The sequence below is a fragment of the Osmerus mordax genome, chromosome 11 (genome assembly GCF_038355195.1).
Source record: "Osmerus mordax isolate fOsmMor3 chromosome 11, fOsmMor3.pri, whole genome shotgun sequence".
Lineage (NCBI taxonomy): Eukaryota > Metazoa > Chordata > Actinopteri > Osmeriformes > Osmeridae > Osmerus > Osmerus mordax.
Window position 1 is genome coordinate 4,546,840 of NC_090060.1, and position 139,704 is coordinate 4,686,543.

General features: G+C 44.8%; 11 protein-coding genes across 24 annotated transcripts in view; 6 read left to right on the forward strand and 5 right to left on the reverse strand.

The window, feature by feature from the left end:
- Nucleotides 1-376: 376 nt before the first annotated feature.
- Nucleotides 377-9,721, forward strand: sgcg (sarcoglycan, gamma). The gene is made up of 8 exons (XM_067245638.1): nt 377-486; nt 3,909-4,103; nt 4,951-5,055; nt 5,765-5,852; nt 6,583-6,702; nt 7,685-7,757; nt 8,080-8,203; nt 8,325-9,721. Exons 2-8 carry the CDS (start codon nt 3,909-3,911, stop codon nt 8,490-8,492), a joined length of 873 nt encoding a protein of 290 aa, XP_067101739.1. The 5' UTR covers nt 377-486; the 3' UTR covers nt 8,493-9,721.
- Nucleotides 9,722-9,747: 26 nt separating this feature from the next.
- Nucleotides 9,748-27,358, reverse strand: sacs (sacsin molecular chaperone). The gene is made up of 5 exons (XM_067245637.1): nt 27,328-27,358; nt 27,012-27,158; nt 25,431-26,913; nt 24,991-25,082; nt 9,748-23,239 (listed from the first exon to the last, which is right to left on the reverse strand). The coding sequence occupies exons 1-5, from the start codon at nt 27,341-27,343 to the stop codon at nt 11,679-11,681; spliced, it is 13,299 nt and encodes a 4,432-aa protein (XP_067101738.1). The 5' UTR covers nt 27,344-27,358; the 3' UTR covers nt 9,748-11,678.
- A 7,064-nt stretch (nt 27,359-34,422) lies between these two features.
- LOC136951671 (tumor necrosis factor receptor superfamily member 19-like) lies at nt 34,423-47,407 on the forward strand. 2 transcript variants are annotated; one of them, XM_067246210.1, is made up of 10 exons: nt 34,423-34,810; nt 35,326-35,416; nt 35,755-35,868; nt 39,581-39,759; nt 39,897-39,982; nt 44,859-45,023; nt 45,198-45,323; nt 45,578-45,680; nt 46,056-46,360; nt 47,274-47,407. In XM_067246210.1, exons 2-10 carry the CDS (start codon nt 35,351-35,353, stop codon nt 47,276-47,278), a joined length of 1,149 nt encoding a protein of 382 aa, XP_067102311.1. In that variant the 5' UTR covers nt 34,423-34,810; nt 35,326-35,350; the 3' UTR covers nt 47,279-47,407. The 2 variants fall into 2 exon arrangements, with proteins under 2 accessions (XP_067102311.1, XP_067102312.1); XM_067246211.1 differs by having other exon boundaries at nt 34,713-34,932.
- A 1,365-nt stretch (nt 47,408-48,772) lies between these two features.
- LOC136951612 (mitochondrial intermediate peptidase-like) lies at nt 48,773-66,863 on the reverse strand. Of its 2 annotated transcripts, XM_067246122.1 has the most exons (19): nt 66,330-66,863; nt 65,979-66,152; nt 65,764-65,852; nt 65,575-65,661; nt 65,348-65,411; nt 65,056-65,238; nt 64,637-64,793; nt 64,474-64,522; nt 64,107-64,167; nt 63,950-64,002; nt 61,976-62,129; nt 61,762-61,839; nt 61,391-61,598; nt 60,823-60,932; nt 60,558-60,632; nt 59,973-60,089; nt 56,523-56,644; nt 55,251-55,324; nt 48,773-49,297 (listed from the first exon to the last, which is right to left on the reverse strand). In XM_067246122.1, the coding sequence occupies exons 1-19, from the start codon at nt 66,477-66,479 to the stop codon at nt 49,197-49,199; spliced, it is 2,106 nt and encodes a 701-aa protein (XP_067102223.1). In that variant the 5' UTR covers nt 66,480-66,863; the 3' UTR covers nt 48,773-49,196. The 2 variants fall into 2 exon arrangements, with proteins under 2 accessions (XP_067102223.1, XP_067102224.1); XM_067246123.1 differs by lacking the exons at nt 48,773-49,297; nt 55,251-55,324 and adding an exon at nt 55,984-56,385.
- A 360-nt stretch (nt 66,864-67,223) lies between these two features.
- brwd1 (bromodomain and WD repeat domain containing 1) lies at nt 67,224-84,430 on the reverse strand. 2 transcript variants are annotated; one of them, XM_067245852.1, is made up of 43 exons: nt 84,239-84,430; nt 84,080-84,138; nt 83,942-83,971; nt 83,668-83,727; nt 82,822-82,972; nt 82,588-82,686; nt 82,261-82,421; nt 81,916-82,137; nt 81,451-81,551; nt 81,246-81,316; nt 80,953-81,053; nt 80,743-80,783; nt 80,526-80,627; nt 80,276-80,429; nt 79,983-80,117; nt 79,701-79,829; nt 79,344-79,569; nt 78,883-79,038; nt 78,525-78,708; nt 78,246-78,336; nt 77,648-77,773; nt 77,470-77,540; nt 77,116-77,344; nt 76,532-76,648; nt 76,242-76,349; nt 75,819-75,943; nt 75,427-75,509; nt 75,159-75,270; nt 74,943-75,004; nt 74,642-74,797; nt 74,392-74,512; nt 74,153-74,278; nt 73,972-74,041; nt 73,787-73,840; nt 73,381-73,506; nt 72,329-72,481; nt 71,632-71,795; nt 71,340-71,515; nt 71,075-71,209; nt 70,800-70,961; nt 70,369-70,689; nt 70,009-70,158; nt 67,224-69,920 (listed from the first exon to the last, which is right to left on the reverse strand). In XM_067245852.1, exons 1-43 carry the CDS (start codon nt 84,273-84,275, stop codon nt 68,458-68,460), a joined length of 6,720 nt encoding a protein of 2,239 aa, XP_067101953.1. In that variant the 5' UTR covers nt 84,276-84,430; the 3' UTR covers nt 67,224-68,457. The 2 variants fall into 2 exon arrangements, with proteins under 2 accessions (XP_067101953.1, XP_067101955.1); XM_067245854.1 differs by lacking the exons at nt 67,224-69,920; nt 70,009-70,158; nt 70,369-70,689; ... (3 more) ...; nt 71,632-71,795; nt 73,787-73,840 and having other exon boundaries at nt 72,346-72,481; nt 73,904-74,041.
- Nucleotides 84,431-86,220: 1,790 nt separating this feature from the next.
- Nucleotides 86,221-88,868, reverse strand: hmgn1a (high mobility group nucleosome binding domain 1a). The gene is made up of 6 exons (XM_067246821.1): nt 88,699-88,868; nt 87,338-87,361; nt 87,199-87,228; nt 87,069-87,101; nt 86,821-86,961; nt 86,221-86,724 (listed from the first exon to the last, which is right to left on the reverse strand). Exons 1-6 carry the CDS (start codon nt 88,714-88,716, stop codon nt 86,632-86,634), a joined length of 339 nt encoding a protein of 112 aa, XP_067102922.1. The 5' UTR covers nt 88,717-88,868; the 3' UTR covers nt 86,221-86,631.
- Nucleotides 88,869-89,193: 325 nt separating this feature from the next.
- On the forward strand, nt 89,194-92,443 carry get1 (guided entry of tail-anchored proteins factor 1). Its single transcript, XM_067245760.1, has 5 exons — nt 89,194-89,545; nt 90,341-90,506; nt 91,458-91,525; nt 91,614-91,728; nt 92,074-92,443. Exons 1-5 carry the CDS (start codon nt 89,456-89,458, stop codon nt 92,145-92,147), a joined length of 513 nt encoding a protein of 170 aa, XP_067101861.1. The 5' UTR covers nt 89,194-89,455; the 3' UTR covers nt 92,148-92,443.
- Nucleotides 92,444-92,580: 137 nt separating this feature from the next.
- On the reverse strand, nt 92,581-96,462 carry LOC136951399 (lebercilin-like protein). The gene is made up of 9 exons (XM_067245759.1): nt 96,227-96,462; nt 95,659-95,945; nt 95,257-95,528; nt 94,707-94,949; nt 94,364-94,501; nt 94,054-94,123; nt 93,813-93,946; nt 93,545-93,638; nt 92,581-93,247 (listed from the first exon to the last, which is right to left on the reverse strand). The coding sequence occupies exons 2-9, from the start codon at nt 95,903-95,905 to the stop codon at nt 92,652-92,654; spliced, it is 1,794 nt and encodes a 597-aa protein (XP_067101860.1). The 5' UTR covers nt 95,906-95,945; nt 96,227-96,462; the 3' UTR covers nt 92,581-92,651.
- Nucleotides 96,463-96,724: 262 nt separating this feature from the next.
- Nucleotides 96,725-106,840, forward strand: sh3bgr (SH3 domain binding glutamate-rich protein). Of its 11 annotated transcripts, XM_067245772.1 has the most exons (12): nt 96,725-96,880; nt 97,358-97,543; nt 97,645-97,725; nt 98,117-98,194; nt 99,390-99,716; nt 100,279-100,305; nt 100,394-100,420; nt 101,471-101,497; nt 102,754-102,780; nt 104,655-104,684; nt 105,020-105,079; nt 105,998-106,840. In XM_067245772.1, the coding sequence occupies exons 1-11, from the start codon at nt 96,836-96,838 to the stop codon at nt 105,038-105,040; spliced, it is 876 nt and encodes a 291-aa protein (XP_067101873.1). In that variant the 5' UTR covers nt 96,725-96,835; the 3' UTR covers nt 105,041-105,079; nt 105,998-106,840. The 11 variants fall into 11 exon arrangements, with proteins under 11 accessions (XP_067101873.1, XP_067101862.1, XP_067101863.1 ...); XM_067245761.1 differs by lacking the exons at nt 98,117-98,194; nt 99,390-99,716 and adding an exon at nt 103,302-103,325 and having other exon boundaries at nt 100,276-100,305; XM_067245762.1 differs by lacking the exons at nt 98,117-98,194; nt 99,390-99,716 and having other exon boundaries at nt 100,276-100,305.
- Nucleotides 106,841-107,551: 711 nt separating this feature from the next.
- On the forward strand, nt 107,552-117,845 carry igsf5b (immunoglobulin superfamily, member 5b). Its single transcript, XM_067246870.1, has 9 exons — nt 107,552-107,597; nt 107,918-107,993; nt 109,562-109,870; nt 113,253-113,546; nt 114,005-114,136; nt 115,873-115,897; nt 116,475-116,563; nt 116,876-116,943; nt 117,510-117,845. The coding sequence occupies exons 2-9, from the start codon at nt 107,942-107,944 to the stop codon at nt 117,618-117,620; spliced, it is 1,080 nt and encodes a 359-aa protein (XP_067102971.1). The 5' UTR covers nt 107,552-107,597; nt 107,918-107,941; the 3' UTR covers nt 117,621-117,845.
- An 18,665-nt stretch (nt 117,846-136,510) lies between these two features.
- Nucleotides 136,511-139,704, forward strand: part of pcp4b (Purkinje cell protein 4b) — a 23,623-nt gene continuing 20,429 nt past the window's right edge. Inside the window, exon 1 of the mRNA XM_067246822.1 lies at nt 136,511-136,622. Coding sequence (XP_067102923.1) covers nt 136,614-136,622 — 9 coding nt within the window. The 5' untranslated portion in view covers nt 136,511-136,613. The remainder of the gene's footprint in view (nt 136,623-139,704) is intronic.

Below are 139,704 nucleotides of genomic sequence, written 5' to 3' on the forward strand. Positions count from 1 at the left end.
AGCTGTTTGAAGGACCAACTCCCTTACTCTAAGTGAAAGCCATAGCTGAACTCTCAAATTAGACCCGAGCCCATGCCATGGCAGTGACTCACATTGGCATGCATGGAAGCAAAGGGCAGAGACCAGATTCCAGACAGAGCTGTGTTTTCTCTGTTCCCCTCGGCACACTATACTCAAGTATCCATCCCGCTGTCAGAGCAGTACACACACACACAAGGACTATATGAGTAGATGATCAAAAGATGAGGGGCAACCCAAGGCGGATAGAGGGAGAGAGGAACATTGAATATGCAGGAAGTGGGAGCGCCGTCTCGTGGTGATTGGTCGGGGAAGTTCCACGGCTAGATTTATGGCACGCAGCTGTTGAGCGTCTGACAGACGTCCGAGAACTGTGCTGCTGCTGCTCCTGTTGCTGCTGCCTCCGGTACGCACAAGCTCTGGTAACTGCACAGGAGCTGTGAGGACACTGCGCTCCTGCACACAACGGTAAGGCAACATGCTCTTTCCCCTGTGTCTGCACCGTCTTGTCAGTTCAGTGCTTTGTTACTTCGCTGCTCTAAAGTGTTGTTTTGTTTTTAAGACTTTAATATCTTTAATGTCTAAAGTTGGACCTGTGTGTGTTTTCGTCTGTGGGCTGTCTACCTCGTGTACTATGTTTTTTGTTGCCGTTTGTTTTTCTTCACCTCACAAAGGAAAGCCCTTATTTGGGACTTATTTGGAAGTTACTGTTCCTGTGGTCTTGTGCTGTTCATGGTTTGACCCTACATGGCTAAAAGAGATAGTAATAAGTCACTCTGTGTACTCTCATGAATGACTTACATCCATTTCCCCTTTGCGCACTCTTACCATTCTGTTGATTAGACTTTGCTCATGCTGTGTCCTGTGGCTCTTTTTAAATTTAGTACACAATACCATGCCCTATTTTTAGAAGGGGAAGCATTACAGCAGAGGGGCGACATGAAGACATGCAGCTCAGACTGAAAGACAAACTTCTAGTAGAGAACCCTGGGCTTGCCTTCCGATTGGCTCCACCTGTCTGACAGCTCACATATGAGCTCCTTTGAGTATTGTTCTTCTCCAGCTGTCTATGTAAGTGCATATCCTCCAGCTAACAATTTGAGAAAGTAATTTCTAACTTGGTACAAGGCTCTGGAAGTTCTGCTTGGCATTTGATCAGGTCAAACTGAGGTGGGAAGAGAAGGCTGTATTCTCAATTACAGTCAGACCCTGGTGGTTTAAAGCAAAAGGAATACACACTTGTGCTTCATCAGCCATGAGTCATCATGGGAGCTGCAGTCAGAGAAGATTCCTAGTTCAGGGTTAATAGAAAGGGTGTCCCATGATAAAGAGGTACTGGTTAAACCCTGCGATACTCCTCATCTCTGAACAAGGGAGCCATTAAATAAGCAGAAGTCTTCAGCCATGTGTTTTCAATAATCTTTCTAGTTACAGGACCCAATACTTCACTATGTGCAGCAAAGGTGAGGTAACAAAAAGGCAGCAAAAAGTATTTTGGTCATATCAAACCTATTTAAAGAGGAATTTGTCCTTGCGGTGCAAATGCAAACTTGTTTCAGGAATGTTTATTTGGGTTGCTATGGCAAGGTTGGGCTGTGGCTTGACTGGTGTATCTGAAACTAGAGATGTGGAAGCCTTTTAAAGATGCAGTCTCTCTCACACACACACACTCATTTTAGCAATAGATTGCTGTTTAATGCACCTGTTTAAATTAATTAGATAGTGGGGAAGTGTTCATTACCATCTCAGTTCAGTTGACATTCCAGATTTACTCAACCCAGTTCATTAATTTACTTAAACAGCATTGCATGTTAATTAAGTTTTAATGGTATGTATGTTAATCATAGATACTTCACAGGTTTCCGGTCTGAAACTGGTCTTACCATGTGTGTGTACATTTGAGTTCAAATGAGGCAGAATTTTGCTTAAACGCTCAACTCAGTTATTGCGTTTTTTGGCAACTGTTGCTGAAATGCAGGTTGTTGTTATGATCTTGGTCTGAGAGCCGAGTCTAATTGATAATCTTAATGAGCAGCGTTACCGCGGATACTAACCATTTCTCATACAAAAAGGTGGTCCTTATCAAGTCCCCTCTCTAAAGGTTTCGCTCGCTTTCTCATTTTTAACCAACATTATTTGTGTTGTTGTGGAATAAGGGCTATTCATCAAGTCCGGGCTGTGCCACTGTGACAGGTCCTGTGGAGACCTGGCTTCTGCCAGGGAGAGATACTCTGGAGCTTTTATGCCAACACGCTTGTTCCCTATGTTTACCACAAACAGCAGGAAATGAGCTGTTTGGAGCTGCAGCGACTTGGCGTTTATCATCGTCTCTGTTACATCTCCTCAGGAAGACCCAAGCATGGAGCGTGTGCGCTTTTTCAATCCATTACGTTGACATGGTAACCAGGATATAGTGCTGAGGGTGCAAAATGCAGGTGTTCATTAAACATATATTTACAGGTCTGTTTGATCCCTGAAACCCTCCAATAAGGGGTTTGTAGCTTCTTTTTTTTCATGCATATAAAAATCTTCAACTTTTCTAAAACTGGATGTGAACTAAAGAACACAGCTACATCACTACCAAAGAAACGTCTTGGTAACCTTGTTATTATTAGATGGAAAATTACAATGAGGAGGTGTGTTAGCTGAGCATCTGTTGATGTCATAGAAGAATTACAGTCCTGAATGAGAAGTTGCTCCTTAAACATGATTGAAACCATGTTTATGCTGGCCAAGAGACACAGCATCTGTCCATATGTAAATCACACAAGCTGCTAGTCCCATCCCAGCCTGGTGTGAATCACTGGTATAGGAGACTGCTGTTTGTTTACTTTCACTGTGACAAAGAAAGATGTCACAGCAAGTGTATAAAGTGAACAGAGGTACCTTTCGGGAATCGAGACGCTCGTTTTGCTTCTATATTTAGTGGAAAGGTGTCTGCCATACTTTTGTGAGTGTGGGCACAGCATGCATCTCATAAACAATGGTTCAAGTCACCACCATTGTTATTGTTCTGCTTTTACTACCACATTCAGGCTAGGATTCATAACAACAATCCTCTTCCAGAGGGCTTTTGTTCCCCTTCTATCCAAAGTCATGTCTTGTCTTCTGGCATGGACTTGAAGAAAAGAACATTTCACCGTTTATAACTATTATTTATTCGTCATTCAGATCTGACCTGTCTCCGAGGCCCCGGAGTCTGAAAAGCTTTTCTGCATGCTCAGCCATGAGAATTTCCTGTAGCTCCTTATAAAAATCTATTACTGTGGTTTCAAGTTATGTCTGTGTCATATGATCCATCCATTCGGAACAGGGGAAACGCTTTCAAACAGTTTGAGGCCAAACACACAGATCCATTCGTCTTTGCAAGGAGAAAAACAGAGCAGTCTTCTCACCAATGCGTTTATCCTTTATAACATGCATCAAGTCAGGCGTGCGAGCAAGCATTCATTACTTAAGAAAGGATTCTGTTATGATTCATACACGCTGTGGTAGATTGCAAGAGAGCGCAAGGGTTAAGGTTGTAAGAGAAAAGCCAGTGTAACAAGTGGGCGTTCTCTCCCTCTCTATTGCCCTCAGCCAGAATTGTTGGAAATGTATTCAAGTTTTCCATCAGTGCTTGAGCCAGATATCCCCCAGATCAGAGCATGAGCTAATGAAAAAGACTGTAAAGAGCAGACACTGTGCGTGACACACTACCCATAAAATGATACAGTGAAGTAGAAGGACATAGAAGATTGGGATTAGTGTATCGAGTACGTATAGTACAAGTTGTGTAACGTAGGCTATTTATCATACAGATGCTAAAGACCACAGTGTTTGCAGTTCATCTCTATGATACACTATCTCTGTAAAAAAATAAGGTGACATTTCATTATGTTCACTGACAGATGGTCCGGGAGCAGTATGTTGCCACCACCCAGGGCCCCGACGTGGCGTCCCCGGTGATCGACCACATCTACAAGATCGGCATCTATGGCTGGAGGAAGCGCTGCCTCTACCTGTTTGTCCTCCTGCTCCTCATCATCCTGGTGGTCAACTTCGCTCTGACCATCTGGATCCTCAGGGTCATGTGGTTCAACACGGTAGGACTGACGTCGGCGGGGACGGCTGTGGATTCTATCGTTGGCCGTAAACAAAAGACGGTCGTAGACAAAGGAAGTCGCACACAAAAGACGGACGCTCAAAAACGTGTTTGTTGTTGATACATGTTGCTCCCGCTGTGGTTAATGATGTATTTAATATCCAGTATTTCTGGTCATGTGGCTTGTTCATGGGAATGGATGTGTACTCTCATGAGGTCAACAGTCATAGCCAAGGTTATGAGCTTGCCTTTTCTGGTGAAATCAACATCTGAGCATGAGCCTCACTCCAGGTGGCCAGTGTGGCTTGTATGATACCCTTCGCAATCCATGTGTAGGAGGAGCAGACATAAATCCTTCCTGGTTCAGCCAGTGGTCGTGGAGAGCATGGCATGTCTTTGACAGTTGCCATAGCCTCATTGCACCCTGAGGGGCAAGACACTGGATTTATCACAGTTTTTCCATTATAATCTCCATCATATAAGGCATCATTGCCTCCAGCCTGCCAGGCTTAATGCACATGCGTTATCAATTATTTGTTTATTTTTGATTTTACACCTCTGGGGAGTTTGTTTCATGCACTGAAACTGGATCATTTCTCCATTTGTATTCACCCGCTCATAATCATCAAATTTGTGGAGTTGGAATGAGAGAGATGTTGGTACATTTTCCCTTACCAAGATTGAGCCTGATCCAAGATTTTTTTAAACAACAACATTTCAACATAGAATGTCCATTAAAGGGGTTCCTATGTAGTCATGGATTTTGTGTTTCCCATGAAGGACTGTGGGTCACCGCCATGTCTTGTCTGATCACAGTGCTGATCTCTCTACTGTGGTTGTCATTTCAGGAGGGGATGGGATACTTGAAAGTAACATCCGATGGGGTGCGGCTGGAGGATGGGGAGTCTGAGTTCCTCTTTCCCCTGTATGCCCAAGAAATCCACTCTAGAGAGGTATGGTAAACACCCAGGAAGACACACACACACACACACACACACACAGCTCCTCAAGCACCTACACAGAATGGGTTTGACATTGAATTCAACAATCTGTCAGGTGGAACTCCTGCTATCGGGAAACAATTGCTATTAAAGTTGATTGTTTGTTGAGGGCAGGGATTCCGCTAAATTCAAGGTAATTGCATGCATCCAAGCAATTTTCCTTGGGTGTTATGTTTGGAAGCTGCATTTTCGACAGTCGTAGCAAAGCTGAGAAATGCGTTGAAGTAAACATGCTTTGGCAGGCCCTCTGTGCACACAGAACAGCAAGTTCCGTATTAACCTTTTGGATATTTGCGGTGAGAAACAGTTTATCATGCTCCCTCCAACAGCAGATGGGAACACTTTGCTGCAGTTGTTTACATGTTTTGGTTTTCCCCCATAGTGCTGTGTTTCCTCCAGTTCTGTCTTTATGATCTTCGTTAAAAATGCAGTGTATTCTGCATTTATGACTGACACTTTTACCGATGCTACAGTTTCTAATGAGATTCTGGGTTTATTGATGTACAACCTGTATCCCTTGGATTGAGGTATATTTCGAAAGAGTATATTAGCCCTCCAGACTAGAATTTTCGATTTAATTTAACAGTTGGTTTTTCCATTTGATATCTGATAGGGATGTACATTTTTTGTAGGATGTTTCTAACTCCCAGCTTTTTTGTAGGACTTGTCTCTTTTAGTGCACTCATCGGAAAATGTTTCTCTCAATGCCCGCAATGACAATGGAGATGTTACAGGAAGCCTTTCTGTGGGTAAGAAGGCACACACACACTCACACATAGGCAACGTTCATAAAATGAATCAAACACAAGTGTTTGATTCAATACCAAAGGATGGTATTAAAATTATATATGAGGTCTACAGCAAAGTCATTCATGGAACTTTTCCTGCAGCAAATTCTAATCTGAGATTAACAGTGACAAACAACACATCTATCCTGTCATAATTTGTCAGACTCCCATTAGAACCCCATTTAATCACTCATTCCATTTTCCACCATAAGTGTAAGTATGGCCTATCTATTACACAAAGACCCTAAGGCTTACCAAGACTGCTATTTGTGCACTTTTTACGACAGTCATACAGGGTTTGTACAGCAGTGTACCATAATGAGATGGGTAATAAATGGCTAAATTGCACTGGCTAACAATCCTGTTAGAACATGAAATACAAAGGACATGAAGAAACTACTGTATATGTTCCCTGTTGTTAGAGACTTGACCAGACCAGGTGGCCTGTTTCCACTTAAAGGCAAAGGCCACTCAGAAAGATCGTTCAATCCTGACCCTAAGAAGTAATTATTAAGGCTAAGCAGTGCCGGTCCTAGCACATTTGGTGCCCTAGGCAAGGTTTACCTACACCTCCCCCCCCCCCCCCCCCCATGGGTGAAAGTATATTTTACATGAAAATACTTTCAAATGTTACACCAGATCCTAATAATACAGTCCTCTTAGTCGCTCAACTTTGATATATTTGTTCCAGGACCAGGTGAGGCACATGGACACACACCAAATTTGGTTGTCACCTCCAACAACGACAAGATGTTGTTTTCTGCTAATGCCAAAGAGGTAGTGGTCGGGACTGAAAAGCTACGTGTCACAGGTACATCAATACCTACCTCCACAATGTTGTTTATGTTGTTTACTGTATGTTTGCAGTTAGTCATTTGATCTTGTCTTGGAAAATAATAAGAAACAGGTCTTTCATATATTGTAATAATTTATTATCATGCCATTTGGATATTTGTCAAGTTTATGAGCCAAGGTGTCTTTGAAAATGAATAGACCTCATTCATCTAGAAATGACAGGACTGTGTCAGAAAGATGTATTTTCAATTAAAAAGCGTATAATTAGATCAGATTTGCCACGTGCTGAAATAAAATCTAACCAAATGCTGAAACGAGGATTACAACAACAGCAACCTTTTCCAGATCAAAGTTGCCTCTTTTCTCCTTAGATGTCTGGTTTGTGTGTTGATGGGAGGTCAATGACCTCATGCTGTCAGGGCTAATTAGCAGAGTAGACTGTCCACTTATAGATTCATTATTTTGGGGGTTCTACACCCAGTGACTGACAGACAGTGATGGTCACTTTTTGTGAGCATGGCGCTAACGCTCTAAGAAACAGAACCTTCTTACTGTATACTAAAGCATCGACAAATCAATGCATGTCCAGGGACTTAAAGCTAAAGACTAGTAGCATTGACTAAAATACTCACCTCAGGTATGATAGATCACATAACCTCAAGCCAGCTTAGTATTGCTACCCTGCATGCTACAATTGGCCCAGGCAGAGGGTAATTAAGATGTCATTAGTTACTAAGGGGGCTGTCATCTCCATAATGAAATCCCAGTAAACACTCTGTCCTTCAAGCCTGCTGGTTGGAGGTGACTGAGGCAGTGCACATGTAATCCTCCTCCAGCTAACACCAGTTGGCATCCATCTAGGGAACCAGTTGGTTGCTGAGACACATCCACCCAGCTGTAATCTGGTCTACACACAATGCTGACATTCATGGGAGAATGTTGCCTGCCTACCTCAGGATGACCAACATTTGAACCCACTCGTCCATCTTTCTCCTCAGGTCCAGAGGGGGCTTTGTTCCAACACTCAGTGGAGACGCCCCTACTGAAATCGGAGCCTCTCAAAGATTTGCTGTAAGTGTCAAGTCCATTTGCTGTTGTTGAGTTGGTGCACTGCACTGTACGTGTTCGATAACTGAAACTTTGCCCACCTGACATTTCATGCTGCTCAGCTACTGAGAGTCATGTAATACAATGCTGTTCATATTTGTTTCAATGCCGCACAAGGAGTTCTGACTGGACACCAAGAAATATTCGAGAGTGGCCTTTGTGCAGCATACAAATGGCTTTTTTGCTGACGGTAAATGTGGAATGAGGATAACGTGCACACAGTCATGTATTGTATAAGGATGATAAGGCATCTTCTGTTGTATTTTTCCATCCTGTGTTTTTTCAGAATGGAGTCTCCAACACGGTTTCTCAGCATGGAGGCACCAAAGGGGGTTAATATCAAAGCTCTGGCAGGAAACATCGAGGCTGCTTCCAACATGGATGTTCTGCTGCACTCTAGTGAAGGACTGGTGAGATGACAACATTATTTTGTGTAATAAAGGAGACCAATATAAAGTAAGTAGTTTCACAATTCTCATCAGTCTGACTTATGTTTTGGACTAATCCCTTGCTTGTCTTGTTTCTGTGTAGCTGATATTGGAGGCAGAGACAGTGCGCATGCCGAGGCTTCCCAAGTTTGAAGGAGGGGTGTCTGGAAACGCTCAGGGGCTCTATGAAGTGTGTGTCTGTCCCAGCGGCAAGCTGTTCCTGTCAAAAGCTGGACTCACCTCTACCTGTAGCGAGAGCCAGGAATGCTAACTACAGTATGTGTATATTATACTTATGCTGATATACATACACAATATATACTGTATATTGGGTAACATGATCAAAATAATCATCTAAAAGCACAATATATATGGAGAAAAATGCCAGCTGACCTGCAGAAGTTTTGCAATTTGGAATGGTCGTCAAAAAAGTTAGAATTTGGTGCATTTGCAGCCAATTAACTATTTACTTATCGAGCTCAATACGAAAAATGTTAACAGTTAAAAGTGTCTTACTCCTACACTGTGGCTGTTAATACCAGCTTTTTTGCTGTGATTTTTTATATTTACAGTATTTTGGCTGGGCAATGAGGAGCTGGTTAACAGCTTACATCCTATGCAATATGTTTTTTTGTGGTGCAATAAAGTAATTTAGGAACTATTGTATGAATGTGTGTTTATATGTAGTGTATAATATTTGTTGGGGGAGACAAGCATGATAAGACAAGTCTAAGTCTGGTTTGAAAAAATAGATTTTTTGTAAGGACAGCTGAGGCAGAAAATATTGGATTTATATTTATGTTTCACCAATATTCAAACTATATGTAAGGCTGAGTCACTCATTTCATCCTGTCGTGACTCAGCAGATTGGTAATTAAAATGTATTATTTTGTGCTGCTGGTCCATCAACTTTTAAGAAGTTTAACACATTTTACTGGGTTAATACATGGTCCTGCTTAATATTACAGTCCTGATTAATTTTGCCTGCCAAGGTAGTAGTTATAGTAAATGTACTGTGCAGGTAAACTCCAGCAATTTGCAGGTTGCTAAACAAAGTACTATCAAATGTAGTTATGACATAGTATCTTAGCCAACAGCTAATAGTTGTAGATGACTGAAAATTTGGGAAGTGATATTGCCATGTCCATTTTTTGTTACCTTCTTATTTTTTTTAATTGTCCTGTGTTTTAAGCAAGTACCAAATTACATCAATCCAAGCTCACTTGTGGCCTTTGTTATACTTCTTGTTATGGACAATGCCATGTATTAATTGCATTAAGTCACAGCATCATGGTGACATCATAATGTGTTACTCTTGGGATTTAATTTAAAGCTATGTTACAGTAGGTAATGTGTTGTGTGATTGTATTCCAATCATGGTTTTACATTTTAGTGTTCAGCTCTCTACACTGAAGATGTTCTGATGCCAAAATGCAAACTATGTTATCTTGTCTGTTTTGTAATTTTCATGGAGACAAATAAAATGTACTATTCTTGTAACATTTGTGTCATTTATGTATGTTTTTCTGTGCAGATATTACAACACACCATTTGAATGCATAGAATTGTCTGGGAAAGAAACCTTTTTATTTTGATAGGGAATCTCTACATTGCTGTCTTGAAGCGATATCATATATAGTAGATCTTATTTATATTGCTCTCTAATGCACTCTAGTGGAACATTTCTGCAACAGTGGCACATTCGGTATTTTATGAGAGTTCCCGTAACCATGATGACCAACAAACATATTGGAGTTGTTATCCACTGTTCATTTTCTTCAGAAAATAAAGTCAAACATGCAATATTTCATCATCCTTAACTATACATCCACAAGATCCCATGCCATTACCAACAGTCAGAATGCATACATTGAGATAACACTTCAGTGTTTCTGTACTTGGATTCCCTATTCCACTTATATCCATCAATGTGACATACATATGAAATCAAAAGTAAATTATTTCAAAAATATTCTAGAGTTGCCAGCAATGTGACAGCAATTTGCTTTGTTTTATTTTGACAACTATATGTAAGTTCATTTCGGTTACCCTTTTATCCACTGTTTGGAGGGGCTACATGAGAGGAGCTGACACAATTTACTTTGAGGGGATTTATTGACTATGGCACAGCAGCGTACATCAAGACAGATATATGGTTTCCTCTTCTAAGGTCTTTCAAACGTATTTTCAAGGAAATGCCCTTGGCTGGACACCTCGCAATTATATGAGGTGTTATGTCATTAAACAAAGAAAGAAAATAACAAAAAAACAGGAATCAAATGTACATTAACAATATGCTGCCAGTACCAGTGTATCTGTAGTCCAAAATCATTCATGAAAATACATAGTACAGCAAACAACAAAAACTAGCACCACATGAGGATGCTGCCTGAAATACCCCAGTAATATGAACAAGTCATACAGTTAACTAACAGACAGTGAATTGGCAAAAGTAAACATTTATCCCAAATGGTACACTAATACAAAATTGTCCAATCTAGTATTTTTTATATTTAAAGTTGGCTTATTATTAATAGAACTATAATGTAGACGAGTACACAGATTTGTAGTAGCTTACGCTCCAAAATAGATACCCTTCTGAATTTGACTATTTGTCATATTATTGTATGGTGACAAGTAGAAATATTCAGCAATGGATGATATGTTCTCTAAGTACACACGAAAGCTACTGCCAAGTGGACCATTTGGAAATTTCTGATGACATTCAAATTCTCCCTATCTGCTGAGGTGATACAAGCTTACTACAAGTGTGAGCACAAGTACAGGAGGTGTTTCAAGAAAGTGCTTTAAGCATTTACAAGCAATGGGCTATGATACATATGCATTACAACTGGTACGGATATAACAGCAAATAAAAAAATTGAAATATAAGACAATTGTACAAATACGTTTGTAATGTAGTTGATTTGTTTTCAAATCTTGCAAATAGAATACACTACATGACAACATTTGAAACGTGAAAAGGATCAATTAGCATTTTGAATTACGTCAACAAATTACAGTCGACTGCTTGTCTGTGGCAGGAAAATATAATCTTATAGAAAATCAAGTAAATAGCAGCATAGTTGCACTCAGTTTACGGAAAAAATATAAACAGGGGACTTTGGTTAAAAACTGAGTATTGCTGGGATTTTATATGTACAGCAATTCAGATCACTATTATCATTGTAAAAGGGCAAAGAACCTAATTTACTTAAAGACACTAATTGTTAAGATATGGTATAATTATACTGTACATGTATACATTTTGCATGGGCCAGCGAACCAATAAGGGTACTGTACATCTAAGCTGACAGCTGCTGGATTCTAGTATTTGCCTCAAAACAGTAAGATACAGATCAACATCGCATTGTTAACTAGATTTATTAAATTTTTCGTAGAATCTATGCATATTTTCTCAATCTAAAGTATAATATCTGTTAGCAGTGTGACAGTATTATATTTTTTGCTGCACAAAGGTTTCAAGTTTGATGATGATTCGTGCTGTACACTCCATCACTCTCATGGCGACCTCAGATGTGAATCTGTCATTGGGGATTTGGGGAAAGGGCAAAAGGTCAGGATAGCGGGTTCGGAGGCTGTCCACGCCATAACCCTCCAGGATTTGGACATCATTGGCAAGTCCTTTGAGCTGTGAGTTGTACTCTTCCACTTTCTGTGCCAGTGCAGTGGGTTTCACATCCTTGTCTGACTTTCCCCTGACAGAGTAATCAGCAGCTATCAATGCTAGTTTTGTGGCCAGGTAGCATTTGAAGCACACCCACTCATTGGCATTTTTGTGAAGGTCATTCCGAGCAGCTGAAAAGTTAGCTCTTGCTTGTCTGAGCCACCTGCGGGCTTCTACAGGGTTACCAACAGACTTGAAGGTGGGGGGGACAAAGAAACGATTAGAATGAGATGAACCTGCATAGCTAGAGTAATGCTCCCGGAACTGTTGATGCTCTGATTTATGGCTTGTTGCCTCCTGGTTCCATGATGTGTAAAACCTTTGAAAAGAAAACTTTTCTGATTGGAAACGAGTGGAGGATGTTGAGAAAGGCCTCCTGGATGCTCTTTCTGTACCCTGCTCAGTCATAGATTGCTTCTCCATCCTGTTGATCTCATTCTGTAAGTGCTTGAAGACCTCTGTAGCAATGTCTAGATTGTCTGCATTCTTGTCAGGATGCCACTTGAGATATAGCCTGCGAATAATCTTTTTCCTTTCAGTTTCATGAAGTTTCCAGGCTTGCTCGATTACTAAGGTCACTTCTTTCAGAATTTCTGGCAATGCACTTAGTCTTATCTTTTTGGAAGTTTGTTTTGCTGGAGGGGCTCTGTGATTTTCCTTCCCGGCCAAATGAGGTGGTACCATTCGTGGGCCAGATGAACGGCTTTGCGCTGGACTTGTTGGAGTCGATGGGGAGCTGCTATCCCGAATGTTTTGGGTACTGTCATCTTGTCTGGAGAATTTGTACAAATCCAAAGAACTAACTATTTTGTATTCACTGTAACCAATGTCAATCTGGAAACATTTCCCAAGGACGTTTGGGTTGTCTTCTTCTTCTTTCTCCACTTCTTGAACTATTATGGCATATGTGTAGGTTGGCTGGTAGGAACCATATATGTCCCCTCCTTCAGAGTCCACAAGATAACCCACATATTCTCCAGGGTAAAACACATTCATGGGGTCCATCAGCAGAATATGATGTATCTCCGCTGGTATAGGAGTTCCAGGAAGGGGAAGTTCAAGTTTTGAGGGCTCTGTAGAGTCATACTTAACACCTAGGTTGTCAAGCTTCTCTGTGATCCTGTAGATATCATTACAGCCCAGCATGGCAATCAGATAGGATGTGTCAGATATCAAATTGTCGGTTGCAGACTTTAAGGTCATTGCCAGTGCCAAAAGGAAATTAATGTCCTTGCTGTCAGAGTGCTGGATGTAAAGATGAATAACAGCTGTCCCGTATCTTTTCAGAAATGCCAATGTCTCACTCCGACTATGTGGGATGGGGCTGCAACCTTTGACTCTTAGTGTTGTTTGAAGTTTTTCGAAACAGGACACCTTCAACCCCTCACAAAGTGCTTTGCATAATCTTATGGCTTTTTCTTCATTCACAAGGTACGCATTGTCATTTTCGTGCTTCATTATTCTGATCAGTCCTGTGATGAACTGTTCTGATGACAATAGTAGCTGGAGGCGACCCTGAAGTGAGCAGAGAGCTCCAAACTGGCACATTTTGGGACAGTCTTCGTCCAGCTGCTCCTCAAGGATGCCACTCAGTAGTCTTGGCCTTAGCTTCTGGGGGAGCAGCATGATCAGCTTGGTATGGAACGAATGGTCTTTGCCAAGATAACACTGACTCATGTCAACTAGCATCTGGACACCAACGTTGCCCTGAATTCTGCTTTTGAAGTGTGGAGCATCATCAAACACAAGACTATTTGATTTGGCTAACCTACCATCGTGACTGGGTAGATAGAATGTCAAGTCTCTGAGGCCTTCGAGGTCTTTCCGTATTTCAACTGGGTCATTCTGGAGACTTTTGAAAAGTCCAGACACAGCCCTTTTCACTGTTCTCATTTCATTGGGGTCAAGCTGCTTTCCCTCTGAATTTCTGTAAATGCGGCACAGCACTTCAACATATTGCTTTGTTGAAACAACATCCTCTGTGCCCAAGAGCTTAAACAACTGGTGAAAGGTTCCCAGCTCCAGGGGTAGTTTGTAAAGGTAGGGTTTGAAGTCAGATTCATTGTCCAAGTTAATTACAACTTCCTCTGGTTTTAGAAGTTTCCAGCCCTCCTCAACCATGACAAATGCCACTCCTCGTAGATGGTAGCGAAACTCTCGCTTGTCTGCATTGAGAAACTCGTAGCTGGACCTCAGGATTTTGTTCCTACTTTTCACCATGTCGTCATCCAGGTTGGATATATTGCAGATGTTTTTGCAGTTGCAGATGACTTTCTCCAGTGGGGGTTCTAAGTTGACGCCTAACATAGTCAGCACCTGGTCAAGTTGTTCTTGGCCTGTGAGTGTGCTGCCTTCCTGATCTTTGAGGCCTGAAGGCGTGGCTTTCTCTGAAAGAATAGGGCATGATGTCCAAAGAAGCTGAATTATATCCGTTTGCTTGAATTTTGGATTCACTTGAGATCCATTGAATCGAATCATAGGAAGCATCCCACTCATTTCTTGGTATTGAGAGTGTAGCCGAATCAGGTCTGTGGGTGCACGTTCAGGACACAGAAATGATATCATTGATAGCTCTTTAAGAAAAGTGCCTACAAATAGATCTGTCCTGTCATTGAAGATATGGTTTAGAAGAACATCCACAATGTTTTGGGCTTTATCATTTGACCAATTCTCGGTTTGAGATTTGATACTGACTTCTTTTGCAAACTGAAGAATTTGCTGCTGCGAGACAGTGTACTTCAAACCTACGTTCCTTAGAAATGTGATCCATGATGTCATGAACGCCGTTCCATTTTTTGGATTTGATGCATGCTCAACTTTCTTAAAGAAGTCATTTGAAATGAAGGACTTGGATGGCAGCATTACTTCAAATACCTTCACTGTTTCATCATAGAACTGTTTGGCAGGCTTGAGTCTGTTTGTGTAGTCATAGATGAATGACAGACTTTCTAGTTTCTCATACAGCTGCTCCTTCATCACACATGACTCTTCCATTCCCAGAAGTCTTTCCTTCAAATAGACAAGATGTTCGATTTTGCTATCGTATGACAGACTGTCAAATTTTGGTAGGAGGTGCTTCAGGTAGACTTCCAGATCATCAATTGGACTACATCCAAGAAAGTTGTACAATTCCTTTAGCTGTGGATTGTCTGCCAAAAAGCCAAAGGAGGTTGTGTGGGCCCATTTTTCCATATCTACAGAAGGGATGCTTTTAACTAGAACATAGCATGAACCAAAGTTAGCAATGCTGATGTATCTGCCACTGGCTGCTTTGAAGCATGGGAGCAATTTCAAACTGCGTGTGTCTTCAGGAGATAGGTTGGTCAAGTTGGAATTAAAATACAACAGAACAGCCTCAAAATCTTTGTCAGACAAGTTTCCTGCTTTAAAAGATGATGTCTGAATCATGTACTCTAGTGCTTTTAGAATACTGGATGGATTGTCAATGTTTGCTGTATGGTGTGCCAGGAAAGGTAAGAGAGGGCTCTCTTTGACACATATTTTGTTCACTGCAAGCTGAATGCACCCACTTTTCATTAGAGTGTGGAAGACTTTGTCATTTTGGCCATTTGGAAAGATAGCTGTGTTTATCAAACTCATAGGCAACAACACATCGTGTTCAGGGACGACTAATTTGCTGCTTGAAACCATGAATTTGATTCCAGGCAGCAAAGCCCAGTCTTTCAGGATGTCAAGAACTGTATCAAAGCTCGGTTTGATGTCTGCCTGTTCTTCCTTAATAGCAATGTTCTCGCCAATGAAGTGCCATACACTTTTGAGCCAGGATTCACTGGCAAAGCTGTCTCTCCACTTCACAGTGATCCTTGTCCGATACTCACGAGGTAGTACAGAACTCAGTAGTTCACCAAAACTGCTGATGTCAAAGACCTTTGCAACACCGGATTTAATCAAGATATTGCTGTACTTTAAGTACAGTGTGTTCATGAACAGCTCTTTCCTTTGGGTTATCAAGTCATGGTGTGTGGTCAGAAACTTTGGTCTTTTTGAGTCAAACACCTGGAGTATGTTGTCCATAGTCATCAGCAGTGGAAGGCCCTCAATGCTGACTTCATTCTCTTCTATATCTTTAAAGCAGTAGTCAACGATCAGCTTCAGACTGTGGAAGAGTTTGTAATTTGACTGCTGGAGTCGACATGGTAGTTTTCCAACCTGGCAACAAGTGTCTGGGGATGAGAAAGTGTGGAGAAAGTTGCGGACATCTTCTGAGGTCACGTAGCTCACTGGAATGCCTGCATCCTCCAGACAGAAGAAAAGACTGGCTGTTTCATCACAGCTGTAGACCAAGTTGAAGCCCACATCCAAGAGCAGAGTCTTGAGTCTGTATACATTCTCAGCCACTGACTTCCGGGTTGTAATGTTGTACTCTGTGTTTTTCAGATGTTGAAGTTCGTCTTGCAGCAGGTTGTCAAAAAAGGCTTGACCTTTGTTTGCAGAGGATGTGTTCACCCATGAGATATAGATGGCAGAGTGCATGTCTGTGTTGTCAGTGTGCGGTGCCCTTACAACAGGAAGTAGACGTTTCAGGTCTGCATGAATGCAGTTGTACACTGCTTTAACAAGGCAGTACCAATCTGGCTGTATGTCAAGTCTGTTGACTGGGAAGAAGTAAATAAATTTTCTCAGAGAGTCTTTGACAATGTGAATTGGTGTTCCTTGTAAAACTGTCATGGTAGGATCGGGTCCCTGGAAGTATCGTCTCTTAAGCTGGATCAACAGCTCAACATAGGCTGGGGCTATCAGAGATGTCATCAAATTGTTGTTCCAGTCACTTCTCACGCCAACTCCATTGTCATCTCTCCAGAGGTTTCTCCTGGCAGAATCCAAGGCAAAATGCCCATTGACATGAAAGGGCAAACCAGTTTCCAATGAGAGAGGTAGGAAGCAGAATGCTCTGTGAGGTTTTTTGTAATTATGACTAATGCATGCAGCCACTCCCCCACGAGGAAACAGAGTAATGTCTTCATTCTTGTGGGCTGAGATCACACTTTTAGAGACACTCTCAACGCTGGAGAAGCCAGATCGGTTGCAAACCATCCAGGTTGTTAAATTGCCATCAGAGTCTTCAATATCCATTGTGTAAGTTATTTGTTGGACTGGGATTTGCATGAGCTGCTTCTTTTTTGTCACACTATCCACAACTGAGGCATGGAACTGCTTGCGCTTTAGACGGTCACCGTCTGTGATTTTGGCGGTCACAGAGTAGAGCACTTTGAGGTCACCAGTAGCATTCTCAATTTCACAAATTGATATTTTTTCCATGTGGTTGAGGAACATAAGGAGCTCCACCCCATCAGTTTTAAGTTTGTCCAAAAGGTTTTGCACCATTCGGTCTGATGCAGGAACAGAGCTAATCTCTGATATTTTTGCCATTTCCGTAGATCGTATGGGGAATCTGAACATTGTGGAGTGTTCAAGCTTGAAATGAGCACCCAAGTACAGACCTAGAACATCGGAAAACTGAGATCTAAAGTCTGAGTCCAAATCTCTAAACATTCTTCCAGGACTGACAGATGTTGCCCCGGGTGCATATAGTGCATGTGGATCAAAGATGCAAAGAATGTCATTGTTTGAAATAAAGGATGGACAGTCAGTGATATGATAGACTGAGTTGAATCCTATGCCATATTGTCCAGTTTTGCCTGGGTTGGCTTCTTTTGTTCCTCTTCCTAAGTTTTGGATTCCTTTGACATCGTCTTCAGTAAAAGGCTGATTGTTATAGACACAAAGTGATGGACCTTGCATTGGGAACCATTTGTCATCAAATATTCTGTCTGTGGGGTGTGTTCTTGGATCAAACACAAAGTAGATTTCAGTGGCTTTGGCATCATCTGCATTTTGAAGGAGCTCCTTCAGCATTTCCTTTTCTGACGGGTAAGCATTGAGAATGCTTTTGATTCTACTTGTAAGTTTTTCTTTCTGTCCAAACTCACTTCCAAGTGTAGTAAAGCAGATGTTTGAGGCATACCTTTCCAAAGCTTTGTGACGTTTGGGCACAGCTCCCAATTTTACAGCAACTTCTCTTGGAATATCTGAATGGCAATATTTCACAGTTGAGTCTCTGACTTTAATCCATGGACAGTCATTGTAGCACAGGGATTTGGATGGCTGCAATGTAAAATGGGTATCAGGTAGGAGAATCTCTCCATAATTGGCTTGGCAAAATTCTTGGTTTTTGTCTCTGATTAAGCTCCAGATACCTTCACTTATGATTCTGCGAGACAGCTGAAAGTTCTCCTCAGAGAGTGCCCGTCGGCCACATTCCTGTCTTAATACTTCGAGGACTGCAGAGAAGTTCTCGACGGTGAAGCTTGACTGGACACCGACATTCTCAAAGAGCTCACGACAACTGTTTCTGTACTTGTTGGGAAGTTGGTACAGATAAGGTGCTGCGTCAAAGTTGAGGTGGAATGCAACCTTTGAGGGATTCACATATGTGTTTTCCACAAGAATAGAGCTAAAGGTTTTCAGCTCCTCCGTGATTTCTTCCTTTGTTGTACTATCTTGTAGCATCTCCTCATGCAGGTACTTGTAGCAAGCATTTGTTATGTTTTCCTGATACAAGGTAACTCCATCAAATGATTTAGATAGTTCCCTGAGTTGACCAATGACTAGTCCAATGGTGGGCTTTCGTATCAATCCAAGAATGTCTTTCACAGCTAGTGTAATTGGGCCACAACCTTTGAAAGATGGGGAATTTTCATTCAGGAGTGGCTTCATCAGGCACACTGTGTCCTGATGATCAGTTGTAAATAGATCTCTGGCGGAGAACATGTTGGAAGGAGAGTAATTGTTCCCATGCCAAGGTAAGGAAAAGCCTGCAGGTTTTGTCAAAAATGGAAGGAAACGAATACCCTTTAGCTTTTCCAGAAGCTCTTCGGCTCCAGAGTCTTTCACTTTGAGCTTTTCATCAATGAGACTGAGCAGTATGCTACTGCGAAAGCACGCTGCAGTGTGATCAGTTTCATTTAGACCTATCACTGATTCGGCACGTTCAATCAGGTCCTCCCACAAGAGGTCGTCCTTCACCATGCCCAGCTGCAGTAACTTGACTAAGCACACTGGATTCAGGTAGTCTTTTGAGGTTCCTTCAGGAAAGCGACCATCATCAGCATTGTAAAGTTTGGCAACTCTCCCTTCTGGATGGATTAGCTTTGATGGTAAGACCAACTGCTGATCTGGACCTGAGCATGGAATGCATGGTGTCTCTCTCAGAATTGATGCAAATTCATCCAATTTTTCATTCAAGACATATTGCATCAGGGGGTCTCGGAGCTCTTTATCAATGTCTTGGATATGGGGGAAAAATACATCTGAGAAGAACTGTTTCTCTGTGAGGGTGTTCTCCATCAGCTTGCCCTTGCACCCAGCATCATCAAAACCCTCCTTTACCCAATCAGGAAGCTCAACTGCACAAAGGTCTTGTGAACCGCTCTTTTTGAGATACTTCAAGAATATCTTGAAAGCAGCAGGGCCGATGTCTGGCCTACAGAGCAAGGTGTCATCTAGAAACCGGACTTGCTTGATTGACACCCAGGTATTGCCATCAGAGAAAACTCTTGCTTGATCACTGTCACCTCCTTTGGCTATTTCTTGGTAGACACCTTGGCTGATCAATGTGAAGTCGTCATGCACAACACTTGGATCAGGCCATGCTGCAAAGTAGTTGTAATCAAGCAGTTCTCCACTTTCTGCCATGGAGCGAAGCATACTGAGGGCTTCCAGATACGCCTTCACAATCACATGCCTCATGAACACAGAGTTCCAGTGGCCTTTGGTGTCTGTTTTCCAGATCTCCTTGCGATTAGAGGTCACAGCAAAACAGCCATTGACATGGACTGGCAAGCCTGTTTTGATTCTGAGAGGTAAATAACAAAACACCTCACCTATTGGACTGTTGTTCGTCTTGACTGTCCATTTTCTGTTTTCCTCTTCTGAGAGCAAAACAGCCACCGCCCCACAAGGCACTAGTCCGAGTCGTTTTCCAGTCTCCCCTAGGGAGAATTTGAGAGCTTCGGTTACATCCATACATGAACATATGAGCCAGTTTGTTGTTTCAATTGCCTTTTGGGGCATTTCATCTGTGAGTCGTCTCGATTGAACACCTTTGGCAGCCATCTCAAAGTATGAGTTTGGATCCTCTTCAGAACCTCGGAAGAGGGGGGACTGGAGATCAACTATGCGCTTGAACACATTGTGAAACTCTTCCACCATTATGCGTATGATGCAGCCGGACTTGGGAACGTCGGCTGGCACCCTGTTGGTGCTTCCCACCTTTTTCATCACTTTTGCAGCAGACTTCAGGATGCTTAGTGGGCCATACGCTGCTTTGGATGACCAGACACTTTTGTTTATGGCAACGACATCTTGTGCTGCAGCAGGGTTTGGCTCTTCATATTTCAGATACTTCAGTACCATGGAGCCGACATGCTGTGTGAAAAGAATGAGCCGATGGCCACATATGCTGAACTCATCGACAAGGGAGTAGATGTCTGTGGTGTTGTAATAGATGCTGCTTATCTCACTCGCTGATGCCTCCTGTTCTGTCCTAAACGGCAGTCTGAAAAGTGTTCCTTCATACTTGTAGGGGCACTCTTGAGCCAGAGGGAGTTGGCAGTTGAACACGTTGATAAAAGGTTTGAACTGATTGGGGAATTTTCTCAGTCGTTTTTGTTGTTTGCTCCAGTTGATTTTAATTCCTGGGTTGGACCTGTCTCTTATATGCTTACTGATATGGTTGATATTTGGATCAAACATGATCATGAACTCTCTGCTCATTATGATGGGGATGTCAGTGATGTGATACACTGAGTTGAAACCCAGGCCAAATTTTCCAACTTTGTCTGCTTCACATCTCTTCATTGATCCACCTAACCTTGTGATGTTCAGGAAGTCAGTGTCTGAGAATACAGAGTTGTTGAATGACCACAAGGCAGGGCCATGGCATATAATCATGCCAGGATCAAGCAAGTTTTCTCGAATATCAGCATTCTTTCGCATGTCAATTAGGAAGCTACACTCTGTAGCATTAGCATCGTCTGCATTCTGAAGAAGCTCTTTAAAGATATCGGAGACTGATGGATATTCTTCTAAAATGTTCTTTATTCTCACTGTTAGAGGTTCTCGTTGACCTGACTGCTCAAAGCCAAGATTTTCTGGATTGATCAGTCTCGTACTCAGACAAGGTACTTTCAGCCACTCTGCAGTTTTCATAGGGATGTCATCATGAACTAAGATGATGGGTTCCGACGCATCGTCAAGTAGGTCGTTCAAATCATCCACCTTGATGTCGCAGTAGGTGCACTCATGAATAGGTTTCATGGCGAGTTTGCTTGGGTCCTTGTAGGAGAGGATGGGCACATGCATGTCAATCTCCACAGAAATTTGACTGCTATACAGCCATCTTAAAATGTTTATCAGGAGGTGCAAATTATGTTTGCTTTCTTCCTTGGTCATGTCTCCTTCACATCTTTGCCGTATTGTGTTTATTACCTCAAAAACATGGCTTGGAACAACCTCGTCAATTGAACCACAAAATTTGAATAGTTTGTTAAACTTTGCAATCGTTTTTGGCAAAGAATACAGGTAGGGTTGCAAATCCAGGTCAGAAATAGGTTTCAAGACTGTTTGGCCAGGTGATGAAAATGTCTTGCCAGTCCAAACCCAATCAAAGGGTAATGACTTCATAGCCTCTCTTGCATCCTCAAGATGTGCTTGCATGAAGTTGTAAATCTCAAATAAAATCTGCTGGAACTGATACCAGTCTTCTGTGGTGAATGCCTGAGATCTATGCCAGTCATTCACTGCTTTTAGGTGCTGTAGCACTTGGTCAACCTGTGGCTCGATGGACAACTTCAGGGCCTTCTTCATACCTGCAGATGTACGCTCCACAAGTGCAACTGGGGATCCCACAAGCACTGCATGAGATATATCGCACATTTCCGAGAAAGAGGAGATGTTCAAGGAGTCTCCCATCCAAGCAAGCGACTTTGGGTAATTAAGAGGTCTATCCTTGCACACTGGCACCCATTTCAGTGTCTGCAGTGAAGCTTGAGCTTCTGAAGATTTAACCAACTTGGTTTGTCTATTCAGTATTTGCAGCAGTGTTTTAGCCTTCTTAACCAATGAGTCCCACACTGGCTCCTTGCCACCTTGTAATTCTTCTATCTTCCTGGCCACTTGGAGCACATCTTTTTCAGTGAGTTGCACTTCGTTTTTAAGTCCAAGTTGTCTTAGTGAATGGAGAATATCAGGGGAAGATGTGTATGTTTTAGTGGGAAATCTAGTTTTTTCCTCCATGTAAAACAGGTCTTGCAGAATCTCCAGTTCAGAATCAAATAGGTCTGTGGCTGCAACAGGTTTTCCTGAAGTGATATGAATAAACTTCAGACTGGAAAGCCATCCAATCACAGCTGAGTTTTCATTCTTTAGGAAGGACAGATGCTTAAGAGCCCAGAGCATGATTTTAGTTATCTCATCTTTTGTGTAGAACCCCTTCTCGATGTCTTGCACAACCAGCTTAAAGCACTCTGTAGTTTTCACCTGTTCTACATTAAGCAGCTTGATGAGACGAATGGATGCCTCATCACAACAGCCTACAACATTTATCGACAGTTTCACCTCAGGTGGATACTTGGCAGTATGATGTAATGCTCTGGCCCCCTTCAATGAGGTAAACGTTGGGGTGCTTTTGTCTGAGCAGGGCCCTACTTTCTCAAAGATGGTCAGTTCCTGGAGGATTCTCTTCTCTTTCTCTGTGACATCAGCCAGCCCAGCAAGAAAGTTTCGGAGTGCTACCTTTTGTTTGACAGAGAAGGATGAAACTTGGCTTGCGACTCTTTGTGTTGATGTTCTGTCCATAATTTGTAGGAGCATGCTGGGAGAAACAGGGTGGATGTAGTTCTTCAGCAGAGGATGCTGCAGAGAGGAATCTAATTTTTGGACTACTACTGCCCCAAGCTTTTTCATCAGTTCAAGGAGGCTTTCGGAAAGCGGGGCCTCTTCCTCATCCACCATGATAATGGGTGAAGGATTTTTCAGACGCATGAGCTCAATAGTGTCATCACTTTCCTCCAGGGGCACATTTGGGATCAAAGGCATGTCTTCAAAGGTACTTAGGTCATCAGGAAAGTTAATATAGAGATGCTTCCAGACCCTCTTCAGCCACGAGAGAGTGGGATGCTTCTTCTCTCGATTCCCAGGACACCATTGGACAGTGAAGTCTCTGGTAGGCCAGGCTGTTGAAAGGATGTCCTTTATGAGTCTTGCTGATCGGTCAGGTGTGAGCACTTGTACCTGAGTGCAAGGTCTTCCTATAAGCAATGCAAAAGCACAAGTCAGCCACATTTATTAATTATTTAAGAACATTCACTTTTTAATATCCCAAATAAGGTACTCATTGCTGGTTATAGGAAAGAGATTGGAGATTTTGTACAAGTTTTATCTCATTGGATAGACGGGGGCCACACCGGACACACACAAGCCCATTTGTAGCTGCACACTCCCTTAAAAAACACACACATTTGAACACACATTGCACATATAATAACATATATGTATTAGTATTAAAGGATCATCAATTAAGTTTATTAACTTAATATGATTTATAGCTATATTATCTGTATCATTTTGACTACATTGACAGTATTTGAATAATGAAAAGCACTAAACAATCTGATTCACCATGCAGTGCATGACATGCACACAACACACCAGCTATATTAGGTAGTACCAGGTACTAATATTTAGTATCTTTATCTTTGATGCACAGATCAAATCCCAAGATTACCATAACATTGGACATTTATTTTGACTGCCATATCTAAGAGTCACACATTGGGTTAAGATACCTTTCAGCCTAGTGTGAAGTACACTTTTATAAATAGTTCAAAGCTGTTGAGGTAATTACTGATATGAGTGCAATATACACAGCTGGAGAACATTTCAAGGAACTCGTAAGTGAAAACCAAACAATGTCCCAATAGTAGCACGAATAGTATGTTAAAATGCGTATAGTTAAATAGATAATACACAGATTTTTATTTATTTACTGTATTATATTCAATATTTGACTGAACAATGTTCAAAGCAGAAATTACTTTCTCGAAAGGGGTTCTCACAGTTGTCATAATGCCCACTAAATATCTGCCATTGGTTTGGGTTACTGTAAAACTTTGATTATGACGTAACAGCACACCTCACAATACCTACCTGAACACCCCCAAAGATACTGTTGCACTGCAATTTAGTTCAAAGGACATGTTTTAGAGATTTGAGCAATGGTTCCATTTACTCTACTGCACAAACAGTAGATCCCAAATAACAATCATTTAGTAATCAAATATTAATTAATGTATTAAATATAGTTGATAGCTGAGAACATAATACATCGACCCCTAATGGTGGTCTGGAGAGGCCTGCAGCAGCAGAATACAGGGCTGATTTACTGAATGACTTTGTGTTTACAGTGCAGCTGCTGTAAAACCATGGAGACAGTGTTATAACAGTAATATGTAAACGAGGAAAAAAGCTTATTAGGCGTTTAACAGGGATGAGGTTGCGGACAAGTTAGCACTTTGTGTCTTCAAATTCTGTGACTTCAGCATTTTCCCCCAGAGTTCATGGGCCTTTTGGCAAACTCCAGGTTGGATATAGGCGTATGCGTGTCCAGGATCTGATAGCTGTGAGTGGAATGTGAGGCACAAAACCGACTCTCCCATCTGCCTGCTCAGCAGTAATAAATTATCTATCAGCAGTGCACCAGATTTCATGTCCCAGGGGTGCAGCATGGGAGCGGCGGGACCAAGAGTTATTACCACCCGGTTTAAAACATGCATAAGCCTTATACCTTAACCACGAACAGAGTTTCATTGCTTTGCAGTCTATTCTATTGAATCTACTCTGTATGTTTACATTTTAGGACAGTAAGCAATACTTGGATATTGATTATAACTCAAAGACATGTGGGGCCAGACTCTAAGATTTGGATTCCTCACTGACAATTATCCAAGACAAAATAAAGTGTTAGTGCAGCACGTCATGTTTCTTGTGAGAGGGGATTTACCTCTGCTTTTGGAGGCATCCTTTAAGCTATCCATCACTGAGGGTTTAATGCTGTCCATGATGAAGCGCCTTTCTAGACCTGGGTACAGGGACCTTCACAAAGAATCAGACATTATTACAGTAGTAGTAGTAGTATAGTTGTTCCACTGAAATGTCACTAATAACTTTATATATTCCAAAGGGAGTCTGGTGGCTGAGCGGTGAGGGAATCGGGCTAGTAATCCGAAGGTTGCCAGTTCTATTCCCGGCCGTGCCAACTGACGTTGTGTCCTTGGGCAAGGCACTTCACCCTACTTGCCTCGGGGGAATGTCCCTGTACTTACTGTAAGTCGCTCTGGATAAGAGCGTCTGCTAAATGACTAAATGTAATGTAAATATGCATTATGCTAACACAAACTGGGTTGATCAGGAATGAACAGAGTGTGATAAGTTCTACAGTACCTCGGGTACTCCTCAGAAGCGATGTAAACGGCATCCTTATCACTGACAGAAGATGAGAAAGCAGCAAACGTCTCATCTTGCAGGGGTAGGAGCTCCAGCCCAATGAGGTCACTGTAACAGGCATCGCTAAGGACAAACTCCAGCAACAGGAGCTTCTCCTGCGAGGACCCTTTGTGTCGGGTCTTCCTTATCACCTGCCGTACCAGAGGGGGGTTCACCTTCTTCACACAGTCCAGCCCGGTTCGATGGGCGGCCAAGACTGAGTCTACTGCGGCGGGCACCTTGGACACCTGCATTCCTGAGCTTTGGAGGTAGCTGATCACAGTTTCATTGATGTCCTCGTCCATGTCGAGCTCTGAGAACACAGCCTCTTCCACACGGATCCAGCTGTTACTGAGAGAGTAGATGACTGGCTGCTCCAACAAGTCACGGAACAGTGGCTCCAGGATGGGCCTCCAGCGGGGCCTGGTCTGGTTCAGATCCGGCCAGGCCCCATACGTTCCCCTGGGGGATAGGGGGAAGTCTTGGTCCTTCTTGGTTTGGATCCTCTTGATGGCCTCAGTGATGAGGGTGAAGTAGGCCCGGGGAATTACAGTGATGATCAGCAACTCATTCCAGAGGGCTGCAGGGTCCCTCCACTGGTCCACCTCCCGCCATTTGATGCTCCTGCGGTTGTCTGTGAGGCCGAAGAAGCCACTGACGTGGACGGGGAGCCCCGTCATGCTCTCCTCTCCGGGGGGCAGCGGGAGGAAGCAGAAAGCCCGTCCTGAGAAACCTGAAGTGGCCCCCTTGTCCGCGTCAATGAGGGTGAGAGGCAGGGCGATGCCAATAGTGGGGATGAACTTTAGGTCGTCCGCCAGCGAGTCCAGGTCACTGCACATTCCCCGGCCCCCAACTCCGTTGCACACCAACCAGGTTGTCCTCTGGGTCTCCTTGGCTGTCTCATCCTGGGTCTCGATGTTGACCTGGTACGTGGCACAGGTGATGGTGCTACTCGGAACACTATTGCTGTAGCTGTCTGTGGCCAGACCCAGGGTCTTCAGGGAGTTGGGCCTCTCTAGCTTGTCCTCGGGGTTCTCACCTGCTGTCACTTTAAAGAGCATGCGCTCTGTACCATCCGACTCTCGCACATGTAAGGACACCTTCTGGACACTCTTGAGGAATAGGAGAACTGTGTCAGCATCGGCCTTGAAAGACTCAAAGAGCTCCAGAACTTTCTCTTTGTTGTAAATGTTACCACTTAGCAGGGATGGCTTCACTCGCAGGGGAAAGCGGAACAGCGTTCCATTGAAACTTCCGTCTTTGATGGTTTTCTCTGAGTTCTCAAATAAGCCGATGTAGGGGGCAAACTGGTCAGTCAGCTCTTTGATCTCCTTAGCGTCTGTCTTCAGGTTCCAACATTGCCCAGATTCATGGACTCCGAACAGAGTCTGGTGAGGATCTAGTATGCCAATCTGGTCTCCACTGAATATACTGGGAACATCTGGGAAAATCCAGTTAAACAAAAGAAAACAAATATGTGATGCATAAACAAAGAGAAAAACACACAAACTAAAAATATTACTGAAGAGTAAAGCTCACCTGTAATGTGATACACAGAGTTGAACCCAATTCCAAACCGGCCAACTTTCAAAGGGTCCTCTCTTTTTCTGCTCCTCGCAATCTCTTGAATTCCATTCCAGTCCTCAGTCGTGAAAACGGCATTGTTGTACACATACAGCGCAGTTCCTGCAACCAACACAACAAATCCAATGCAGAAATGAGAGCCCATTTTCAAGACCGAAACTAAACCATAGTCAGACAAAACCTTAATATCAGTATAAACCACTTTTGTACTAACAAAACTAAAATGACCAATGTGTATCTCGTCAGTTCACAAATGAATAAACCTTGATACCTTGATACTGGGCCATTTCAGGTGACCACAGTGACTCCAATCCATATTCTGTCTCATCAAACATAAACTTGACCTCCGTGGCACCAGCATCCTCAGCATTCTGAATAAGCTCCTTAAAAATAGAACAAAAAGATGTAGGGTACTGTAGCAGACACATTCAGAGACAATGCTAAAATAATATATTTTCATTAGAATATTTACTGACAAATCAATTCTCTGATCCTCCATGTGTACATTTAAGTTTCAGCATAAGCAAACTTGCCTTGTCCAAATGTTTACATCTTCCATTTCTACTGTGAAATGCCACTAGGTAATGATAAATGATTGTCTTAAGGAAGAGTAAAGCCTATTTTGGCAATTGTTTTCACAACTGTATAAAAATCTTAAATAAATGACACTCACTTTCAAGATTTGGCCTCCTTCCGGATATCTTCTGAGAATATCCTTCAGAAACTCAACCAAAGGGGGCGTGGTCTGTCCAAACCTCCCTGTAGTCCAATTATGAAAGTACAAATGATTGAAAAGTTACAAATTAACTTCCGAATGATAAATATATTTATCTAACAAACAATTTCTGTTCACCTCAGTGTTTTCGTTCACCTTTAACCATCATCTTACCTCCCCCTTTCAGTCCCCGCCCTTCGAGGGTGATGGATATTTCAGATGTTCTGGGATGCACCAGGGTCCCAATCTGCAATCTGTCATCCAGCTAAAGTTAGAGGAAGGAGACAGCAGAAATGACTTGAACTCTGCAGTACACACTACATGCTCTCGTCTTTTCTCAAAACCAATCTGATTACATTTGTAACTGCACACAAAGAATACGGATTGTGCATTTAAGGAGTGCGTACACTAAAGAGCATATCTTTACATGCTAAGTACAGTTTTGCAGTATACAAAGTAAAGAATACAATTATAGTAATAATATTTTTTTATGCTCACTGATTTTCAACTTAATAAATGCTAGCTAACCCAAGCAAATGATCTTCCAAGCCTCATAAAGAACTAGCATTACACTGTCAACAATCTTGGGGCCTTATGGGTAAGTGCTATTGCACATGTATGACTGTGATACACTATCACTTTGTCTCTCACAGGAGGATCAACAGTCAGCAGTCTGTGCCTGCACCAGGCCTGAGTCTGCCGTCTGTGGGGCTCCAAGGTGAAAGCTCTTCATCTGCACCGTCACCAGCTTCACTCAGCGCTTCTGGCACTGCCTGCCGCCTGGCAGGACGAGGCACCTGCGATCTATGCACAGCCAGCCTCTCATCATCTGAGACTCACATAGCTGACTGAAAATACTTTGACGGTATTGCCTGTTAACAATGATGCCTGCCTCGCCTCGTGGTTTGAGATGTTGACGCGCCCGCAAATGACTTCCTCTTTGTTTAGCTGCAGCTAAAACATAAGCTAGGAACATGGGTTTGACAGAGGAACCAACTGACTGACAATTATAGCCAACTGAAACTCCTTTGACGGGCTGTAACATTAAAATTCAGTTGACATCCAAAGAGGCTTTCCTTTGCTCTGAGGCCAACCGTTTTTAATTTGAGAGAATCAGGACTTTCAGCAGCACATTGGAGCATGTACGGAATTTGAAAGTAACAGGAGGATGACTGAACTTGTTGCTGCCTTGAAGTGTCCCCCAAAGCAAGACGTTCCCAGCTAAGTATGGACGCTGCCATGATGCCAAGCTTTCAGACAGCTGCTTTCAAATGGCCATTAGATAAGGCAACGCAATATTGAATCTCAATTTGCATTGAAGGTCAGTTGCCTTTCAACTTTCTGGTTCTAGGGAACAACTCTGGATGTCGGGAAAACTGAAGCTAATCTGAGGGCAGTTTGTGGGTGTGGTCTGTGGCTAATTCCTGAGTGTGACATCAACAGAGAGAGACTAACAGGAACTCCACCTGCTCCTTTCCCTCAGTTTGCCTTAGTGTGGAAAAGAGTGCAGTTCACTCCAGTCATGCAGACCATGGCACACACACCAATCTAACACTAGCCAAAACATTAGCTAAAACATTGTTCGGGTGTACTTTAGATCTACATGTATATGAATATTGGTTCAAGAAACATATTCAATATTTGCTAAGAATAGAAGAGGATCTAAATGCCAGTTCTCATCCAGTGGACTGGAAGGTCATGTCTCACATTATGCGTCAGGTCCACTGGCGAGCTGTCCAAGTAAGTCACACACAGCTGAAACAGTATCTTCTATACTTTAGCTGCCAAATATGTGATCATTCTGTAGGCAGCAGACATTGTTGTCTTATCTAAAAATATAATCCTGTATTAGGGGAGGGTTCCTGTGTGTAATATGTAAATACTTCATTTCAATCACAACAATTTAATTTTAAGTTCCTCCAAAATTTAAATAATGGATATGTATAAACAGCCAATACAAAATAGATTTCTGTTATCATATTTTAAAAACTCATAGTGGAGCAGAAACCAGTTACAACCCCTCTAATTCAAGTAATGAAAATGATTAAATGTAGTGAAAGGGTCACAGAACTGAGAAGTCAATCTCTGTCCTCTCTAACAGCAGGGGCACATGTAAAAAGGCTTCAGTTAGATCAATGGCACCATTGATTATGGTGATGATTATGTCATAGTTGATGTTTTGTTCATGTGCAAAGCAATTGGACACTTTAAAAGGGGGCAATTATCTAATGGCACTCAAGGCAATATGTTTTTTTTTTAACTTTAATCCTGAACATGCAGTAAATTGTTTCCTTAAACAACACAACAACGAAAGAATGGGAAGGTAAAAATTTTGATTAAGAGTTCTAATCTTGTCCTGGCAACAACTGACAATACAGTTGCCTACGATACAACTGGATCAAAGTCTTGTGTCCGATTATCAAGCAACATCTCTGTTCAAACAATGTGCTTTTGTTGTTTCACAGTGGAGCACACAATCATTCTAACCAGTCCTGATGTTGTCTGACATTATCTGAATAGAATACTTAGTCTATTAAAAAACCCTTGATACGTTCAAAACACTGAACAAATGAGGAGCGCGGGATGCGGCTGGGAGACAACAGCAGTGTGACACACAGGATGTGCTGCATGCACACTAGGAATGGTCACTCACTAATCTTATTTGTATTGTGCAAACCAAATATGCACAACACCCGCTACTGTGATAAAAAGGGCATACTCTTCAACATGCTCCAACTCTAATTTGAAGTTAACCCAATCTCCAATTGGGACTCCATGGCTGAGACGGGTTCCTTATGTCTCACCACTTTGCCATTGTGTATGAGCTGCTGTTCTGTAACGGGCAGGTCTGTCTCCTCGTAGATGAGTTGCTTGACGTCTCTGACAGCTGTAGAACGAGGGAGCTGGTAGTTCCTCAGGCCCATGTACTCATGACGGATTGTCACCCATGGCACCCTGTAAATACACACAAAAATCTTTTTGGACATTCTGTGTTTTTTCCCGGGATGTCTACGTGATATACTGTAACTAATCCCAATAAAACACCACGATGCGCCATCAGCAGTAAAACTGACTCCTTACAACATCAAGTGTGTCCTTGTAATTTTGGGAACTCAATGTGAATTTTTTGTACATTCATTATACTGTACATGAAAGAGCACTAGGTCACACTAACCCTAACCCGATCTTCATTGATTTTGGGAGTAACATGACAATGTAAACTCATAACAGTCTTGTCATCTGTTCATACAAAATATGTCCATTGTGTTTGTGTTACCCATTTCTCACAAATAATAGGTCTATAAGCACTATCTGCCACTACAAAGTTTTTTCGAAGCAGTGCACCTTTTGCGATGTCAACAAACCATTATTAACTGTACCAATAACTGTAGCACCTAGCCCTGCAATGTCCATGCATATAGCACAATTGGCTTGAGGCATCAACAGTGGATGGATGTAAAGAAAGGACGGCAAGAAGCAGGGACAGCCCAACCCAATAAACAATCTAAACATTCGTTTAGGGCCCCGCGATTAGTTCGGGTCCCCCCTCCCAAAAAAATAAAAAATAATAGTCAATCAAAGGCCCCCCTACACTGCTTTTGTTTAGGGACCCCGGCCCTGGCAGGAAGTCCTTAAACTCTGATCATAACTTCATCCCTGCATTGTTTATAATTGTCCTAGAACAATTGTGCACCCCACAATCATCACAATCGCTTCACTTCAGAGGTAGGCTAAATGAAGCGATATAATTTACACCAACAGTTTAGCCCATTCACACCAGCACATTTATTCCTAACTTACCATGGGTCTCGACACTTCGCCATCATTCCAGGGACGTTTGCTTGCTATGTACCATTGGACTTCTATCTTCTGCACTGACTGCAGACAAACTCCACCCGGAAAAAGACTGTAGCACAAACAGGACCGTTATTCTTTTTACGATACACCTGTCCATCTATTACATTGGTACGCACTACATTCGTTAGTTTAAAAACAAAATAGACCTTGTCAGCCAGTTTTGAGACAGTTGAAGCTCAAAACAACCGCACCTTTCATTGCGTATAAAGTATCATTGCAGTAGCCAGTTCTTCGCTATAGTATCAGCATTATTTACTCACTTATGCCCCTCCAAGACATCCGTTTCATGGCCTTAGCAAAGAGTTGACACCACTCATTTTAACTTCCTATCCTGCAAAGAGCAACATTGGGATTCATACGCAAGTAAAACCGTTACTTCCTACATATTAATTCCTTCAAAGGCGATGTTCTAATAATGTATTATGCGTGCATGTGATTGCTGCGGCGGGTGCTCGTTGGTCGGACGGATGGTAGGGGGAAGCTACTGAACGATGGTACTTGTAGTCTCTACAGTAAGATCAGAAACCAACAGGGCACTCCGCATGTTGCGTTTGTACTTTAAGGATAGAAAGGCATGCAGCTATGTGTGACAATCAAATATTATGTTTCAGTCATCAACATGGTTGATTACAAATATATGAAAAAACGTTAAGCCTATAGGTTACAGCTGTTTAATTCCATGCATCCTCCTGAACTACAGTTTCCTTGAAATGTGTTCTACAATCGTCTGCATAGGAATGAATACATAATGATGTATTAAGTTCATATTAGGCCTGGGTATCTGTACAGATAGACCTGGAGTCACCAAGTAAGTATTTTGCTGTGTGATTTTGGTGCAGTGCAATTGGCACCATAGTTGACTAATGCAAACGTAGTAGAATGACATCATCTATCCTAAGTCAATGACTTTCAGCACTTGTGAACGATCTGAGCACCTTATTTATATCAAAATCATCAAAATACAGCATTCACATACCAATCAGTCTAACACGTAGAATGCTACCTGATCCTTTCTATGAAGGCCACACAATATCAGTATTGGACTGCAATTTAAGCAAGTGTATTTTATTCACGTTGTACAAAAGCATTTCCCATACTGTTCCTGCTGCAGAGTCAGAAGCAGGGTACTTACGTTTTAGCGCACGATTCTGTCTGCAAGCATCACTGTCCACGCACATTGCGGCATCTTGCCCTGTCCTCTACACCCTTTCACACATCGTGAAGCGCAAGTCCCTGTTGGACTACCACAAGAGTCTGGATAACCCGCCAGACACATCCGCTCAGTATATGATGTTCCATAGATTTTATACCAAAAAAATCTATGTTACCCTATAGAGAGGAACCGCTACTGGGTCGTGTCTAAACATCTCTGGACAAGTTCAACGCTGCAGGTTCAATGCACGCAACTCTTAAAGTGGCAGTAAAAAAAGAAGAAGAGAAGTCCACAGTGGTCTGCATTTGCCACGCACCTAACATGTATTACAAAATATTGGAAACATATTTATAGCCAAGATTCAAAGAATATGTCTATGCCAGAATATACATTTCTTAAAATAGGAGGATATCAATTATCCCATGGAAAACACATCTGGAATCATCTGGGACCTTATCAAGTAAACAATGAAAAGCATAAGGGAAAAGTCTAAGCCTTATTTGTAGGCCTACATTAATATTTCAAGAAGGCCTAAGTCCATTTCTAAATCATAAAAAACCCAGGAACAACCACGAAGCCTACAGACAAGCACAATCACATGACAGTTTACAAGGCTAAACTAAAATATGCTAAAATTCCTACGCAGAAGTCCATTGACTCCATATATCCAGTAGATGGAGACAAAACATAGGTTCCACCCTGTGGCGGAGGTCTCTACGCAGACGAGAGTAGCAACAGTATAGTAATGCATGTAAAACTAGATGGGCAAAACGATGTCCAAGAGCCTTGTACCCACCAATGCAGCACATTTCGAGATGAAGGAATTATTCAGAAAGTCTTGAACACTTAGACCAGAGAAGCAGATATCTGTCGTTGTCAGGGAATAATATAATTTAATTATGAATCCAATGCCAAGACTAGACAGACATTTGCGTCTGTGGGTCTAAACTAAAATGAGCATATTGATTCATAAATACAAAGAAAATAGGCTACAATATTTAACAATTAACTATCAATCTATTTATGAATAAACACGCACAATTGAAACAAAATAAGTTTAAAAGGATCATAGGAAACTGTTTATTTCATATGCTATGTGTTCACAACCTGGACACAAATTATGTAATTAACAAGCCCAGACATGTTCGCAGAGCTGGACTTTGGTCCTCCGTCTCTTTAATTAATGTTTTTTGAAGCAACAACATTTGTCATTATGTTGAACCTATTAATGTTATTTAATTGTCTGTAGTTGATGGTCGAGGTTGTGATTGTGCATTGCATGAATAGTCTTGTCACAATTAGTCCACTTGCATTTATGATCATAAAAGATTATTAGGCTATACACCCTGTCTCAACCTAGTTCATTCAGAGTGCCGATTCCCTAATCGGAAACTAACTCGACGTTTTATGAACAATTCAATAAAGACATTATTATCAAAGCAATTATCCAAACTGGCCACGAATAAAGTCAAAGCCCTCTCTGTTTGTCAACTTGCTTGGCACTGACTTCCTCTCCAAAACCTGCAGATAGGACAGCCCAGCCAATCCTCGAACCGTGGAATGACGTCATGACATCTGCAGCTCATTGAGATGAAAGGGAATGTTTGAGGGCTGTGCTCAACTTCAAACCCGAGGCAGGCATCAAACAGCGAACCCTCAGATAAACCAAACAAACAGTGCAGCGATCGCATAGGGGGAGGCGGTGCTGGGAGCGGGATGGCAGGCCATTTCAAAGCGGAATAGCAATAATCCTTTCGATTTCTTGCTCTTTGCAGACTTTTTCTAGTCCTACGTTTAGCCTGCGAATGTATCGAATGTTTTTGTTTTGTAATTGTCATATGATCATATTGATTCGTTTTGAGCGCTAATGTCCACGCACTTAGTTGTGCTTTCATCTAGTTGCTGATCAGGGATCCGATTACATGCTTTAGGTCGCAGCCATCCTTGCCTTTGATCTCTGCGCTGATTTTGTCCTCATTTCGGTGCTTCGTGAGGACTGGAGCGGAGCGGGCGCAGGGAAGCACTTCGGTGAGCTGGAATGATCTGGAGCCCGATGTAGGAGGCTCAATAGTCGGTATCGGGGTGCTACTACAATCGCAGTACCGGGGGGAACGAGAATCAAGTCCCAAGTGTTCTACAAAACATTTATAGTAGGTAGTTTAAGTCACGGAATGTGTGCACACGGAGGGCGTACGCGAATATGTATTCCTTCTAATACAATCATATATCACTCAAGAGGGTATGAGTTTTTTTTAGGTTATTATATATCTTTATAGGCCACGGCATGTGGGCACGAATTACCCCAAACAAGCTGCATCGACTTACTATTTTGTCATAAACACCAACTTGCTGGCAATACATAGTCGTAATACTTTGTGATAAAATAATGTAGTAAACGTTTCTAAATAAAGCACCTAGGCTATAAATTAAACTACAAATTAAACTAGAGTGGATTACTTGTGACGTTTTTTTGTGAAAGGATGACATGGAAATGAATTTTGATTGCTTAATAAGTCAATTTACCATCTCCTTTTTTTCAACAGCCACCCTCCAACACAGCCGCTTAAAATGGCCTGGATACTTGGACACAGCTGCTTGCTTTTACTGTCGTTACACATAATTTGCTCATCTCTGGTAAGTCACTGAACTAAATATTTCTTTAAACTTTGCACAAAATATAGAAATGTTTATTCTTAACAGTTCTTGTCGAAAGTACAGTGGGTCATATCATTGTGTTTACATGAACAAAAGATAAATTACTGGGCAACAGAATAGGACTTTAAAATTCAAGAGAGTCAAGGCCTGTGGATAAATAGTGGATCTATCAGGGTGGAGGTGGTGGTGGGGGTGGTGTGGGGGGGGGGGGGGGAGCAGTTGCTGGCTCTGGCCCACACTATCTCTTACTGATGAAAGCGTTGTTGAAACACAGGAATCTAACTGGCCAGTATCAAATGGTTGTTATTCCCTCTCAGGTTCCTGTGAGGGCGGAGGAGGAGAGCAGAGACTGCAGAGAACAGGAGTACAAGGATCAGCTCGGGAACTGTAAACCCTGCAAGCAGTGTGACGCTGGACAGGAGTTATCAAAGGTTTGGGGCCTAATAACATGACATACTGTATAGTCTTTAAAACAAAAAACGGGTAATTGAGCTCGTGCATAACTGTACCCATCGTCCGAAAAAATGTAATGTGCTTCTAACTTGGACTCTTACCCAATGCTACAGTTGCTTAATGTCCACCGCAGTTATGAGGAAAACATTTGCTGTTTTGCCAAATTATCTTTAAAAAGGAACAGAGCTAAAACCATGATCAAGCAGAAGCTAAACAGACTCAAATCGCATTGTAATTTCCATGGACTGAATGACCTCGCGAGAGAGAAAAAGTCCAGTTCACGAATAGACATGCAGGACAGCAGTGTTTAGAGAAGTGAATCTTATCCAGGGGACCTTGGTTATTTATGACTTCCTCTCTTTCACGGTGAAAACGGCCACAGTGTTATTAGCTTTTGTAGAACACCGAACCTCTTTAATCAGTCACACCCATACTTTTGACCCTCTGCAGCTGAATGGTGTCCATTGTTTTTTGCTGCGTTCCTTGTTCGACTTATTTTCTCAATTGTTTGAGAGAAGCCATGCATATAGTCGCAGTATACTGAGTGGGTTCTGACTTTTTCCCCCTGGCCTTGCCAAAGACACTGATTTTGATACACTGGGTAGAATTCGCTGGAAGGTACAGAGGCAATTAGTGAGGCAATATTGTTCAACCAAGCCTTAACTCGACCCAACTTAGTAAAGTATTTAACAATGTTCTCAGGTAGGCATTTGTAGAGAGAGGGAAAGAGAGAGACAGAGAAAAGGCTGTAATGCTTTTTCAACATCTGTTTAGCACATGCTGTTTTTCAACCATGTTGCCTTTTATCTTGGTACACATGGACATGCAGTCACCAGAAGCATGCTTCAGTAGATCTCATGTTCCTCTCCCAGTTCAACAGGCACGAATGCTGGACTCCCCGGGGTCCTAGTTAATAATTGTCTGCATCCTTCAATGTGTGCAGCAGCGAGATGCCATCTCAGGTTGGATCTCAGAGGAGAGGAGAAGTGCATGTTGGTGGGATGAGTATTGGAGGCTGCCATAGTTCCACAAGGAATGTTCTTTAGTTTTCCCCCCTTTCTTTCTTTCTTTCTTTCTTTCTTTCTTTTTTTTTTCCACCGCCCAAACTTTTATTGACTTCCCTCTGGAAGGAAGCCAGTGGAAAGCGAGCTCGCAAACCTTAATTAGCTTCCCAGCTCAAATACCCACCCAGTCAGTAGAAAAGTCCTTTATTAAAAAGATCCTCCTTTGTATTGTCACTCCATCAATAGCATCCTACCTAGCTTGGTGTGGTGCTATTTCTCTTGGCAACATATCAAACCAGCAGGGCTAGATGGATGTTAGAATGGGAAACTGTGCATGAAGCCACTGGCATGAAAAATAAAGCCGCTGGCAAAGAGCGAGATCTTTTTGATGTCGAGAGAGATGCTGAATGCAGACGTTTTAGGGCAGAGAGTCTGTGAGAGTGTGTGCGTGGAGAACGTAAGATGGCACACCGTGCTAACAACCTCACATTGTTTTCCCCTGCTTGTTAATTAGCAGATCTGATGACTGGCCTCCCCAGGAGACTCTTGTGATTTGTTCTTAATCTCTGATCTTCCTGCCTGAACATGTTTACCCCAGCGCACTTTCTTTCTTTCTCTCTGTCTCTCGCGCGCTCGCCTTTCTTAATCCTTGTGTTATCTTCGGGTCATTGTGACCCGAAGGCAGGCAGCACAAGGGTTAAAAAGCAGTATAGCCTAAAAATCTGTTGTAAAGTTAACATCCACTTCTGTTTGTAAAGAAAGTTGAAAGAGATTTTTATCTTCCTTTTATCAGATATGTTACCTTAGTGCAGTCTCCTCGGCAGGGCATGGGTGAGATCTTCCACTGATGTCTTATGTTACCTATGACAAAGTAATGACAGGAACCACTCCTCGGTGGAGTTATTGAATGTTTGAGGTACATGGATATGGGGAAGATAGACGTCGGCTCAGAGGTCCTATTCTTCTGTGACCAGCCCTGCCCTGTGTGCGTGCCAGTGGCTCCTCCTGCCTTGTGCTGCCACATGGGCAGAGTTGGTGCCAGCGCTAGGCTTTGCGGCAATGGATGAATCTTTCCGGGGGGCCCATCTGGAAATGGGACACTATAGCCATCCAAAATGACTTTGAGGTGCTCCGCGGCAGCTGGCCTCACTCACACTGGTACAAAACCCCAGGCTCCTGGGCTCATTACCAGCGCTGGAAGTCAGCTTCTCTGCCTGGGTCTCTGTACTTGATTAACCCTACAGGGCAGCAATGTCATGCCTTCCGAGTTCTAACCATGAGAGGCCAGTGGTCATCTTAATTTCCTCCTAAGTTGTCAGTCATCATCATCCCCCTCTTTTCTCTCTCTCTCTCACTCTCACTCGCACTCACACACATTATCTGTCTTCAGCACCCTGTCCTGCATTGCTGGAGAGCAGGGCCTTATATGGTTAGCCCACAACAGCAGCTGCAGCCTTGCCCCCTGGCCCTCCTGTGGCCATAGTCCATCCCAGGTCCGATGACGGTTAGCATGTGTTCGGCTGAAAGGACCAAATTCCTCGTCTTCTTCTGCTCCGACTCCGTGGTGCCACCATGTGATCGGGGTCTCTGCTCTTGGGCCAACATCCCGCCCCCTCCCTCACCCCCTTGCCAGCCCCCCTCCCCCTGGCTCCTGTGCCCACATTCCGTCGAGACTGCATGCCCAGGCGGTGAAACGGGACACGGGTGAAGAGAGAGGCGCAGCGTTTGAAGCCGACATTCACGCAAATGATATATGAGCCCCCCCACCTCTAATCCGTGCCCCTGGCCTGGGAACGCAGGGGGCAACTGTGGGTGAGCCAGGGAGGACCACGGCAGCTGTCACACACAATACAAAGACTGATGTCATTCCAGTGGGCTCCTTTTCCTTGGTGTGGGATACGACGACCAGCCGGAATGTAAATGTCCCTGTACGACCAACCCAAATCAAGGTTGCCCCTCTGCGAACCACAGAAACACGATACAGTGTTGAACTGGAGCAGTACATCGCACGCTTGGCCAAACACACACACGGTCACATGCTACTGAGTGATGATTTACACTCCGTTTGAATGGCTTTGCAGTCGGCATTGTTTGCAACATGCTCGTTCTGGGTGGAAGTAGGGCTGTGAAGGGCAGATGTAGTCTGTCGTCGACCGCCCGCAGAGTCGGTCTGTGTGTTCGATGTGAGACAAAAATATGGGAGGGTTGCGGTTATCTCTGGTTAAGAGCAGTGCCTGCTGTAGGGGGCATGGGAGGTGTTCAGCATCTTACGCCTGTGTACCTCTCTGGAATCCCTGCCCCCTTATGGAAGCCCTGCCTTCACATGCTGGTCTCTCAATCACTAGCACACTCTCTGAGTCTCCTCAGAGAGAGGAAGGAGCACAAAAAGCTCCAGCAATAAATTAGCCATAATACAACAGTGGGTGTCCACCATGGCCTTTATCATTTAAATGGCCGACCATTCCGAGGCCTGCAGCGGAAACCCACTCATTGATTTGGAGAGTCAGGGAGATTATTGCCGGTGTAAGATAGACTCTCAAAAAAGGCTATTGTTCCCTTCCCATCGTGTGAGCCAAGATCATTGTTTGATTCTAGACCCCTGGTTGTCCACATTCACAGTCTTTCTCTAGCGCTCCCCTCGCCCCCAACCTCTCCACCAAGGGATTTCTCCTCTTAATCCCCCCAGGAATGTGGCTTTGGTTACGGAGAGGATGCCCGGTGTGTGCCCTGCCGGAGCAGTCGCTTCAAAGAGGACCGGAGTCTGCAGAAGTGCAAGCCCTGCCTGGACTGTGGGCTCATCAACCGCTTCCAGAAGGGCAACTGTTCCACCACCAGCAACGCAGTGTGTGGAGACTGCCTGCCTGGGTAACGCCATCCCTAAAAATAATTCAGCTGTACTGTACCATGATATATATTCCCTAATAATTCCAGGCACAGCCTTAAAATTGCTCACAGCTTGAGTAACTGTTGGCCATTGATGATTGGTCCTCGTATTTTAACAGATTTTACCGGAAGACAAAGCTGAGTGGGTTCCAAGACATGGAATGCATACCCTGTGGAGACCCTCCGCCTCCATATGAACCACACTGTAAGTTGTCATTCACAAACATTCGTCCATCTGTATGAAACGTTTTCAATCATTTGAACCATTCAAGTCAGGCCAAGGAATGCAAGCAGTGATATTTGAGACTAACGAAAACCTTGAATGAGAATGTCATCAACTGCTCAAACTATTGAACTTGGGGCCAGATGTACACCCAAGACCCTAAACGCACGTCAATGCAGTAATGCCACAACAAAGCACATACCTTCTTATAAAACATGCCAGCACAAAGTCCTGAGAGTAATCAGGACCACAACCCTTAAATAGGTGGAGAAAAACCTTGTTCATTCACTCCTTCTCATTGTGCTAGCCAGCTATGCTTTATGCCCCAATAAATGCTTAGTTTTACAAGCGAGGCTATAAAAGTTGAAATGGATACGGCTAGCATAATAGCCAGTCTTGCCAGGACTGGATTTATTTAGGTTTTAGTAATTTTTGTCCACCATTAGGTATCCATTCTCACAATATGTCACATCAAACACAAAAAACACTGCAACTTCACTATACTTACCTTATGTTGGTGGTGTGGAAGTGATCTTTTACATCCTACAGTGTTGTTAGCTAGCATGTTAACCACCAAGACATGTTTAAACAGTAGGGTGATTTACCACTACTTCATATTTATCCCCAGATGCCTTATTTCAAGCAGAGAGGGGGAGGGGGGAGTGGGGGTTGTATTTCCACAAAGAGGGGATTAAATTCCAGTAGGCCACACGTCTAATTACCATCTGTTTTTTCCCGGCCATTAGGGGTGCTTAAGTAGAACCTTATGATTTTAGACACCCACGCAGAGCGAACATTCTAGCTAACTTATACCTTTTGGTAATTGAGTGTGACTTCCTGATAGTTGTCTCTGCAGACTTGTTTTTGGCAGCGATGGAGTTCAAACCGGCTGAGCCAGGTCTAGCACCCCTACGTCATAGAGAAGAAGACGTCTCCAGGATCTTGAGAACGTTTGTTCCTCTAGATATAGGGGTCTGTGCAGGGGCGTCGTTGGACCCTTTTTACTGGGACATGTGCCTCAGTATAAATCTGCTGTGCCCCAGTAAAATCAAAAGTTTGAGTTTTAACAATTTACTTTATTAGTCATGCATGAATGCAATGCATTGATTTAGATTGATAATCCCGGAAAAAAATAAACGCAGTATCCCAATCAACGCTTGTAAAATCAAAGCGGTTTAACCGAAAACACAAACCAATGCCCGCAGAATTCCATGTAAGCGCGCTCTTCTGAGCTTGCCAAATAGCCACTGCAGCACGCACACAGAAGTCCAGGTGTTGGACTCGGCACACAAGTCAGAATCGAGGTAGGCTAAGAAAACATTACAAAACTAAAGAAAGTTTCTAAATGATAGGCCTACCGATCATCTTATTTTGACTAAAACATTAAAACAATATTACATGAAGCTTAAAAAACAGTATCTGTGCTAAAATGAATGCGAAAAAAGATTTGGGTGCTCGCATTAACTATTGATGTCCCTGCCAAAGCTGATATCAAACTTGCGTTCCTGTACTGTTGTATAGTGGGTTAAGCAAGGGGAGTTTCTATAGCCGAGTATCGTGCGCAGCAAGTTTGCAAGAAAAAAAGGGATATGAATAAGGGCCTGTGCCCCAGTAGAGCTTTATGTCTAACAACACCCCTGGGTATGTGTAACATTAAGCCATGTCACATTCCCTTCTTTGATTGCTCAATTTTGGCTGGTGGATGACCAGATAGCAACAAAAGAACAAAAAATAAATGAGTTATTATGACAAACTATTTCTGGGTCTTTGTCAGTCTGCTATCAAAAGTGCAAGACAAGCAGACAAAGGGCGAAGGTGGCCACTGTGTCTCAATGCAAAGCCGGCCGGTAGTTAGCTACTGCGAGTTCGGCAGAGCGCTCACTGTGGCTTCTCCTCCTTCGGCGGAGAGTGGTGAAAAGGGCACATCACGCTAATAGGCTACACTAGCCCAGAGCACTGTTGCAGCTGTGCGGTGATGCTGCTGTCAAAGAAGGCCGTAAATCTTGACACACTCCGGCCCCCAAAAGTTTCTGGAGTGGAGTTTAAAACGAGATTATGTTTTATGGATTCTTTCAGCCCGCTGTAATGTATTTCATCTGCTGGAGCTCCCCCTCTTCAGTGTCACGGTAGAATTGTTGAAGTTGGCTGTTTCCGTCATCCCTTTCAGTGTTCAGCCATTTGTATTAATCTCCAAATAGATTTATGGCAGGGTCTATCTACTGGTTTTATAATCAGAACAATCATTTTGGCTTTGACTTCGTTCCTTGAACAGTCTGACGTTCTGTTGTTTAGAGGTCTCAAAATCTGTAAACTTTGATATTGTAGGCACCAATATGTTCAGATCCAGGATTTCACAGTATGCACAAAGGATGTCTGTTCAGTTTCATTTGAAGCAATGCGATGCAAATGGCCCAAGCATGCAGGCCCAGGCCTTTGACAGGGAACATTCTCTTATCACTTTTACATGCTACAGTAACACTTTTCCTAGATATAAGGCCCGTGGCTAGAGTTTCTCAAAGACATGAACATCTCTTAACCTAACTTAAAACCTAAATTCTTTACTTTTGTACATTTCAGATCATCTCAACCTTTCAACGTCTTCTGCAGTATCTGTCCTCACTTTGAAGGTGCATGCTTGAGTGTTCAGAAAATACCTTAATGGGAGCTGTCTGGAACTTGTCTCCATAGAAATGCCTGTACAAGCAGCAGCCAAGCAAGAGCAGTCAGCCTTCAAAACCCCCAAAAATACTTTACTGTACATCAATCCCTTACATACATATTTATGCTCAGGGCAGCAGATCTCTTTATCTCTGCCTGAATCAAGCAAGTATCCAAATGTTAAAATCACACAAACACAGGAAACTTTGAAATTGCTGCAATTATGAGAGCATCTGTTGATCAAACTCTTGGGTAAATTCCAAGTCATTTCAATAAAGTGGTTAATAACATTAGAATTTGAAACGTTCAGAAGCTGCCATCGGTTGGTTTGAGTTCCCTTCTCCTGTCAGGTCTGGTATAGACGAGCCCTGTGCATTAGTTCGGCAATCCGCAAAATCAACACAAAGGAGAGCAGAGTACCGCATATCAACAGCAGTGGTTTCTTGATGGAGTACGGTGGGTAGCGATAAGGCAGGTGAGGTCTCTTCAACAGGCCGTTCTGTGTTTTCTGCAGTTGTGCCTGCGGGTAGGTGCTGATAAGACGGTGTGGGGGAGATGCACCATTTTGAAAGGCAGGCTTTTTTGAAGAGCTCTAGCTTTGAGGGTCTCTTACGCCGTAGAGATGGAGGGAGAAAAGGAATATGCTTGCAAAGAATACTGTGGGGTTGGATCGGCAGGTGTCTCATCCTTCAGAAGATTTCGTGGATGGTCTGTCATTTGGGGAAATTTCTATTTTCTAATGTGTCGATGGAAAGGACGTCTCAAAACTAATTTGATGTTCTTTGAAATGGGGTAGAGTAGAATGCCTTCGACACTCCGTCTTAACTGAAAAGAGCAAGGACTCTTGTCAAACCTGCTAACTCTATGTGCTTAGTTACTATCTAACAGTTTTGAAGACTATGCTAAAACCTGCTAATCCTGTTTTAATAAGGTGTTATCACCTGTTTGCTTACCATGTATGTTTGAAAGTGTCATTATTTTTGCCCTAGGGCCACACTGACTTTTGAAGTGCAACTGACTGAGAGACAGAAAAGGAAAAAAAAAAACGTATTACCGGTACATGGAATTCAAAAATACCCTTATCCCCTATCCGCTTAAAAATATTAAAAGCTGGGCAAACACAAAGTACTGTTTACGTTGCGTCACAAAGAGGTCTTGAATCCAAAAATGCTAAACCTAGTTAGCTTTATGATTCCTGTACTGTAACGCCAAGATTGCAAGCCAACCCCCCATGTAGTCATTCACAATATTTTTGTTATTCCGTTTCTTACATTTTTTTTTGTAATGACGGGTAACTAGCTGGTCTCATGTTTATGGTAGTCTCTGTCTCCTAACATGATCCCTTCAGGAAGTCAACTTTAGACTAAATTAGTTATTTTAAATGTTTCCATACAATTGCAAAAAGTACCGTCAAATTCAGCTTTTGTGTAGAGTTGAACAGATTGTTTCACAAAGGTCGTTAAAACTGTATCATGAGAGACTGTTACTAAAGTTATGATTTCCAGAATACTAAATCCACGTAATTCATTTCTGGGAAACTGTAAGGAGAAGTCCTTTATCAAAGCCAGAACTCTTGATGTGACAGTGTGTGAACAATCTGGGGTTGAGGCTGGGAGCAGACAATGACATCAGATTTCCCTCTGGGCTATGACTGTGGCTACAACAGCTGCAGTCTTGGGTTTAACACACACACATGCACAAATGCACAAACACACTCTCATGCACCCACATGCTTGTGCACACATACTCAAACCTGAGGCCTGTTTCAAACGTCTGGTCAGACTGCCTTGATCATAGGCCTAACGACTTGTCTGACTGGCATGTAAGAGCCTTAGGGTTGGAGGCAGAGAAATGACTAACTCACCTTCTAGAGAGAGAAGGAGAGAGAGAGGTGGAGGGAGGGAAGTAGGAAGAGAGAGACACGGAGAGAGAGAGATGACACAGAGAGAGAGAGAGACCCAGAGAGAGGCACAGGGAGAGAGAGGCACAGGGAGAGAGAGGCACAGGGAGAGAGAGACTGTCGGGATCTCATCCAGGCATTCTCTCTTTGAACTGTTCAGCCCCTGGCCTAGGAAACTCCACAGGTCCAAGATGAACAAAACACAAGTCCTGTGCCAATCACGCATCACTATAGACTCAACCAAGCCAGAGTACTGCCTCGTAAACTCGTGCCTCATTGTCCCTCCTGCCTCCCCTGCAGGTAGCGGCCGTGTGAACCTGGTGCCCATCCCCTCGGTGGTGACCAGCCCCAGGGACATGGCCCTGGCAGCAGTCATCTGCAGCGCCCTGGCCACCGTGATGCTGGCCTTGCTCATCCTCTGTGTCATATACTGCAAGAGGCAGCTACTGGAGAAGAAGCCCAGTGGTGAGTCGACCATGACGCGTGCACACTTTGTATTTGGCTCAACTCAAAAGGCAACTCTTACGACACAGCATCCGATTGAGTATCCCACCAGTGGTTTTTCTCTATATAGGCGCTAAAGGGCGTGTGGCTATGCCGTGCACTGTCTCGTGGTGATGTTGTGTCCCTGTCTCCCAGCATCTCTGAGGCCGCAGGATGGGCCGTACAGCGGGGCGGAGCTGTCCTGTTTGGACCGCCGCCGGCTCCATGAGCTCCAACAGAGACCATGCTGCCAGTGTCACCTGGCCCCGGGCCATGCCTGCGGTAAGTTCGGGGTCCGGCCCAGTGACGGTTTCGGATCTACTGCAGCCCACCCACACGTCATTCAACATACACTTCTTTTACCGGGTCGTCGCAAAACATTTGACCGAGAGATCCATCTTTTGAATCCTTTTTTTTTCTTTCCATGTCACATTAATATCAAGATTCTTTTTCGAGAGCACAGTGTGTTCATTTATGGATGGGGAACATCTGGTGTCTGGCGGGTTGGTGGTGACTCGATTTTGTGCGGCGTCCAGGTCCCGTCCACTTGATCCCCTCGCTGTGCTGTGACGAGAGCTGCGGTCGGGGCCAGAGAAGAGACAGCAGCCCCTTCCCGTCTCAGGACAGCCTCCGCCTGGGGTGAGTTAGCATCGCACAACGTCAGCATTTCTCATCACGCACCGTGAACCAACCAATTAACACGAGAACAATCGCCAAATTGCTCGCGCTTTTTCCACGGTCGATGGGAAAGCACATCCTTTGTAACCCTAAGCCCAAAGCACGTCGCCCTGCAAAAGTCCTAAACGCAGACGGTTGCGCCGTTGCTTCAAATTGGATCAGTGACACATTCTTTCACACGTCAGCGCTGGGCCGGCAGTCTTGTTATGGCATCTGCAGGGTCTGTTTGGGAGATCACTGTCAGAGCTCTCCCTCGGCACTACAGATAGCCTTGGTCCTCACAACCACGAGAGATTTATGTTGACCCTGGCCTCTGCACCCCCTTCTCTCCCCTAGACACCTACACCCCGTGGAGGAGCCTGCTCCGGCCTGTCCGGGAGAACGTCCAGACTCTCTCTCAGGAGAGACCGACCAGACTTGGCTGCTCCCACAGGACCCGGACAGGGTCGACGACGGCTTCGGCCACCAGGAACCAACGCGCAAGGCGGAGGAAGAGGAGGGCAGGGGAGAGGACGATGAAGGATGCGGGTGGAGGGCGGAAGCCCCGGAGGACTCGGTGGAACAGGCCAGCGAGTGCTACGAGGACGGCGGGGCTCTGACGGAGGTTCTGCTCCCGAAGCAGCAGGCATCCTCCCTGGAAGGTACGCGCCCCGCAGAAACTAGACAAGCTACCGAGACACAAATAATGGTTCCTGTTGTATATTGTCCATGCAATGCAAACGGTGTGTTCCTCAGACAAGGTTACGGTGTCGTTTGTAAAGTATAAAGAGCGTGGGAGGACTGAATTAAAAAACACTCAGGCATGTCCATGGTGCTCTCCAACCATGCATTGACTGATAGACGTGTCTTTACAGTGTCAAGGACGTGGGGGGGAAGTATGCGAGCGCAAACACTCTCTAAGCTCAGGAAACCAAAGGCCTTAAATAAACGACAGCATGACAGAGCTGTGAGGGGAAAAAAAAGCCTTGCTTCTTTCCCTCAAACAAATGACCAATTCTCCTGCGCCTGTTTCTCACACAGGCACCGATAAGAAACGGTTGCAGCGGGTTGTCAGTACAGTGTGTATACAATGCACACACACACACAATTTGCTGGTGTATTCGAATAAGCTTCTTTGTTTCTGCCAAGTCGAGCTTCAGCTGTACCAGAGGGGAGGAGTTGGCCAAACTGAAGCAGAGGAGTCAAGACAAACTGATTGAAAAGAGATTTACTAGTGCGCACAGTCTCACAATACGTGTGTGCGCAAACACACACACACACACACACACACACACACACACACACAGAGAGAGTACACAGAAACACAGATTCTTTTTGGTGGATAAATGATTCAACTGTTGGACTCCCTTTGATGGTTGGGGCCAGTGGTTTGTCGATGAAAACAGGAACCAGCCAGAGAATACAGCCAGGCAGTGTCCCAGTAGTCCAGTCTTCTGATGTAGTGAAGTGATATTGTTCTGAACTCAGTTTCCCCCCTCTAGTTTGCTTTTGGTGGATAGATTACTAATGACTGTGGTCTTTTCTCCACTCTCTCCCCCGCCCCCCCCCCTTCAGGATGACATGGATTTATTTGGCTCGTGTTCCACCCTTGAACCGCCCGGGACCCGACAACGGCAAGATCCCGTTTCAGATTACGGCAAGCCCACACACACCAATTCATCAACAAACAAAAAAGAAAAAGAAGAGAAAAAAAACAAAACGATTTTCTTTTAATCGACTTGTGATCCACAGCCTATCACACATCTGAAGAGACTATGTAAATAAACGCAAACAAAAGCACTTCGGGCGAAATAAAAGCATCAGGGAAGAGACTGAAAGAATAAAGGAAAGGAAAACTATGCACAATGTGAGCCTGCTGGACGAGAGGTTGACTTTTGAAGTTCAAACAATGAATGAGACGTGTTGACTGACTTTTGAGGGACAATGTGACTAGAAGTAGTTCCTCATATTGGACTTGAGAATGTCGTGCACTCACTCACGTGACTGTAAACTGTTTTACATACAGAATATGGCAGTTGACGTTTCATGAAGCAGTTGTTTCAAGTTTACAATTGATATTTCCTCCTAAGAAAAACATGTAAAAAAAACAAACCTGTGATATGATGCACCTTGTAGAAAATCTAGATACAAAAACTGAACAAGACAATGTTTGAACGTATGATATATGAATTGTTTGTAGATATTGTAAAATAGGAAATAGGTCAATATTTTTGTAGACTGACAAGTAAGTATGCCTGCCTTTTTTCAACTGAAGCATTGGTGGTTGCACATTCTATTCACTTCCACAATGCATTTGATATTTTACATTTGTAAATAAATAACTTCAAACAAGAAACGTTCTTTTAATTTTTTTTTGCCTTCCCACCATTGTTTAAGAGGTCCAGCTGCAAAGCTGCATCAATAGCAGTTTACACTATTTAAAGGAATTAGTCGAAGGGTCTTCTCTGACACTCCCAATTCAAGACATCACTTGCCCAGACAAGAATGTTAAACTGGAGAAGGATCAAAATAAGACAGAAACAATTACAGCCCTGCTTCCAAAAGTCATTTTAGCATTGTTTTTTTTATTTCTATTAATGTCTCTCTGGAAGGGATATACATGTGGTTACACGGAGATTTCTCACTTCCTTTGATAGCATGTTCACACGTTGGTGAGGTCCTACCCCAGCGCTTTTACATCCTCACTAGGCAAGTAAGGACATTGTTTAAGGAGCAGCTGCAGCCTCGGCCCCTGATAATTACAGCAGGAATCTGTTGAAACAGATGCAACAGGCGGCAAAGCTTGACTCAGTCGACGCAGTCGGAAGTATACTTGATGCGAATGAACAGAAACCCCTTAGATCGTTCTTCATAACACCTAGGAATGATCGGATCCCTTCCCCCCCCCCCCCCCCCTTTCCTTCTCCTCGTCCCTCCTGCACCAAAAACGCTTTAGACAAAACACAGGGAGCAGTATTGCCTTGAAGTCAAAACACTGGCAAATGACAGGAAGAACACATTCGGTATTCTTCCCCTATAATCTGAACAGGAAATAACAATTACTGAATCATACCTTGGAGGAATTTAGTCAGATTGTCGATTCATTTTTATTAAGAAAAGTATGGAGAAAATCACATAACCACAACAAAGCAATATTCTGCTTTACAGGATAGTAAATTCTAGAAATCCAGTACATTAGTCATAGTCATTCATAATACTGTAATATTTGTAGTACTGTATAATTGGCTGAAAGTTTCATGAACCACATGTCCTCTGTAATTCATAGTACCACAGTAGTCCATATGGATGTATATGCAGGAAAGAAACATATTTTTAAAACTGCAATTGAGACTTGAGTGACATTCAACAACAATAAAGTGCCGTTTGACAAGTATCAGTGTCCTCCCTGTGTTCTACCTGGAGGGACACCGGCCTTCGATTGCCTCGTGGGATATGTAGTTCTTTTCCCAAGACGTTCTCTACCCGGACGGAATTGTGTCAGCCCTCAGAGTCCATGATGAAGGTCTCAAAGTCAGGGTTGAGCTCAGACACCAAGGCGTCCACAAAGTCCTCCACTGTCGGCCTCTTCTGCAGCATCCCTAGCGGAGACAGAAACACCATCAATATGACGTGGCTCAACACGCCCTGTAGAAAAGGTCTTCCAAGCTATCACATAGCAAGCTGTGATACCAGCCCCCTTTGAAGATGTGTATCTTTGCACGGGTGGGACAGCATAGTTGCTGTTAAGTATAACCATTTAGCCTGTAGAGGACGTGACCTACAGTCAGTGGGATTGAATTAGCCTACATTTCCATAGCAAGACTGCTAGATGACGAGTTACACATTGTCTAACCTGGTGTTGAAACCTCTCCTAATTCCAATAGCTTGAATGTACTTTTCTAGTGTCATGAAGTAATACCTTGGGACTGCATACTGTAGAGCTCTACCGTTAACAAGCTGTTGTGAGCAGCCCTCGGAATATCTGTCTGTGTTGTGTGTCTGCTAGCTCATGCACGGAGCACACACACTCTCTTTACAATTCCGCTGCACTCCCCGCTTTGAAGTCAGTTCATTTCCCCTTGTGTGGCTGCCAATGTAAATATGCTCTCTCCCCCTTCCCCTCTTTCCGGCATGGGTCACCTCCAACACACACACACACACACACACACACACACACACGCACAGTGCACCTTTCACCTATTCTCACTCTTACACACACACACACAAACACACAAAAAGGCCAGAGATCTCTGAGAAGTTGCGGTGCTAGAACTGGCTAAGCTGGTGGAAACTGAGCCCTGGTGTAGCTGGGAGTCTCGCATGAGAACCACGCCGGGCTCCTCTTACCCAGTGGTTGCGCCCTACCCCTGGGCTAATGCGGCCTGGGCCTCGCCCTGTCCTAACGCACACGGGGCCACGACCACAGCATAGCCGCAAGGCCTCTGAAGCCAAGGAACAAGACGCCCACATGAAAAGAGTTGGTTTTCACAGATTAACATGATAGGGCTCTATTAAAGACCAGTTCCTGCTTGTGGCTGTCGGTGGTAAAAACCTATTTTCGAAAATTGGGGAATTAATACCTCCACGAATCAAGACGTTGCTGTGTTGTCGGGGTTGGAGGACAGTGCAGGATGGGACCCACCTACTCTGCATGTGTCGACAGATCTCCAGTGACCTGGTCAAACCAGGCTGTCCACAGAATCGATTGCACTTTCTCTAATGACCGAAATGTCCTCACTGGGGTTTCTGCAGGGGGACATGGCTTGCGGTGTGGCAGACTTGGAGACAAAAGTTAGGGGAACAGGGAGCCTAGGACTTGACTGGTTTTGATGAATAAAGTAGTGTAGCACCAGGGTAAAGGCCCACTCAGCAATACTGTAGACTGGAAACAGAAGAGGGAGGGGACGACACCGGGGTAATTTGACCTACAATGCCTGCGTATGTAAGAGCGGCACTGCAATGGAACCAGAGGTTGGTCATTTGCTTTGCAGCTACTGGACATGCGAGTCAGCATAACGCTTGGAGACTTCACTATGTCACCAGTGGATCTTATCTCTTGAGTTTAATCTCTTGTTGGCTCATCAAGTTAGGTTTGGAATTTGAATGGCAACATCCGGACAAAACGAGTTGACCGACTCTCTCTTAAATAATGGATATTAAGGTCATATTGGTTTTGTGACATATGCTATATCTTGAATGTGTAAGCAAAGTTGCCAATAGCCTGTAGTTTGTTACTCTGCTGACTGTAGCGTTCATAGGCCTGGGTGGTCAAGAGTTCTCAGGGTAACCAGCCCAACGTGTTGTCAACTGAGGAGCAGGAGAGCTTGAAGAAAACAGAACCAAACAGAACCAGGGAGAGAGGAGGAGGAGGGCTCAGAGCTGGGGGAGAGGAAGGCAGGAATGCAGAGAGATAACCTCACAGCCATAACACCCACCGTCATATCTGATGCGAGAGCCTCTGGTTCGTCGGGGAAATCTAACTCCATGGAGGGATGCGCCAACACAACACAGATATCGGTGTTGTGTGTTAGGGGCTGTGGAGTTTGAATGCGTGTCTGGAAATTCAAACATAAATCGAACTAAAGAAGTCTACTGGAGCCGGAATCCGATTTGAGATCTCCACGGATCGTTCCACAGCGTGGTGTCTGCCGTGATCCGGGCGTTTCTTAACACGACAAACTGTTGGACAATGTTGGCAGATTGAAAGGCATTAACAGGGAGGGTGGAAACTGCAGTAGTCTTTGTACCATATGGACATGTGTGGCATTGAGCCCTTAAAATATTGGCACGTTTACGGTAGTTACATATAATGTACGGGTATATTCAAATTTTTCATATGTCATTAGTATATTCTAAATTCTTACACCATCACCCACGGGAATAACACCAGCCAAGTTGACCATGGGTATCTGATAGAACGCAATCTCTTCCAAACTAAAATCACCACAGGGTGCGGCTTCTTCACCTGTCGACGGAGGCCTTGGGATTGGAAGCCGCAAACACGCCAAGATTCAACAATAAACAGGGTTAGGTAAACAGGCTATCCCAAGTCCAACCAGGCCTCCTCCCTGAAAGTGTCTGATTAAACATTTCACAACCTGCCAAAAAGGCCAACAAACCCCAGTGAAATAATGACCATTGTGCTCCAAGCACAACTTGAAAGGAATCCAAAGTAATAGATCAGTGAGGCCGTGGCATTAATGCATAAGCCATTTCTCTGGTGGTTGAAAGGGTGTAATTTGCAGGGACAGCAGAGGTATAATATTTCAAAAGTCTTTTATCCAAAAGAAGGACCAACCCTTGTCAGTTCAAGACAGGTTTGAAGAAGAAAAAAAGAAAAAAAACTCAAAAAGAAACCATTTCTTAAGAACCAGTTGCTCACAGGGTAACGTGGTAGCCAGCAGATATCCATTTCTAACAGATATTTCGGAACATTTGAGAGGCTTAGATGTGTATGTGCTTGCTATGACCACCATTTGGAGAGATTGGTTACCAACTTTCTCTGAGCCCTGGAACACGGCACTTCAGAATCATCAACAAAAACGGATTCAGGCTCGGATACCGTGGATAGAGGCCTGCTGTATTTATGTACCCGGGTCGGGTGGTGGGAGATGGGTATCTGTGAAATGACCAAAAGCTCGGGGATCAGAGCGATGGGGGCCATGGGGACAGTTCAGCAGCATCCGAGTGCCAGCCCGGCCAGGCCAACTACACCGATGGGACGTCATTTTGATCCACGGGAACAGCCACACCTTGACACACCTGGGCAAGGATTACCAGGGGTAACATGCAACGCGACGTGGCCATTTGGCAATAGATGTGTCATTGTTTGAAATCGAAATGATCAGCCTTCCTCATTACAAGAGATTCAAATAGCAATATTAGAGGGGCAAGGTAAACACAACCTATATTTAAAGGTCACTATCGGGTTGAGGTAAATTCCTACTGATTAAAAGTACTTCCCAAGAGATTTTTCTGGCACTTTAGTTTCTGCTCATAACAATTTGAAACATGTCAAGTTGCGCAAAGCAATTAACTCCTCTCTCACCTGGAGGCAAACTAGTTTCCTTCAACCTCTGTCATTTGGCTTTGAAGTACTGGAAGGCCGCATTCTCTCAAAACAGTGTTTTAGGAGGACCAAAAAAAAAAGGCAAACATGACAAGGGCGATGACAAACATTGGAAGGAGCTGTTTGGAGGTGCGGTTGTGTTGGCAGCTTTGAGGTGCCGGAAAAAATAAAATAATGGAAAGAAATCCTGAAACTGGAATGAACTCTACATGAATGCCTACATAAATACTGCAACCCAGCCTCCAGTACTGCCAATGTGTGAAACAGAAGGCCTACATGCAAACAAGACGATGACATATCCATCCAGTGCTCTGAGGACCAGAGCCACTCGAACCAAGAATTGACCTGCTTTGGATTTGAAGTACAGATGAAAAAGATTCAATATGAGTTTCATGAGCCAAAGAACAAATAATGCCAGTTCAATACAACACCAGACCCAAGAGGTTTATTAGCTTCAGAACAGGGGTCATTCTATCCAGACTGGACTGGGCCAACTGGGCCACAAAGAGCCCCAGGCAGGGTCCTGGGACCTCGCTCCAGTACCTGGGTTGCTCCATTGTTCCGCAGTGTACCGCCTGGTCCTGCCTGGGCAGAGGAGGCTATGGGAACCAGCCGGCCCATGAAAGCCCTCTCTGTGGCGGGTCCAGGCTTGTGTGCGCCAGGAACAGAGGGCTTCAGTCAGCCGGGCCCGACAGTCGATCACCTTTCACTCTCTCCCTCTCTCCCTCTCCATCCCTCAATCTCCAGCGCTCGCTCTCTCCTGCTGCTATTTCATCCTGGGAGCTACTTTTCAGCACTCGCTCGCCTGGGAAACGTCCACAGGCGGGCAGGGAGCCACAGAGATAAAGAGGCCGCCCTCCGACGAGGCTTTCTGGGCTCGATCCGGTTCCACGGACGCATTCTGACCCATGGTCCTAACCGGGGGGTGACTGGAGTACAGAGACAAGCTAGGTCTCTTCACCACCTTCAGGACAGGTGGCCTCAGGATTGTGCCGAGCGTCGTTTTAGTTTAATCCTGGGACTGAGACCGCACATTTCACATATCACACAAATACTGAACTGTGTGGGTCATAATACCGGTAATAATAATAATATTATGATTCCCTACTCTTCAATATTATGGAAACGTTTCTACGAACAGAGACTAGTGTAGCCTTCCCGACAGACTTCTGACATATCTCTGACAGTACAGTAACTGAAACAGTCATGATAATATGGTGTATCAGGGCAGATGTATGGCAGAATGTCGAGCGCAGTCCCCCTAAGGGTCTTGAGTTAAGCCGATCTTCAGGCTTCCCACAGACCATCACTGCCATCATGGGACGGAAGATCCAAAAATGTACGGCATCTCTGAACTCAACTTACTCTACTTGAGTACTTCCACTTTCAACCAACTGGAGCATTTCTCTCCGCATTCTGAGAGCGTGTGGGATCTTCTCTTGTGGGATTCAGGGGATCCCACAAGAGAAACGAGCGTCAGATAACTCGACCGCACGTGCATTTGAGAAACAGATCTAATAACGGGGAAGCGGCCCCTTGGTGGCTGTCAGAGGCTCTGGGGGTGACCCTGGGGGTGACCCTGGGGGTGACCCTGGGGGTGACCCTGGGGGTGACCCTGGGGGAGACCCTGGGGGAGAGATTTACAGTTAGGTAGCTGTCGTCACCTGATCTTACACCCCCCCCCTCCTCTGCATCGCTCTGCTTTTTGTCTGTCTTGTCCCGGCCTGCCCCAGAGAACACTCTCAGGGAGGCTTCGGCTCGGCCGCCCCCCCCTGGGTGCCCAACGGGAGTGGCTGAGGGCGTGACGGGACCTGACAAACACAGGTCAAAGGTCACATGGGGGGGGGGGGGGCGGACTTGGTCCAGTGGTGGCCGAGTCCATCGTTCATGGTTAGAGAATAAGGGTGGTGGTGGTGGAGGGAGGGGGGTAATGCTGGTGTGATGATGGGAGCCAGGCGGGTCCCAACCTCAACATGTGGGGTTGTGGCTGTGGGCTCGGGGCGTGGAGGGCGCTGGGGCATGCTAAACATGCTAACCATCCTCCATTGTGAGGCCCCTAGCATGATCTCACAAGCTCCACTACAACAGGGGCAGGTGTGAATACCTAAGTGAAGGACTTATGACCAGGCTCTTCACTGACTAGCCACTACCTTCCATAAACATTAGCTCATATCAGCAGCCAGTTACAGTTGCAACATAAATAGAAAACTGAAGGGGTGAACTGCCAAATAACTTTGTCTTCCAAATCTATAACATATGATGCTTCTGACAATTCTCCTGCTTATCCAAGATAAAAGATCGTTAAATGGTAATGATGAATAATCATAGTGTTTTCTAGGACACTACCAGAACTGGTAGACATTTAGCAGGGAGATATGGAGGAAAGAGGTGGGGTAAACTGTGTAAAGTGCCTGAAGAGGGTCTGCACAGACCAGGCAGGAATGCGGCCTGTGAATACAGAGGTCTACACCCCGAGCACTCACCCTCTACCATCAGCATGGGCTCCTTGGCACCCCCATGAGCCAGCATCTCTCTGCGGTAGCGCTCTCCCATGTCCCTGAGGAGATAACCAAAGAGAGTGAGAAGGAGTGAGTGACAGAGAAACGTAAGGGGGGGATACGGAGTGAGAAAGAAAAGAGAGCGAGAAAGAGAGCGATGATGTGAGATTACAGCCACCTGCGTTTCTCCCTCACCTGCATCCAGCCCAGGCCTCCCTAACCCCCCCCCACCATACTGAGCCCAGGCCTCCCTAACCCCCCCCCACCATACTGAGCCCAGGCCTCCCCCAGCCCCCCCACCATACTGAGCCCAGGCCTCCCCCAGCCCCCCCACCATACTGAGCCCAGGCCTCCCCCAGCCCCCCCACCATACTGAGCCCAGGCCTCCCCCAGCCCCCCCACCATACTGAGCCCAGGCCTCCCCCAGCCCCCCCACCATACTGAGCCCAGGCCTCCCCCAGCCCCCCCACCATACTGAGCCCAGGTCTCCCCCAGCCCCCCCACCATACTGAGCCCAGGCCTCCCCCAGCCCCCCCGCCATACTGAGCCCAGGCCTCCCCCAGCCCCCCCACCATACTGAGCCCAGGCCTCCCCCAGCCCCCCTGCCACCAGGCTCCTCTCAGCCCTGATGACAGCAAGCAGAGATCCTACCTACGCAGGTGGAACTAAAACAATGTCGGAGGTGAACGGGTTGAAAGAAAGGAAGACAGGCCCAGGAGGAAGACAAAAAAGTCAAGGCTGAAAAATGCACGACGGGTCCATGTCTGAGGAAGGAGACGATATGGGAATGTATTTTCAGTGAGGATGGTGGTGCGTCTATGGATTCCTGCACCTGCCAGGAGGCTGTGGGTTTCACAGGGAAGGTCATGTTCCGTGTCGAGGACGAGACGCAACACTACCTGGGGAAAGCTGCCTGTCAAGGAGCTGTCGCTTCAGTCTGACAGGAATCAGGTTTAGACCTCGCGGTCAAATGTAACTTCAATTCTTCCTTTGATATAGCAACACCCATGCTACCGATAAAATGCCGTGCCTTACGACATGGATTCACTCCACTTTCGGAATAGTTGTGGGAAGTGCTTGGTGGATTCATATTCGTTTGCGGTGGGGTTTTGAGTAGCAACTAACAAACAGAAAAACTTACAGTTGACAAACAGGCAACCTCACACCTTAATAAAAAGTGGTGCAGACAATTGTTGAAACGGTGAACTTATCAGGGGTTGGTGGTTATACAGAGGCCAGTCTTAAAGGATCCCTCACCTGTTAAGAGGATCTTGGACAAAACAATGCTTCCACAGCATGGAGGCCACCGCCCGCGACATGAGGTAAGAGTAGTACTTGGCTCCGTAGCCAATCAGATGGCTGAATCTCAGCTGCCACGCCTACACACAGGAAGAAAGCATTACAATGAAACATCATTAACAAGAGCAGTCAAATATACCTCAACAGTCCAGCCTTCAGCACGTCCCAATGTATCCATCTTGATTTAATGAATCTTTAAATCCGCTATTTTTCCTTTGAGAAAGTGAGACAAAATATCACATTTTAATGACTTTTCTGTGTGTGGTGAGAGTGAACTTTGGAGAGCCAGGCTTGTGAAGGGCTTAACTTTTCCTGCTCATAAAAGTTGCTGAAGGAAGAGAAGAAAGTAGAAATTCGGCTGTCGTCACGACTACCCTCTCCCCTCCCAGGAACAGACAGTCCCCTGGAATTTCTAGCCCATTACCTGAACAGAGACCTCCTGTTAGCATTTTTTAAGTAAATTGAAGTAGGTTCCAAGGTGCGGACAGGACTTTGGAAACAACTGTCAGGTCACTCTTTTGTCTAGTTTTTGAACATGCAGCCTCTAACTGTGTTTGAGGTAAATACATACTTTAGTTTTAACCATCACCGTCACCTAGTAAGCAGAACAAAAAGAATGGGAATTTCTTAATGGCAGAAAGAGGCCACTTTTTATTTTTTGCTTTGTTGCCTAGGGGCTCCCTGCCTCTTATGTATAAAGGAGACGTCCTCTATGATCATCAGAGGTGATTCTGAGACTCCGGGGAAATTCAGCTGGCAAACACTCAAACATGCAGTCAGTCAATAGCAAGCAGCGGAACCCAGCTAAATTATAACTGCAGTCCTCAGGAAATGACTGCAATCCCTTCTGTAAAACTGAAGGCTAAACCTGAGCAATTATAGTGTAAAAGTAGATTATGGCTAAGAATACATTGCATTTTATTACACTGCCTAGGTCTTTCAAATCCAAAGGGCAAAAAAAACGAAATACTGAAATAAAATGAATGTGACCGGTTCTTGGTCTTTTAAAATTATTTTATTAAAGAATATTTTTGAAAGGATAAAAACCAATAATTGCTTATTTTACATTTTTTTGTTAAGCCGGTCTTCAGGCTTACCACAGACCGTCACTGCCATCATGGGACAGAAGATACAAAATGTATGGTATCTCTGAACTCAACTTGAGTACTTCGACTTTCAACTAACTAGAGCATTTCTCTCCGCATTCTGAAAGCATTCTGGAGCACTTTAATGAACTGAAAACAAAAACGCACACTGGAATTCCTTGCTCTCTCCTCACACAACAACGTTTCACACAAACTTTTCCATCAACCATCTATTCTGTTATCAACAGTCTTCAGATCAGAAATAGCAGTTCTGCTGTAAAGGCTTGTTTAGAATGATCATAACGTGTGAGTTGGGAGAGAGTTCCAGGGCATCAGTAGGAGCATCCTCCAGTATGAGACCATTTCCAACGAGCCTGGTGACTTTATAGAGGGTGAAAACCCACAATTCCCACGAGGAGAGGCTGCATCTCAGGGAACCATAAGACTGGACAACATTAACAATGCAGGTAGTGAGAGAGAGGGCAAGACCAGCTAATCAAACCAAACCAGGCCAAGGGACCACCTGCTTTTCAATTTAAGAGTTTACATTTTCATTTAAAAATAAGAAAATCCAATAAGCTTGACTGATGGTCTTTTGTGCTACGTTGGTATATCCAACCAGACCGCTCTTTATTCCGGGTCATTTTCTTTGCCTGAAGGACAGCTGGGTAGTAAGTAGTCGTGAAAATACACAACAAAAAGACCAAACAATTGTCACAATGCACTGAAAATCGTTTCAGACAGTCATTTAGGCCCCCACCACTTTGTTTTGGACGTCCAGTCATCTCATGATTAATGGGAACTTTTGGAGAGAGTGTGAGTAGGTCATAGCCCAGTCAAGTTAGCATGTCAGCCAAAGGTCCTTTTGATCTCCGCACACAAAAGGCAGGCAAAGTCAGCTGGGCACGATCCTCCTTCATTCTGACTGAGAGATTAAAGACAGTTTTGTTCTAGAATGTTCTGCTGGTGGGCTTTTGTTCGGGGGTGCTAAAGACCTACGGGTTTGTAAGTATGTGGACTATAGGCTTTACACAACACTATTCATGACAGGCAGACAAATCAGGCGCTTTAACCTCTCAGGGAACATGAAGAGATTGACTACAGTCAACATGGCCAGAGGAATGTCATGCTTACTGCCATTTTTCCAAATATTATCTCCGGGCGCCAGGCCCTAAGGATCTACATTTGGTCCCGGTAGTCCACAGCTGATCTTCTCCTTCCAGAGGGAATAGATATCCCTCGCTCTATAAACTATACACATGTCACCATCACCCCCAGTGTTTATCATCTGGGCCTGTCTGTAATCTCTTAGCCATCCTAATACTCAGTTTAGGGTGGAAAGTTTGGCTTTTGCTGCTTTGACAGGGAATGAAAGAGGAGAAAATATGCTCTGTTAGCGTGGAATATAAACAAATCTGTTTTCACTTGCTCCGGTCCCATGACCGATCCTTTCAGAGCTAAACAACGTAATTAGGGATTTTCTTCAGAAGGTGAAAGGAGAAACAAAATCATGGAAACTATCCTACTGTGGTAACTTGAGCAATTTGAGCTAAATGTCAGCTTTCAGTATGGTTTTACGGCCAAGGAAGAAATTGGGCAAATGTGAGGGGAAAGTATAGAACTTCAGCACATTCCCCTGAGAGAAACACACCAGGGTACAAGTGGAAGCACTGTAGGGGTGGCTGCAAGGTAAAACACAGAGGCTGGAGACATTCTATATGAGGAAATATAGCCTAGCACTAACGCTGTGTGTTCTCTTCTCTTGATGGCCGCCACATAATTACAGCCCGGTAGGAATGCCTTATGAAGGCCATTCCTGGTTAAATGATGGCTGTGTTTTAGATTCTCTAGTCCCTTACGGCCTCAATCCCCCCACCCCACCCCCCCCACCCCCCTACCACCACTCCCTTTCCCACAGCTGCAAAGGAATCAGCTTTTTTTTTCATTAAAGGACCGGGAGAAAGAAGAGTTTCAAATATTTCCCCCAGGGAGTGCTCATTCAAAGTATACCTCGGCTTTGTTATTTTAGCAGGGCCTCCAGAAAAGCTTTAATCCCTTAAACGGTGCAGCGTCTGAGGAAGAGATATAAAACCACAGACAGAGAAGCCGCAGAGGAAGAGGCTCGCTCTCTCCGGTCGGAGATGTTTTCGCCTCTGCGTTGAACGGCGGAAGGCAAGCGGCGTGGTAAAGTTAGAGGGGATTAGACTAAGAATGTTCCTCAAACAATCATTAACTTTAAAAGCTGTTATGGAGCTTATTATTCAGTGTCTGCAGACCACCAACTAGGTAGACGAAACGAGGATTGAGAGAGGGAGATACAAACCGTGTTTGGGATATAAGGCAGGCCATAGAATTTCTGCTGCATATCCTTTAGGAGATCGATTGTTGACCTGTTTTGAGGATTGCCGTGGTAAATCTGGTCCAAGGCAGAATAGAAAACCTGCAAACAAAAATAACAATAGAAAACAGAATCCTAGAGTTACACACTAAACATAATTACTGAGAACCATCTGACAGCAGTCTAAGTGTTGTGTGTTGGCTCAGAAGAGCTCTGTTAGTTAGAGCACTACACTTATCTTCCATCAATCACTCACTCAAAACACTTACAAGCCCCTTATGCCTCTTGTGACAGTGAGTTTTTTTAACCGACGGTAACTACATAGATACCTTGTGAAAACAACCATACAGATTAGAGGATAAAGGTTTTCGGTGTTTACCGGCTTGCAGGTAAAGGATAAAACCATTTAAAAGACAGTCCAATTATTCTTGGATAGCCATTTTCAAAGAGGTACGGCGAACGTTGCGCATTGGAAGGAGTGTTTTGTTTATGAATGTTTCGTTTCGACATCTTGAAGGACATGTTGAGCCTTGGGCCCAATCTGACTGACCCCCCCAGCATCTCAGTTACCTGTAGTTGGGTATCGGCAGCGCCACATACTTTTTTGGATTCACACAGACGGGTCACCATGGTCTGAGGCAGAGGCTGCGGAGAGACACAAACACCGCGTTACAGGGCAACCAAATGCCTTAACCTCACATCTCTCTTCATTATCTTAACACTATTCAGCAGCATGATGGGAGACCCCTGTCCACCATCTTGGACCACCATGAACGAATCGCACATCCAGCATGTGCAACAACGCCAAGACAAAATGGAACGCCTGTTTGTGTACCTGTCCCGTTTTATAATGGCGGGCGAACTGGCTCACAACGCGGTAGTCGGTGGCAAAGTACTCCATGAGAATAGAGGGCACCTCTGCAAAGTCAGTGGCACATCGGGTTCCTGAGGAAGACAAAAGCACAGTCTCATGTTGCTGTAGCATACCTCTGAGCTATAGGAGAGAGGATATTTCTGTCTGCGAAATTGACGTTCGGAAGCTTCTTGAATTACCAACCAAGGTGTGTCAGCCCTCTGTAGTTACTTTACCCAGTGGCAATGATATTAACGGTAGCATTGACTTTCGGATCATAGTCTTCAACAATGGATCAACCTCGCTCTCTTACAGCCCCTACACACCTTGACAAACTACATAAACGTACCCGCTAACACACGGTGTATGCCTGTCACTGTAAAATGTGGAAACAGAATAGCTATCATTATCAGATTTAGCGGCTACAATACCACCCTATATCCACAACAAACTGAGCAGGTGCAACAAGATATCCTCGTGTAGTTTGCGCGTGTGCATGCATGCCTGTGTGAGTGAGTGAGAGAGCGAGTGTGCAAATACGCCGGTTTACCCGTGACGTGCTGGTAGCGTGTTCTCCCCAGCATGGAGTGCATGGCGTGGCCCATCTCGTGGAACAGGTTCTCCATCATGCCCGGGGTGAGCAGGGTGGGGGCGCTCTTGGTGGGGTGGGGCAGGCTCAGCATCAGCACCACCACGGGCAGCTGGTACTGACCACTCTCCTGGCACCTCCGCCCGCCACGGATGGTGAAGTGACAGTCCTGGTGGAGAGGAGGAGGACAGGGGTGGGGGTGAGAGTGTCGGGGAGTGCATGGAGAAAAAGAAACACAAAAAGAACATTCTAGTCCCTAGCCCCCAGTAAATTGGACACAATAATACATGGTGTGTCCAGAATGGTTGTCAGGTGGGTTTGTGTGCTTCTACCTGATGAGGTTTATCTGCTCGGTGAAGGAAGTCACAGTAGATATATCCCATCAGCCCCTCTGTCTCGTGGACCACAGCCTGGAAGAAAACAAAGCAACAAAACGTTTTCAAAACCCCACCATGAAATCTCCCCATCCCTCCCAGTGTCACCAGAGGAGACGTCAGGCCGCGTGCGGGGGGGGGGGGGGGGATGTTTTGCGGAGGTCACACTCGCCAGCTTGCGGACGTCCTCGCACCACACCTCCCCTGCTTTGGGGGGTTCCGACATGAGGGAGACCCCGTACAGCTGAGTGAAGAGGTTGTTCAGACCCTCCATGCAGGCCCCCAAGGAGAAGTAGGGGCTGTACAGGCTGGGCTCAATGTTGAACCTGGAACCAAAACAAACAGAGACCCACATGACTGGAGCTGGATGCCATGAACCACTGCATAGCTACTTGTATTTAACCCTCGTGAAAATGAGTGGATTTGCATTAGCTATTTATTTATTTGATGTAAAGGTAGTCGACCATTGTGATTAAGGTTTGTGGAAATGAATTGTTGATCATCTTTCTGCCAGACCTTCCTGCCAGTACCCCCCCCCCCCCCCAAAAAAAAACAACAAAAAAAACAAGGACGAGAGAGAGAGAAAAAAGTAGCCCGTTCGCATAACTGTCTGTTTATGTGACTTAAGCTCTCTGAGGGCGAGTGGACCGGAACAGAGAAAGGGAAAGCCCTACATGCTGAATCGCAAGGCTCCTGTCAATCTCAGCAGCAGGCACGATTCCCCCTTTCTGGTTACGGACAAAGCATACCATCTGAAGCGTGGCTTAAAGGCATATCCACGTCCCTTCACTTTAATTAAAATAATTAACGCAGTCAGGGGCTCGGACCCGACGCGCAGGTTTATGAGTAATGACAAAGATGATCACTATGAAATAAGACAGTTCTAGACAATGCAGAGGGTTACCATACACTGTGTGCTTCCGGCTACTCTGAATGTGTGTGTGTGTGTGTGTGTGTGTGGGGGGGGGGGGGGGGGGGGGGCAGAGTGAATGAGTTCAGTGCTCTACTGTTCTAGCATGCGGTGTCTTACGAGAGAGATGACGGAGATTGAATCACCACAGACCGCGGCACATTGATGGCTACTGAGCCGTTCACCACAAACACAATCTGTTCTCCATTTTTAAAAGGAGTCAGATGGCTGAGTGGTGAGGGAGTCGGGCTAGTAATCTGAAGGTTGCCAGTTCGATTCCCAGCCGTGCCAAATGACGTTGTGTCCTTGGGCAAGGCACTTCACCCTACTTGCTTCGGGGGAATGTCCCTGTATTTACTGTAAGTCGCTCTGGATAAGAGCGTCTGCTAAATGACTAAATGTAAATGTAAAAGAGATGAGCGTCCTGACTTTGTTAGGAGCGGCTAGAAGAACGAAAGAGAGCTGGTGGAAACTCTGGGCGAGGAGTCTTTAGCTGGACGAGCCTCGCTCAGGCTTGACGACCGCACACACGCAAGGAGAAGGAGGGGATAACCATTCGGGAACACATTTTCCTGGGTCCCAAGATGATGCTGGTGGTAGGGGGGAGGGGGGTGGTGCAGTGAAGTACCCAAGACACCACTCCCACTGGTTAGACAGATGCAATGCCAAGGCCCGATGGTGGAAACAGCTATATGCCCTCCCCTACGTGTGAGCACGACGGTCTGCGGTAACGCTTTCATAAACGCTTATCCGCCATGCTTGGCTCTTCAGCTTACTGGCCTCTGGTGAGCAGTGGGAAGGAAGAGCGCAGCTGATTAATAACGTCCGTAAAAAACGGCGGACGGCGGTGGGGCCAGAAATGGAGAGTCTATGTGGGACTGGGCCAGCTCTTCCATTCAGTCATGTCAGCTCTGCTCGCCGGGAGTACAACCACTTCTACAGCTGTAAACGATTTATAAATCACACCTGGCAGTGCAGAACAGGGGGCTTTGGGAACCATCTAAACCTCGATCAGGTAATAAAGCCCATGCTCCTATGACACTACGGAGGACCTAGAGGATGTAGCAGGACGTAATCAGCATACATGATACCGGTTCTTTTTGGGAAAAAAAACTGATCTGGGTTCCCAGGAACTGTCTCTTAAAAAGGATCAAATGAGAGGCTTGAGTGGGTTAGGAAACATCGCTAGGTCACAAAGATAGTGGATGTCAACGGTATTCGATGCTCCATTCTTACCTTTCGGCACGCAAAACACTGCTGAAGTATGGGTGGTCCCATGGCATTAGCTCCTGTGGAACGTCATCTTAGATTAGACAAGGCCACAGACGACAGCTGGGTAGGTACCTAGGCTTAAGCTGGGAGAAGTCATATTGAACACAACGGCAATTCTTACTGCATTACGAGGGTTGAGTTTAGTCTTCATGCCTTTCATCATGTCCAAGTCTTTGGCTGTTCTACGCGGTCAGATATGAATAAAGAAGCGTTAGATGTAGTTGGGATTGTTTTTTCTACTATTTGGGGGGAAAAACAAACAAATCACTATCGATCAGAAGATGCTAACATGCTATTGGTCCTAACTGAAGAATCTAACATCATGCATTCTGATGTGTGACAGTATTTACAGAGTCACATTGTCATCTTGTGGACAAACTGATAAATGGCACCTTTTCCAGGACAATAAGAGGACAAACTGCAGGCCTATGAATGTACACGTTTTGTTTCTCAAACAGGATTCAAAACATGTCTTATAAGCAATGTACCTCTCAGAAAGTTTTTCTGTTAGCAACTGTAGAAACGTCATCACGTTCTCTGTGGGCACAATCGAAGGCACAACACAGACATCGTTAGAACAGCAGAATAGGAGGACCGTGTGAGCTATGACCAAATATGGCTCTAGGGAGGCTGGAGGCACGTTGCATGTACCTGGGGTCTTTGCCATGGTACCTTTCAAGGCCCTGTGTGCGTACGTTTCATAGCCCAATAGCTTGGCCAGTTTGTTTCTGCATTTCAGCAGTTCCTCTAAACACTCCATCAAAACTGCATTAGGGTAGAGGAAGATTCTATAGGCGATCTCTCGCACCTGAAAACAAGTGGAAAGGGTCAATGTCATTCACTTGTAATTTCAACTGCTGTTACTCATCCTGAAATCATATGTCACTGCAGGACACACAAAGCTCAACTTTATCTCTCCCAGACAACAAGTCGTGTAGCTTTATGACGTCTACGCAATATGCAGTCCATTTTCCTTGGTATTCACAATAACGCCAACGGTCTTCCGAGGTTGAAGTGACATTGGTGCCCCCTAGTGTCGGAAAGAACATTTGCATCCTCCCCACACTCACCATGTCATCAGGGGAATCAGCATGAAGCCCCCCAATCTGAATAAAAGTCCCCTCTTTAGCAAAGTGACGGTGAAGGTTCTCTGGTATGGCTGACTTTGCTATTCTGTTTGGCAAGTGAGAACCAGTCAGAAATTCATGGTTCAGATCCAGGAGCTTGACATGAAGAGCTACTGCCTCTTGTCTCTGCAAAGGAGAACAAGTCATATAATGAATGGAATAATGCTTTATAGGGATGTGAAATGGGAAATGGGTGGTTATTCCCAATAGAAAGTGTAACAGAGGGGTACCCTACCAGTTTCTCATCCAGGTGAATTCCACTGATCTCAAAGTCAAACATGAACAATTCTGCAACTGTCCTTTACAGCAAAAAGGGGGGAAACAGTTGTTCACTGTGACCTGTTGTTCTTACTGTCTTAAAGACTCAGCAATGTCGCTCTCAAAACCAGAGGGGCAATAAAGGCCAATTAAATCAACATTTAAATTACAGTGTTGTTTATCACGACATAACAAGTTGAATACCTTGTATCTGGGTCCAGTTTAGACGAGACCTTCGGGTCCTTCAACAAATTCTTTAGACTATTGCAAAGTTCAACGTTAGTGTTCAGCCTGGTGGAGAAAAAGACAGAAAATCTATACTCGCACATATTGTCAAATTCTTCGATGTTCTTCGATGATATCTTTCAGTAGAATATGATGAGTAAGGCTTACTTTTCTACTACAGTGCCAATTTCCATACAGGTCTTCTCTGCTGCCTCACGGTAGGATTGATCTGGATGGGACACTTTTACAAAGTCAGCCTGGATAGGGATGAAAGTAGAACTTTATGACCTGATTATAGTAGGCCTACGATATATTTGGGATGTAATTTAAACTAGATGAAGATAAACTACTGATTGGTATTCTTTCGAGCATCTTAATCGTACCAGGTCTGCCACTTTACACAAGCCATCTGAAAGTTGATCAAAATATTCCACAGTCTCAGGTCCAGGAAGACTGTTGCAGGTCTGGTTGACCAGTCGATCTGTCTCCTCCAGGACCCTCTTTGTGGCGATCTCAAAGCCAGCTGGGGACGTCAGCTCTGGCATTCCAAACAAACCCTGAGGCAGTGCAGTGTTTAAATGGTAAGATAGATGATTCACTTGGCTACTGTTAGACCTGCCGGTTTAAATGCACGTAAAGCGCCTAATGTAACTTCGATGAGAGCATGTCATTTTTCAATACATTACAATAAAACATATCTACTCAATAATTAATTGCATGATAATGGTACGTACCACATTTTTCTCAAACAACTCAAATCTTTTGTGAGGTCTAGTATTGAAGGCAGATCCCACTGGTGACCAGTTCGTGACATTTCTCCACATGACCGACGTCCATATTTGTCTGTGCTTTAAAATGCACAGTAATCTTTTACAAGCCAACATGGTTCAATTTGATATTCAATCTGACTAGAATATGTAACGTTGGTTATGGCAAATTGCCTGGGGTAGCTAATGTCTGCTGTTTAACAGGGATGAGTGTTTGCAAAAAAGGACGCACCAAACGTATTAGCTAGCTAAGCTAGCCAAGTTATATTCTAGCTACGTTAGGCTGTTCAAGTTGGAAAGTAGTTCAATTAAAGTTTTGATCACGTAAAATACTTAACATTAGAAAAGACCACTTTGCGTTATTGAACACGTTATTTCCACATATACATAGTTCCTATTTACATACTGAGCTAGCTAGAGCTAGCGTCCACATGTCCGCTGTCAATTTGCGGATAGTTAACTTGTGACACCAACACACACATTCGCATTCACAGAAGTGCAATACGTTGTTCAAAACTACTACACTTTTTTTGTTCATTAAATACATGTATTTTTTTACGTCAACATTTTACTGGGAATGTATGTATTATCATCTGTGTTAACAATAATACGAAAACACAACGTAATGTTTGCCAAGTACATTTAAACGTCACAGACATGCGACAACCTACAATTGTAGTAGCTTATTGTAAACAGCCCCTCTAGTGTTTGATATTTGTAACAACACTCTTCCGCTATTTCTCATCTCCGTTTGTTATTTAGGTTGAAGTTTTAATAATCATAAAAGGGAACTACAGAAGTGTAAGAATGTACACTAGATACACATGTTCTGAATCAGACACACACACACACAACTGACAAAGAAAAACTTTAATTGATGTCTTTATTAACATGAAGAATAAGCTCTTCTGCACTCCGTCACCATATTGTGTAATTTCTTTTCTGTGAAATCTGTTTATTAAAGTGTATGAAAAACATTAAGCAAAAAGGTCATAATGCAACTGTGGGCCTAATTCAATACCCCCCTCACCCCAAGCAAACAGGACTAAATTATGTGACTGGCAAAAACTTTAAGTTAACTGGAAAGGAATTTAATACTGAGAGTACATAACACATAACTGCACTAAAATGTCTTCCCAATATGAGAAATCACAGCATTTTGCTAAGTACTTTTTGGTTTCTTGTACTTGGCAAAAAGGTACCAATTTGTGACACATGGCAAGACAGATGCATTTTAATGTCATAAAAAAGGAAAATTAATGCTCAAATTTAAATAAGCAAAGCTTTGCTACAGAATGACCCTCAAAATCCTTTCAAAAGACACCATTATCAATCACATATTTACATCCTATTTGACCAGAAAATACACAACAAAAGAGAAAAAGAACAGAAACAAAATCCTATGAAAAATTATCAAAAGAAATGGGGAAATGTGAATTCCTATTTGTACATTTTGGCTCATATCAACAGCTCACAATACAGTCAAGAAAATATTGATGTGGATTTACAAAGGAGTGTTGACGTTAGGAAGGGTGAAGTTGATTTGTTTTGTCCCAGTGAGTGTGCTTGGACTGAAACTGCCATCCTAGAAATGTTTCCTGTCCCTACTCTAGCTCTTGACATTGCAAAAACAACTGCATGTCTGAGACTACAGTAAACTTAGTTGACCCCTGAGTTTCTAATGCAAAACTAGTGTATGAAATACCTCATTACAGTGTATCTTAGTGCAAGCCAGCAAAATATGCTTGATTAAACCGAGGTATTTTGAGATAGCACCCAAGCTGATGAAGCTCCTCAGACTGGTTACTCAGCTGGCCAAATCACAAAAGCAGTATGGGAGGTGGTTTGCTCTATATCCTGTGAAACCCAGCAGTTCAAATGCTTAAATTCATATTACATTATAAACGTGTGGGTTTTCTCTCTCCTTTTTTCATAGAAAATATAAATATCCCTGAATGAAACAGATTCACAGCATTTTCTCAAGAGGACTCCAGTGCTACTACCATAATGTGGTGATCAAGTGTCACCAAGCGCTCCAGTTAGTGTCTCTTCTGACCATACCCCCCCCCCCCCCCCCCGCCACATTTCAAGTCCTTCATTCACTGTCATGATATGTCACTGTCCGTTTGCCACGGTTTCTGGTCCTGACGCGTGCTCCTCGCTGGGGCTTGGCGTACGAGTCCTCGCTGTCCTCCTCCGAGGCAGCTTTTCGCCGCTGTCTCGGCTGGCGAGCGGCGGCCCTTTCGCTGACCCTTGGCCCCTTCTTGTGACCTCTTCTCTTTGGACTGCAGTAGGATCTTGAGCTGGAGGATGACTTCTCGGAGGCCGAAGCGGATTCCTCGTGGTCCGATGCCACACTGTGGTCGCTGCTACTGCTGTAGCTTTCCTTTCGCTTGCGTTCCCCTCGCCGCGGCCTTCTCCCGTCCTTCTGACGCTTGATCGCTTCCTCGTCGTCTGACCCTTGACCTGAGGACACGTCTTCCTGACGGTTCTTCCCCTCTGGTTCGCACTTGATCTGAAGCTCCCTCTTGGGTCTTTTGGGCCTGGACCTTTTCGTCTCCCTCTCTTCCTTCGCTTCGCAGTCGCTCTCAGCCTCGGGGACAGGTGGCTTTTCCTCGTCGGCGCTGTCTGAGGAGTCTGAGGTGTAGATGCGCTTTCTCTTGGAAGACGACTGACGCTTTGCTTCTGTCGGAGATACTCTCGTGGAATCCCGCTGAGGCTTGTCTTTAATGGGGGAGGAACTCTCCTTTTTGTTCTTACAGCCGTCCGAATCGTCTTCAGAGTCTTCGCTGATGTATTTCTTCTTGGGAAGGGCTCTGAGACAAGGTCGTCTGCTGGGGAAGGACGTTTCTTTCTTGCTAAAGTCATCGTCTGACGAGCCGGCAGACTGTTTCCTTCTTGCTCTCTTACTGGACAATTCTTCCTTGCCGGACGTTTCTGAGGCGGAGGTCGCGTTGTGTCTTGGCCTTTTTAGTTTGCTCTTGTTTTGCGATGGGTGCTTCCTCTTGTATTTGACCTCAGATTCCTCGTCTGAGAGATTGCTATCTGCTTCATCATCTTCCTCCTCCTCCTCTTTATATTTCATGTGTTTCTTGAGTCTGCCCGATCTCTTTGGAGCGTCACTGAATTCTTCGTGTTCGCCCCGCACTGCTGTGTTTGTTGAGGCAGATGTTTGTTCTTGGCTTTTCGATGGTGTTTGACTCTTTTTCTCAGAGTCTTTAAGATGATGTTTCTCCACCTTCCTCCCATTTCGATGAGGATGCTTCTGGGCGTTGCGATCGCGGTCCTCTTCGTCGGAATTTGCCGGAGCTTTGTTGTGCTCCCTGGCACTGGAGCTGGTCTCCTCTTCCTCCACATCGCTGGTGAAGGAAACGGTCGCCACGTTCCTCGAGGACGTCTGAGGTACAACCACCTCTTCCTCTTCTTTTTCCTCCTCATCATCATCATCCTCCTCCTCCTCTTCACTATCGGAATTCTCCTTTGCAGCTTTGTCCTTTTCGGAGTCACTGGCGGACCTCTGAGGTGTTGCTTTGTGTCCATTCACCTGTGATGGACCATCTAAAAAAACAAACAAAAAAAGACATTAATGACAAACTATGTTCTTTTGAATCAACAAGTCTGAAACAGGATCGCGAACGGCAATTACCTTTTTCCTCCAACACTACAGCCAGCCTCGCCCGTCGGACACCCGACTTGTAGCTCTTGCTGCCTCCGTTCTGTTGACACCGCGAGGTGGCGTCGTCACTCTCAATGCTGTCCTCTGACTCACCTGACGACTCCTTGCCTTTCTTAGAGCCTTGAGGTGGGAAAGCAAAACACGCATTCTCAACAAAAGAACTCCATTCCTGCCCCGTTTTTTTTTTTTTTAAACGACGCCGGCTTTGACAGAGGAGTGGAAAGAGTTGGCATATTAAACCGCACACTTGTGGCGATAACCCAGGTATCGGGCGGTCTCGATGCCTAGGCTTCACCTTACTGGGCTGAAACACGAGTGGAGGGTCCTTACCCCGTCTCGATGGCTGCTCCTCTGACTCGGAGCTGCTCTGGATCACGGCGGTGCGCTTGCCGACCCTGGTGGCGGGGCGGCCGCTGCTCCTCTTGGGCTCTTCCTCCTCCTCGTCTTCATCGGAAGCCTCCAAGAGCTTCATCTTGCTGACAGCTGCCCTGGCGGTCTTCCTGGTCATGGTCCTGCGGCCAACGTCCTCCTCCTCCTCCTCCTGCTCCCTGTACATGTCTGAGACCTGGGACGGGGTTCTCTCCGAGTCACTATGACGACGTCTCTCCTGGCGAGACGATCTGCCGTGGCCATTCATCTGGGCCCTGCTCTCTGTGTGTGAAACGCACGACCGAAACAAACGTTTGGCATCAACAGCATTGACGCTTCAGGAAGTACCTTCCCATGTGCGTTCCGTCTTTACTTTCCCATTTCCTGCTTACCTGGCCGTTTCCTGTCGGCGGTGCAGTTCCGGGTCAGCTTCGTGCTCCTGCCCTTGGTCCTGCTGGGGTAGCGGCGGGATGAGGCGCTGGAGGACTTGCCCCTGCCCTCACTCTCCTCCCCCTCGCTGGAAGACAACTCCTCCTCACTCTCGCTGTCAGCGGCTGGAAGGGGAAGAAAGAGAACAAAGAGGTGCGGGGTCGCAGTTAAGAGCCCGGAAGGTGGAGAAGCTTGGTTTGGGTGAGCCGTCGGGAAGGAAGTGATGCGATATCCTCACCTTTTCTCCTCTTCTTTTTCCCTGGCTTCTGGGCGACTCGACCTTTGCCCTTGGCCTCTCGACTCCGATGGTGCCGCGAGGTATGCTCTTCGTCATCGGAATAACTCATAGTCAACTCACTTTCGCTGTCAGAATCTAAAATGTAGGTGGACGGGGACAAACAAACGAATCAAATTTAATCAATGGCGTGCCGAGTTTGAATCAGTAGGTTTGAGGTCCATGTCGGGGTATTTCATGCACATGTAAGGGAGGGAGAAGTCGTTACCGGGAGTGGAGGAAGCAGCTTTGGACCCTGAGGAGTCCTCGTCGGAGGTGTGGCCCGAGCTGCTGCTGTGGCTCCTCCTCTTGGCTCTCTCAGGAGCAGACACTTTGGCTGAGGTAGATTTGGTCGTTGACGACGTCTCCACTTTTTCCTGAGTTTTTGGTGCAGCCCTCTTTTGACTAAAGGACACAAAATAAACGTTGTGTTAACTTTTAGCCTGTAAATGGAGCGTCTTTTGTCACTGTTTGTTCACTGTCCGAAGGCCTGAAGAGGCCGGCTGACAAACAAAGCCCACCTCATGGTAGTGACGCTGGCCGCAGCGGGCTCCTGGTGCTTCTTCCGGAACCTCTGGCTGCGACGGAGCTTCTCGCTGCTCTTGACGGCAGTTTTGTACTGAGATATGATTGTTCTGATTCGCTCTTCGAAAAAGGCGGAGAGACGCAAGGTCATGCTGTAAATCTGGAGGTCAGAGATCCGTTAAAAAAAAAAAAAAAAAAAAAAAAAAAAACAGCAAAGCACAGAAACAAAAGTGAGTGCAATGTCAAGGAAAGGTTGGTAATTTTTTTTTTTTTTGGGGGGTTTTTATCTTTTCAATATCTGTTTACCAGTGTCATTGCCTGCCCTAACTCTATGCTCTGTCTCTCATCCCCTCATTGGCTTTAAATCACATCCTAGTTCGGCAAAAAACTATTATCTGACCCTTTACTGTCAAGAATGACAGAATGTCCCCGCTACAAATGGAAGATTTAAAAAGATTCATGATTGAACCATTATGTTTATGATCAAACTTGAAATCAAAGACATTTCAACAAGGTTTAAAGTATCAAAGTGTAGCTATGTCATTAACAATTATTGCTGCCTATTTAACTTTGAGGTCTTTACATTTTTACGTGTTCACTTTCATTCATTATTGTAATTTCTATATGTGTCTCTCATAGTACATTACATAACTAGGCTGAATCCTACAGATGAAAGTAGCTGTCCAGCCTAACCTTAGACCGCTTGTTCGGCGTGTAGGCCTTAGCGTTGACAAAAATCAGCCTGGTGTCTTTACAGACTTCGATGGGGCTTTCGTAGCGGTCCTCATCCAGGTTCCCCTTCACCGTGCCAAAGTCCATGGGCGTGTCAATGATGTCTAGGTAGTCCTGGAAACCGGCAGAACACGTTATTACCGCACCTGATCAACGGCACCGTGTGAAGCAGGGCTGGACTGGGACCTAAAAAAACATTTTTGCTCAGACCGGCCCACCACAATCGGTCAGACACCACCCACCAGTACACCATCCTTGCGGCCCCCTGTAAATATGCCTACCTACTGTTCTATTCCCCAAAACCCCTACAAAGCTGAGGATTAAGTGCCATGGACCAGTGGACCAGTGCAAGTGGACCAGTGCAAGTGGACCAGTGTACTCACTCTCTCTTCCCTTCCCTGTAGCTACCATGCTTACCACTTCAATTACACTCTCCTGCTCACTCTGTCCCTCCTTGGCTTCCCTGTCAGACACCTGCTCCTCTGCCCGACAGGTGCCATGGCCAGTCACCTCTCCTCCATGTTCTATGTTCACCTGTTTTTGCAAAATGTCAGGTGCTGTAGGCTTAGAAACTGAAGCTACAGCACTAAACTTGACGGTTATCTTTGCACATGTTGACGCGTCAACCTGTCGACTTGAACTTTTTTTGGACCCACAACTTCTCCGCACCCCCCTTGCCCTTTTGTTTCTCCATCCTAATCCACATATTTTTGGCTCTGAGCCACTGCATCTGACACAAGAAACAGAGGGGGAGGGGTGGAGCATGTTAAGAGATGTGATTGGGCCAGCCCAGTGTCAGTATGGAAAATGAACCAATGGGCCGCTATTCCTGCTTTATGGGCCGGTAGTTGGCCAATTTTAAGTTAATAAAAAAAATAATATATATATATAAAATATCATATCGACCCCAAGTGCGTCGGCCCACCGGGCATTTGCCCAGTGGGCCAGATTACCAGTCCAGGCCTAGTGTGAAGTCATGTCGCCGTGACGTTGCAATCTCCAGATGGTCTTACTGGGTATGAGGTAGGGTCCACAGGCTTTCGGAAGGGCTCAGAGTCCTCACACTCGAAGATGTAGTTGAGCAGGCGCTTGCACATTCCCTTCCAGGCATCTCTGTCAGGCACGGCCTCCACAGAGTTCTGTTTGGATCAGGGACCAAAGAAATGTAAAACCACACGTGGCTTTCTCGTGCACTGCTCCTAAACTGTGGAACGTTATAATCAGGTTTTTTTTATTTTATTGCGTCGGTACTTATCGCATATTAAGTTTTATGATTGTTACTTTTACTGTAATGCTTTGAGTGCAAGAAAGGCGCATTGCAAACAAATTGTATTATTATGCAATAATAATAATAATACATATTATGCAAATCCACAACTTAGTGTAAGTGCCCACGATCATTGGGACATTTCACAGCACCTGGCGCAGTCTGGATCCTGAAGAGGTGCCGGGGGCCTCCACATCGTCCAGGTCCTGAAGACGACACAATTGGACCCAAATCAGTTCACGCCCATGTGTAGCCCTGCTAAAACCTACCCTGGGTTAGTGTCCATCACCATGGACGACGTCGGAGAGCGCAGGGTGACGTGGAACCAAGGCTTTACCTCATCGTCCGTGTAGTCCATCTCCTCAACGGCCTTGTAGATCTCCATCACGTCAGTGCAGCTAGGTTTACTGGAGAATCAGAAAGGAAGACTAATGTTACCCACGTTTTACGTGTGCGGTCGCCTTCACACGGCGACCCCCCGATCGTCCTTTTGCACTGCGCGGCCCCCCCCCGCTCACTTGACAAACTTCAGGAGGACGTCCGTGATGAGCTTGGCGGAGTGCGCTATCTTGCTCCGGGGCTCGTTGAAGATGCGGGCGTTGTGCACAATGTATCTCGCGTCCCAGATCAGCGCTGACAGGCGCCTGCGAACCGCGACAGACAAAAACTTGTGAGCGTTTCCCCCAGCGACGGCTTTCTAAAAAAGGAAATGCCGGCGGAACGACCGTGCTCGCGTCACGGACGAGCTGGGGCTGACCTGTAAAACCTGTTGATCAGTCTCAATCTGATCGTTCCCAGGTCTGTGGGGTAGGCGATCACCGTGCAGTAGGTCGGGTACTGGACCGTGTCCACGGGACCAGAAAACGGAGCTACGATATCTGCCGGAAAAAGGACTTCAACGTGGACGCAACCAAATCGGATCTTTGGCAATATGGCGAGTGCGCGGCTGTCGATCCTGCAAGCGCTTATACATCTCTCAGTATGCGTGTGCGTGTTGACATACGTACCCACGGTGATGAGCTGGTCTAGGGCAGCTATGATGCGCTCGCACTCGTCGTCTCGGCTCCTGTCGCCCCACTCCCCGGCCTGGGGCTTATACATCACCTCCCTCATCTCCTCTGCAGTCACCGGGACTCCGCCCCCCACCGAGTCTGGCTGCTGGGCTGCAAAACACACACGCGCATGTTGTTATTCAGTCACGTAGTGAGCACGCACCCCCACAATTCAATTCCTGTTATCCTATTCGTGCGAGGTGAAAATATGACTGCGTTTGGCCCGTGTGTCGACGCTGCAAAGTGGGATACCTACCGTCCTCTGGAATAGCTTCTATATCCCAAGGACTCAGTTTCTCCGTTTCCCCATTGTCCCATCTGGTGAACGGACAAAGCCAGCCACGTTTAGAGCACGGCCACACGGGCCGCGTGTCGGCCATTTTGAACACAGCGTATTTGACATTCAAAATGACACCCAAACAAATGCACGTGTGTGTGTGATTGGGGTTAGGGCTTCTCAAGCACATCTTACCGGACTTTGAAGCACTGAAAGTGGCTGTCAGGGTACTCTGCCTGATAGGGCTCCTGACATACTATGGTCCCAAACCACCAGGCATCGTCGATAACCGACCGGAATCTGTCATCTGATCAGGAAGGGATGGCATGTTTTGGTGGATGTATAAAACGAAATGTTACCACACTTTCAGGACAAATAGAATGAAGAAAAACTGTATACAAATGCATATACACGCACACACTTATTGTTACTAAGAGCAAACCCCCAAACAAGTCAAACTCACTCGGTTGCCAGACCCGACTGCGTGCTTCGTCGTAGCTCTGCCGCAGCACGAGGAAATCGATCACGTCTGGCATGTCATGATACCTGTGGAGAGTCCGGCCAAACACAGATGTCACATTTGGAATGGGCGCAGCCAACACTGACCAGTTGATTTTGGTCACGCGTGGTTTTTACATTTAGTCATTTAGCAGACGCTCTTATCCAGAGCGACTTACAGTGAGTACAGGGACGTTCCCCCCGAGACAAGTATGGTGAAGTGCCTTGCCCAAGGACACAACGTCATTTTGCACAGCCGGGAATCAAACCGGCAACCTTCTGATTAATAGCCCCATTCCCTAACCGCTCAGCCATCTGACCCCATCTTTTCCCCTTGAAGTGGAGTGCAGGACTCACTTGACATAGAACGACTTGTCTGTGATCTTGCCGGTGCCGTGGTCGATGAGGGTCAGCTTGAGACAGCACAGCGTCGGAGGACACACCTCGTACTTGATCCCAGTTATCTTCACAAACTCTTGGTCCTTCCGGGAGAAAATTAGGAGGGATCGTTAACGTCAACCAAGTGATTCTTTTCCGGAACACCGTCGGGGCGAGTTTCTCCTCAGATCTAGCAACTAAATACCTAACAAAGTGTACACTGACCACGGCCTGCAGAACACACTAGCAGAGCTGATGTGGACTGTTTACTGGCAGGTTGTGCACGTGGATTTGATTGTAGGGGCCCCTTACAATACATTGTTCCCATGCATGGGAACTGTTGGGGGGGAGGGGGGTGTGGAGCCAGTGGGGAGCTACTGGGACTGGACCGCCGGGACTCACCCTCAGCTCCATCTTCCTCCAGGGCTGCTTGTCCAGGTTGATGGGGTACAGCTCGGTCCTGCTCACGGCCTCCACGTACGCCTCGTGGCCCTGCCGGAAGTAGATCACCTGAAGGGGGGGGGGGGGGGGAGTTCATGAAGACACGCGGAGATCATGTCATGGATCACAGAGAGAAGAGTAGTCCAACGTTTTTCAATGAGGGAATTATGAATAAATGTCAACGGAGACTCCTAATGGAAAGGACGTCATGGCAACATGCGACAGAGGTGCAGTGACGTTTCCAAACACACCTCGTCTCCCATCTGGGGAACGAAGGGTGACTTTCTGGGAATGACATCAGTGATCCATGCAGACGGACGGAACTCGTTGGATACTTCTCGGTTGATCGATGGCCGGGCTTTGGGACGCTGTTTTCATAGTGGAAATGTTTTGTTTTTTTAAGTTAACATTTCTGGTACTTGTATCAACATGTTCAAAATGTTTTTTTTTTTAATGTAATCTTTGCTCTGTTTACAGTTTTTGTCAGGCATGCAAACAGGTCAGGGGTAAAAAAGGTGAGAATGATACGGCGAACCCCGACCCTGTAGGAGGGTCCGGAGGCACGCTCTCCCGGAAGAAAATGTCTTAACTTTTAAAGTTAGACGCATCAATCTAGTGCACTTTGAGAGCAAAATTAAGAGGCCAGATTAATGTAGAAAATCTCTCCCCACTCTGCCCCTGATTGGCTGTGAGGTTTAGGCATTAGGATTGACAATTGGTTCCAGAGCCAGTTGTAAAATGCTGTGTTGGCCAATGCATCGTGACCTGAAGTAAAAACACATTTGTTTAGGAAAACAGGTGAAAACTGCAGATAATCTCAAGCAACTTGACCAACCTTGAGTATCTTGCTTTTGGGCTTTTTGGATTTCTGCTTGCTCGTCTTCTGCGCTGGACGCTCTTCCTCATCGCTGGGCTGCTTCTCCTCCTCCTCCTCGTTCTCTTCCTCTTCCTCATCGGAGCTGCTGATCTGGCGCCGTACCCGTCTCCGTGACGACAGAGGGGTGGAAGGCTGCAGGTTGATCCCGGCGTCTGCCGTCCAATCGGAGTACTCGCTCGACGAGTGGCTGTGGGTCACAACAGACGTGCTGGTAAACATTCAGGGCAATGTGACCGCTGCAGACTGGACAACAGAATGTAACACTGTGAGACAAAAAGAAGGAAATGGTTGTGTTTCTCGGCTGTTTTGTACCTTGATGTGTCGCTCTTCCACTCCTCCTCCTCGTTAGAGGAGTCCAGTTCGCTGCCTTCCATTTCATTATCCTGAAGAGAAAGAGGGTTACTAGGTTACTAATATGTAGCCACATGTCAGTGATGCTGCTCGCTACACCACAGAAAATCAACAAGAACGTATTCCCGGTCGTTTTCACCTCCGAGGTGGCCGTCTCTTCGCCTTCCTCGCATGAGATGTCGAGGAATTCTCGCCCCTGGGTAGGTTTCTGCTTCTTGCGGGACGGAGGCCGCTTGACGCAGGGCAGCTCGTCGTCAGAGTCATCCTGCCGTGGGTCCAAACAGAACACAGTTCAGGTATGTGCACTTTATAACAGGTTTGCCTCGTCTAGGATTGCATTCGTTGGCAATTTTATCCAACATCATCGTTAAGAGAACCCATATAAGATATATTCTGAGGCATTTTCATGTTTTCTTGGACACTAGAAGTATGAGATAGAGAGGAAATGTAGGTGAGAGACAGGGAAAGAGATATGCAGTAAAGGGCCCGGGCCAGATTTGAACCCAGGCCGCTGCGGTAAGCCCTCAGCCCACGTTGGTATGTGCACTTAACCAGGTCAGCCAAAGGGGAGCCCCAGTGAACCCATATTCAACTAGCTTCATACAGGATGTTACACAATGTAGTAACATCCTGGAGTAAGATAACTGGAATTCCAGCATATCTTTGCTAAAAACGAATACAATGTCTAGTTCATCCCTGAAGGGGCGGATTTTTGGTTATGCCACAATGTAACTGACCCTGCAGCTGCCGTAGGTCAGTCGACGCTTCTTGGCGATGTACAGAGCGATCTCGTCCTCTCCTTTGGCGGTCCGGAAATCTTCCTGGCTCCTACGAGACACATTCACACCCTTTGTCAAACTTGCTCTACGAAAGGCAACCCTGGAGGGGCGGTCCTGATACATGATACCATAACCATTCTCCTCGTTAGAATGAGCCGTGGCAGAGGTATTCCGCGTGCGACCGACCAGGCGAGCGTGTCGGGCGGGGAGGACCCAGACCGGAGCAGCCGCACTCACCTGTAGCCGCTGGCCGTGAGCTCGGGCACCACCACCCTGCGGCGCCACGCCTGCAGGTCCCGCTCCGTGGCCATCTGGCTGCGCGGGGCGTTCTGGTGCATCTGCCGGACGCCCTCCACCTGCCCGCTGCGCCGCAGCCCCACGTTGGGGGGCGACTGCACGTCGGCGCGCTCGTTCACAGATGCTGCCGAGAGGAAAGGGATGGGGGGGGGGGAGTTAGGAAGACCGGCCCCTTTTCGTGACGGAACAACGGTGCGCGGCGAGACGGGATCGCGCGTGAAAGCTAGCCTGGGCGGGTTTCCGACCGACCGCGCCGGTCTACGCCACTCCGTGGGGACCGCGGGGCGGTGACGCCTACCTCTGCGAGGCGTGCCGGGAGCAGGGGGCTCCGGGCGGCCCTGCCTGTCCTGCTGCTCCCGCAGCTGCCTGATGGCCTCGTCCAGCACGCTGCGGCCGGACTCGTCGTGGTCTGCCGTCTGCTGGCTGATCACCTGCTCCACCACGTCTCCATCACCTGGGCGGGGGGAGAAGGGGGGAACAGACACAGCGTTATGCCGGGGAGGAAAATACAAACGCTCGCCTGGTGCGCGTACGTAGAGGCTGCACAGGTCGCAAAGAAGAACCACAGTTCACGTTTTAGACGGAATTCTGTTGAACGAGTCCAGGCAATAACCGTGTTGACCACTGGCTTATCAAAGACCCTGCCTTGCAACAAAAAAGCCAACCAATCAGTCAGTCAGTCAGCCAATTGAACAATGAATGCCGAAACGGTAACTACGACGGGTGGGTTAACAGATCCAGTCGGGGAGTATAGCGTACTTGTGGCGACGTATCCAAGCTGGGGCACCAAGTGCTGGGCGGCCACGTTCTCCCGGCCCGGGACCAGGCGCTGGTACCTGGGGGGGTGGGGGTTCCCGTCCACGTCCACCAGGAAGGGCGGGGGCATGAGGTGAGGGGCCTGCTGGGTCTGCTCGTCCAGGACGAAGCCGTTGGAGTCCCGGATCAGGGGCCTGTAGTCCGTGTGGAAGAACACCTGGTCTGGAAGCTGCGGAGGCCACGTCAAGGGTTGTTACGTGTTCACCGAGTTGTTCTTTTGCGCACCCCAAAAGAAGCCCACGACGGGAAAGACACCGACGCGGCTGAATGTACGGTAACGGAAGTGTGCGAATCACTTGCCTTTTCGTACGGCTTGGAGCTGCCGAAGCCGAAAATGAGCAGATGGCCGTGGGAGTCGGTGCAGGCGAAGCGCTGGCCGTCCGGGGTGAACTTGCAGTCGAAGACGGCCCCGTGGCCCTGGCCCTCAATCTGTGGCGAGGGAACAATCGACCGGCAGGGATGAGTGGACAGAAGCACGCGCAGTCACAGCACGACACACAGTCAAACAATGAGGAAAATGCAGAGTCACTGTAAAGCTAAAAGTCAACGGGTTCGCCCTGAGGGAGATGGGCGCTGCTGTACCATGTTGAAGTAATGCTGGGTCTTGGTCCCCTTGACGATGTCCCACACAAAGACGTTGCCGTCGTGGCCAGCGGACAGGATGATCCGGGGATCGAACGGGTGGGGCTCCAGGACAAACACCTCGGCCTCGTGGCCCTGGGAAAAAACAACAAGGCGCGTTCAGGTTACCGCGTGCTCGTGGCAACCAACGGTCTAGCTGTTCGACGGCCGCAGCTGTCGGAACAGCCGGGGCTCGAACGTTGGCACAGGAAGAAGACAAAACTGAAAGCCCAAGACAACAAGCTCCCTCGTACTTTGAGGATGTGTAGCAGCTGTCCCGAGTAGGAGTTCCACACTTTGAGGAGATAGTTGTTCACCGCCGTGATGACAGAGTTGTCGTGGCGATCCCACGCCACCATGGTCACCTTGGGCTTGACGAAGCTCTCCTCCGACGACGCTGGTTCAGAACTGACAAAGAGGGGAGAGAGGAGGGGGGGGTGATTCGGGGGTACTCGCGGTCGTGTTGGCGGAGTGGCCGAGCTGTCCGGACGCTCGTTCCCTTACCCTGGCAGAGTGGCCGCCATGTTGAGCAGGACACTTCTCCACTGCTGGCGCTGGTGCAGCCTCCAGACCCTCGCCGTGCCATCCCTGCTTCCGCTCACAAACCTGAGTGGGGGTCGGAGAGGGCAAAACCTGCTTTAGACCACTCACGTCGAACGGAAGTTTAGACCGTCTGAGTGAACGGCATACGACGGACCAGTGTCGGGAACATTGACCATACCTTTCTCCTGAGTGGCAAAATTGGATGCTGTCCACCTTGTCCTAAAGTGGAGTTCAGAGGATGAAAGGTAGAATGATGAGATTGTATGGGCATGTTGGCAGGGGTTGATATGAAGAAGTTATGGTATGGTAACTCCCGACAGCTCTATGTGATAAGCATGTCGCTGCTCTGCTGTGTGGCGTGTTCCTCTGAACCTGCGTTGACTCTTACCGTGTGGGCATCAAGCTCAGATATTTTTTCAGGGTTTCCACAGCCCAGGTAATATATTCTGATGACATCATCAGTGCTCCCCGTGGCTAAGAACATGCCCCCTAAATATTTTCGAAAGAGAAATGTATGAATAAAAGCTCATTGTCAATGTTGCTGCATGTTTATCTCTGAAATATTCTTGGTAACCATGCCCGAACGGTGTTCTGTCCATCTCCGGATGATTCGGCAGATTCAGAACATGAAAAGTACGAGCGTGTCACCACTCCACGCCTCATGCCTCTTCCTAGTCTCACCTGGACTGAATGAGGAGCACACAGTCTGAACTCCTGGCCTGGGTCTCTCTGTAAACTTGTGCGGGCGCTCACTACAGGAAAATAATCATTAGAAAAAAGAGGAGAAAAAAAGGGGAAGCGTTCATGAAAACAAAGCACCTTTCGCAGTCAAAACCAATTTAAGGATGTTGGCATGTTTTCTGAGGGTGATACAAACACAGCTGACCTGAAATTGATGTTGTTGACATCCCACTGCCAGAAGCAGACTGTTGCATCAGTTCCTGTGGACAGCATGTATCTCTTGGAGCCCTTGGCAAATGGTGAAAACTGAGGGGAGGAGAGCCCCATCATGATCATTCAAAACACATCAAACAATCACTGTTTTATCCTAAACTACGAACTCATCTATACAAATAGCCCTGATGAAGAAGATAGGAATAGATAAGATACAATTAGATGGTTATCCGCCAAATGTGGGAGTCAGGTGGCTGAGCGGTTAGGGAAGCGGGCTTGTAATCAGAAGGTTGCCAGTTCGATTCCCGGCCGTGCCAGATGACGTTGTGTCCTTGGGCAAGGCACTTCACCCTACTTGCCTCGGGGAGAATGTCCCTGTACTTACTGTAAGTCGCTCTGGATAAGAGCGTCTGCTAAATGACTAAATGTAAATGTAAATGTAAATGTGTACCCTTACCTGTAGGGAGGTAATGGATCCACTGTGCCCCTGTAGCACAGCCACGGGGGCACAGGTACGAAGGCACCAGACGCGGATGGTCTTGTCACAGCTGCCCGCCGCGATCAGCGTGTTCTCGTAGCTGACGGCCAGGTCTGTGATCTCCGCCGAATGTCCCCGCAGGGTCGAGTGGAGACGCCCGTCGAACGACGACCAGATTTTCACAAGGCAGTCATCCGAGCCCTGGAACACAGTGGTGGACACAGGAAGTGAACCAAGGAGGCGTCCGAAATGGTGACCCGACACAAAAGCCATCTTTGGTCACTCGATCGAGATATTGATTTTTTCTCTCACGGACGGACTCACGGTGAAGATCCGGAGTCCAGATCGATCGAAAGCGATGCAGTAGACGGCAGACAGATGACCCAGAATGCGCCTATGCATCCGCATGTGCTGATAGTTGCTCACGGGGTGGATGGTGTTGTAACACTGAGTTCCTGTCAGCTCTCTACCTCTGTGCACCTCCACTGTCAACCACAACACAGCAGCGATAACAAACCATCCTACAAACCATGTTTTGCCAGAAACAGATCAAAATGTGGAGAACTCAGAGACCCTTTCCATGTAGAATCTCCGTTCATGTGATTGTTGTGATTGGGTTATCGCTGTTTTGCATAACCAGGGAGCGCTCACCAAGGTTGGGAGGATTTTTGCAGCTCAAAGGCCTCTCTGGTGGTCTGCCCCTATGGAGGGCTGCATATGATGAACCTTTCCACCGAAAATCGCCACAGGCTGAAATAGAAAACATTCAATTATATTATAATTACATTTCAACCTGTAGAGACGGAAGTATCCTTGAAGTTCTTTGTCAAAGCTTTTTGATGAAACGGAGAAGATATGATGTGCGGTAAAGATCAAAATCTGTACCTTTTGATTTTCGGAGTAAGGACTGTTTCCCTGTTCCCAGGAGTGAGTGTACACCTGGAACACAGGACGGCACCTCTTTGTCCAAAATGGGTCCAACCTGCTTACATATCTGCAGCAAATGGTCCGGTGCGATATGTCTATTGGCAGCAACCTATAAATGAAAGAAAGGTGTAAATTCTGTATTTAAATAAAGCCACTATGTAAGAAGCGCAAAGCTGCTGAATTTATAAAGTGTGAGTTACATTAGCAATAAGACTAATGTATGATGAAGATGAAATGGGATTCATAAGAGACAATTCCTAAGGATATACTTAAGGTATTTTAAGTAAATATCTTAAATATGTGAACAACTTTTTATTGTATTTTTATTAACTGTTCTTCACGTGTATATCTGCTCTCTTGCGCCGACCCGTGTGTTCGGTATCTGAAGTGGGCGGGACTTTCTATGCAAACACATTGTTGCTACTGACGAATCACAACACAGGTCAGAAGCAAACTAACGTAACGACAGAATATCTAGGCCTCCGATTGGCTAGACAAGAGATCTTGACGTTGCGAAAACCGAAGAGTCCCCACCCTATCTGCAGTACAACACTTAGATATATAATATAAAAGCTCTATCAAATTCGATTCTCTGCACAGTGCTTTAGACGTAAGAACAAAAAGAGAATGGCTTGTTCTTTCAACGTTGAAATCACAATGACAGGCACAAATTACAAGATGGTAATACGGCTGGCCAAAAAGCAGGACAAAGGGGGGTAAACATGCTGAGGCATGGACACACTGTCATTCAACAATAACAGAACATTTGACAATGACTTCACATTAGCAGATTAAAAATCTTACCAAATCTTCGTATGATCTTGGATGTTCATTGCCTTGCCAATCTAACCGACAGGGTAAGAGCTGTCAAAACAGGAGATCATATGAGTATTCGTTTCACTAGAGGTGCTGGAAACACAACCAGAAATTAAGTTAGTAAAAACGTGTGATGTCAAACGAGTGAGACGGTCTGAGAGGCATTAAAAGTCGAGTTGAACGAAACAAGTTTCGGTTCCAGACAGACCAACCGGGATGCATGCAACACCAACAACGCGTAGTTGCTGCGAGAAATACACACCTGATATTCTTCCAGTTCGCTTGCTAGAACCTGTAATAGATATAAATTGGTGTTGCTGAGATGCTATATTATCTATTCGCCAACAATTAAGCATTGTAATACAATTCTAGCTTTCACTAAAGCCGCACGCAAGCTCACCTCAGCCGCTCGTCGACATGGACCCGTTGTTAGAAAACGAGAGATCAAGTAGTACAACTCTATGAATGAATAGATGAAAATTAAATTAATTGGATATCAATTAATTCAAGCTTTATCTCTGTAAATTGAGCAATACATTGGGCTACTTGTGCGGCTTACCCGATTCAAGGAGCGAAATATTCCGATTTTTGGCCATTGAATCGGCCGTGATTTGGTGGGTGTACAATTTTAAACTAACTTTATGACTAGTGAGAGTATGATATATTTATTTAATTTCGGTTACACTGCTCTGACCCCCTCCACGGTTGCTCCCGCTTTCTATTCAGCTTGTTTTCAGTCGCCATTGGAAGGATGAGGCCTCAGCAATACGAGTTACTTCCGTCACAGCAGAGGAAATAGGGGGTGGGGAAGAACGTTTTCTTCTGTGTTGAACAACAAAGACAAAGCGAAACTTCCAAATTAAATGCAAATGCTTCATAAATTGAACACATTTGGAAGCATTATATCAGCATACACGAAAAAGACCTTTGATATGACAAATTGTGATTCTACTATCGTTTTGTGGTCTTTTCCTCGACCGACAAGGTCGAGTATTTTGTTGATGACGTCACATTCGATGGCGAGACAATTTTGTGCATGGTCTCTCAATTTCTGTTTTCCTTCATTATCTGGTTAATTATTCTATCCGTTTCTTTCATAACCCATGCACACGTAACTCAACGCGAACGTTTTTCATAATTTTAGAAATTTGGGAGAATGAAACCCTTTGTGCGTTTTTCTGTGTGTTGCTATTATGCAAATTGTGTATCAGAACAATGTTGACTGTAATAAATGCTTAATTTTCCAGTTGCATATATTTTCATCATAAAATAAATGGGTACATGGTCACCTACCATGTCATGCTTTTTAGGCTACATATTTAAAGTAATTGCCAATTCAATATTTCAAAATAATGGATGACTAACTTGAACATACATTCATTAATCAAGTGTTGCCAGAAGAGGACATCATTATTTGTATGTCACCCTAACAGATCTTTGAAACAGTACATCTCTCATCCATCTGAAGGATGCCTTCAGTTTCTGCAAGCCATACATACGGACAATTGTGTATTTACCTCAGGAACAGTTCAATAATAGTCTGACTAAACCTTTAACTATAACTTCAGTATCAGTATTTTTTTGATGTAGAAACATGAGATATTTAGAATATTTTACATTCATGGAAATTGAACTTCTCAAAATGTGCTTACTTGGACACCCAACCATCAGGTGCATGCATCAACCATCAGGTGCATGCATCAACCATCAGGTGCATGCATCAACCATCAGGTGCATGCATCAACCATCAGGTGCATGCATCAACCACTCGTTCTCAATGCTGACACAGACAGGACATCATGGCACATCATGACTTTAATCACAAGTCCAAATCAAGGCAGACATTAAAACGTAGACATTACTGTAGATGAAAAATGCATTCCACTGCATTGTTCAATTATTTTTTACCCAAACGATTACCCCTGTTTCTATATGTATTACTTGTGTGTTTTAAATGAAGAAAAAGACAGCAGAGATTTTACAACCATTTAATTGGCATTTTCTATACCAACCATTACACAGACACAGCTACAAAAAACTGAGAAAACTGTACATTGGTACATAAATCCTAAAACCACATGAGAATGTTGCTACTTCGGGTATGTTCACTTGTGATCTTAAGTGAAATTACAGTCATTTGTTTAACAGTATATCCCAGAAGGATATTCTAGAGCCAGTATGTTTAACACTGTATTGTGTGTGACGTTAATTAGCTTGGCTAACAACACCCCAGTCCATTTAATCATCCTCACAATGTACCGTTACATACTGCATATCGAAATAATGAAAAACCTACTTTCACAGCAGCTATACAAATGTTATTGCAATGTCATTGCCAAACAGAGACAAGAACCATTTCACATAATGCACGGGTCTGACAAAGAAATCCAGTACTAGTGAGTATGATTAACCAAAAAAGGGAAAATAACTGCATGGATAAAGGAGTTAATATTCATAGAGAAAAGTTTTAACAGTCAGCCCCCTCCCCCTGTCCTACACCCCCATTATAAACAAAAAAGTATTAGCCCCCCCTGCCCCCACCACAATACAGGTTACTTACACGGTCCCTCATATAGCCTATGGAATGTTAGTCTTAGGCAACCTCTCCTAGTTGAACAACAAATTCCTGATATTGGCATGATTGCATGTTTTAGCTCCAACCTGTCCCCTCCCCTTGTTGAAAACAAAATTAGACAATAAAGAAAAAAAGAAACATTGACCACACAATGACCATAACATTTCTTTCAGAGATGTGTAAGTGTGGGATACAACGGAGAAAATCTCCAAATGTCTTTTTTTTTTTTCGTATAAAAAACAAAACAAAAAATAAAAATGTGTTTCTACATTCATACTACTAAAAAACCTGTTTTGTTTTTTTAAGAAAATAGTTGATAAAAATATCCTCTGCATTGTACAAGAAAGGAGGTACAGGGAGCGCTGGTGACCAGGCAGTTACTCTGCCTCCTCCTCTGCCTCCTCCTCCTCCTCTTTCTGCTCGGGCTCATCGGCCTCCTCAGCTTCTGGCTCCTCTACTGCTGGTGCCTCCTGGAGGAGAGAAGAGGACATTTGTCAAATGTGACCGTGTGTTGTGACTACAACCCTACTACCCCCCCTGTGTAGAAATGAGCCATTGGGTCTCACCTCCTCCTCAGCCTCAGTCTTGGCCTCTCCGTTCTCTGCAGGGGCCTCTTCCTCTTCCTCCTCCTCCGGCTCTTCCTTCTTCTCGGGTTTGGCCTTCACTACCTCCTTTGCCTTTTTGGGTTTAGCGGGTGACTTCTGTGGCTATGAAACCCACAACATTCATAAGCTATGGTACAAAGCCTCGGTAGAAATGAATGTTTCTATAGGGGTTGGGGAGAGCTGACTTTGACATTAAAATAGAAACTTACCTTTGCCTTTGCCTTGGGCTCTGCCTGAGGTTTCTGCAAAAAGTTATTATCAGATTAGTGGTCACATTGAACATGCATATGCAGCATATACCTGTATTTTCTCTGGCATCATAAACAATTATGAACTTACAGATGACAGCCTCTGGGATCGCCTCTTTGGCTGGTGAAAAATAAAATAAAGTCAGTTATTAAGAAAAACAAAAGCAAGTGTCAATAACACAGGAACCATAGTAATAAAAAAATAATATCTCAAAGCATGAAATACTAACCTCCACCTCAGTTTCATTATTAGCCTGTGGAGGGAGGGAAAAACAAGGACAGAATCTTAGTAAACCAAGAACAGCCCCCACATTCGCGAGTGTGGATAAGTGGGTGTGTAATGCAAGGGGGGATGGGCTCACATGGCTTGCCCCCCACACCCCCCAAGTTAAAGAGGAATTATGTAATCTAGAAGTGGGTGGGGGAGGGGCACTTTTCGCATTGACAATACAACAGCCCGCCATATGGCTTCTTATAATCACGATGCAAAATACTGCCTTTATTCAAATTGTTCTATTAAACGTGAATGTGCAACATCAAGTATATTGCACAGACAAAACACAATAAACATACAGGCTGTAATACGGCCCCGCCCCCTGTGATTTTTCATTCAACACACGTTTTTTTTTTTCTCTCTCATGAACTCATCCAACGCTACGTACCAATGTACTATATGTTCCCGCCATTTGTTCTATTTAATTACTGATTCGCTTCAAATCAGAGTTTTCCTAACCCTATTGATTTCCCAAATTGCATAATCCGAAATTCGTAGCACACCGAACGAATGTGCCCAGTTTTTTGTAATTAAAATAACGCTGTTAACATTTCACCAATTGCAATGAGTTTTCCCTCGATACACTTTTTTTTTTTGCCATTTTAGCACTGTACGAGCAATAGGCCACTGCTGTGGAAACCGATGCTTTTCGAACGTGCAATAGCTGCCATGACACCAGTAGACTGTACCCTTACCAAGAGAGCCATAGGGTGTCGCGCATTACAATACGCTTTACTGCACATAGGTCAAGAAGTGGTCGCTATAGAATCTATCTTCATATCAAATCTGAAAAATACCCATACCGTTATAACGTTGGAAATCAAATTATGTATATCTAGCAAATCTGGAAGCTCAAAAAATACCTACCACAGCTTGTTTTACGCACGAATTTATACGATAGCAACATGCACATCGTTGGTGGGTTACACCCCTTTGTCTGATCTCATTTCTGAGAAGGCTAATTAAGCTACTTTGAGTTAGGGATCTGATACATGGAATAAATTATATATACGTTCGTGTAGATTGCACAAAAAATACATCTACATCGGTTGTAAGATCCTAAATACGCGAGTCAGTTGGGTGATCAAATGTTACAGTGCGCTAAGTAAAAAGGCGCCACTTCCATATCAACAGGACAGACACATTAAAAACCTCCCGACTCTCTTAAAAAAGGTCTAACAGTGTATTAAACATTGTTAAGAGTGCATGCTCATGCAAATTTTAGAGTATTTAGATTTTTTTTGCAGTGTGAAATGATAGCCTACATTGTAAATTAGCTTGAAATCAAAGATGTACAATGTACACATTTCAACTTACTTTGTTTCTTTTCGGCATGGTTGCTTAGCTTGTTTTGTCTAGAGGACAGAGCACAAATACGACTTTAAATATGAAAATTGAGTGAGCTAGCCTACTGAGCGTGAACAGTGTAACTCAGTCAGTACCTCCAGATCCAGAACACACTGTAACTTACTAACATAAATGTTCTATCAGCACAGGAACTAGCTCAAACCGGATTGGATCCCCCCTCTGTATATTGTATTCCTTATCCTACCAACCTGACGGGCAACACAAATTCTCCGCCCCTTGTTGCCATGATTGGCTTTAAGGTCTAGGCAACACAGTTTTAAACCATAGCAAGTTACCTGTGTGGGTAGGAAAGTATGCCAATCAGACTCAAACTCTCCCTTTTTTATAAAGGGGTGGGGAATAGAAATCAAAAGTTGTGTTGTTGGTTAGTGTGGCTGTAAGACTGCAGAAAGCCTATAAAATAGTAATACAAAAAAAGAAATACTGGAATTTTAGATGGCTATCCATTTGTAAACTCAAATAGGCTAGCCTACACATTACATATTTGCCTACAAGTCAATGTCAATAAATCATATCGGTTTAATCTTCGATCTTGCGTTCAACTATTTGTATATTTTTTTTTATCAAAAATTTAATGAGAATGCATATAGCTTTGCTAAGTGTTTTTTTATCGTGGCGCAGGCCATTGTGTCATTTTCTGACGAGCACATCTGCTGCAGCAGGACAGGGTGCAACAAAGGTAGCTAGCAAGACGGGATAAAGAAAAATGGCGACTGGGTACGCTTGGTTCCTAGTGCTGGGGTCGGTCTTTTTATGCAATATCGTCAAATCATTTTTACCGACTATATCTTCCTTCGTAAGTAAGGTTTATTTTGGCCATTCAGAGTGTGTTCATCAGAGGTTATCTGGCGTTTAAAAATCCCGGCATCTAGAGCTATTTGTCTACTGTAGGCTACTGTTCGACTGTAGACGACACATTCTGCTAAACCGATACCCTCTTACCTCCATTGCTAGCTAGTCTATCAAACTGATAGTTTGTAACAGTTAGGAGGGCGTGGTCGAGTTGGGACAATGTTCCTCAGAGACCAATGCAAACACATGTACCTCCAATGTTATCTTTAGCCAAGTTTTCTATAAATTCATTTTTTTCGTTATTTGTTTGTCACACTATTGTTTTTCGCCGCCAATGTGCAATCATTATGCTTGTGTCTTGTTCTGAAAATGTATTCAGTTAGCTTACAGTAACTGCGAACAAAATTCCAGGGCTGCTGCCTTCCAAATTTCATAACCTAAACAAATAGCTACTAGTCAAGGTAACGCTTCTGCTTACTAGGCTACGTGCTTATACTGCATTTGCCACATTGTTTACGTTTGTGTTCTGACGCTGTGCTGAAATAGATTACTCAATCTCTCATCCATGATGTAGCGGAAATAAATGATATATAATCCCTGGGTTGTACATTATTGTATGCATACTGATAGGTATTGGTTAAAAGTGTTCTGAACCTGCACTGAGGGGACAGATTTTCAGGCAAAGTAGGGGTATATAAGCATTCCATTGGCACATTGATACAAAAACGTATTGGTTGATTTTACATTGAGGATTTATTATTGATAATATCATTTCTCATTGGTGTGTTGGAATATCCAGCTTTCAAAGGTCCTACAAAAAGATGCGGAGCAGGAGAGAGAGATGAGGGCTGAGATCCAGGACATGAAGAGGGAACACTCCTCCATCAGCATGATGGATGAGTTTGCCAGATATGCCAGACTAGAGCGCAAGATCAACAAAATGACTGATAAACTGAAGACCCATGGTAAGAGGCAACCACCATACAGTACATCAACCAAGAACCTAAATAAAAATGTGTTTTTCCATCAAAGAGTTATCATGTATGTAACCGCCAACCGCCTTCATAGCTCAGTGGCACAATATAAATATAGGGCAAAAAAGCGGGAAACCCAGCTGACTCACAAGTCAAGGGTTTTCAAACTGCTGCGTGGCCTAACACATTAGAACACCAAGTGTGGGAAGTGGCAGGTGGGGTTTGGATAACACATTGAGGGGGGGCTCGTGGTGCAGCTGCTGTCTGTAGCAGTCCCTCATTGTCAGCCCCAGCGCTGTACCCTATAGAAACAGGAAATGTAGATCTCCATTACAAGGCACACACAAGACAGACGCTTGGTTAACTTATTTAAGTTTCCTCTCGAGCCATTAGGTGATAGTGTTGTAAATGTTGTCGTCGCGTAATGATTTAGGTAAATCTACATGCTTAACTTTGGCAAAACTACACATGAAGCTTACTCGAACCTCAACCACCACCATGAGACCTAGATGTATGGTACATATAGTATGCTTTTTTCCCTCCTTTCAGAAAAACCGCCTCCCCTCCTACTGTATGCTCCGCCCTAACAGCTGTAACTGACTCTTCTGTGTTTCTATACCAACTGTTCCTCAAGCAAGCAACCCTATATTCCCACAACCAAATAGGTCACAGATGTACATGCATTTTTTTTTTTTTTTATAGTATAATTTTTCTCTGGAATTTTCAAAATGATCCCCAACATGTGACATGTATGGCTTATTTGTCTTTTTCGCTCCTCCCTTGACCTGTACAACACAAAGAATCCACTCTTCTGATGTCACATACTGTCAGTACAATGAGGAATACTAAATAAAAAATGCAGTATGAATAAAACATGAATGTATGGAATACAGTCCCTTATGATATTGCTATGCCTTAATCGCTTTTTTCCCCCTCTTACAGTCAAGTCAAGAACAGCACAACAAGCCAAAATGAAATGGGTGGTGAATATAGTATTTTACATTCTGCAGGTAGGTTTGGAAAACTAGAAAATACAGGAAAAAATTTAAATAAATGAAGAGCATGGTAACCTTTGAGTCATACTTTTCGTGTTGCTAGGCTGCTCTGATGATCTCGCTGATTTGGAAGTATTATGTGGACCCTGTGACCGTGGTGCCTAGCAAGTGGATTGCTCCATTGGAGCGTCTCGTAGCCTTCCCTACTGGAGTAGCAGGTTAGTGAGATTACAGACTAAAACCAAATCTACTTTCGAATATAGATAGCTTGAGGCCTGTTCCCTTATGTTAAAATCACAGTATTAAATGTTAATGTATTGAGGAATTTAAGGGTTCAGATTTGAATTCACAGTACTTTTCATTTGAAGCTTTTATAGTTCAGAAGAAAATCACGACATGTTTCTTTCACCTAACAAGCAATTGGCACAGAACTACATTGAGTTCAAAGCCTGCCATGTTGAATGCAAATGACTATTCTGCTCCCTTTTGAACACAGACAGCACATATTTGCTCGGTGTCTTTCTGTCAGTTTCCATCTTAACCAAGCCTTTGTCTCATCTCAGGTGGAGTTGGAATCACATGCTGGCTGGTGGTGTGCAACAAAGTGGTTTCAATTGGCCTCCATGCTGTTAGCTAAGGAACATTCTTCTTTAATGTCATTGCTATCTCTCAGTACTCAGAGTAAATGTTCAGGCAGTGTAAGTGATAAGCACCACGTTGATAAACTTCATCGGCAAAGCTTTGTTAGAAAACACTCAAACTCATATCTTACATTGTCTTATGTTGCCAGGATGATTGCACTCGGTTTTAGAAAATTGCTACCTGATGCAAATTGTTTTCTGAAGTCTTAAGTTTGTTTTTTGACGTTCTGAATTGCTGTGACAATGCCATTGTTTATTTAATACAAATGCATAAGTAAAGATGTTTAAAACATGGCTTTGTCATGTTTTAAGTCATTTCTATGAAGACAGACTGTTACATAACCCAATTTACATAATTAAACACAGTCATTCATGACTGTACACCATTATGTGTTGTACAGAGTAGGCCCAGTCTATTCCATAGTGTGCTTAGTTATAGCTAATTTATTCAGCAATGAAGTTATCAAAATATATGAGCTCTTGTACATTCACCAAGTCAGTCATAGATGGTGTTGGTCTCTCTGCCATGTGAGATGAGGCTCACCCGTGTGGTAGGTGGACAGCCTGTCCAGGCCAGAACCTTGACCCCTGGATCTGCCCCTTTGCACCGGTAGCAAATCAGTGATCTGTCCTGGTCCAAAGAGCTCTTTCATCAGGCTGCTCTTCTTACTGTGGAGCCCCACCTCCTCCGTCTGGGGGCTGACCCGCCTCAGCCCAGTCCCAGTCGGCAGGGTGACGAAGGAGGGCTCGTATGCCCCGGACCCCAGTTTGTCAACCCTCGCCTGGCTCTTGATGACCTGCGGGGGGCTCCTCCTCAGACTGGGTGTGTGGGTGCTGTAGGCTGGCTTCCCACTGTGGAGGTTAAGGGTGGTCTCCTTGAACGTGTAGTGGCGCCTGATCCTCGAGGGGGACTTGAGGTCCTTGTTGGGGAGGTTTTCGGTTTGTAGAAAGTGCTCCAGGGTGAAATGGACTTGGTTGTCGCTTGGCTTGGGTTGCTCTCTCTCCAGATCCTGGGTGGAGGTTGCCTCTTCCACTGCAAGGTAGCCATCTTCACGTGGGCAACCATCTTCGCTAGAAAGGCCATCCTGAGGCTCATCTTCAGTGGAAACATTTGAGGAGTTACAATGAGGCACATGTGCTTTTATGGCATTCCATGACTGAAATAACTATAAATATTTGATAAATCAAATGTTTTCTGGGAATATTAGATGTTTACTATGTTGTCTGCATATCATCAAAAGACCAGTTTCACACCAGAAAAGAAACCCTATGGTTAGTTGCCAAAACATTACAATACTCTCTTGGATTTAGTTTGTAACAATATTTCCATTAATAGAGAGAACAAATGTTTGCATTTCAGAGGATGTTGATTTCAGAGTATGAGAATGCTGACCAGAACCCTCTTTATTGTCCTGAGGCCATTCATCCTCCCCTGACTTCTCTGCCACTTCCTCCTCGGGCACTGTGTGGTCAATGGCTAATGGTGTCTGAAACAAACAACCATATATCAGCTTCTTCAATTCAGTAAATCAGTACTTATCTGTGAGAACACTTTACGTTTGAGAATTCACCTTCCCATGAGCCTATCAACTAAATGGCTCTCACAAACTAATTCCCTGAACAATTTGAAAACAGCGTGTGATGGAAGCTGGGTTCCGTACCCAGTTGACCAAACTGGTGTGCTTCTCCAGCTGTGGGTCTGTGTTGGGATATTCTAACTCCAGTGGATAAGCAGGCGCCTCGATCGGGAGAGCAGACACGGCGTCGGTCTGAACCAACTTGGATTCTTTCAAACCTACAACAATAACAAACATACAGTGAAAACAGTCCAATCTGGGTCACAAGTGATGTAGATTACCATATTGTCACGGATTATAAATGAAGGTAATGACGACAGCATACATTTTCCGTTCAAGCCTTTTGGAAACCTGTGCGAGTAGATATTGTTGATCTCCAATTCTCTTTCCCTTTCCTATTTTTTAAAGGTAAAATAGGGGTACAACACCTTAAATGTTAATATTGGCTGTTTTATTCTCTCTGATAACACAACAATCCAAATATTGTAACACCATTGCAGTATTTGACTCCCTCTAGTGTCCTTCTGCTGTACTGCATGTTCAATAATTCCTACTCCCACTCACAACCAACACTACAGAAGCAAGGCCATCTATGCTGATGATCATTGAACAGCTGTATACTTGAACCAACCTACCTTTATCTTTTGGGTCAACTGACAGATCTGCTCTTTAAGATATTCAGACAGCTGTCGTGCCTCATTGGTCTTCCTCATTTCAGACGCAATTTGGCGATTGAACGAGGCATGGCTCAGCTCAAGATTCCTCTCCAAGTCCTGAACAACAAATCAATAAAACGTTCTCTGTATGATCAATTAATTCCAAATGAACCATAAATTGTGGACTGCCATTTTGTCACAGAATCAGCATCACGGCAGTATAATGAACAAGAGGGTTGTTGCAACAACAGCCGTTTTCCTCCACAGCGGGGCACAGTAGTGACCTCTCCATCGGACCGATCACGCGAGAGCCTGTCGGTACCTGCATCCTCCTGGTCTTCCCTTCCAGGTCTGCGGTGGCCAGGGCCAGCCTTTGGGTCAGCTCGTTCCTCTCCCCCAGGCTCTGGTCCTGGCTGAGCAGCCGCAGGCGCCGCAGGGCGTCCCCGGTGCGCAGCAGCTCGTCCTCCGTGGCCCTCAGGCGCCGGGCGAAGTTGTTGCGGCGCATGCGGGCCTTGCGGAGCAGCTCCTGCAGGGAGCGTGTCTCGCAGCTGTGGTTCTGGAGAACCTGGGGGTGGGGGAGGGGGAGGGGTTTAAAGTTGAATGTGTCCCACGCATAACTGTCAGAGAATGTGGAAAAGTGCGTTGCTTCGGATAACCAGTCTGCTAAATGAGTAAGTGTGCGTAACTTGATGTCATCTCTATTTTGTCCTTTAGGCCTAATTTCTCCTCATGTTCCAAATACCCTTTCTTCTTGTTATAGCGTGGTTTGGGAGTGTTCTGTCTGTATTTACCAGTGAATGTTCTCAACGTTCTCTCTGTTTGACCTGGTTTGCACTGAGTGAATAGAGTATAAGAACCTCAGAACGACGAACCTGTGGCAGGTCACTCTGAGCGTCCTGGAAGCGCTGCAGTGCGGCTGTGTGGCGACCCTGGAGCTGTCTCAGCAGTCTGTTCTCGGTGGCGGCCCCAGCAAGCTGCTGCTGCAGTGCCCACACCTGGTTGGTCAGCTCCTTGATGCGGTGCGTATGGGCTGACCTGATTCGCTGCTTTAGACCATCCTGAGGCTTGATTGGAGGAAACATCGGGGCTTTGCGGCTGGCTTTGTGAGTCCGCTTGAAGCAATGCTGTCCTCTCTTGTTTTGTGCTAAGGGAAAATAACATTCAGATATTCATGGTCTTTGGATACTACCTAATGATAGAGGTAGAAACATCATGAACCATCAACCTACGGTTCTCAAATGTTAAGCCAATACCCAAAAGTCAACATGTCATACTTTGAGGCTTTGATGTCTTTAAACCTTTCTTCTTGAGTGTTGAAGGGGTCACAGTCTTGTCTTCATAGTCTTCATATTCACACTGGGATAGAGAGCCCTCAGAGCCCTCCCTGCTGCTATACTCCTGGCTGGATCTTAAAGGGCTGCATCGGTCTGAGGTGGAGTTGTTGCATGAATCTCCATCCCCAGCACCCTCTTTACATTGAGCCTCCTCCTGCTGAACTTTGCTGAGGCGTCTCACAGACATGGCTAGTGCGACCTCAAAGGGGAATCTGCCCTCTGCCTTTCTACAAGAAAGCACATGCAAAACCAAAACTTGTTACTTTGGATGATTGAAGTTACATGAATGCAATTTACGTCCCGACGACATCAAAGTTGTCAGCACTATTGGTAGTACAGTAGGCTACAGTGTTAGCTACAGTAGCTAGGCTACAGTACCAGCAAGGTTTGGCGAAATTGATTGATACAGATAACCAGCGTATTAAAAGCGCAGTCTATATGCAATCGAAACGATTAATCACAAATAACCAAATAAATATAGCGACATACTTCTTCGTTTTGTACTCACTTGCATTCCGTTGATTTTTTGTACTCACTAACTGGTGTAATTTATGAACTTTTTCGTTACGCTGGAAAAGTATTTTGGTTGCCTTAGAGACAATCGATTTGTTCGTCATAAAATGGAACCTTGGGAAATGTTGTATCTGGGCTGCTCGATTACAAATGGCTTCGTTCTAATTACTATGATTGTCAAATCCATTATCTATCAATTCAAAAATACTTTTTGTATCTTTGTTGAGCTTGAACAATAAGATTAACAGTTTGTTCTCCAACAAATGCCAATAAGCTAAACGCTATTCAAACTACCCTCCATTATGGTTTCATTGGAGTGTCTGTTGGTCAGTGGCTATTTCTGTCCATATAAGCACTTTGCATGTAGCCGCAAACTATATTCATGGTCCCCATGTCGACAGACAGCTGAAGTTGCCAATCACCCTGCCAGTGCTGCACCCCTACAATCGGGGCCCAACCAATCCTGCAAGGATGGAGAGTTAGGGGACAAAAATAACCTTAGTGGTGACTGTGTGTGTAATGTGCTGGGTGCGCTCTAATATTAGGGCAGTCTGCTTGTGTCTTTAAAAACCTTTTTAGATTTAGTAGAATACTTTGTTGCAAAATGGTTATTAAAGTTTTCCTCGCATCTTCATCTGGATCGACAGCGGTAAGCTTTTATTTCGTGTAGGGCCTATCTACTTGCAAGGGGAAGTTTGCTGTTTTTCGCAGATCTTTTATTGAAGGCTAGCCCGCGCATGGTAGGCTACAATGTTTAGAGTAATATTATTTTAGTTAGTGTATAGGCCTACTTAAGTTATCTTTTATTGAGAGGGATAGGCTACTGAACTTTAAATATTTCTCGACCATTCTGTGCCGAGTAGCGCTACCCTAGTTTCCTTATATATCTCGTAAGTCGCTGAGATCACATTCCAAACCTGCAACAGTTGGAAAGGGTATAGCCTATCTTCATAGACCCTTGCAGATGATCTTGTTGACTATAAAACACCCTAAAAGAATAGGGGTTGCATTTAAATGGTTGAGAAAATGTTGTCAAACTAAGTTTGGCTCATGCACGCTCAAAGGTTATCACAATGTGTGTACGCAAAAAGTAAACGAGTCACGCTCATTCATGGCCATCTTTTAGATCAAGAAGAAGCAGCAGGATGTAGTAGGGTTCCTGGAAGCCCTCAAGGTGGAATATTCTCAGATGGACATTGCCTGCAATGAGGAGAACCGCATGTGGATGAGGGAGAACGTTCCTGAGGAGAAAAAGCCCAGCAATGGGATTCCACTGCCCCCTCAGATCTTCAATGAAGCCGGCTACTGTGGGGTGAGCCTTGGGAAATGTACCATTGGTTAAAAATGGTGGAGATCCTATGAATTCAATGAGATAAATGCAGCTAAGAATGCAAATTGCTATATTATCTACAGGATTATGAGACGTTCTTCGATGCCAAAGAAGACAACCAGGTGTATGCCTTCCTGGGCCTACCTCCTCCTCCAGGGTCCAAGGTTAGACTTCTCTTCATTTAAACAAAACAAAACATAAAACAGACTCACAACTATAAAAATGTATTCTTCCTTTCAAAACCATGTTTCCCTAACCTGTCTGGCAGTTTTTATCTAATCCTCTTCCGGTTGTGTTTGGATTGCTACAGTATTGTTAGTTTTGCTGCAGATCTCAGCCTTGTATTGTGCTCTGGGTCTTTTATGCTCAATTGACTTGAGTAGGTCAAACCATGGCTCATTGCACACTCCCTATATCATATTCCTGTTCTGGGTTAGTGAGAGGCTAATTGTGTGTAAGGGATATGATGTGACGAATAGGCTAGCTGAGGATAGCCCTGGTCTATAGCCTTTTCATACATGTTGAACTTAACTGTTTTCTTGGTACACTGGACAGGAAGCCCTACAGGCTGAAAAGGCTCTTATCGTTGAGAATGGGAATGATGCAGAGGAGCACCCTGATGATGACACACTCGTAAATTCTTCTTTTCCCTTCCCCCTCCTCTCACTCATTGTCTTTTTGACTATAACTCTTTTACCCCTATTTGACCATAATCATGCCCATCTTTTCCAGTTAACTCCCGTCACTCATTTGTCATGGTTCTGAGTAATCTGCACTTACATGGATAAATCAGAGTTTATATTTTGTGCATGTACGAGTGAGGGTTGGTAATGTAGCCATCTATAATTCTTCCTAATGTGCCATTTGGTTGAGAGCTAAAACCATATTTTCATGTTTCTTGTATAGTATGTGGAGTTACTGATACTCAGACAGGTGTGTCCCTTTCCATTTTGGCACAATAATGTAAGACTTAAAGTAATCATTTTGTCGTGTAAAATTTAACAGATGCATGCTGTTTTTCTTCAACATATTTTCTCCAAGGATCCTGCATATCAGTCAAGTTTCACCATCATGCTGTAAAAACATACTGTAACCACTTCAAATAGTTAATGAATATGTACACGTGTGTATGTATACTATAGTATACATAGTATGTATATATAGCTCTATAATGCTATTAGCCTTTGATTACTGCAATACACAGTATTTTTACTGCTTCCTGCTGCAACACTGAACTTAAAGTAATGACTACAAGAATTCAGATCAGTCGTTTCTTACAAATAGCCTTTTTAAAATACGGGTTAAGGTTAGATACGAGTTTTATATAAGAAATTACATTTTTGTTTTTGTCAGAACGTGATCTATATATATATATGAACTGGACCCTGTTTCAGCTGTTAACCAGAGAACAGGGACTTTAATTTATCATTCAGGTTGCAGAGTTTAAATAACTATGCTTTATTGGCATTGTTGACCAGACTGATTTAGACCAGTTCAGGCTCTTGGCAACGAGGCGTCGTGTGGCACCATTCTAAAGCATCCATCAATCCAATCTTGTCTCCATTCACAGTGTGTGTGTGTGTGTGTGCATATACATAAATACAGATGCTGCTACTCATCCCTTTCTTACCATATTGGGTTCATTTATTCATATCTCTCTGGTCCTCCTGATGTCTTTGAACATGAGTCTCCTGCAGTGGAGCTTCCCCACGCGTGGTGTTTGATGTGTGCCACTGACAGCTGCAGCATCATTATTGGACCACAATATAAATAAATAATAATAATCATGTTTTACTTCCTTCATGGCAAGTTGTTGTTTTCACTCCAGAAAAAAGAAATTCCGGCAGAGGAGTGTAACGGAGGAGTACATGGAGAGGAGGAGGTAACAGAAGATATACTATCAGAGGAGGGAGGTGAAGTGGAGGAGAGTGGAGGCGCTGAAGAGAAGGCTGCTGAGGAGGCAGAAGGCGAGGCGGCAGAAGACGAGACAGCAGAAGACGGGGCGGCAGAAGACGAGACGGCAGAAGACGAGACGGCAGAAGACGAGACGGCAGAAGACGAGGCGGCAGAAGACGAGGCGGCAGAAGACGAGGCGGCAGAAGACGAGGAGGCCGAGGAATCAGCCGAAGACACAGAGGAAGCGTCAGAAGACACTGTAAATGGCTACCCAGAATCCCATTCTCTTCTGTGTCTTCCCGTCTAGCTCCTCCTGAGTCCATTAATGTTGTCCTTATCCCCCTAAACCAAGGTTTTGTCCCTCTCCAGTACTCTTGTCAAACCTGAGCACCATAGTACTAACCCTCTCGTAACTGTTCCGTCTGACATTGTGTTTTTATTCATCCTGTATAGATGTATTTTCCCGTTGGACCGTAACCACTTCCTTGTTGTTCCTTGTGCACATGTTAACTGGTTTTGATTTGTTTCCTTTTCATTGACATGATCCCTATTTGCAGCATCTGTGTTTTCCTGGTGACATTGTGACTTCCACTGGTCTTGATGCCCTTTACATTGCACCTCATGTCCATCGCATTGACTGTCGGTGGTAGAAAAGTGTGTGTGTCAGTGTGTAGATAGAGGTCCTTGAACATCCGACATGTTGTGTCTGCTCGGCGGTTTGTTCATGTCGTTGCCGTTTGCACAGTCTGTCGAGTGGACTGGCATTCTGCTGTTTCTGATACAATCCTTTCTGCCCTTTTGTATTTATTTTTTATCAGAAGGCCCGTGTAGAGGAGGAAGAGGCTGAGGTAAAAGAAAAACTAGACCAGGATAACTTGTATTCCAAATCGCATTCATGGAATCTTGTTTCACTGTGTTCTCTCTCATGTTAAACAGGAAGAAGCAGAGGATGAAGAGGCAAAGGTAACATGGGACACTGTGTTCACAGAAGTCATGCCTAATATGAAGGACATAATTATAAATAACAACAACAACAATAGCGTCACTGGCCTCAACTGCATGGTGCACCACTAAGCAAGGCCTGGATAACAGACCTGACACATGGCTTCTCTTTACTTATTTCTAATGATGTTATTAGGTATATCTACTCAATCATTTCAGTATGTTAAGATGAATTTGAGCCTGTAAACTACACATCCATATGATGGGTCTAAATCTTCCTGGCCGTAGTCACTGTTTCAGTGTACTATGCGATCATGCCACCCATGCCCAGCTATGTCTGTCAGCCTCTCTAATAAGACATTATTACAACAAATACTAGGTGCTTAATAACACACCTACACTACTAACACTACCTACGCTTTGCTAAGTTTTCATAACTCACCCTCAGCTTAATTAATCAGTCGATGATGGCATTTATTGCAAAGTGAAAGCTATATTAAGAATCGTTACCAAAAAAAAGGTTTTCAAAGAGGTATCTATTGTCAAGGCTATGGAGGATATTTGATCTTAGAACGTCGGGGCTGATGTGAAAAGGTCACATATTACATTTTTTGAATGTCTCCTCTTACCAATGTTATGGTGGGGTCTGACTCAAAAGAGAATGCCTGTAATTAATAGAAAGTGAGACAGGCAAGTGACAAGAACAACATAGGAAAGGAAAACTAAGTGGGTCAAGTTAAAGAGAGCCAGGTGTAAAACAAAAGGTGTCTTCAAAGTTTTGAACCTTCCTGGACCCAGGACCTGTACTATAACTCTGATTCTAAACATATACATTCCATTATATACATTAAAATAATCTTTTGTAAAATTTTAACAAGCTTATCAGTACACATTTACATTCCCATAAATTACATATGTGCGAAGGATGTAAATGTAAAGTAACACACTATTTTGTTTTATTATTGCATCATAACTAAAGACAGTTAATCTCTTTCCTCTGTTTAGTTTCCATAACCTGGTGAGACTTAGCCCAGTCACTCCCAAGCTAATCTTTACTATCCGTTGTTTTAGGGAGAAGACGATCAGCCGGTCTCTGAGGTATAGATCTATTTCTGAATGGTGTTTCATGTTCGTTAGCTGTAGCAATTCAATATTGATAACTCATTCCATATTCATAGAATAGTCTCCATTTCTGTGCCGAGGGTTTCGGGTGTTCAGTTTTGACGTAGCTTTGTTTGCATCCCAGTGAGTGTGTTTTCTGTCCGACGTCCAGACAACTAACCTCTAAAATGTTCCTCTGTTGTAGATTCTCATAGCTGTAGAATGCCTTGACCGCTGACCCCTTCTTCATCTGTAGGTCACCTGACGTTCACACCTGACTTGATCACGTTTGCTTCCCCTCCCTCACTTCCTCGCAGGTCCCTTGTGGAAGGTTTTCTATTTTAACCAATGTATTTCCTTTGAATCTTTCAAACAAACTGTGTATGCATGCCTTTCATACAAAAGATCATAGGTGGTCTATATAGCAGAAAGCAGGCATTCAGGAGAACTTTACTATTTGATTGATTGCCAACATCTTACAGATTTAACTTCAAACACAACTAAAACTACTTATATAGAGATACTGTATCTACAGTAACTAATTATTTGGTGAAATAAGTGGAAGTGAAAATGAATAATGCCTTTTACCTATAGCTTGAAACCACTGGCATAGTTTAGTTTGTCTGTTTTAACAGTTCACCATAGGCTGGGTTGTTCCAGTAGAAATAGGCATGTTTGGTATTTAAAATTAATATAGTTTAACATATTTTTGCATGACGGTGGGTGGGATAAGTGTTTTTCGAGCTACAACAGTAGATTTCTTCCACACCCTACATACTTTTGTGCATTTCTTGGTTTGGTCTCCCTGTAGGAGGAAGAGGATGTGGTGTCGGAGGTAACTGGGAATCCACTGCCATGAATTTCATCAATTGTTCCCTTTAGTCACCAGCTGTGTGGATTTGCTTTTGATATTTGGACGGAGATCAGAAGAGGCTTTTTTTTGGGCGTTGATGGAAACCTGTGTCTTTCCTTCTGCTCTGCTGACCCCTGATCCGTAGACTGTTTTTCACCTCCCCCCTTTCAGACCTCCTCTCCATCCCTTCTTTTTCTTCCTCTATCCCCTCTTCTTTTAACGTCCTCTTCCTCGTTTCTCCCTAGTCTTGTAGCGGTTTCTCTCCAGCCTGATTTGACCCCCCCCCCCCCCCCCCCCCCCGCCGTAGATCCCATTTGAAACACCCGACTAGCGCATGCTTCTGATGCCCTCCAAACCCCACCATCCACACTTCTGACACTCAATCTGTTATCCTTTCTAGGAGGAAGAAGAGCTGCTGCAGCTTGAGGTAGATTGATGTGAATTTCTTTGAACTTCCCTCGCCTTCCTTCTCTCCTTTTCTCTTTTTCAATCTGTTTTTGCCTTTCTTGCTTCCACCATTTGCCACAGTTTTCTCTGATTTACTTCTTCAATTTTACCCTTCACTAGTTTTAGGTTGATTTTACAGACCTTATCTACTCCAAGGTTAGGCCTTCAGCATATGTTGCTACTCATGTAAAGAGAAATATCCCATTTCCACAGTTGGATACACAGCCTGCTGGGATTGTTAAGTCATCACAGCGATTAAAAGCACGAGCACTGGTTGGTCATACTGGAAAATATTTTTGACACTCTCAAGTGCTATCTTTCTCTCGTGCACAAACACACTCAGGCGCACACAAACGCACGCGCACACACACTTGAACATTCCAATCAGCCACTGCTTGCCCTGCTACTCTCACATGCTTCACCGCTATTCCTCAGCATTTCCTCTCTCCATTTCTCCCTTTCACCCTTTCCCTTGCACTTCTTGTTCTACCTTCCTTGCAGGAGCAAGAAGAGCCAGTCAGTGAGGTAGTTTCCTACTTCTCAAAGTCTCTCTCTTCCTCCGTGTGCTGCATGGGTTTGTTCTATCAATTTCTAAGTTACAACATGCACAGCATGACCAATGTTCACTGCGGAGCACTCGATCCAGTCTGCAGGTAGATCTCGTTCATGAACAGAAGGCTTCCTCCACCTCTCCTCGTGTCCTCCCTGTTAGCAACAGGCTGTTTCTCGTAAAAAGAGGGCCCATTTTAAACCTCAGGTTCCCTCCTTGACATTGAAACCCTCAAACTTGATATAACACCCATCCCTTAGGATGAAGAAGAGGCCCAAGCATCAGAGGTACCTGCTGTACTTCCAGCCTCACTGCATGGTGTGACCCCTGATGAGGAGTCAATGGATCTTAAGCATGCCATGACTGCGTTCAGATGCAGTGTGCAGACATGACGTTTTCTACCCTTCTTATTCCTGTGGTATGGCGTTTCATAGGGTCTTTTGTAATTTTGATAAGACCCTGTATGAACTGAAGTGGTTGAAATGTGTTCCGGTAGATTTAGTTGTGGTCTGTTTAGGTGGTGGCCTTAACTTCTTTCTGCTTGCATCGTGCCAAATCTTCCCAAAGGACTTGCCGCTCAATCGTTTTTATTATTTGGAGTGGCATCTGGGATGTATAGAAAGCCATGGTTATGGACATGGTCTTGTTTTGAACGGGGGAGTCTTGAGATTTTGGATAAGGTCTAGCACACAAAATGAGGGATAGTGTTAACAACACCTGTCACCCAGTGAGCTGTCTGGCCTCAAAATCGTTTTTGTAATGGTTGTTGCGACAAGTTTTCAGGAGCAACTACTCACCAAATCAACATGTACTTATTTATTAACAAGGCTGCAATACACGCGTTAAGTTATCTTACTCAACCTGCAGGGTATAGGCTGTAGACTTGATACAGCAGTAGCAATGTGCCATGCCAAGTAGATCCATGTTCCGTGGACATGGTCTTATGACATGGAGAAAGTATGCAGTACCTTGCACTTTCGTGCCACATGATACCATCCCAGAGGGGCCTTGTCTGAAAGACCTCCACAGCGCTGATCTAGTTAGCAAGGGGAAGATGGTTCGCTACACCGGCTATTTCCCTTGACCCCGTTGTAGGAGAGACGTGTATCTCCAGTGTGACGTGTCCAGCTCTGCTTGTTGCTCACCTCGATTCCCTGGATAGACCGCTAGTTTGAATGGTGTCGATTTTTGGACCCTTTAGCCTACCAGCGCTTCATCCGCTAACTGTTCCCTTCTCCCCCTGTGCTGCTGTGCCTCTGACTTTGCAAAACGCCTTCTTTCTATCTCTTTCCGCCGTTTCCAAGGAGGAAGAAGACGAGGCGGCGGAAGCAGAGGTAGTAGAAACTGCGACACAGTAAACACACTGTCTGTCACGTGTGGAACAGCTGCCTTTGCTACACCTGCCTGCAAAGACTCTTGTTCCGTTGGTGGGATTGAATCTGAACCCCTGCTGCCAGAATCACTGATGAATCTGTGTCTTGGTTCCTAATGATGGCTTTTTTTGACATGAATATCCACCAGTTTCACGCCGCAAGCTAGTTTTCTTATCCAAAAGCAATGAGGCAGGGCTCTGGTGGCGGTTTTCAGAGAGGGAGGGTGACCGATGGGTCCCTGTAAGATTAGTCCGCTTTGTGTTGACGTTGTACTTAATCTGTTTTCCTGTTTGCAGGAAGAGGGGGAAGAGGAGTAACCTGGAGAGAGACTAAGGATGCCATGTGTTGCTGCCCAGGTAAAGCACTGCTGATGATTTGTTGTAGTTTGTCTAATTTCCACCAGGGGGTGGTATAAGCTAATGTGTGGACCTTTGATATGTACCGAAAGCGAGCATAGCTAAATCAAGCCATTTTGCATTGGACTCTGAGTTGTGTGTGGCTAAATTAATTATAAACATTAAGTGTACACAGTATGATGTGTTTATTTGCCAGTGACCCCATGACCCTGGTGTCCAGTGTGCAATCCTCAAAACAGCCCTCATCAACAAGACGATTTATTATTTAGTGTCTCAGGTGCACCAAGGTATTAACCTGTCTAGGATCCTTGCCCCAGTCTGTGGCCTAAATCCAGCTAACCTCACAGGGCCCCTGTGGTGGGGTGGCAAGGCCAACTGTGAAGCCGCCACTGTGTTTTCATCAGTATCCTGCCAGAGAAAGGCAAGGGCTCCTTTGGTCTATATAAGCAGCGCTGTTGTGAACCTCCCCCTTCTAAACAGCTTGAGCGAGCACAGAACGCCTGAGGGATCCAACAGTCATTCACAATAATGATATCTCTTGAATTTGCCTTGTCTCGTCCTGCGGCAGCGATAAAGGAAATAATAATCATCATAGTCTTCAAAGCCACACTCCGCTTCTCCCCGCCCGTGTCAACGGGTTGGCTCGGCTCGCCGCAGGAGATTTTGGGGTTAAGGAGATGGGAGAGTAGGGGTTTGGCTTCCCCCTTACCACCAACCCCCCCAACCCCCGCCAGCCCTTCAAACTCCTGTCACGCCACGTTAGCCAAAGCTACTAAGCGCGAGCTGCAGATGAGCCACCAGAGAGAGCGGGGCACCGAGGGTGGCGTGGGCGACACGGGCACCGCGCCGGTGGGAAGCTGAGCGCTCAGCGGCCCTAGGGAGACGGGCTGCTGTGACCTCTCTGTCTTGTCTTCTCAGCTTGGCCCTCCCAGACCCTGCGACTGCCCCGTCCCTCTACCCGTCAGCGCCCGGAACGCACACTCACCGCCCGCTGGAGATCTAATGCTGAACGGCCCACCCACACGACACACATCCCTCTCCCCCGTCCCTCCTCTTCAGGACTGCAATGTTGGCCGCCTTTTTATATTTAGCATTCGGCGGTTAGGACATTAGAGAACAATGTTTACTACTGTTCATGACATGTATAGCACTGGTTGTTTTCGAAATACAGTAGCTTCCATTCAAAAAAAGCGAGCGTAATCTTTAGTTGTAGCAATTATTTGTTTGAAACTCTCTCTGTTTCTTATTGTACATAAAGGCATTGTGTGACAGATTTCAGACATACATCTATATGTTTTCAAATTGGAAATGGCCATTTTATACCAGTTTGTACAGGATGAGAAGTCTTTAGGAATTGGTCTGATCTGTCAGTATTTCAGTGAACAGATCATTGCGATTTTCTCACTAAAGGCACGTAATGAAGTGAAACAAGTCAACTTCCTTGACTCAGCGGCCTATCTGACGGACTTTTTCTTTCTGACTGAAACCTACATATCAATGCATCTGACACAATGTAAATGTTCTATCTACATGTATGAATGCAACATACTTGCTCCATACCATGATCTCCATGCAACATGCCATCCATTATATACCTAATGACTGTTAGCTTCTGTGTACTGCTACGACTACTACTACAACTACTAATACACTGTCCACGGACCTATGCACTTTGTTGAATGTAGAAGGAAACGAATGACTCATAATACCCGTCGATGTATAAAGAATATGCCAATAAAGTAGAGTGGTTTGAACAACCGATGAAGATGTATTGTGTTCCATTTTCTGCTTTTCTATTGTGTTTATTTATAGATGCATGGGCAATGTAAGGGCTGGGTAGTGCAAGTTGAAGTCAACAGGATGGAGATCGTAACGCTGGTATCCCTGGAGATAGAAACATGTTAAGGTAAAGGGGAAGCCATATGGCTGTTTGATAAAGGGATGTTTCCTGTTAAACAAAGACATCAAGGAGACTAAGAACACAATACATCTACACACATACGGCAAAATGGATAGCAAAGTCAAATAGTTTGAGAGGCGATATTTGGGAGATTTCTGTGCCTTGCAAAGCTATAGGTTCGGTTAGACACCCAAGTTAAACACAGCAATCGAATTGGAAGAGCTGGAACTTAAATGTGAGTTTATTTATTCTCAATCTTGGTCCACACTTGATGATGGACTCTCGATTCAGAGGTCTAAAATACCTCTGATCCTTATCTGCAAACACACACGTCATCCTTGTCTGCTCACATTCATTCTTCTCCAGAGAGGTCAACAAAGTCCCCTGTGTAATGTTGGGAGTTTCTGTGGTATTGTTCTTAGTGTGTGCGAGGTATTTTCTACAACGGATGCCTTTCTTTGGAGGGAAAGAGCAAAGTTCCCTTTAGTCTGGTAATTTTTAACAGACTGGTCGATAAAGCTCCAAACCAAACATGAGGAGATACCAGCATCGTCCAGACCGTTACTTACAGAGCCAGTAGTGCAGCACCTGGACATTTCTTTGAGAAATCACACTCTGGTAAGTGAGATACATGAAATCCTGAAATGAAGTTTCAATGACAAACCTCCTATTGTCAGTGTTTGCTGTATTATTCCGCATTGTTCAAATTGGTCTGTTCAATTTCCCAATCTGGTGTTCAGAATGTAACACCAGTGTTCTTGCTTTGGATTTTACATGGACTAACAATGTTCAGATTCAAGTCGATTGTTTTCTTGTTTTACAAGACATGTTAAACACAGTTTGTTGTCATTTGTGTTGTTGAATGACTTGAAAGTATGCAATCACAATTAATTCCCTAAAAAACTTTGATTCAATACACGTGGAATCTACAACGTCAGTATCGGCAATGGCTTGACAGTTCCATGGCAACGATGGACAATCTCATGATCTTACTTTTGACATACACGACTCAAGGTGAGAGGTTCCTGCAGACATTGCCTAACCAGAATGGAAAATTATTTAGGTTAGACTGCTAATATGCCTATATATCTAATGCCATTATGTGCATGATCACTACACCCTTGATATCAAACCCACAGACGCACTAATTAGACCGCATAATGATCTCTCTGCTCAGAATAATTAATTTTCTCAAAATGGATGGCTTTTTTTCTTGCTACTGAGCTATAGTGGGAGTCAGGTGGCTGAGCGGTGAGGGAAGTGGGCTAGTAATCAGAAGGTTGCCAGTTCGATTCCCCGGCCGTGCAAAATGACGTTGTGTCCTTGGGCAAGGCACTTCACCCTACTTGCCTCGGGGGGAATGTCCCTGTACTTACTGTAAGTCGCTCTGGATAAAAGCGTCTGCTAAATGACTAAATGTAAATGTATAGCCTGGGATGTGAGAGTCAATTGTTCACCTCGCAAATTAGGTCACAACCAACGTTTATTTCTTCATTCCCTGATTTGAAAGAATGGAGCCGTATAAGATGGCCAAAGCCTACATATTTCTTAGACCTAATTTCTTAACTGGTGCATCATTTATGACACTGGTCCACACACGCAAGGTGTGTACACCAACATAGATGGTGGTTCACAAAGAAGTTATATATCACCAAGATTATACAGGCTTAAGCCTACTATTTCATATTCAAAAATTACCGCCCGCCCCATTAATATTCACCGCTTTTCTCCTTCATCTATCAATGGAATGAAGTTTCGAAGCAACAAAGAAATTCAATAGGGGAAGGATTTTGATGAAGGCGAGGAGAAACTGCGATGCCTCACAGTAGGTTATGGATATTCTTTTCGTTGCTGATTCTCAGTCTATTCAGTCAATTGCAACGTAGTCTCTGGAGATACACAATTAAGCGTATCCTTTGGGCGGTGGGTGGACAGTTTCCCCCTCCAGGCCCCAGGCCCGCAGTGCAGCCTCCTCCCAGTTGTCGTCTGTACACTCCCAGTCTTGTACTCCTTAAATCCTGCCACCCTGAATCCCGTTCCCCAGCCCAAACTATGCTTCCTATTTGGATGATTCGGTACAGATGAAGTCACTTTCTCTCTTCCTGTCTCGTCTTTTTATATATCAACTACCCACATTCCCTCTTTGGACTGTTGTAACTTTAACATTCTCTTTCTCCCTCGTCTCTTCATCCCTCTCAAACTCCTCCTCTATCGCCTCAAATTGGGTCTGGCTCCCAAGTATGGGTCCTTTTAGATCCCTTCTGTCTGAGCCTTTCTGAGATTTGTACACAGCTTCTTCTTTGCAGGGCAAATCTAGATTAAATGTGTTTATCTTGCAAAATGACGTCTTTTGGAGTCCTTTTCAGAAGACTTGATCACTTGGTTTATTACAAACTTGGGGATGACTAAACCTTTATGGCTGCTACTGCTTAACATACAATCAACATGGCCCCATTTGGTCCATAGCACATTTTGATATTGATGTTTATCGCATGAGGTCAAATTCAACAGTTCCCATCCCCTATATGTTTGTGTGTATGTTTGTGTGTTGTGTGTATATTGTGTGTGTGTGCTGTCAACAGTGGAGCTTGTAATGCACCTCGAACCCAGAACACTAACGGCTCTACGGGGGGACCAGGCCCAGTTCACCTGCAGCACTAACGAGGACTGGGAGGTCATGTTGTGGTCCGTTCACAACGCCACCGTGTTGACCATCTCTGCTAAGTACGGCATCCTGTCCAGAAAGCCCAGCGTGACTGCAAAGAATCTCTCCGGGGGACGCACGTCCAGGTGGGAGATGGTTCTGGAGAGATCCGAGCGCAACCACCAGGGGCTGCTGACCTGTGAGCTCCCAGAAATCGGGAAAGAAGCAGCCACTCTGATTGTACAAGGTGGGTGCTTGTGTGTGCTTCTCTTACTGGCTGCCCTTGAGGTTTCCTTCAGCTGACTGGCTGATGGACCATGGCCGAGAGACAAAAGGGGAAGAGAGACACAGAAACGATTTCAAAGGCAAGGTGCAAAGTGATGTTTCTCCCTTTTCTCAAGGATTCTCTCGTGCACTCCCACACCCATACACACACCAAAGGAAATACACACACACACACACACACACACAAAAAGCACACGGCAAACCTCACACGCAGGCACACACTCACACATACACATAGTGTTTCATGTGTTCACCATGTACACACACGCAGTAACGCACACATACACATAGTGTTTCATGTGTTCACCATGTACACACACGCAGTAACGCACACATACACATAGTGTTTCATGTGTTCACCATGTACACACACGCAGTAACGCACACAGACATACACCCTGACGTGCACACACACACACAAATGCACTGAAAGCAATTGGAAACTCCTCTTGCAAACAACAATGTTCTGACAATGCAGACAGTTTATTTGACCTTGACCAGGACTCTTGCAGGGTAAAAAGAGGGAAACCACAAGTAAATAAAAGTAATTCCTCATCTTTGATACTGGCGCATTACCACCCACACACTAAGGCTAATCTCCTCTCTAACATTTATAGAACACGAGCATATAAACATCCCGTATTTGCCCTGAGCCTGCATCTGTTAATTGCCTGCCTTTGTTTTCATTTGTTTTTAAGCTTCGAGCAGTTATACCCCCAGACTTGATCTAAAGCAGCTGATTTAGTTATGGCCTATCGACCCAGGTGTATATCAGTGGGGAGAATTCATTTGGCTCTGTCTCCGTGGAGGAGTGCAGCCCTGGCGGGCTTAGTGACATGGTTGATGCAGCTTCAGAACCATGCGGGAGGGGTATGGATCGGCCAGTTATAAATACAACAGCCGAGGGCATGTGGCCCTCGCCCCTGCGGTGCTCAGGGGACCCTGGCAGAGTTGGCCCTCCCCCTTCACCTGCTGCAACCTTCGCTGTCGTCCATCTTTCTTGGCATGCCCGCTGCTTTGTCACGGAATGAGCACAAGAATCCTCCCGCTAAATGACGATGTAGCATTTCTATCGGTCTTCATCCCAACTCGTTTTTTTTTTACGCTGAGGACAGGACATATTTCACGAGGTCTTTGAAGGAACCGTACAACTTGGACTGGTGTGGTAACTACTGGGCGTGTCTCTGCAGGGCATTCAGGTACAGGGGGGATTAGTGTTGGAATGTCATGTCTGCATAACCTTGAATAGGCCTCTGCAGTTTGGCTAAAGTTGCTGTCTCAAAGGAGAGCTGTTTGCCTGTTGAAAGGAATAATAATGACATTGTTAGACCACAATGGCATGGAGGGCAAATTAGGAGATTGGGTTACTTTTTGGGTTACCTATAGTATCACTACACCTACTGAACAAAAATTGGGGTGTGCAGATCAACAATAACCCTATTGACGACATGAAACTAAATCCATGAGGACTAATGCTGAAAAGATATCCCCATTGCCTAGTCATATTCAGCAGTTCTCCATTCCCTGGTATTATTCAGCTAATTTGGCCCTTCCTACAAACTGAGGACTCAGCTAAAACCTGTGCAAAGTCGCTCTCTGGGAGCAGCGCAATGAACCATCGCATCCAATATATTACAGGGAGGGGCCTCCTTTATCGCCGTGGCCACAAATCCTTGCTGACATATGTACCCATTAACAATAGTGTATGCTGGATCAAGCTCTACAGTGTTGGTGCAGAGGATCTCTCAGTCTTGACAGAACCTCGGAAATTAATCGTGCATCTTGGCGTTTCCAGTTAACAGTCAGCAACTCTGCTTGTGATTTCTGACCCGTTTGTCCAAATATACCATTGGAGGGGAGCCACAAATCTAGACCAGATGCCCGCCCTCTGCTCTCTCCTCATTCCTCCACTCTAATTGTCCAATATGAATCTGAATGGAAATACACACAGAGCACACACACATACAGTAGGAGCGTGCACACACACACACACAAACACCCCCACACACATGCACACACAAATATGTACATGTATGCATGTGCAGTGGAGCACCCAAACACCCACACACTCGCACGTAAACAAATCAATATGGCTGTATTATAGGCTGCTAAATCGGAGCAGAATCTGCAATAGGGGCTGAAGCTGATGATGAAGCCACTTTGATGTAAATCAGAATGGAGTGGACATGCCTGTGGTTAAAGGCTACAGAGGCACACTGTGCTGTTCATTTTGATGAAGCGCACACACACACACACACACTTTCACTTTCTCTGGTCTCCCTCTGCCTCTTGCTCTTAATCACACTCAGACAAACACACACTCACACACAGTCCGAAGCACACACAAACATACACACACAGTTGATGTTGTAGACAGTGGCATACAAAACTGCTCATCTGAGCAGAAGGGAACCATACTTCTTTTAGATTAAATGCCGGCATCAGAGTGGAAATTTCCTCCCTGAGGGTCCTATTTAAAAATCACCGGAATTAAGCCAGGCTCTGTGCCCGACCAGGCAGCCCCACAAAGATTGCAACTGTTACAATGATTCACAAAATCGAATATTTAAAAAGAAAAACGTGATTTCAAGGATCACTTAGGTTGACATTGTGGGAGAGGGGGTGGGGACAGATCTCTCCTGATTCTTTCTCCTGTACGTCTACCCACTGGATTCGTTTTTTGGGAGTTCTGTGTCAGTTTAGGGAAATGAGACTCATCAGCAGGTTCCGACATTACGTCCTGGTTTTGCCTTTGACGGGAAGGCCAAACCAAATCCAAGCTCCATCAGAGTATATGACACCCAGTCAAACAGAAAGGCAGGAGTAGGAGAAACAGATGGGAATGGGAGATCCGAAGCTCAGACGCTAAATCAACATGGACACGTAACTCATTGAGACAAAGCACCACAGAGCTTGAGTAATTATCTGTCTGTCTATAACAATCGTCTGTTGCACCCCTCTGCCGTTCTCCCTGCCAGACATTAGACTTCACATATGAGATCTATCGAGGCCTAAGTGGCTTGGCGGACGGTTGCCGTGCAGGATGGGTAGAAAGAGAGACGCCAGCCAATTGAGGCGGAGAGAGACGAGATCGATCATTCAGGGATGAAAAAACCCTCCATAAGGGATCAGATCGCTGGGGAAGGGGGAAGAAGCGTTTGTCTGAGGATGGATTTGGCTAGCACACGTGTGGCTCAGCGAAGAAGGAAAAAAACAAACACCTCCATGAAATCTCCTGCATTCCATGTTCCCTCCTCACCCTCCCCATAGGGGTTGAACATTGGAAAAGAACAGTCAAAGATGCTGATTCTGAATACTCAACTCCTACCCCCTTGTCGTTCTAGAGCCGGGCACCATGGGCATCACGGGGGGCAACGTGTCGGCGGTGAGGGGGCAGCGGGTAGTCTTCGAGTGCCAGGCTACCGGATGGTACCCAGAGCCCAGCCTGACATGGCAGGTGAACAGCAGGAAGGTGGATGAGGGTCAGTACAACGTCAGCGCTGGAGTTGCAGCCGAGGGGCTCTACAACCGGACCAGTGTCCTCAGCATGCAGGCGCTGGAGACGTCTCACGTGGAGTGTCTGGCCTCTGTGTCGGCCCTTCCAGCGCCCCTGGCCAGCCGTGTCCGCTTGACTGTTTGTAAGAACCCACGCACACGCGTGCAGAAACACACACAGCCACACACACACAGCCATACACAACTAAACACACAGCCACGTACATACACACTAACACATACTGTATGGGGCACACTTTTGATTTTGCTCCCTTCCTCTTGCTGATCTGTTTACTCTGTTGTGGAATGCCAGGTCTCCAGTTTGATAAAACCTACTACGAACATAAAGAGTTATTTTATAAAAGGTGGTCCTTGTCTCTTAAAACATTCTCCACGATCAAATGTCATCGGATTTCTTCTGTGCATTTCATCTGATTAGTATTGAAAAAATATTCAATAGTCTACCTTTAACAATAACAATAAAACCCATTACCAAGGCTACACTCACAAAAACATCACTAACTTGAAATACGGTGCCTTCCGTTTCTTTTTTCATCAAGCTGCAACTTACAAAATATATTTATATATTTTTTGCTGGCAGTTGCAGAAGTGCTTGTGGAAGACAAGGACCGCACGGCCCTCATTGCAGTAGCGATCTCATCGTCCGCCATGCTCCTGTTCCTGCTCCTCAGCCTCTGCATTGTCCTCTGTTACAGACGGACGAGAAGAGCGAGTAAGCACCTTTTCTCCTCCTCCTATAGCGCCCGCTGAAAAATGCCTGACCGCCGAGTGCCTTCCCGGGAACAATTAAAGTATAATGAAGAAGTAGCACGGTCACACGTTGTGACTTGGCAATGCCCACGCGCTGGCGCTCAGGCAAGGGCACCGGGGTTCACAACTCCAGTTGTCAGCAGAAAGCTTGAGTTGTGTGTGAAGTGCTTGCTCTGCGCCTGACCTCTCCCACCTGTCTGTAAAAGCAGTGGAGAACGTCCCCCGTACAGAGAGAGACAGGTGTCAAGGAGAGGTGAGCTGTACACAACACCCCCTGGTGGCCAGGGAAAGAACAGGCAGCCCTAGTCCAACAAGATAAATACATTTATTTCAGTTACTCGTTTTGTTTTGTGTAATGTATTATAATAGCAAATTGATGATGTCATATGATGCTGCTTCAGAAATACCAAACTCTCCAAAGAGAGAGTTGTCTTAAATGCTCAAGTCAGATTCTTAAGGTTAAAGCTAAGTCATCGCCAGACAGTTTTCGGGAGTGACCCCAATTCCTGTCACCTTTCTACCCTTAGGATTAATGTCTTACTGGTTTACCAGTCAGCAAATTAAAGTGGATGTGGTGCTCTAGTGCCTTTGGGGATGATAGACTGAGAAAAAGTGGGAGACAGGGCAAGAAAAAGAGACAGAGGATTCAGTCAGAGTTAAAGAGAGAGAGAGAGCAAAAGAGAGACAGAGAGAGAGAGCTAGAGAGAGAGAGAGAGAGAGAGAGAGAGAGAGAGAGAGAGAGAGAGAGAGCAAAAGAGAGACAGAGAGAGAGAGCAAAAGAGAGACAGAGAGAGAGAGCTAGAGAGAGAGAGAGAGAGAGAGAGAGAGAGAGAGAGAGAGAGAGAGTGAGGATGGGAAAGAGCGAGACAGAACATTTTTTTAAGTTTCTGGAGAACCATCTCTGAGGGGATGTTGTTTGGGTGGTGACTAGGAGAAGGTGGCCTGTTTGTGTGCGATAACAAAAAGTGCCCCTGAGTTATACGTTCGACTTCCTGTAATCCCTGTGACTGATTTGGGACCAGTGCAAATCAGGGCCATGATTTGGAGCGCTGGGATTATCTTAAAGGCAGGTGTGCCCTTCTCTTCTGCAACACTAGTCATCCTATAGTCTGCCATAGTACCTCTTCACTGTCATCGATCGAGGCTGCTTTTGCTTGTACAGATTCCCTTCAACACCTTGGGTCAAATCAACATAATCAGGAGGTTTCATATTGAACCAAATGGCAGGGCTCCAAGTCAATATGACTCTCCGTTTAGCAAAGTCACGGAAGCATTGCAATTACAGTGGGGAGAATAAGGATTAAGAATAGTCACCTTAATGACTTTGGACAGTGTGGGGTTTAACCAAAATAAAAACTGTGGCAATTACTCCAACTGGAAAAGGGCCGGTTTAGAGTTGTCCAGGGGCGAGGACCATCTGTACTATTGTCTGACTATTTTCTTTGGCTTAAGCCAGGACCTTTGGGAAAGAAAGCAATGAGGATGTGAGATGAGATTTATTAACAGCCATCTTAGTTTCGGGCTCCACAAGTCAAATGTTACCGTGGGCTACAGTGTATGTGCTGGTTGGAAACTACTTGGATAAGTACCAGGGTATTTCCCAGCTGCCCGGCTCGATCAGGACTCTCAGTGAGAGTGATGAAATGAATGCATGCTCAGTGTGATGTAAGGACACTGGGATTCGTTTTTGTCTTTCAGAGTCGGGTCAAGCTGAAGCAGCAAGGTAACTCTCTTCGACCTTACTACAGTAACACTCACATCTAACTTTCTTCATGGAGGTGTACAACTATGAAACACTATGGAATGTCATAATTAGAACAAGATGACAAATGAAGATCCATTATCATCCTTGAGTATTTAGGTGGATGGGACTAGCCATCCATGAAATCATGAACAGAAACATTATTAAAGAGGAGCTAACACAGTAACGTCCCATGTATTAAGATATTTCATTAGTTCTTTGCTGGAGCTAATGCCATGCTTGAATAAGGGAATTTGAAAATGTAATTAAACTGTATACAAAGCACTGTTTTTAATCTAATATACGGATATTTTGAGGCTGGCAATGTATTTGTGTTGTTTCTGTACTTATTAAAGATGAAATGTAATCAGAGGTTAATGAAATTGTTCGAATAATGATAATTATTCATTTACAAAGAGCTTTTCACCAAGCCTGCTGTGCACTGGGAATTGTTTGTTTTGTACGCTGTTGATCACAAAACCCCCTGCTTCCGACAAGGTGGATGCACACTATCTTAAGGTTATCTTTTCCATTGGGTTGCTTTTGTGGGTCCCCTCAGGATAGACGAATCAGAGAGCAGAAGGAGCTCGGCTGCAGAGGTGACAGGGGGAAAGGTCAACCGGGGATATGCCGCAGAGGTCCTCACAGGTGAGCCTGTGACGTAGACACAGCCTACTCATTAAACAATGTTATTTCCTACAGTTAGTCACCGGTGAATTCTAGAAATCATTCAAATATGACATTTTGCCAAATGTAATCTTTTTTTACACTGTGGGGAATTAAATAAATGAACAAAACTGAAATGTGTCTAAATCCATGACCGAATACAATGGTTTTTGGTAATCCAGTGTGATGTAATGACATGTACCATGTTCAAGCTGATATAACACCTTCCTGAGTGCAGGAGAAATGGTCAGAGGGGATGTCAGGTCAGGTAAAGTCCTGTTTTTCTCTCGACAGACATCGGCCACCATGACCTTCACTTGGATGCTCACAGCCAAACAGACTTTCAGTCTGGCACTCACAAGGTAACAAGAAAAATATAGAGAGGGGAAAGAGGTACAGTGAGAGAAAGGAGAGGAGAATCGAACTATAAATAGAAAGGTAGGGTAAAGAGAGAGGTGCAGAAAGAGTAGTGTAAAGAGAGGGAGAGAATGGGGGCCACAGAGCCACACACTATCAGGGATATAGAAATATAAATAATATTCATCTATACAACTGATAGTAGGCTGGTGACATATGACAACGATTCAAACAGATCAATCTAAAAGGCTTGTAAACTGAATGACATGATATTAGGCTAATACCCCAGAAAACAAAGTGCAAAATGTCACCTCTTGGATATACAAGGTGACCACTACTTAATGTAAAGAATGTCCAATTTGTAGTCTGTCAATACTTAAGGTAAGAGGACTTTGAAGAAGCTCCCTTAGGGATGGCTTAAGGTGACCCTGTTGTAATCGATTGACATATTGATCCCATTGGACACATACCAATAGGTGTATCCTAACATCTAGGGTTGACGAGAGGGGTATTTTGAAGTTGATCTGATTTGAGAAAATGTATGAAGAGCCTTCTGTTGATGGTTTCGCAGGTCCCTGATGTGGTGTCCTCCAGTGCCTTCTCAGAGCACAGTCCCGGTTTGGCCCACGTCAGCTTGGAGGGAGAGGAGGCGACGAACATCCGAAGAGTCACCACGGTGTGATTGTAGAGTTATGAGATGGTTATGGTTAAGATGTATCGTACCGTTTTTATCCTTTTTCATCATTATCTTTGTCAAGAAGATATGTATGGCCATGTTTTATCCTTTTTTTGTATTTTTTGTTGATTAATGTAAACTTACAGTGTACACCATATTTAACAATTTAAATCAGATATGTTTTTATTATAAATTGGTGTAAATCAGTAACTTCTTTACACAATGTTTGTATTTCCACAGCAACAATATCTTTTTTTTTAACTTTTTTTAACTTTTTTTATGAACAAGTCACTAAATGACTAAATGATATTGTATACTAAAATCAGCAACCACTGTTTGACATATTCTACGGAATGTTATATATTACAAATTTTGGAAAGAAGCACTCATCAGTTTCCATACATGGAAACATGGAATTAAGAAACCCAATATCTTTAAACCCACTGACTCATGCGATCATTGTTGATGTGGATATGTAAGACAATCGCTGTTTTAATCCTCTTGTTAGCAGTTACGCACATGCTTAACTCACCATCTTCATAATGGTTGGCTTGATTTCATTTTGTGGAATCTGACATGCAGACTATTGAGAGGGACAAAGCAGGTGACATTTTCCAGGTGTGTGTTGCCTGTGGTAGACTCCCAACATTTAAGGGGATCTCATCCTGTAAAAGAGATATAGTACATCAAAGTTGACAACGTAAAAATGTGACTGTTCTTGCTTGACTCTGTCTATAACACTGCAATAACGTAATTTGTTTATCACTCCCTATTATGAGAGGATTTCTTCCATAACGTCATGAATTAATCATGGGAACATCAATAATGTATAATATTATGTTCTACAAAGATCCCCAAGGGAAATACATCAGAAAATGACAGCAGCCATCTTTGCCTCCTCAGACATGGACTTCAGAAGGTAGCTGTGATGTCTCTATTAAACATGATTTGACCATTAGGATACCACGGGAATGATAAGGTAAATGCAACACTATCAAGCTGGCTGAAGACCCTAACGTTCAAAAAGTCAAGTCAGCCCAGTCAGTCGTTATGCTTTTCATATCAGTGTTTCTGAGCTCAAACCCAACATTAAAGCCAAGCACAGGAGTAACCAGACGTCTTGGCAGCCCCAGGTCAGCTAATGTTCCTCACAACTCACATGAGCAGGAACGAGAATCAGAAACGTTTAATCTAGGCAAGGTTTTTCACCAACAACAATAACTTTTTTTTGTCCACAGAAAGGTGCTGTATCTGCTTCATAGGTCCTTTTTTAACAAAATGATAATGCAAAGGGAGAGTGTCTCAACCCCTAATTCTTGATCCTCATCATCATTTTCTTAACTGGGGAGACAATGGTTTCAACAGCCACTAAATCCTGGAGAGGATGTTAACAGTGTACAGTACGACCTCCATCTGGTGACATTTAATGATGCTTGGCAATGCATCTGTGATATTGCGACATTCCTGTACCAGAATGTACAAATGAAGGCCGTTTGAAGGACAATGGTGAGTACATTACTGTATGTCCACCTATAGCACCACAGCAGCATTTCTGTGGGAAAACTAGCATTTCTGTAAAAAAAATCCAAACATGCCTGATATCAATTTCAGGGCTAGTTTAGCACCTGATTGGCTAATTCCTTTCATAGCTAGTTTTGAGGAACGCAATCAGTGGCTTAAGCTCTGTGGGAAGGCCGATTTAGCACGTTGATTTGTGCAACCTTGTTGGAGAGGACAGATCTGTGGACTCTCAGAGAATGCTTCCTAATGGTGGAAACTGGGTTAGAAGTTCCTATACAGGATCAAATTTTAAACTAAAGAAAATTGTGGCTATAATCCCACTGTCTGTTTAAATGCAGACAATGTCATGTTTCATTTAAGTTTGTTGTCTTGTGAATGCCAACTCAATCTCAACAGCCTGCAGATATAGGACTTAATAGGAAGTAAATTAAAGACATGGAGCATATTCACGGGTGACATTTCAGGGCATTCTACTCTGGCCTCCACTGTCAATTATGGCGTGAAGACAGGCTAGCATAATTGTGTACGCTATACCATTACAAACATGTCCCACCACACACAAACACACTCACTCACATACTCCACACTCCACCCCCGCAATTTCAGCAAACGGTTGACGCGGTTCTTCCCTGTCTAGGAAATCCTCCACGACTAAGAATGAGGAGAGAAGGTACTTGTCCTCATCTGCTTTTTTCCCTTCTTCGTCTTTTGTCAACCTCTGCCACCAAAATGGTAGCTATTAAATAAATGAAAGCTCTTCTGGTGGGGCCTGACAAAGACCAGCGTGATATGAGAGGCCTATTACATGACCTGCTTCTTTGTTCTGTTTTCCAGACTAACTCTACCCTCCCAGGGGCTGACTTGTTGCGCCATGCTTCTCAATTACGCCTTTCAAACAGTGTATTCATATCGCACAGAGCCATCTAAAACCTCTACACTTGGGCCAAGCAAGGTGAGCTTTCACTGTGCCAAGGTCTTGGCAGCCTCCGCCATCTCTCCCTCACTCATTCTCCGTCTCTCCTCCTCCTCCTCGTGTCTCTGTGTCGCTCGCCCCGCGCCCTGCTCAGGTTCTGGTGTGAGGCGACGGTCACGTTGACCCCGCTCTTGCTCAGGTGACACGCGGTGACACGAGTCGCCGTGCTTACGTCATCGCCCCGTTCCCTCTCTCTCGGCGGTGGCTCCCGTCATTTCCAGCGTTTTCTCCTCCCCGACGTCTTGTGGGGGTGTTGGCGATGCGGCAGATGTTCCAGGGGCCGATGACGAGAGGTGGCTCCCTCGCAACCTCCTGCTGCTTCCTGTAGCATTAGAAAGAGGGGTTGCTGGGCCTTCTCCTAATGCGTGAATAAATACGTTGAAACTTGGCTAACAGCTCCCTGGAGCTTGGCAGGTTGTCTCCAGTGTCTTGTTATGTGCTTTCTCCACTTCCTGTAGGACTGTGTGTATAGCTAAGGAGCCAGAGCTGCACTGTGGTGCGTGGTGGAAATGGAGAAAGAGAGAAGCGCGCTTCGACGCAACAGCGCCACTGAACACTGACCTCAAAATGCCAGAAACGTGTAACTTTCAGGCATGTTTAAGCAGTGCTCCCTCAACAAGCTTGCGTTTCTGAGGATCGGAGTTTTCACCGGTACAGAGATTGATGGGGCAAATTCCTCTCGTTTCCAAACATCAAACGGGATGGCAAATCCATCTTTTGTCATTGACCCATGAACGTACATTTGCCAGAGTGCTACACACTGTCATTTCAATATGAATATGATAATAAGATGTAAAGCCTAAGAGCTCTTCGTCATGCCTATAAATATCTATTCATGCATATTAGACCCCAGCAACATGGAAGGGCTCTGCCTCTTTAGGACACTCCTTTGTTGATGTGATTGACTTGAATTAAATGGGCCCTGTTGGCACTGGTCAGGGCAAACTAAACAGTTATGCTTGTGGTTGTGGCTCTTAGGGCCAACCCTGATGAATAACTTAACACGTCCTCCCCCTGATCGAAAACCGATGCTCTCAAGTGCATCTTAGCAGTATTGGGCACCAGTGATGTGCTTCCAAAACCAACCGTTTGCCACTGTATTAGATGTCGGGGCTATTAAAAGCAACTGGAGCCAAAACAAACTCCCCGATGAGACCCTGTTAGGGTAATTAAGGCTCTTTTAATTAGCTGAATAATGCAATTTGGGAGCGAGTGCAGTGGACCGGCGAAAGAGGAGTGTCAGGAGGCAAAGAGAAACCGACGCAGTGGTCCATTGGTCGGTGTGAGACGGAGCGAGCGTTGCATGCCGCGTCCCTCAGGGACCCGGGGGCAGACGAACTGGCTGTGGCCGGATCAGGAGCAGGGTGGAAAGATGGCCTCTGTCTGTGTCTGGCTAAAGCAGAGCACTTCCACTATTAAGCCTCCGAGGTGTCTTCGTTGTGTGTGTGTGTGTGTGTGTCCGCCCAGCCCCGCACATCTTCAGCCTGTGTGTGTGTGCCTGTCTGTTCCCTGTGTGACTCACTGTGCTGTTTGTCAGATTCCATCCCATATCCTATTCCCCTGCAAAAGAGAGGCAGCAGTAGCTACTCTGTTTTTGGCAAATGAGGCTTACCAACAGAATCGACTGCACAGGCCCCCTGGAGAACTGCATCTTGGTTGAAGAAATGATGTCCCTCACCAAGGTCACCTTTAGCCACACTAGAATGAAGATGACTGTGCAACAGCCTCCCACTGTAGACCCAGACTAATGTAAGCATTGTGGGAAAACTCCACATCGAAGCTTTTGTTTTCGTCTTTGCTTTTGTGGTACCCGTTAATCCTATTAATAACTCAGTTGTAGAAAGCAAGACAGTGCTTTTTTGAGTGACACTTGCAAGGTACACGAAAAACCTTAGGGAGAAATTGTGTGCACTGGAATTATTCGTTGCAGTCTAATACTTTCTGCCTCATTTCTTCCGGGGTGCTATTTCTGCGGCATGTGTTTGTATTACCCCTGGCAATTCACTGGGAAGCATAAGTAAACCGAAAAGGAGTTTTTTGTTTCCACGGAACAAAAATAGAAAATGAATTCATGCTTTAATATCTTGATTTGGGGAATTGCTTTGTAGTGTGTTGCTAAGGGCGGCCCCATGCTGTTAAAAGGGAGGGATGAGAGTGTGTTGCATCACTTCACTGGCAGCCCGTGCTTTTGTATTCTGTCTTATTTCAGGAGAAGCTGACTTTTCTTCCTTTCCTTCACTAGCATCTTAGCCTGACCAGCATAGGATCCCATTTCATGACATTACAGAAAAGCAACTTCGAAAATACCGTATTTTAAATTAATAACCTGACAATACAGCATCTCATCGTTACAAAACAAAGTCTTATGCCAATCTGCATCCACCCCCACTCCCTCTTATACTCTGTCTGCAGTGGAAACTTCCCTAAAAGACCACATCTCTGTTCTAAAGTTGCTCAGGCAGCTGAATGCCACGGCCGAATTGGTCCGGCCCTCTTCCATATGCCTCGGCCCGCCCATCTGTCACAGTGCATGGGGCTCAGATGGCAGCGAGGTTGGCAGTGAGGGGGCAGCAGTTCAGCACATCAGCGCTTCTACAGACCACGTCCCCTGGCAGCTCTCGTCCTGTCTCCTGATAGATGACACCCGGGCTGCCAGTCCATGGGACTTATGCAACGGCCCCTCTGATAAAGTACCTACTCGGACTATTTACCATGGGCTCGATGCTCCTCCACCATCCTCAAGGTGGCTTATTAAAACAAAGGCCGTGAGGAATAAAGGGCTGGTATCCTGTGGTGTTAAAGAGCTCAGGCGTTTTTCTACAGGCTGCTAGCTTGTGGTTTTGGCCATACACAAATAAAGATGAAATATATTCACCATGAAAAACACCATGCGTGGCAATGTTCTGGAACCATCCTGGAGTTGTCATAAGCATCAACTTTTCAATATACCGTAGCGTGAAAAACACAGTCCTGGACTGTATCTCAGCATGGCTATCAACTGTAGCGTTGGCGTTTGTTTAGATTGAGACACAAATGCCCCTGGGGCCTTCTCTCCGTTTTTTCGAGCACTGGATTCAATTCTTTCTGGGGATCTTCTGTGAGATAAAGGAGTCGGAGTATACCCTGCAGTGGGCTGTGACATAGTTCACCTCTGGCTCTGTGAGAATAGTCAACCCCTCACCATCTGCTCCGAGACGTAGAGCCAGCCATCGTCAGCGCTTCAAAAGAAAAAGAAAAAAAGAAATCAAAGGTGTGTGCTTGCTGGTATGAAAGGAAAAGGACACTTTGATATTTTCCCAGGGTTTGCCATATTTGAGGGACCTTTCTCAGCACTGCCGGTGACCTGGTTCTTGTTGGTCATTGGATGGAGTCTTTGCCACAGTATGGATGGGGACCAAGGAGCATGTCTCCACAGTCAGCAGGATGTAGGCTGAATCCCACCAGGAAGCTCTTTTCTGTCACATCAAACAAACATGAAACGGCGATACAAGCAGGGCCGGACAGCTCCCTCTCAATTCTTTATTGAACACAAGGATGCGGTCATGCGACAGCACACTTAGGACTGAGATAACTACTGAGTTGGCCTGTTTTGAAGCTGATTTGAGGGATTTGCTGCATGTTCTGCTGCTGAACTTCCAGTGCTGTGTCAGGTGCTCTGAACAGCAAGTTGAAAACGTTGAGGGTCTTGAAAAAGAGGCTTTCGGTTTATCCCAACAGGCTGCTGCGGCTAAACTCTGTGCAGTCTTTTATCGAGACTCACAGCTGTCAGTTTTGGATGATCCCCTCTTGGGAAGAACATTGTACAACTTTGGCATGTAAAGTTGTTGAACCTTGACATAGGGTTTTTGTCTCAATAAAGATTGTGGCGGTAAACACTCAAATGTTGTGGACGTAGATATATACTGGTTTTCTTAGATGTTTCATTCTTCCTTAGACTTACAAAGAAGTTATGCTGTGAGATTCTCTTCATCAACTTGTTTTCCCAAGAGACATTTAACGCTACATTAACATTTATTGTACTACATAAAGATCAACACATCATATAGTAAATAAGATTGTGTTCGTATTGCATTAACACAATAAATATGCAGATCTATTTTGATCTGTCTTGTTGTTTGTTGAGACGCTAACTTTCTTTTTTATATTCCCACTAGCCTACATTTGATTCGGATTAGTTAGCAAACTGATAAGAGGCACAATGGATGAAATCAATCTATTAGGCAAGGAAATGGCTAATCCCAGCCACTGGCTAGTGGATCTCAAAAGGCTTAAGGTCTGCATGTCTACCATGACTGAGAGGACTGAGGAAAACCTGACCATAAGGCTTTATAGACGGCGGTGGAAGCTTTCATTTCAACTGGGAGTCAGGTGGCTGAGCGGTGAGGGAATCGGGCTAGTAATCCGAAGGTTGCCAGTTCGATTCCCGGTCATGCCAACTGATGTTGTGTCCTTGGGCAAGGCACTTCACCCTACTTGCCTCGGGGGAATGTCCCTGTACTTACTGTAAGTCGCTCTGGATAAGAGCGTCTGCTAAAAAATGACTAAATGTAAACTGTGTCTATCCATTCAATGTTATCGCTGATGGAAGTCACCAAAATTACCTATCTGAGTGTTGACCAGAAACTCCTTCGGGCTATCAGCAACCAATTGAGCAGTTCCCTCTATTTAACTCACATGCACCATGACATGACAGTCTAGTGACAAATCTGCTCCTTTCATGAGTGATGACATGGAGGGTTTTCCTGTGATAGCAGACACATTTGTTAGTAGTGTAATTTTTCATTTTAACCACTTCTGACAAGCAACATCTCGCAGCGCTAATTTGACAAATATGTTAGAAATGAGATATGGACATTATTTGCTTGAGGTGACAATGAAATTGCCTTTCCCCTGACTTAAATAATAAATACATACTGTTGATGAATGTTCGTCAAAATCACTGTGTGAGTGCAGATATTGTTATAGGAATACATTCAGAAATGTATGTCTACTTTCAAGATGTCATACAGCAGGCCTAAAGGCACTGCCCTTATGACACCTGACAAGAAGAGTCAAACAGATAAATTAATGTGAATAGTTGGTCCATGATAAGGGCAGGAATATTTCTAATAGATAAAAAAATGTCTTCATTTAGCAGATGCTTTTTATCCAAAGCATTTCAAAAACAGTGCCTAGAATCTGCAGGTGGTGAGAGGCTTAAACCCATGATATAATGTACAGTACGCCAAGTGCAGCATTGCATCATGGATTTTTTCTTCCTGGGCCTGAGTGGGAAACTGACAGATAGAGGAGTTTATGAAAATAATCTTCCACACCTGGGAATCCCTCAAGAATAGCTCAACATGTCCTATGTAATGGTTGGGATTTAGTTTGTTCTACTTTCTAGATTCTTCCCTGTCTGCATATTATTTTGTTATGCTACTCCTTGGTATGTCCTTTGCCCTTGTTTTCACTGATGTTCTCTGAGTTCTCATTGTTTTATGTGTTTAAATTTCCAGCCCTTTCCCCTCAAGTGACTTCTGCAACTTGCCTGGCCGCCATACGCCATAAGAATGGGTTCTTAATAACTTGCCTGGTTAAATAAAAGTTAAAATAAGAAAAAAAATATAAGGTCAGTAGCTTTTCAACCATTGGCGGAGTGAGAAAGAGAGTGAGAAAAAGAGAGTGAGAAAAAGAGAGAGAGAAAAAAAGAGAGCCTTTGGCCAAATCCCACTCTACACTTAAACACTGCCCTCTATTATTTACACATCGTTAAATACCCAATTTGCATGCATTAGACGGGATTCCAGAGATAACTACCTTGGCTAGCCAGTGGAATCTGCTCTGAGTCATGGTCCTGTGTCGGTGCCTAGCCCCCCAGCTCTTGTAACATGCTACCCCATAGCTGTCTCTCCACAGAGAAGGATTCAGAGCTATTAATGACAGGGCATGAGTAATAGCTCTAAGAGGACATGATTTACTCCCCAATGTTCCACCTCCCTTTGTGGAGACCTAGAGCCATCGATTACTACAGTGTCTGAGCTTCTTAGTCTCATTTAGGCTAAATAGACTAACCTTGTGTGGAGGTCATATAGCCTCTTTCTTCCCCCCTGTCCTAACAAAGACATTTGTCCGGGCAGTGGGAGGATGAGAAATAATTATCAGGGTTTTCAGCTAATGGGTATTGATAGGCCATCAGTACTGTAACCTCCTGGCTTTTTAAGGCCTGTTCAGGGGCCGTTTGACTTATCTCAGCAATTTTGCCTTGTATATAAAACGACTTAACTTAATCTGTCAAAACAGTTTTCAATAATGTAATTGGAGTTAACCAAGGTCTTATGGCTGTGCAGTAATTAAGCTTTGAGCCATCGTTCCTTTGATCTTTGAATGCGGGGCATTGAGGTCCACACTTTGTCTTCAAGCTCCAGCCAGTGCTGAGTCTGAGATCTACAATAGATTGTGGTATCCTTTCTAAGGCTGGTTTGTGGATAAGGTGATGTAACCTAGTTAAAACCAGTGATGTATTTCCCTCCTTTCATCTCTCATCCCTCTCTCTCTGGCTCTCACTGACCAGCCTATTTTCACGGGAGAGTTTAACACCCTTCATGGTGGAAATTGAAAGCAAACATGGATGCCGTTTCCAGGCAACAGGGCAACAGTGTAAGATTATACTTGTCTTTTACCCTTTTCCAACCCTGTTCTTCCGTATCCTTCAAGCTGGACTAAGTCAAACAATATGGAGTGTTTGTTTACTTCCAATGGAAACTCTCTGTGTGTTTACAGTTGGAAAATCACGTGTCGGCCCCGTTGACTTACCCAGACGTTTTCGTTGCGGCTGCAGAATGCATTATGCATTTCATTTGAAGGGACTGAGCTGTAGACATTTCCATTCAGCCTTTTACAATATTGAGAAGCGTTCGAAGTTTTTTTTTTTTCGTCGATGCATTTTGCCAAATGATAAGTGCCCTTGGTTTTTCCAGTCAATCATATCTGCAGTTAACCACATGCTGAAATCGTATAGATTTTTAAATCTCTGAGCTCATTGTGTACTCGGTTCACTTATGTTGACGTAACGTATTTGCAGTACTGAGGTGGATTCATCAGGCAATGTTATTATAATATGCTTATCAATTGATTTGAATTAAAAGTCTATTGATTATACCCTAACAACAATCCACACTATAGGCTAACTATCATTCAATATATAGATTCAATTATTTAAAGAAGGATGCATTAAATTGACTAATTGCTATTTGGATTTACTTACATGAAATGACTTAAAGCATGGGGTCTTTTGGGTTGGACATATACCCCCGTTGTGGCCAGTATTTCTAAACACATCCATCTATGACAATTGCTGACAGTGCAAATCGACTTGGTACAGGTCCATTTGTAATACAGTTGGTATTGATTAAGAACACAGCAAGGGAAGACAAGTTGAGGACCACACCAGAGGCAAAACGGAAAGTCGTTTTTGTGACTAGGTGCAGAGAGGACCCAGGCACAAGAAGACATGAGGCAGGATGCAGGAACAAAAGGCTTTACTGGGGAACATAGAGACAGCAGGGATAAACCACAAGAAACACACCACAAGAAACATGTTACAACAACTGACCAAGACCCAGACCAAATAACATGGACTTAAATACCAAACCAAACAAGACACAGGTGAACGCAACTACACTAACGAGACCATTGAGAGACGTTCAACAAGGCAGGCTAACATAGACGTAGGTACAACTGTGGGAGTGATAGTTTTACTGATTGTGCACACGAGGCCTATAGGTTCAAATGTTCTTGCTGATGTCATACTGCTAACCCTGGGACATGACAGGCTCTTATCATGTTCTGGGATTAGCACAAACCATAATAATCTGCATATGATTACAGCACTGGACACTGTATAAGGGTGAAACATGATCTCTCCTTTGGGGAGACATGTATAATTTCCTCGGTTCTAATAACAGTAAAACGTGTGTGTGTGTGGGGTGGGGGTTACATTTTGCTGATTGGGATCTTTGACAATAGCACGTGTTCATATTTCCATATAAACAGCACACTGCATGTGTACACTGTACATTACGCCAAAGCCTCCATGAACAACATGATCCCCAGTGTGTTGCTGTTTCACCATTACAGACTTGACCACGAAAGCAGCTTGTATTATTTCAAAAGCCACCATTTGGAATTCAGTCCTGCTCCTGCCACACGCAAGCAGGCGAAACCCATGCATCTCATTACCGACACCCCACTTGTCCTGCACCGAGTTTGTGCCTAATGGAAGCGAATGAGCCCTGGGACGACACCATGCCTTGCAGTTGTTAGGGCAATCTCCGTGCACACTCTGACGAGGAGAAGAGGGAAAGCCGACTCAAGCGGGGACCTTCCTAGTCGCCCCCCCCCCTCCCCACTCCTCCCTCCCCCTCTCATCCCCCCACCTCAGCTTCAGCAGCTGGGGGGAGCAGGGGGCCACAGAGATGCCCCGAGTGAACAGCAGTAAGGCACGCGATGGCCGATTAGGGCACTCAGCAGAAAGGACGGAGGGAGGGGGGAGGAAGAGAGAGAGAGAAGAAGCAAGGCAAAGAGAAAGGAGGGAAACAGAGACAGCCCGCGGAGCCTTAAAATAGCTGTGGAGGCAGCAGGGCCCATCCAGTGGGCTGTTGGGCTTTCCCTGTGTGAGATTTCATTATGCAGCTGTCTTAGGCCGGCTGGCGGTGGCCATGCTCACAGGATTAAATTAAGTTGCCTGACACAGTCGTAAAAACACAGGCTGTATCCCCGGGCTCTTTTGACACTGGGTTTGTTTGGAAAGAGGGTTGGAGATGCACGCATCAGGCTGGGTGCAGGGTTTGTATGTGTCGGGTGTGTGCAGAAAGGGGTAATGGAGGGGTAGGGGGGTGTAATATACTCTCCCTGTCTGTCTTTCTCTCTCACCACACCCTAGGTGGAGAGCTAATACGATTGCTAAGGCATAAGACGGCAACCTCAGCTAATGGTGATTCAGTGTCCTGGAGCGAGTTACTGAAGACAGACTGAGCAATTTTGCCTGAAGTATCCACATAAGTGTTAGTTTGTGTGTGTGTGTGCGTGTTATCGGAAAGTGTAAAGACATTTAAGAAAGATTCTTTACGACTGAGAGAAAGACCTACTACTGAGATGAATGTAGGCTCTCCACACTTGCAAAACAATGCTTGAAATATTGAACTGCTGTACCCTCTCGCTCTCTGTATGTTTATAAAGCAGAATACTCCTTTCAGAAGGAACACAAATAGCACAAATAACACAGAGGCCGACTGCTCACAGCAACAACCAAGTAAAAATATTCATGCTGTCGTTATAACCATCACGATTGGAAAAAATTAATAATTTTTACAGTATCAGTTCTATCCAGTCAAAAAAGTGATGTTATCTTCTGGTACTTCCATTTCCAGAGACTAAATATGGTCTCCATATTGATGGATGACTGTGATAAGCACATCTAAATGAATTAATTACAGGAAGATAACATTAGTGGTTACTTTCATGCGTGAAGTGAACTGTTTATTTATGACAGGAGGCTGTAACCATTCACTTCACCATATTCCCGATGGAAATCATATAAACACCATGAACAAAAAAAAAAAGTGTAGCCAAAGCTATACACATTGTGCTGTCCACTGTGGCCTCTCGTGTTCATTTCAGTAATAGAGCAACCTTTTTGTGATTTGTAATATAATGCACATCAAGGAATACACTGTCTTTTCAGTTTCTTGTAAAACCTTATGAAATGACACACTTGGACCACTGATTCGGAATCCATTGTTTTAGTGAATTCATTTGCTTTCCTTGGTTGTTTTTCCTGTATCTTTGCACGCAAAATCCTCCTGCTGCCCAGAAGTTGTGTTTGGTATTGCTCAGCCAAAACAGGAGCCTAGAATGGTGTGATTGTTGATCTCCTAAAGGGGCAGCGAAGGACTCCCGACACATACCATATTGATGACACGGCTACGTGACAGAGTCAGGTATCACCAAGATGCAGCTGCACAACAGCTGTCAGTAGGAATGGTTGGGCTCACTACATCTCAATGCAGACAATACCTACTTCTGGTTCTTTCTACACTCTACACTGAACTATTGGAACTGCTTGAACTGATTTGAATATATTTGAATACCTAAAAGCCCAGCTAGTTCAGAAATACGAATGTTCAGTGGTGTTGTGCTTGAAACTGTATTCGGCCTAGCTTCATTAATGTGTGATTATTACTTTGCATCGTCACAGGTAGCCGACGAAGGCATGCTCTTCTCTTTGTTTCTGGCTCCCTTCATCCTTGTGCTGCGTAAGGTGCGCTCTGAAAGAGATGAAAGGAAACACTGTCTATTTATGGTCTAACAGCTTCCTGTGGCTCTTGTATTAAAGATGAGATTGATTCTGACCTGTGCATATGCCAGGAGCTGTAGCATTGGGACAACTCTATCTTCATTTTACCTTGGAACAGGCTAAATACACACACACGCACACACATGATTGGACTCATAGCAACCCACTATGGGACTGGCATCTACAGAACATGCATTCCAGTTAAATAAATGACCTGATGGTTTATGCCCCTGAAAATATGAGTGACAAGCAGCCTATGCAAGTAACCTCCCTCAACACTGAAATAGAATATCCAATGATTTGTCATGGGTTCCAGTGAAAACATGATCATAGGATTCAGTGAAGGAAAATATTGGGCGTTGCTCATCTATAAGAGGGAGTCAGTGATCTGGCAGAGTGTAAGGATGTACCAGACGGGGTTGGATCCAAGCGCAGGTACACGGTAGACAGGGCAATACAGGAGATCCAAAACGGAGTAGGACAACTAGCTAAGGTCAGTAACAGTAGACGTATTCCTAACAAGGCTCGGGCTGAACTGGAAAACAAGATCAAGACTTCACACGGGACAATCCACAAACAGACACTTAAATACTAATACTAAACAAGACACAGGTGTAGCCGATTGTCCTAATATTCCGGGGATGCCAAGCGTGGCAGCCAATTACCAGCTGCAGAAGGCTCTGGTGGTACAATACACCTCCCTCCACGGGCGGCCCCGGAAGCCGACCCACGAGAGCCCCGAGGCCGGCCACACTCCCCCGGAGCGGGGAAGGCAGGATGGGACCGATGGAAGTCCGCGATGAGGGCGGGATCCAGAACTTCACGGGCCGGAACCCAGGACTGCTCCTCAGGACCATACCCCTCCCAATCCACCAGGTATTGGAGCTGACCCCGCTTACGGCGAGAGCGCAGGAGAGCCCCAACCGCATAGGCTGGGCCGTCATCCAGGAGCAATGGGGAAGGAGGAGCCACCGAGACCTGGGACGTGTCCGTTGCAACAAGGTCTGAAACCGTTGCAGCCGGTTTCAACAACGAAACATGGAACGTAGGCGAGGTCCGGTAGTGAGGGGGTAACTGCAGACGGTAAGAAACAGCATTAACCCGCTTCAGGACAGGAAAAGGACCAATGAACCTGGGACTTAGCTTCTTGCAAGGCAGTTGCAGCTTGTGGAGAGCCAGACTCGTTGCCCCGGTTGATAAACAGGAGCCTTGCGCCGCCGCCGATCAGCCTGTATCCTTTGGCCGCGCACTGCTCTCTGGAGGCGGACATGGGCCGCCTGCCGGACCTCCTCACTGCGGCTCAGCCGGTCATCCACCGCGGGCACAGTTGTGGTTTCCCCCGGCCATGGAAACAACGAAGGCTGGAATCCAAGGACACATACAGGCCCGTACAGGAGCTCGTCAGGCAATTGTGTGCATACTCATCCCAGGGGAGGAACCTGCTCCAGTCTGTCTGGTTGACGCTGCAGTAGGAGCGGAGAAACCGAGACCGAGTTCCTGATTCAGCCTTTCCGTCTGTCTGTTCGATTGAGGATGGTAGCCTGAAGAGAGACTGACATTGACGGTAAGGCGTTTGAACAAGGATGACCATACTCTGGAAGTGAACTGTGACCCTCTGTCTGAGACAATGTCCTCTGGTAGCCCGTAGAACTTGAACACCTGGTGGAACAGGGCTTCGGCCGTCTCCATGGCCGTAGGGAGCTGTGGCAGAGGGTGTAACCGGCATGATTTAGAGAACCGATCGATAACGACCAGGACAGAGGTGTTACCCTGAGACTTGGGCAGGTCTGTGACGAAACCAATCGCTATATGAGACCAGGGGCGGTGAGGTATGGGGAGCGGTTCCAAGAGACCGTCAGGGAGCTGCTGTGGTGTTTTGGCCTGAGCACACACAGTACAAGCACTGACGAAACAGATCACGTCTTTAGCAAGAGATGGCCACCAGTAGGTTCGCTCCAGGAGGGAACGCGTCTGCCGAATCCCTGGGTGTCCTGAGGCAAGCGTGGCGTGAACCATAGAGAGGAGACGAGAGCGAACTGACTCAGGGACGTACACCTTCGATGGAGGACATGCAGCCGGGGTCGGATCTGAGGTCTGAGCCTGACGGATGGTCTCTTCTATGTCCCACCTGCTCCCCCGACCGGTGATGGGGCAACACGGTGGCTCGGGCTTTGTTGAACACTTGTGACAAATCCTGATACACCGGAAGGACGGCAGTTGGCTCTTGATGTGCGGGACTTTCCACCTGAGTGGTGTGGCAGGGCAGAGTGAAACAGCGGTTGAAACAGTCCTTACCCACGCTGTGATCTCTCCCTGGTCCCAGGCTATGGAGGGGTTGTGATTCCGTAACCATGGGTAACCCAACACCACTTGCAAATCAGGGCTATCAATAACTAAAAAGGGCAAGGTCTCCTGGTGGAGGGCTCCTACCCGCAACTGAACAGAAACGGTATGATGAGTGACGGCTCCGGAGCCTATGGGCTGTCCATCAATTGCCTTAATCCGGAGCTCAGTGGAACACGGAACGAGAGGTAGGTTTAGTTCCGTGGCGACACTCCGGGAGAGGACGTTTCCAGCCGAGCCCGAGTCTATGAGGGCAGAGACAAGGCGGTTAGAACCTCCCCAGGATACACATACTGGAATCTGGAACTGTTGACAGGATATGTCTGGACCAGGGGTGGTAGGCTTACTCACCGCATCTCGGACAGACAACCTGTCTCTGCCTAGCCGTGCAGGACAGGAGAGACGCAGATGACCCGGCTCCCCACAGTACAGACACAGATGGTGGTTGATTCTATGCTGTCTCTCTGCTGATGAGAGTTGGGTACGACCCACCTCCATGGGCTCGGAATGGTATGACACTGGTGTTGCTTGTGGAAGCATCGGGGCGCAGGACACACCTCGCCGGGCTCGGATGATGTTATCCAGTCTGATGGAAAGCGCCATCAATGCGTCCAGATCCAGGTCCTCATCCCGACAGGCCAACTCAGACTGCAGTGGTATTAAGCCCTCGTCGATATGCCGTACGCAGTGCCGTCTCGTTCCAGCGTGTTGCAGAGTGAAAAGCTTCTCGCCATCGTCCTTACCCTGGTTGGGGTGATCGAAAACCTGATCCTGGACCATCGTGTTCCCAGAGTAACCCTCCAGGGGCGGACACGGACAGGGAAGCACGCATAGCAGCTGCTTCTGCTGGATCCATGGTTGGCGAAGTCTTCTTTAAGGATGTATCAGACGGGGTTGGATCCAAGCGCAGAGCGCCGATTTATTAGAATGGTCGGACGGGCAAAGATCGGTACACAGTACACAGGGCAATACAGGAGATCCAAAACGGAGTAGGTAAGGTAAACTAGCTAAGGTCAGTAACAGTAGATGTATTCTTAACAAGGCTCGGGCTGAACTGGAAAACAAGATCAAGACTTCGCACAGGACAATCCACAAACAGACACTTAAATACTAATACTAAACAAGGGGATGCCAAGCGTGGCAGCCAATTACCAGCTGCAGAAGGCTCTGGCGTTACACAGAGCACTAGGACTGACAGTGCTATGAAATAACACGATTCCCATGTCTAAACGGCACAGACTTGAAGCCTGCATTTGTAATTATTCTCTCTTCCAGCTGTCAAGTCTCTCTGTTTCGAACATAACTGGCATTCCAACAGTCCCCATGCGCCAGTGTTTCTGTACCCCTCCAGTAGGACCTGCTTCAAAGGCACAGAGAATAATAATCCTCAGCAAATTCCAGTTTGTCGTGTGATTTATATTAAAGAATAGAAAGTGGGAACATAATCAATTGGGGAGAAATCATTGGTCCTTTATCCAGACAACTTGGAGTGAAACAAAGGATTATAAAGAAACAGATGATATTTTTATGGCTTTTGGCAACCCTTCTGTTCCTCACTCAAAATGTTCCATTTCAACGTTTTTGGAAAAAAAAGTAAAAGGTGCATTGGTCTGAATAATTTCAGAGCCGTATATCCGGACAAAATGTAAGCCTACTGGACACTGGCCATTCATTTGATACTATATGTGAAATAAATTTCAGCCTTCTGGACACTGGCCATTCATTTGATGTTATACCTGGACAAGAAATGTCAGTCTTCTTGACAGTTGTTCTGGTAAGATGTTGAGCTGGTAAATGCAAAGTCAGAGGCTCAAATACACACCCAGCAATCTTTTTTAGTCTTTTGGATTCTGACAGAAATACTGGTTTCTGGTCTTCTGGTCAATCCTCTGGTTGTCAAACATAGCAATGATTCATCTGTAGTATGTATTTATCTCATGACACTCCGATTATTTGATTAGCGACTGTAAGCCACTGCAAAGCAGGACAGGTACACTTAGCTACCTGTAGCTGTATAGCTCTAGTCATAACTGTAGCCCATGGTAAATGGTAAATGGACTGCATTTATATAGCGCATCTTCTACCTTTACATTTTTACCTTTTGTTCACCCATTCATACTCACACATACCGACGGCGGCGGAGCTGCCGTGCAAGGCGCCGGCCTGCCCATCGGGAGCAACTTGGGGTTCAGAGTCTTGCTCAAGGATACTTCGGCACATGGCCTACCCTCTCAGAAAGCGCTCTCCTCTCCTTTCACTTCACGTGTGAAAAGTTTTGAAAGGTCGAACAAATAATTTAGAAAAAATGCTTTTTGTTGAAACAATATTTTCGAAAAATGGTTCGAAAAAAAGGTTTGGATCATTGATGAGTACTTGATGAGGACTCTGCTATACTCTATTGTACTCTGCTCTGCTCTGTTTTACTATGTTATAGGCTTCTCTGTTATCATCACCCCACTCCTCCTCTCTGTTCTCATCTCCTTTCCCTATTTATGTGAAAAAAGGTTTTGAAAGGTTAAAAAATTATTTTAGAAAAAAGGTTTTCCTTATTGATGAGTACTTGATGAGGCCTCTACTATTACTCTATTGTACTCTGCTGTAGGCTTCTATGTTCTCCTCTCCGCTGTCCTCCTACCCACCTCTCCTCCTACCCACCTCTCCTCCTCTCCCTTCCTCTCCTTTCACTTCATGTGTGAAAAGAAAAACTTTTCGAAAGGTTGATTTGGAAAAATATATATATATATATTTGGGGGAAAGGTTGAAAAAGAAAGGAAATGCCAAGAAATGCACCACCTGCTAACTCTGATTAGGAAAGTGCCACATGCATGAACCTTACTCTGGTTACTCATACTAGTCCCCTCAATGTACAGTAAGAATAATTTGATGCTGGTATATACAGAACATGAATTACATGGGGGGTGCATTTCAGGGCAGGGCTGTGGAAATGAATTAACTGCAAAAAAATCTTCTATAAATTCCAGAACCCTGCTTTCTTGACTTTCTCTAGATCTGCTTGTTTGGTCACCCAGTATACTTATTTTGAGGAGGAATGCGCCATTGCTGCTTGCAGCAATATTTGATATATTTTTTACTTACAAAGTCCATGAATTCCAAAGGCAACTAAGCCTTTCCGAGTCAATTCTTTTGAAGCCTTATTAACTGGGGATGCACCAGAGATAGTCTAATTAGTTTTCCTATAAAAAAAGAACATTTCGCATCTCAGTTCACCTCAGAGATTCGGCGCCATAAACCCACGTCTGTGGTGGGATAAAGCAGAACTACTGTATAGGACTATTATGTAGGCTACTGTTAAAGCCAACCATAATTTAGACAAAGGCGAACTGGATTGTTCTACCCTGTTAACAGCTTGATCACAGTCTACTTATGGTTTACACTGAAATAAAAAAACAAGTGTATACAGTTCTTGGATCTTTCTCATTTCCATAGTGATGGAAAAATAATAATGAAATCCGTTTTATGAGGCTATTCCACAACGTCTCCCCGTTTTAATTCATGACCGAGCGTTTGTCAGAATAAAAGAGAATGCATTTTTGATTATGAAGAAAAAGGCTTACACAGTCTATGAATATTTTAAAGAGTTGGGTGGTGACTTGTGAGACAAATTTGCCAAAGGCGTTCCCATTGGTTTAGTGGGAACGTGATGACACGGAGGAGCTGGCCATAATACTTTATAAAGCTTCTCTGTCGGCAGTGAGCCACTGTGAAAAAGACTACTGTTACCGTAACTGCTGATAGACTAGCCTAATTGCTGATAGGCAAACTCAAGCTTTGGAAACAGCGATCCACATCGAGATTACTGTACATCATGAGTGAGGTAGGATACTTTTATTTTAAGAAAGGATAGCCTTGTAGTTCAAGTACGCAAATTGCTCAAAGGCTCGTCTATTGTGTATTTAAGATTAATAAGACAAACAACCTACTTTTCTGTATATATTTGGTTCCGTCAAAAAATAATTATATGAAACCATTCTGAACCTTTCTCACGTGTAATTCTGTTGATACAATTGGGTAGTGAACGATAATTATAGCCTACTAAACGATGAGTTAGGATGCTGCAGCATCAAAGTGTGAGCCGCGTCAGTTTGGAACTCCACGGGCGCATCTCTGATTGCCGACTACCTCCCGTGTATCCCCAGTCCTTCTATAAGATTGTAAAATATATTTTAGTGCTCTATATGCATTGAATACATAATCTACTTTTGCGATTACAGGTCAAGTAATTGTTGCATGGACAGGTAGATATTGACCAAACTACCTTTTTGGGATGAGTCGATTGATAGTACATTCTCTAAAAGACAAGAAAGAAACACTAAAATTGCTGTTGCCGTGAGTTTCTGTCTATGAACACAAATTAAAATCAGCCACTATTAGAATTTCCCTTTGTTTGAGAGCATATTATTCAAACACATCTAGAATCCTACACGGAATCACTTGTGGTCCACAGTAGGCTTCTCTTGGTGAATGCTATATTCGGTTTCTCATTTATAACTGTAACTAGCACGGTCCTAGCAACCAGTACCCACATCACAGGGGGGTTTACAGCTTGGAATGGAAAACTGCTGTTAGGATTTCCCACAGCTAGCTGCCCTCTGATCCCCAGTCACAGATGTTCCCGCTCGATTCTTTTCAAAGTGGTTAGAGTGGGATATTAATAGATTTTTTTTCAAGAACACTTTATCCGGCACAGTCTCAAAAGTTCATTACTAAATGTTCACACGTAGATGGAGAGGTCACTGATAGCGTTTAACGGTCCCCTTTGCAGTCACCGTGTTAATTTGACAGTATGTGACAATGTCATAAACAAGACATGAACCTGTAATGGTGGAAAGACTACCCTCCAATGTACATGTAAAAAAATAGATGGACATTTTCTACTCAATCCAAGAAAATGCGTGAAGTACCCTACATTCAATCTTCCAGTATATTTTGTAATAGTAATAATTTTGGCAATAGCAAAACAGTTCTTCAGCACCTTTGTACCCAGTACCATCAAAGAGCAGTCCTAAAAGTAGTTAGAGTGGCTGACACTAGTGATGTCCGCTGTGAGCAGCATAGTGGATGAATGGGAGCAAAGATGCTGTCTGAGAGGTCTGTCAATAAATAAAGAACAAAGATTAAAGACAGATTTTCTGCAAGCCAAAGAGGTAGGCTTCGTGTGCTTACTGTGACTTAATGTATTTCGGGAAAGTGACACGTTAGAAGACAACTCACTTGGACTGCATATCCCAGCATACATTTTGAGACTTTATGCAGGTCGACTGGTGCCAGGATACAATCTCTACAAGGACCTTTTGTGCAGAAAAGAAACACCTGGCTATTGAATGGGTTTGGAGGTGACTTGGTGTGTCTATGTGCTTGTATGAGCGTGTGTGTGTGTGTGTGTGTCCAGTATAGGATAGAGAGCACAGGTCTGCCAGAGAGCAGAGAGGTGGTCCCTCTGGCCTTGCATCGGCAGCAGACTGTTAACCTCTCAGATAATGTGATTCCTCCCCACAGACTCAGAATAAGAGGGGGCTTCCAACCAGACCAAGTCTAAGGACAGGAAGTGTGTCTCCATTTGAAAGAGCAGGATGAGGGAAAGGTTATTCAAGTGCACATTTTCAGTCTGGTGGTTATGCAATCTCTCATTACCTAGAATGTAAATGGATGGATGATTTAATCTACCTCAGCGAGTCTCCTAGCGAGCTGTTTGTATGGTTACCACAAGGAAAAATGCACTGTGTACACAGCAGGCATAATAAGACGATAATAACTATTCAATTATTGAGAGCCCATCCCAGACTATCGGGATATTAAGCGTGCCTCGTAGAATAAGCGAGGTACAGCGAACACTCTCCAATTCCCTATCTGCTGTGGAGGAGTGTAATTTCAGGCAGGATTGGCTCGTTGCGGGTGGTGGACAGAATTCAAAGCGCACTTTTAAGCGTAGTTGATATGTTATGTCAGACTCATGCAGAGAACTTGTTCTCAATCAAAGTGGACTGCTTCTCCCCCTCATAGCTTGACGCAAGGCCAGTAATTGACTGGAAGCAGCCAGCATGTTCTGGATGGATGAGCCAGGTAGTGGTCAGCAATGCAGCTCTCCCCCTTTGCGCTCCCTCCCCTCCTGCTCTGCGCTCTCTCTTCAACGCATTGCCTGTCAGCACATTGTCCAAGTGCCCAGTTTGGAGCTTGTATTTGACAGCGTTTCACACTTGATGACTTCAAAAAGAATGGGAACGTTTTTACCTCAGCCTTTTTAGCTTGCGGTGTATTAATACCGCAGTTCTTAGAACAGGGAATTATTTTTGCTCTCAACAACTGAAGTCTCATAAGTCTTTCACGGCTTTCGAAGTGCTTGTAAAGAAACATTTCAAGAAATGTTTCTATCCCAACTCTGGAGCACTGCTATGGAGAAATGCTGACATAGCTGTGTTCCCACTGCCTCTCAGTGAGGAGTGTAACTTATTGACACTTTAACAGCTTCTCCCTCCGTGTGTTGGCTGTAGTGTTCCGCAGTTCACTTCATGTTCTAAGCCTCCCGTAAACACACAGTATTTGTCCCCTGGTCGTTTCTGAGAATGGCCATGCACATTGTCAACCAAGTTGCCCCACTCAAGCAACTGGCCAATCGATCACAGTTTCAACTGTTTCTTGGCCTCTGGAAGGATCTTCTGTCTGTTGTGGCCCCGGTTCTGGGATGAAGATACTAAATACGGCCTTCTCTTCGGTTCATGCTCAGTGACATAGCTCCTACTCTCCAATCTGAGTTCAACCTGCAGTTCCTTGCCACACTTTGAACAACGTGTACAGCGCACAGACTTGGTACTGTATATATATACTGTCATGTGCATGTTCTTCCATTCACTGCCATCAATGGTTACGTCTTGTAGTAGAATGATCTGTATTTTGAATGT

What these genes read in the sequence shown, in the direction of transcription:
- LOC136951671 (XM_067246210.1), top strand. Translation starts at nt 35,351, where the DNA reads ATGGCCTGGATACTTGGACACAGCTGCTTGCTTTTACTGTCGTTACAC. An exon ending in CTGGACAGGAGTTATCAAAG is followed by an intron (nt 35,869 to 39,580) that starts GTTTGGGGCCTA and finishes TAATCCCCCCAG; the next exon opens with GAATGTGGCTTTGGTTACGG. An exon ending in TGTGGAGACTGCCTGCCTGG is followed by an intron (nt 39,760 to 39,896) that starts GTAACGCCATCC and finishes GTATTTTAACAG; the next exon opens with ATTTTACCGGAAGACAAAGC.
- hmgn1a (XM_067246821.1), bottom strand. An exon ending in ATAATGAAACTGAGGTGGAG is followed by an intron (nt 87,229 to 87,337) that starts GTTAGTATTTCA and finishes ATTTTTCACCAG; the next exon opens with CCAAAGAGGCGATCCCAGAG. An exon ending in AGCCCAAGGCAAAGGCAAAG is followed by an intron (nt 86,962 to 87,068) that starts GTAAGTTTCTAT and finishes TGGGTTTCATAG; the next exon opens with CCACAGAAGTCACCCGCTAA.
- LOC136951399 (XM_067245759.1), bottom strand. Translation starts at nt 95,905, where the DNA reads ATGTCTGTGAGACGCCTCAGCAAAGTTCAGCAGGAGGAGGCTCAATGT. An exon ending in AAAGACATCAAAGCCTCAAA is followed by an intron (nt 95,529 to 95,658) that starts GTATGACATGTT and finishes ATTTTCCCTTAG; the next exon opens with CACAAAACAAGAGAGGACAG. An exon ending in ACACCAGTTTGGTCAACTGG is followed by an intron (nt 93,639 to 93,812) that starts GTACGGAACCCA and finishes TGTTTGTTTCAG; the next exon opens with ACACCATTAGCCATTGACCA.
- sacs (XM_067245637.1), bottom strand. An exon ending in CTCTGTGTATCACATTACAG is followed by an intron (nt 26,914 to 27,011) that starts GTGAGCTTTACT and finishes GGATTTTCCCAG; the next exon opens with ATGTTCCCAGTATATTCAGT. An exon ending in GGATGCCTCCAAAAGCAGAG is followed by an intron (nt 23,240 to 24,990) that starts GTAAATCCCCTC and finishes CATTGCTTATAG; the next exon opens with GAAGACCTTGCACTCAGGTA.
- LOC136951612 (XM_067246122.1), bottom strand. Translation starts at nt 66,479, where the DNA reads ATGTTGGCTTGTAAAAGATTACTGTGCATTTTAAAGCACAGACAAATA. An exon ending in AACTCAACCCTCGTAATGCA is followed by an intron (nt 64,003 to 64,106) that starts GTAAGAATTGCC and finishes GACGTTCCACAG; the next exon opens with GAGCTAATGCCATGGGACCA. An exon ending in AGTGTTTTGCGTGCCGAAAG is followed by an intron (nt 62,130 to 63,949) that starts GTAAGAATGGAG and finishes TTTTGGTTCCAG; the next exon opens with GTTCAACATTGAGCCCAGCC.
- brwd1 (XM_067245852.1), bottom strand. Translation starts at nt 84,275, where the DNA reads ATGGCCAAAAATCGGAATATTTCGCTCCTTGAATCGG. An exon ending in GAAAAAGAAGAGGAGAAAAG is followed by an intron (nt 70,962 to 71,074) that starts GTGAGGATATCG and finishes TTCCCCTTCCAG; the next exon opens with CCGCTGACAGCGAGAGTGAG. An exon ending in GGAGCAGCCATCGAGACGGG is followed by an intron (nt 70,159 to 70,368) that starts GTAAGGACCCTC and finishes TCCCACCTCAAG; the next exon opens with GCTCTAAGAAAGGCAAGGAG.
- sgcg (XM_067245638.1), top strand. Translation starts at nt 3,909, where the DNA reads ATGGTCCGGGAGCAGTATGTTGCCACCACCCAGGGCCCCGACGTGGCG. An exon ending in TACAGGAAGCCTTTCTGTGG is followed by an intron (nt 5,853 to 6,582) that starts GTAAGAAGGCAC and finishes TATTTGTTCCAG; the next exon opens with GACCAGGTGAGGCACATGGA. An exon ending in GAGCCTCTCAAAGATTTGCT is followed by an intron (nt 7,758 to 8,079) that starts GTAAGTGTCAAG and finishes GTGTTTTTTCAG; the next exon opens with AATGGAGTCTCCAACACGGT.
- sh3bgr (XM_067245772.1), top strand. Translation starts at nt 96,836, where the DNA reads ATGGTTATTAAAGTTTTCCTCGCATCTTCATCTGGATCGACAGCG. An exon ending in TAGAGGAGGAAGAGGCTGAG is followed by an intron (nt 100,306 to 100,393) that starts GTAAAAGAAAAA and finishes CATGTTAAACAG; the next exon opens with GAAGAAGCAGAGGATGAAGA. An exon ending in CAGAGGATGAAGAGGCAAAG is followed by an intron (nt 100,421 to 101,470) that starts GTAACATGGGAC and finishes CCGTTGTTTTAG; the next exon opens with GGAGAAGACGATCAGCCGGT.
- igsf5b (XM_067246870.1), top strand. Translation starts at nt 107,942, where the DNA reads ATGGCAACGATGGACAATCTCATGATCTTACTTTTGACATACACGACT. An exon ending in CCGTGTCCGCTTGACTGTTT is followed by an intron (nt 113,547 to 114,004) that starts GTAAGAACCCAC and finishes TTTTGCTGGCAG; the next exon opens with TTGCAGAAGTGCTTGTGGAA. An exon ending in CAGACGGACGAGAAGAGCGA is followed by an intron (nt 114,137 to 115,872) that starts GTAAGCACCTTT and finishes TTTGTCTTTCAG; the next exon opens with AGTCGGGTCAAGCTGAAGCA.
- get1 (XM_067245760.1), top strand. Translation starts at nt 89,456, where the DNA reads ATGGCGACTGGGTACGCTTGGTTCCTAGTGCTGGGGTCGGTCTTTTTA. An exon ending in TACCGACTATATCTTCCTTC is followed by an intron (nt 89,546 to 90,340) that starts GTAAGTAAGGTT and finishes TGGAATATCCAG; the next exon opens with CTTTCAAAGGTCCTACAAAA. An exon ending in CTTCCCTACTGGAGTAGCAG is followed by an intron (nt 91,729 to 92,073) that starts GTTAGTGAGATT and finishes GTCTCATCTCAG; the next exon opens with GTGGAGTTGGAATCACATGC.